Genomic DNA, 144179 nt, shown 5'->3' with positions numbered 1-144179 from the left:
TGGCTCTCATAGGTGTCACTGTATAGCCATCACAAAGTTGTACTTACCCAATCTATAGAGGTTGTTTGTTTTCACAGTGCTACAAAGGGTAACAGTATTAATTTATGAATTCAAACTGATTTTCTCCTGTGAGAAAAAAAAAGAACAAGATTTTTCCAGTTGTTATGGCTACTTTATGATGATTAATCCTCCAAAATACTATTATTTTGGCAATGATATTTTGAAGGAAAGAAAAAAAAAAACAGAAAAAATAATAAATATTCAGCAACAAAGAGAGGAAATTATGTTTAACAAGATTGCAATTCTCAAATTGTGGTTAAATTGATGGCCTGCCTGATATTATAAGGCTGATTACTCCCTCCCCAGGGGGACATTACAAACAAGGACTTACTATCAAAATATTTTTTATTTGTCTGAAAACTAATTTGCCAAGCCTGGAGATCAGAGGTATGGAGCAGATGGGAAAAGCAACCTGTTTCCTCTGCCTTTAAGGAATCAGCTGCAGAGAGAAGGCAGCGAGTGGAATGGAAATGTCACTTGAGCCCTCAAGCTCCATAAATACCAGGAGAGAAGACAATACCAATCATCCAGCCTGCAGCACACAAGAGCCACTCTCTTTTCCAGTGGGTATTAAACATTAATGACCGTTTCTATAATAAAGGCCAAGAACTCACTTTGCAGTAGAGCTGCCCAGTCGTTTGGGTGGTGTTGGGTTTTCAGCAGCAGCACATTTCACAACTTTTTTTTTTTTTTTGCCATGTTCTTTTTATCCCTGTGAGACTCTCCAGCCTGGGGGTAATGAAGCACTTCCTTTATCACTCTGTATCATCAAAATATTTATCTGATTATTTGCATAAAAGATTACTGAAACAAGAGGATCTCTATCGCTGCATGTATTCAGACTTCAAAAAGAAAATGGAAGCTTAATGAATAAAATAATACCAAGTCATTTGGCAAGGAACGTTACAAACAACAAGAAATGGTGTGATAAATTGCAGCTTGTTTACAGAATGTAAACTCACATGTGATGCTAGACTGGGACCAAAACCTAAGCAACAACTGGCCTTTGGGGTAATAATTTAGACATCAATAAGTTTAGCAGGTTTTTCACACGTGTCGGCATTTCTAAATACATTCCTGTTATCTTGTTGATTCTAAATGGGGTCACTGAAGACAGTAGATTCTATAAGGCAATTTCTCAGGACTCACGTTATGCCATCCTAGTGTCTTAGGTTTTGTTATCTGGTGAAGACAAAGCACATAAATGCCTAAACATACCAAAACCAAACCAGTGGCTGTCAAGTCAATTCCAACTCATGGTGGTCCCATACCTGTCAGAATAGAACTGTGCCTCGTAGGGTTTTCATTGGCTGCTTTTTCAGAAGTAGATCACCAGGACTTTTTTCCAAGGAACCTCTAGGTGGACTCAAACCTTAAACCTTCCAGTTAGCAGCCAAGTGGTTTAACTTCACACCACCCAGGGACTTCACCTAAATGTAGGTAGCTCCCAATTTCCACCTGCCTGGCTGCTGGGGAGTTTGCTTCTTGGAGTATACACACACAGGTGACAACGTGAGTCCTTGTCCTCACTAACTGTCACGGAAGATCACTCTGAGGTTTTGTCCCTTCAAGGCCCAACAGAGCCACAGGCCAGGAACTGATATTTTGTTTCCGTTGTCCTGGCTGTTGTCTCAGTGCCATTGGAGCTGGGTTGTCAGCAGTCAGCCGCAGAAATCCAGTGAGGTGATAAGGAGAACATACCTTCCGTGTAACCCTCACAGGGAGAGAGATGGGGAAAACGTTACCACAAGGGTGGGGGAACTCCTAATTATTTCAGGGCTTAGTGAGACAGTTCTGTCCATGAGCACACATTCTTGCCTTCCACAGTGCGCATGTGCTCCAGGATGGCGAAAATGGAACAAGTTTACATATTGCCACCCAAGCAACATTCAAAAACAAAACCCATTGCTGTGGAGTCGATTCCGACTCATAGTGACTCTATAGGACAGGGTAGAACTGTCCCATAGGGTTTCCAAGGGGCGGCTGGTGGATTTGAACTGCCGACTTTTCAGACAGCAGCCAAACACTTAACCACTGCGTCCCCAGGGCTCAACGTTAGGAACTTCTATTATACTCCACCATTAGGTTATTGCAGAGTTTAGTTTGCTCAGCAATTTCATCTTTCTTTGTGGTAAATCCTCTTTCAGGGACCCCATTACCCTCCTTCAATCTCTCTTTCATCACAGTTTCTCTAGGCTTCTATATAGGTCTCAACACCAATTGTGCATAGTTTTAGTCTTTATCCCAGGAGGATTTTTAGCACCTCTCGTGATTCTGTGACTCAATAGACAGAGGGGAGAAGAGCATTCGTTGAATTTGTCCATTCAGGACAAATTCTATAATGATTACTTGTTATATTACTAAATGTATGGAGAGACGAATATAATTTTTGTCTTCCAGAGGATCTGTGTATGATAAAGAATAGTTATATTTACAAATTAGTGAGTTATTGTTAATTTGAAATAGAGTCACAGAAGGTAGCCAGACTTTACAAGACAATTTTCTCTGGATCTATGTTTCTCTATCCGTGCTGGGATTTCCAAAGCAGTATCTCTATTTTTATTCTCTTTCTTCCTTGTTGTTGGTTGCAAAAGGTTGTTACGTAACCAACATTGTGTTGAATATGTATAGAATCAGGTTCTATCTATTTTCAAGTTTCCTTAAGTTTCTTTTCTACAAGCTTATTCTTGTCCACATGAGGTCACCATGAGTCAAAATCGACCTGGATGGCAACTGGTTTGGAGTTCCTGGATGATGTGAACTGTTAATGCACTCAGCTGATAACCAAAGGTTGGAGGTTTGAGTCTACCCATAAACACCTTGGAAGAAAGGCTTGGTGATCTACTACTGAAAAATCAGCCACTGAAAACTCTGAAACACTGTTGTACTCTGACACACACGGGCTCGTCATGAGTAGGAATTTACTCAACAGCAATGTGTTGTTTGGTTGGCTATAGTTATCCAAGCTAAGAGTGGAAAAGAAACTAAACAGAGGTGTGGCTTGTAGCTGTCCCAGCACCAGCCACATTGTTCCCTCCTCTTTTTTCTGCTTCTTTAGACTCAAGGGAAAGGAGAGTGATGGGGAGAAAAAGAAGGAAGGATGAGAAAGTCATTATTTGATTTTGGCGCATTTGATGTTGGCAAAGAAATGAGTCCCCTCCATCTGAGCGACAGAACATATCTAAGAATATTGAGGCTGGTGAGAAGATAAAAAGATGGCAGAGTAACTCCTTATAGAATTCTGGCATGGAGAACTGTTTGAGTCATTGTTCCATCTTGGGCGGCTTACATGAAAGCTTTCTCCATTCAACTGGTTACATTTGTGGTACAAAACAGTGATACCAGACGCTGGGATGATCACTTCCAGCTGTCAGACCCTCCACCCAGAGTAAGGTTTCTAGTCTCTCAGGCTGCTACATAAAGACCCCACCTACCTTCTATGCTGACACCCTGATTTGAGATATGTCTTACTTAGTACTAAAACTATTTTTCCTTTGGCACAAACTTTCAATTTAAGCTCTAACATTATTTTTAGCTTTTTTTTTTTTTTTGCCTATGCTTAATGAAATTTTGGGAGGCGAGTACTCATATTGTCATTATAGATTATTTTGATTGATAAACAAATCTTCATAGTCATTAGACACAATAATACATGCTTGTGTTTAATATTTCCATAGCAGTCCTGAACCAGATGTGAAATCATTACAAAGCAAAATAGGAAGTTAAGGAGTTTGGGGTCCTCTGGTGAATGAGGTTTATCCCCAAAACATTTCTCTCCCATATTCTACCACTTTACCTCCTGGCCCCCAATTCAAATAGCAGGATTTGAGATTTCTTGCTTCTTTGCTGTTTTTAACTATTATATGCACAGTTACATAGGGATTATAATAATACTTTCTCAAGTAAAACCTTAGACATAAACCAGTGATTAGGATGGGGGGCCAGGTTAGCTATTGACTTCTTCTAGTATGCCAAAATTCACATTAGATAAACATACCATATTTGTGACCAGGCTTACCCTCTCCCCAAAAATAGAATCAACATTATATGTGTTCTTTTTTCTTTCATTTTTTTTAATTGCCTTTTTGCAAACCTACATTCTAGTTATAGCTTCATAATCAATGTTTATTGTCACATCTATCCACTAAGGGTCCTATTTAATAATAATTAACCAAATGATCTATGGTGCATGGAGTCCTGGTTTCTCCATATTGAACTTCTTATTATAGTGTATCAATCACTTTTGATAAACTATGAACTTAGACTATTGGACTTAATAAGGCGATGTCCAGATCTATTCTTTTCAATTAATAAGGTTTTTTTTGTTTTGTTTTGTTTTAAGATTACCCTGCAGAAATGTTATTAAGGGTCTTGAAACCCCTTACAAATATAAATACAGCCAGAATGCAGAACAGCTTTATCATTGTGCTTCTCTCCACCACCGCCATCAGATGGCGGTAACATAATCAGCAGAGAGGGAGAGGGATGGAATGTATTTGATATGGAAAGTATTTCCATAACAACAATGTAAATAGTTTTATAATTTTGACTTATCAGCATTAACAAAAACCTGCTGCCGTCGAGTCAATTCTGACTCATAGCGACCCTACAGGGCAGGGTAGAACTGTCTCATAGAGTTTCCAAGGAGCTCCTGGAGGATTCGAACTGCTGACCTTTTGGTTAGCAACCGTAGTACTTAACCACTACGCCACCAGGGTTTCCTTATCAGCATTAGGAATATAAAACTCATTCATTTATAAAACAAGGATTTATTATACACCACTGTGTGCCAGGTTCTGTTCCAGGTACTGGAAATAGAGTACGGACCTCATGGAGCTCATAGTGTAGTAGGAGGAAGCAGGTTGTAATCACATATAAATAATATGATGTCAGGAGCCATGAAGAAAAATAAAGCAAGGTAAAAGATTTAGGCTACAGATAGCGAGGGCAGTCGGGAATTACTGCTGGCTCTCCAGTCTGAATAAAACCAAACAAAAAACAAACCCGTTGCCACTGAATGAATTTTGACTCATAGCGACCTTATTGAACAGAGTAGAACTGCCCCATAGAATTTCCAAAGAGCACCTGGTGGATTTGAACTGCCATCCTTTTGATTAGAGGCCGTAGCACTTAACCACTATACCACCAGGGTTTCCCAGTCTGAATAAGGGGCCATATAATTGCAATTGTCTGGGTGTTGGAGGGTCTGTATTGGGAAAGCTGACTACAGAATCAAGGACAACCAAATGAAGAGTCACCGCATCTTTAGTTCTCATGAAATGGGGTGACTAGGTCAGGAATTTGGCAGCTTGGTGAGAAGGTAAACAATACAGCATAGTAAAAAAAACAAACCAACCAAACCCATTGCCGTTGATTGAATTCCGACTCATGGCGACCCTATAGGACAGAGCAGATCTGCCCTACAGGGTTTCCAAGGAGCGCCTGGTGGACTTGAACTGCTGACATTTTGGTTAGCAGCCATAGCTCTTAACCACTGTGCCACCAGGTTTTCCATGGAGCATAGTGGTAAGGGCAAATGCTTGGGCACATTTGGGTTCCATACCATTTACTAGTTGAGCGACTGACTGAGGCCACCTTCTTAAATCTTTCAGAGCCTCATTCCTCAACTGTCAAGTGGGGAAAATAAGGAGCCAACATTATTTCATCTTTAGTTTGTACCCAGCTCAGGACTAAGCGCTCTATATACATTATTCTGTTCTCACAAAAGCACTTATAAGGCAAGTACTATTATTATCTCTGTGTGACCCAGACCAAAAAATTATTATCTCTGTGTGAAGGATGAGCAAACCAAGGTGTGGAAAGATTAAAAACTTGTCTGAGGCTTCCCAGCTGTAACCTCAGATAGACAAGCAGAATTATCTGGTATGTTACCCTGGGAGCTCTTTATGCTGTTTTTCTTTTTCCTAACAAAATGGTTGGGACTAGAGGCTCCTCCCCCATGCAGGAGGGGCTCTGCCTGGACTCAGTTTCCCACAGAAGCAGAAACTCCAAATAATCTAGGTGGTGGACAGCTGGCATTTCCTGGCACCGCTCTAAAAAGATGGCCTTAAACTCAGATTACTAGGGCTTTAATAAAAATGTTTATTCCCCAGTGTGAGGTCCTGCTCATGCTTATACCATAAATCACTCTCCTACAGCATGATCCCATGGGGCACTAGCTCCACTCCTGCCTAAGCACACTTCTCTGTAGAAAGTTGCCAGAACAGAGACTATGTGCATCCTTGGCCCTCCTGCCTGTAATTTCTAGCTGGCACCGAGAGACACTTGCTGGTAGCCTCCTAAGCTTTTTGTAGGACCAGTTGTTGCTGAGTTTACTCCAGCTCATAGTGACCTTATGTGTGTCAGAGTAGAGCTGTGCTCTATAGGGGTTTGAATGGCTGACTTTCTTCCAAGAGGCCTCTGTGTAGACTCGAACCTCCAACCTTTCATTTAGCAGCTAAGCATGTTACTCATTTGTACCACCTAGGGACTCCCTTTGGTTGGACAATAGCTATTAAGTATAGCACCCAGAAATCAATTTCAGGTCTGGTGACACCAAAGCTCCTAACCACTACGCCATATTCCATCATCTCTATAACTCTTGCAGATTAATGAGAGCTATTGGCTGCCTGAGTGGCACAATTGGTTTGTGCTTGACTACTAGCCAGAAGGTGGTGGTTTGAGCCCACCCAGAGGTACGTCAGAAGAAAGTTCTGACAAACTGCTTCTGAAAGGTCACAGCCCTGAAAACCCTGTGGAGCACAGTTCAATTCGGCAACACATGGGGTCTCCATGAGTTAGAATTGACTCGATGCCAATTGAATTTTTTGTTAACACGAAGTATTTAGTTTAGTGCCTGACAGAAATTTTCCATATTTTTCAATAATTATTAACTATTATTATTTCACGGAAACCCTGGTGGCATAGTGGTTAAGTGCTATGGCTGCTAACCAAAGGGTCGGCAGTTGAAATCCGCCAGGTGCTCCTTGGAAACTCTACGGGGCAGTTCTACTCTGTCCTATAGAGTAGCTATGAGTTGGAATCGACTCGACGGCACTGGGTTTGGTTTTGGGTTTATTATTATTTCAACTTCGTATTATAACTACAAAACTGATATTGCCAAATGTTATTATGTTTTGTTTTAAGACAAAATTAAACTTGTTAATAAAATTCTGTGGTAAATTCCAATTTTTCTGTCCTGACTTTTTGGTATTTCCAGGATTGCCAAGAGAAAAAAGAGAGCAGTTTTCCATTAATTAATTACCAGGGGAAATTGCGCAGCAGTGCTGTGAAATGGATGTGATATTGCTAGTAAACTAAACTATTATATTCATTGTGATCACTTTGATGTGATTGTCAACTTAATAGGGCTCTTCTGAAAGGGTTTCTTTGGAAAAATGATGACAGCAGGCTTTTGTATGGCAAGTGATAGGGGCTAAAAGGAAGTATAGGGCAAAATAAGTCTTGGAATACCTGGAGACACTTTTAGTAATTTGGCCAAACTGGAAACTTCCAGAGACTTCGCAGTTGGGTAAGTGCTGGACTGAAGAGTTGCCAATTCAAACTCACCCAGAGGCATCTCGAAAGTAAGGCCTAATGATCTATTACTGAAAGGTCACAGATTTGAGAACCCTATGGAGCACAGTTCTACTCTGCACACACAGGGTCACCGTGAGTCGGAATGGACTCAAAGGCAACGAACAACAACCACCTGGGAGGCAGGAAAAGAGGCACATGGCTCTTGTTCAGTACAGTTGCTTTGCCAACTGTGGATGTTGGAGGCAGAGTTAACCAAGAAAGGAGAAAACAAACAAGACAGGAAGCTGCAGGTAGTGGCTACCGATCAGAGACCAATTTTCACGTGGGTCAGTACTGCTACCTGGGCAGTGATGCCTTTTAACCACATGGAAACTCAGCAGTGGCTTTTTGGAGCAGGGAGGACAGATGTATCTGCTTCAGAGATTGTATCTTTAGTCACAAGGAGAATCAAAACAAATAGATCTAATAAAAGCTATGGAGAGCATTTTATTTCTGTAATTAGTGGGCTCATTTTTCTTGAGTTTTCTAAAGGGTGTGTCAGGCTGCTCAGTAAACAACCAGGATTTGAGATAATGAGAATCTCATAAATCTCATGGTGGTAGGCAGCGACACAAATAAAGAGGAACACTTTATTTATAATATTATTGGTAATATAATCAGCCGAATAAGAAAAAAAAATGCCTGAAATACAGTATGTATGTGCTTTTTATGAGTTTCTCAGTTTCTTATTCCTCAATAGCCAACTTGGGTGTGCTCCTCCTTACCCAGCCTAACAAAGCTGTGCTTGTAAAAAATCTCATCAATACAGAAGCTGACAGGATCAGACAATAGACTTTTGCTAATTAATATTTAATGGGCCTATGATTTTTTCCTCAGCAGCTGGAGTGCTAAATAATAGTCAGTTAGCAAATGTGTTAATTAACGTTAATTACACAGCACATGAGCTTCTCCAAGGATTTTTGCTTTACAGATTTACGAGAGAATGTTCCACCACTCTTCTTGATCACACCAGGCAGCTAATTAATTGATAAGTAATAATTCGCCTTCTCTCAGAAACATGCATTTAAAAATAAAACACAGTTTACTGCTTGATCATTTCAAAAATGATATTTAAGTGTGTAGAATAAATCTGAGGTCTGCTCTCTAAATAGGCTTCTCTTAAGAAGAAAGAGGAAGAAAGCATTACGAGTTGTGCGTATTGCATGTATGAGAGAGAAGAAAAAGAAGGAAGGAAAGAGAGAAAGGAAGAGAGAGAGGAAAGAAGGAAAGGAGAGAAGAAAGGAAAAGAAGAAGGAAGGAAAGAGAGGGAGACAGAAAAAGAGAAAGGACGAAGGAAGAAAGAAAAGGAAAGAAAGGGACTGAAAATGTAGAGGAGGCTGGTTCCTTGTGAGGAGTCAAGATGTGCCCAGTTGGACTTGCAGTATCCAAGATTGTGAACTCCAGGAGCAAGGGTAATCAATATGTACCATGCAATTAACCGCAATCATCTGAGCTTCAAGTGCGAGTTAAAGAAAATGCTTCTGAACTTTGTACGGTGCCTGCCACTGGGGATAGAAAAGAACTTAGCATAGCAGCTTTGCACGTGGTCTGGCAGGAGTTGTTAGATCAAAGGCCGCGGATGGCAGCAGCCTGCTCCAGGGTAGCCAGCAGGCCTGCCACAGTTGCAGTGCCACAGGGGCGCTCCAAGGCATTTGTAGACAACACCTCCAAGGGAACTCTGAGGGAACAAAATTGGCTTTTTCAAATAAGATGATGGTCGCAGAATTCAGTTCCTAATGTGCTATTCATTTAAAGAATTCTACATCCCAAAGTTTACATTCTCAATTCACTGCTGTTAGCCTCTGCCTGGACTCTTACACATCAATTAGCTACAGTGTTTGGGAAAAAAAGTTTTTTTTAAGCTAAAATTGTTCTTTCTTTAGATTGGACTTGTTTGATAATTTAAATAAGATCTAGAGAAGCTGCCTGCTTTGAGCAAGTGCACCACATGTTTTACACTCTCTTGTGGCAAGAGTTACCAAATCTATAATTTCCTTCGAGAACACTGTAAAGAAACAAAGAGAAAAATGTGCTACTGTGAAAGTGCACATTGAGAAATGCGAAACGTTATTTATCTGTTTATTGTGATTTGTTATTGACAGACAATGGTGTGACAGCTGCATTTACCCTTTTCATGGTTTAGAGGAAGTGGGTGCCAGAGAGCATTAGGAGTATGTGAACACGTTCTTGTGAATTAATATAAATTTCAAATTACTGCCAGGCAATATATTTGGTTCTAAGGGACAGGGGCCATGCCTTTTGTGGTTTGTATTGTTTTGTGGTGCCTAGTTGATTGCCAAGTTTATAGAAAGTCTTCAGCAAACCTTGGGAGTCCCTGGGTGATACAAACAATTAACACACTCAGCTGCTAATCAAGACATTGGAGATTTGAGTCCACCCAGACGCACCTCAGGAGAAAGACCTGTCAATCTACTTCTGAAAAATCAGCTATCGAAAACCCTGTGGAACACAGTTCTACTCTGACACACATGGGGTCGCCATGAGTTGGAGTTGGCTCAATGGCAAATGGTTACTGACTCAGGAACCCTTGAGGCCGTGGATGACTATGACTCCAAAAGCAGAGCTGGAAGCCCGATCTAGGAGAGTCAGGCAATGTGAAAAACAAAGGTCTGGGTGACATCACGGGTCAGTGACCAGCAATCGTAAAGCTGGAGGCTTCTTATATCAGATACCTCTTGTGCCCCGCCTCACATCTGTTTAGCCTTCCTCTTTACTCAAGCCATTTGCTGTGGTGAGCAAGTGCAAGCAGCTATGACCTGAGGGCTCCATGTGTTACCTGTACTGCTGTTAAGGTCACATTCTTAACAATGGAGAAGGGGCTTCTCTGCCACCTCGGGAGACTCTTGCTGGGCATCCTTGTGCAGCTCTCCTGAAGCCTGTACAGACCTGAGAGTACAAGGGAGTTCACAACCCAAGGGGCAATTCCCTTTTCTGAGTTTTGTGCAGACAGAAGGTCCTAGGGGGATTGGGGTCCAGGTGTCCACAGGGCTGATCATCTTGATATTGCACCCTTGGATTGACTTTCCCTGTTTCATTCTCCCTGGCCCCCCCCCCACTCCTGTTCCCCTGTGATCAATACCTGCACTCAAGCACTTGTCTCAGGCTGCGTTTTGGAGGGAAACTAGATTACGGCAACTCCATTCCAAAAGTCAAACTGAAGCAGTTCCTGGAAAAGCAGACAGGAGTGAGGAGCCAGAGGACACGCATTTACCAGACCACAAGATAAAGCAGAGAAACAGAAACCAGCCAAGCAGTGCTCAGGGCAGAGCTGGTACCTTAGGCCCAAATGAACGAAGGAATGCAGACCTCTAGAGTAGTCTCATGGGGGTCTTTTCAGTCTCTGAGCTAAAGAGCTCAAAGAGGCTGCTTGGGTGGGAGAAGCAAAGCCTGTGGCTGGAAAATTACACAGAGATATTATTTAGTCTATCCACCTGGCAGAGTTCTCCTGCTGCCAAAGAAAGGGGAAACACAACATTTACCCGAGTAGCTTTAACTTGAGTGGGAAATATGCTTGGGACAAGAGAGAAGAAAGATAACCCCTTACTTCTCTTTCTTATTCTCTCTGCACAGGTATAAATTCCACCCAAGTAACATCTCAAGGAGGATGTGACTTTTATTACAGTTAACAAGTAACAGTACAGTCCCATATTGGTTTCTATTTGCTGCTATAACAAGTTAGCATGCATTTAGTGGCCTAAAACAACACAAATACAGTTCTGGTCAGAAGTCTGACATGGTTCTCAATGAGTTACTAAAATAAAGGTGTTGACAGAGTTGCATGTATTTCTGCAGGCTCCAGGGGAGAATCCATTTCTCTGCCTTTTCCATCTTCTTCTTCCTTCCTTCTTGTCAAAGCTAGCAATGGCAGGTTGAGTCCTTCTCCCATCATCTCATTCTGGCCTCTTCTCCTGTTCCCACCCCCTTCATTTTTAAGGGCTCTTGTGATTACTTTGGGCCTACCCAGATAATCCAGGATAATCTCCCCGTCTCAGATTATTTCATTAGCAACTTTAACTTCCCTTTGCCATGTAACATAACATATTTACAGGTTCTAGAGATTAGAACGTGGACATTTTTTGGTGGCGGTAAAAACAAACAAACCCGTTGCTGTCAAACAAATTGTAGGGGCATTATTCTGCCCACCACAAATTCTTGCTGAAATCTTACTTACAGGCTGAAAATTTCCCCTACCTAGAAAGTCCTCAACCTGACACTGACAGGGTCCAACTCATCCTTCAAGGCTGAACTCAAATATCCTCCATCTAAATCCTATCTTGAACTCAAACATGTAGAAATAAGACTTCCCTTTATACTGCCCCTAAAATATTTTGTGCATTCCTCTAATATAGCACTTAGACACACAGGCACTTAGTATATTGCAGACTGTTCTCACCACCAGGATGAAACCTCTTTAAGTGAAAGAAATGTTTATATCCCTAACTTACAGGGAAAAAAGAGCAGAAGGGCCAACTTGAACTGAATGATACTGGAAATTCAGGGAAAGACCCACATCTCCAGACTAAAGCTTCTTTTTTTTTTTTTTTCTATTATACTTTAGATGAAGGTTTACAGACCGAACTAACTTCTCATTTAACAATTAGTACACACATTGTTTTGTTACATTGGTTACCAGCCCCACAACATGTCAACGCTCTTCCTTCTTGACCTTGATCCCAACTACCAGCTTTTCTGACCCATCCTGCCTTTTAGTCTTTGCCCCTGGGCTGGTGTGCCCCTATAGTCTTGTTTTGTTTTATGGGCCTGTCTAATCTTTGGGTGAAGTGTGAACCTCAGGAGTGACTTCATTACTGAGCTAAAAGGGTGTCTGGGAGCCATACTCTCGGGGTTTCTCCAGTCTCTGTCAGGCCAGTAGGTCTGGTCTTTTTTTGTGAGTTAGAATTTGTTCTACATCTTCCTCCAGCTCTGTCCTGGAACCTCTATATTGTGATCACTATCAGAGCAGTAAGAAGTGGTAGCTGAGCACCATCTAGCTGTACTGGACTCAGTCTGGTGGAGGCTGTGGTAGTTGTGGTCCATTAGTCCTTTGGACTCATCTTTCCCTGTGTCTTTAGTTTTCTTCATTCTCCCTTGCTTCCAAAGGGGTGTGATCAGTGCAGTATCTTACGTGGCCACTCACAGGCTTTTAAGACCCCAGATGCTACTCACCAAAGTAGAATATAGAACATTTTCTTTATAAACAATGTTATGTCAATTTCTCTTTTCAGTGCTGTTAGTTTGTTTTATGTATTTTGGAGCCCTGTCATTGGTGTTTAGATATTTATTATGGTTATGTCTTCATGATGCATCAGGCTTTTTATCATTATATAATGCCCTTCTTTGTCTTTTATGGTGGATTTTGTTTTAAAGTCTATTTTATCTTAGTATTGACACTCTTGCTCTTTTTTGGTAGCTGTTTGCTTGATATTTTTTTTTCCATCCTTTGATTTTTTAATAAATTTATGTCTTTTTTTCTTAGATGTGCCTCTTGTAGACAGCATATTGATGGATCCTTTTTTTTTTATCCATTCTGTCACTCTCTGTCTCTTTATAGTATATTTAGGCCATTTAGGTTCAGCGTAATTTTTTACTGCTGTCATTTTGTAGTACTTTTTCTTGTGGTACTGATGTTTTCTTTGTTCCTCTTATTCTCCTGTACTGAATTCCTTTGTGTGTGTGTGTGTGTGTCTGTGTCTGTGTGTGGATTTCTTTTTCATTTCTTTTGGTTTTTGTAGATTTTGCATTTACTGAGACTATATGCTTTTCTTCTTTGATGAGTAGGTTTGTTAACTTTCTTTGTAGTTACCTTGAAATTTATCCTTATTTTCCTAAGTTTGAACCAATCTTTTATTACTTGATATTGTCTTATCTTCCTCTCCATTTGAAAGTTCTATACCTACACCACTTATTCCCTCTTTTATTTTCTGATGTTGTCATTTACAGATTAACCTCTCTGGTTCCCCGTTGTAAATCTTCTGGTTTTGAATAGACCTTGAGAGTTCATTTCCTAGGCTGGTATCTGGCTGGCACAATCTTGCATCCTAGATTCAAGCTGTCGTCTGATGTTGTTTGTTCTCAAACCAAAGGACTTTCTTTAATAATTCTGGTAAGTTTTGTTTGGTTTTTACATATTCCCTCAATTTCTGTTTATCCGGAAATGTCCTAAAATCATATTTGAGTGAGAGTTTTGCAGGATATATTATTTTTGGTTGGCAATTTTTTTTTCTTTTGGGGTTTTATATAGGTCATCCCATTGCCTTGTTGCCTATATGGTTTCTGCTGAATAGTCAGAGTTTAGTCTTATTGTTTCCTTCTGCATGTGACTGTTTTTCTTGAACTGCTCTCAGGATTCTTTTTTTGTCTTTGGTTTTAATGAGTGTGATTATGATATGCCTTGGTGATTTTCTTTTGGGGTTTGTCCTACATGGAGTTCATTGAGCTTCTTGGATGGTCAGCTTTTCATCTTTCATAATATTAGGGAAGTTTTCTGTCAGCAATTCTTCAATGATCCTCTCTGTGTTTTCCATTTTCTCCCCATGTCCTGAAACTCTGATCACTCACAAATTTTTGCTTTTGATTGGATCCCATTTTATTCTCAGGGTTTCTTCATTTTTCTTTGTTCTTTTCTCTGTTTTTTCCTCAAGCAAGGTTGTCTCCATGTGTTTGTCCTCAATTTCACTGATCCTGTCTTCCACTGTTTTAAACCTGCTCCTCAGACAGTCTATGAGACTGTTTCTGAAATCTTTTTATCTTTTGGACTTATAATTGCTGTTTTTGTGTGATTTCTAATTGTGAATTTATTTTGACATTTTGTTCCTGTGTTATTTTCCTGAATTCTTCCATTGTTTTGTCTATATTTTCCATGATTTTTTCTGTTTTTTCCATGAATTTGTCTTTTTTTCCTCATTTTTTATCTATTTTCTTTTAATTCTTGGATAGCTCTGAATATTAGAGATTTGATTCTCTACCAGGTAGTTCCAATGTCTTTTCTTTTATTGGAAAGTCATCTGGTGTTTTATTTTGAATACCTACTAGAACCATCCTGTCTTTTTTTTATCATATGTTTTAATATTGTCTTCTGTCTTTAGATCATTCAGTAGTTATTTTATTCATTTATTTATTGTAGATTTGTTTATTTTGTCCTGCCTTTTTGTTGCATTGTGTTATGTCTGTGGGCACGATATTTCTCACCAGCTTGTCCAAAGGGCAGTACCAGTCTTTCAGCTATAGTGCAGCAGGGCAGGTCTAGTGGAAGGGGAAGGGCTGGGGTGGGTTGTTTGTGGCACATAATGGGGCCAACAGAGCAAGGCTGGGGATCAGTGCAGGGCAGGTCCTATTAGGCTATACCTGTACTGCTCATAGGTGCAGCGTTCAGGGCATAATGCAGAAAGGCAGAAGGCAGGGGGAGGTTTTGATGTGAGGAGGTAAGTGGGTTTGGGAAAGAAGAGAAAGATGAGACATAAATGGGAGACAAAAACAAAAAAAAGTGCTGGGGTGCCTGTCATTGGAGTGGCACAGACCCACAGAAAATGTGTGCTTGTGGCTTTGTAGCCAGGTGGTGAGGCACAGCTCATCAAGAAGGGACTGATATTGCATATGCAGCTAGACAGGTGGGAGAAAGGAAAGGAAGGGATAGAGAGAAGGAACTAGATTAAAAAAAAAAAAAGGAGAGAGGCACACATGGCTATGTGGTCAGGAGAAAGGAATGGAAGGAATGTAGAGAAAGACAAGAAGCTGAGAAAAGAAAAAAGAAAAACAAATGCTAGGTGGTTGTGAGGAAGGAAAGGAAGAGAGGTAGAGAGAGCAAGAAACTGAGAAAAAAAGAAGAAAAGAAAAAATGCCCCAAGGGAGCCCACCAGAAGTTGGTTCCCAGTTGAGTGGCACTACACAGTCTGTTAAGGAGTGGAGATGGCACATGGTGCCAGGTGTTCAGGAGAAAGATAAGGAAGGAAGGTACAGGGAGACAAAAAATTGAGAAAAGAAGGGGGGAAAAAAGGTGCCCCAAGGGAGCCCATTGGTGTGCTGGCATGGACCACAGAAATGGCTTGCCAGCTGCATGGCACTGCACAGTCCATCTAGAAGGATCAGAGATGTCACACAGTGCCGGGTGATCAGGATAAAAGAAGGGAAAGATGGTAGAGAGAGACAAGAAAAAAAAAAAAATCCCCAAGGGAGCCCACTGGCTTGGTGGTGCAGACTGGGAAAGTAGCTTCCAAGCCACTAGGCACTGCATAGCCCATCTAGATGAGGCAGGGATGGCACACAGTGCCATGTATTCAGGAGACAGAAAAAGAAAGAAAGCTGAGAGAAACGAGAAACTGAGAAATGAAGAAAAACAAAAAGGAAAAAAAAAAAAGAAAGAGAAAAAAATACCTCCAGGGATCCCACCAGCTTGGCAGCATGGACTGGGGAAGCAATTCCCCAGCTGACTGGTCCTTCACAGCCTGTCAAGAAGAAGCAGTGATAACACACAGAGCCAGTGTTCAAGAGAAAGGAAGGGAAAAAGGTGAGAGAGTGAAGAAAGCAAAAGAAGCCAAAAAAAAAAAAAAAAGGAACAACAGCATCAAAAAAGTGGCACTGAAGGAGCCTTCCAGGGTGGGCGGGGCAAACCCAAATGGCACAGAGCCAACGCCTCCCCAGCCAAGCAACTGCTGCTTGCAAGCAACTGGTGGAAGCCGAGCAGGGGGAAGAATGGTGGGGGGTGGGAAAGTATGTATCACTGGTTATGGAATGCTCTGTCTCCTGCTGGGAGTTCCATCAAGTGGCCTTTCCGTACTCCCTGTCTGCCAAGCTCAGTGGCTGAGGAGTCCAAGATGGCGAATCTGAGCGGTGTTATCTCATAGGGAGCCTCCACTCCTTATGTCGCCTTGCTCTCTGTTCTGTCAGTTTCTTATTCCATTTGGTGCTTGGTTGAGTTCTTTATCTCTTCATTTGATGCTTAGGGTTCCAGGATTGACGGTTGTCTGTTTTACTTAGTTTTTCAGGTTTTTGCTGTGGAGGGACAGTGTGGTGTTTCTGTCTATATCCTATGTTTCAGACTAAAGCTTCTGGATGGGAGGAACTATGTCTTTCTCATGTTCATTTCTATTGAAATATTGACCATAATGCCTTCCAGAGAAAGTTGGCGGGACAATTTTTGCTATTAGCTGGTGACTGAATACAGGAAAATTTATGTGATCTTTTAGGTCTCAGTTTTGTCACTGTAGAGTGAAGATATTGTTTTTCTAGAAGTTTGTTAAAGTTCCTGGTAGCCCTAACATTTCATGACTCAATTAACTATTGAGTCATTGTTTGGCTTGTAGACATATCACTCAAATCTCTTTCTCCATCTTCACATGAAGTTCTGTTCTCTGTCTTCACATGACCTTCTTATGTGGACACCTGTCATTGGATTTAGGACCAATCCTAATCCAGTGTGACCTTATTCTAACTAAGTACATCCTCAAAACTCTATTTCCAAATAAGGTTACATTCTGAGGTTCCGAGTGGACTCAAATTTTACAGGGACACTATTCAACCCAGTACTATATGCTATAGTTAATGACGCTCTTTCTATCACCACTATTGAAGTGAGGAAAAATGAAAAGAGGAAATAAAACTATCCAAAATCTAAAATGTCAGAAAAAAAAAGTATGTGAGGGCAAATTATTTTTCTATAATGTTTTAATAAGATGACTGTCAATGAGATTATGGATCCCATTATATTATTATAAATTGGGTATCTTTGCTGTTTGTGGCTATGTCCTGTGTTGACAAGCATCACGGTGTAACTTGAGTTGAATTCATCTTCACCGTATTTGAGAAGGTAAGGATAGAGGCGAAGGCAAGTCTTGTAAGGTTTCAATACTCAGGCTCTATTAAAACTAGAAAAGTATGTGAGTGTATTATAGTGGAGAGGCAGGATGAACCGATTAGGAAGAGTTACCTCTTCAATGCCTTACATCTTTGGGATCACACCCTCAGGGATATAACCCAGAGCTAAAAAAGGGGCGTTAACAGCTGCTGTAAAAGTGTGTTTTTAGGATTACCAAAATTTCCTTTTTATTGTCTCATTATAAAAATTTCTGCCCTTTTGGCTATGTCATTAAAACTTCTTGTTTTAATAAAAAACACATATTCTTATGGAAGAACTTATATAAGATAGATTAATGGATTTATTTTTATTTAATAAGTATGATTTATCATTTACTATGTAGGGTCTTTTTTTTTTTTTTTTTTCAATATTTTAAAATATTAACTTATTTAATTAACTTTAATTACCTATTATAACTCTAAGAGAATAAGATATAGAGGTAGGTAACTTTTTATTTTGGGTATTAGGAATTGAGAGAAAAGTTATGGTATCCCTGGAGGAAACAAAAGGCCTGAGTGGGTCACTGAAGTAGGAAGAAGTAAAATAAAGAATGAGGAAGAAATCGGGACGTGGAAAGGTACGAAAAACATTTATCTCTGTTTTCACCACTGTATAGCCAGGAGGTCAACCTCTGGTTTTCTCAAGGTTTTAGCCCACAGGCTGAAATAGAGAAGCAGCCATATAAACTATTTTGGAGTTTGTTGTCGTTAGATGCCTTAGGCCAGTTCCAACTCATAGTGACCCTCTATACAACAGAATGTAACACTGCCTAGTCCTGAGCCATCCTCATAATCATTGCTATTTGAGCCCATTGTTGCAGCCACTGTGTCAGTCCATCTCACTGAGGTTCTTCCTCTTTTTCGTTGACCCTCTACTTTACCAAGCATGGTGTTTCTTTCTCCTGATAACTGATCTCTCCTGATAACATGTCCAAAGTATGTGAGATGTAGTCTCACCATCCTTGCTTCTAAGTATCATTCTGTTTGTACTTCTTCCAAGACAGATTTGGTAGTTCTTTTGGCAGTCCATGGTATATTCAATATTTGCCAAAACCACAATTCAAAGGCATCAATTCTTCTTCAGTCTTCCTTATTCATCGTCCAGATTTTGCATACATATGTTTTGGAGTAGGGAAATAAAACTAAAACTCATCACAGAAAATCCTTAAGGTGCCTAAAATCACCTACCCAAAGAGAACACTGGGCACGGTGTGCCATTTTAACAGCAGCAAAACACCCAAATCCAGGGTGAGCTGTAGAACAGCAGAACGTCTAATGCATTCACCAAAGTCATTACTAAAAGTAATTAAATGGATTGTTGGTCTCAGGGATTTCAAAAGAAAAGGAGATGCATGCCAGAGCCATCCATACATTTCCGAGAGGAAGGACAAAAAACTATGAATAAAATTAGGGCCAAGCTACAATAGGTGATGAAGTAATTAGCACACATGAAAAGAACACAATTATAAGCCATAGCGAGGCAACACCACAATTTATTTTCTGAAATTGATTTCTTAGATTCCATATTTCAATAACATTGATATGGCCTTTCATACCTCTAAACTTATAAGACTTGTAAAAATTCCTTCTGAATTAATTACTGAGGAAATCATCTTGTTCATGAACAGACGCCACTGTGGTGATAGTTTTGGGACATACAAAGGGGAAATGAAATCATTTTAAACTATTCGTTTGGTAGTTTATAGGTTTTGGGACAGTGGATGACGGTTGGGTAGGAATGAATAAAAACAGAATTATCTGACAATGCTGACAAAGCTGTGCTTGGAAGGACATTAAGTATGCAGTTTGGAATACTAGCTCCTGGTCCTGGGTTTCCTCTTGTGGGATCTGGGTAATCATTCGGTGTCTCTGGTTCTTAGTTTTCTCAGCAATAAAATGAGATCATTGGGTTAGCTAGGAAAATTAGTAATAGTAACATTTTCTAGTGCTTAGTATTTGCCAGCAATTTTCTCAGCATTTTATACATATTGACGCATTTAATTCTTACAGTGAAGTACTACAGTTATTCCACATTACAACAGAGAAACTGAGCCACAGGAGTTGACTAACCTAAGCCCATCGGTGATACAATTTCAAAGGCAGTCTGAATACAGAGCCCAAGTAGTAACAATTAGGCAATACTGGCTAAAAACCGAAGTGTTTTCAATGTCCAATATAGCATTGCAGAAGTCCCTGCGTGGTGCAAACAGTTAATGCATTTGCCTGCTAACTGAAAGTTGGAGGTTCAAGTCCACCCAGGGGCACTTTGGAAGAAAGGCCTTGTGATCTACTTCCAAAAAATCAGCCACTGAAAACCCTATGGAGATTAGTTCTACCTTGGCACACATGGCATCACCATGAGTTGGAACGACTTGACTAAAACTGGAAATGTTGTCGTTGGTTGCTAACAAGTCATTTCCGACTTAAGGAGATCTCATGTGTGCAGGGTAGAATTGCTCCATGGGGTTTTCAAAGCTGTAACCTTTCTGAAGCAGAACTCCAGGCCTATCTGGGCACCTCTGGGTGGATTTGAACCACCAACCTTTTGGCTAGAAGTTGAGTGCTTAACCGTTTCTGCACCCCAGGGACCTGGAACTGGAAATGCAGCTTTACACTTCTGATTCTATAATTCCCTTTCAGAGATACACTTTCTAGAAGAATTTTCTTTTCAACTCTTTATGAAGTAAGTGACTTTTCTGAAAGAGATTAAATAGAGTAATGAAGTTAAAAAGCCAGATTTTTCTTTCGTACACAAATCGATGAAGACTGTAGGGTAATGACATTTTCAGGCTCCTTTTGTGGTAGTGGTGGCTGTGGCAGTAGTTGAGGTAGGACGTAATTGATCTATGACTGGAAAAACTTTTCTCCGGTGATTTCGGAAAATATTTTGGTATACAACAAAGATTTTATAAGAACTATGAGTCTATGCCAGTTATTCTGTAAAAACTTTGCAAGGCTTGTGTGGGATTCATCCTGCCCACTGACATTTTCCTCACACTGTTCACTCTGAGTCTGTTGAAGCGACCACGGGAATAGTCACTAGAGGGCTTTTGTTTTAACTTAGTTTTTAAAAGTAAAGATATTTCAGAGTTTCTCAAACTTTAGCATGTATCAGTATAACCTGAGAAATAGTTTTAAAATACAGATTCCTAGGTCACCACTGTCCTCCCTCCCAATTCTGAACCAGGAAATAAAGATGGAGATCAAGAAATTTAATTCTTATATACACTTAAGTTCCAAGTGTACCAAAGATGAAACATTGAGAAATGTTTGTTCAAAGGTTTTACGTAATTGTTTGGTCAAGGCGACCTATGGTGGAGAGAAAACATTAACTCTCTCCACATAGTTTACCTTTAAAATAATCATTTGCACAATAACGTAATAGTTAAGTATGTTTTGTGTTTACTATGCATCAGGCATTTAATTTTATTCATTTAGTCTAAAAACAACCCTAAAAATAAACTAAAATAGTCCAATGGTTACTATGATTATGTACATGCAGGAGAAAACTGCAGATTGTGGGAGATTGTGAAAGATAATTTTATTTCACTCAAGGTCACACAGCCAGTAGGCGATGGAGTCATAGCTGGCAAATGTCTACTTGACCTTATGAAGGTCCTTTCCTTCTCCCCTTCCACACCACTCCCTTCTCTTCTTTTTTCTTCCGTGCTTCTCTCTCTCTCTTTTCTTTCTTTGCCGACTAGTAAAAAAAAAAAAAAAAAAAAACTAGTAGTTGGTTTTTATTTTACCTTTTTCTGTACCCCATGCCTTAAACAAGTGTTCACTACACAGCCGTGGAGTGCTTTCATGAAGATAGAATAAATTAGCTCCCCAGGGCAGATAGGAACTAGCTCCCTGCCCTGGGTCTCTTTCTCTGCCATCTGCATTATATCTGCAGTCATAAATGTCAGAGGTGGGCCTGAACAGACATTACACAGATGCCAATGTAAGAGCAGAAAAAAGGATTCTGTTTTGATTTATATCATAGTTTAAAAAAAGTTTTTTTTTTTTTTATTAAAAAAAAGGCTACATATTCGGTTTTTTCTAGCTTTCACAAAAAGGCAGTGAGCCTTGTGGTGCCGTAGTTAAGAGCTCAGCTGCTAACCAGGTAACCAGGTTGGCAGTTTGAACCCTCCAGCTGCTCTACAGGAGAAAAATGTAGCAACCTGCTTCCTTAAAGAATTACAGCTTTTGAAACTCTGTGGGGAAATTCTACCCTGTCCTATAGGGTCAATATGACTCAAAACTGACTCAAGTAAGTTTTGATTTTTTTTTTTTTTGGTTCCCTAAAAGGATAATTCCACAAAAATTAAGCCATTAAAAAAATTATTTTAAAATTCACTACTCTATATTGGAGAAATTTTTAGAGAATGATTAAATAAATTATACATGGTAAATTTATTAATTAACTAGTAGGGTGATTTTTAAAAATTTTAAACATATGAGAAAACAATCCTACATTAAGTGAAAAAAAGGAAATAAATATGGCAAGGTAAAATTCCGAAATGAAATACACCAAAATGTTTATTGTGATTTTTCTCAGAGCTAGGATTGCAAGGGGTTTTTCTTTCTTTTTTTGTTGTTTTGTTTATTTTCTATGCACTTTTCAGTAACAAGATATTGCTTTTATAATCTGAAAAAATCCTTTTTTTTAATGCTCTGGTTTTATGTCAACAGAGTGAGACTAGTACTATTTCTGCCACCAGCAAATTATTCTTTTCAAATTAAAAAAAAAAAAAAGTATTGAGCTTGCCTGCGAAACAAAATGGGGGTGAAGATTGGTAAATTTTAAAATGGGGCAAGCACACAATGAATAGATGTGGGAAGAGGTAGGATGGGTGAGAAGCAGAAACTAAAGAATTCCTTGTAGAATGTGTGCTTCATAAGACTTGGAATTATATTCTCTTTTTCACGGCTACATGGCCAGAATACAGCACAGGTGCTCAATAATTGTTTATGACCAAATTAACAGGACAGTGGAGGACAGCTTCCACTCTGACACACATGGGGTCACCATGAGTTGGAGTCGACTAAACAGCAACTCGTTTGGGGAGGCAGTGGTTGTTTAGTGATAGGATTCTCACCTTCCCTGTGGAAGACCTGGGTTTTATCCCCAGCCAATGTGCCTCGATCACATTCACCACTCATCTATCAATGAAAGCTTGTGTGTTGCAAAGTAGAACAAGGTTCAATGGTGCTTCAGGCTAAGACAGACTAGGAGTAAAGACCTGGCAATCTACTTCCAAACAATCAGAAAATGAAAACCCTATGGATCTCAACATTGTACATGGCATTGCCATGAGTCGGGACCAACAAGAAGGCAGCTAACAACAACAAAAACATCTGGCAGATTTGGCACTGTGTGGGCTGCCAGCGTCTCTACTTCATAGCAAGGCAAGTCATTTATCCGTTACCATTTCTCCCAGAGCTATATGCGTATAGAGTTTTGGCTGATTCCACCGTGCGACATCGTTTTTGGTTATTCACCAGATAAAAACGCCAAGACAGATTTCCACTACCTCTTGCCATGTTTCTGAGCGTCTTCCTCAGACGTTAGATGTTGGGGTGCAGGTAAAGAAAATCTGTGTTATCAATAACCTAGACCAAATAATTAGGGGGGAAGTGGCGTCCATTATGCAGTTACGTGACGTTTTGATCGTTGACTGTGTGGAATCACCCATGTGAGTTAAGCACTCATCAGTTTTAGAACAATTCACTTTGGCTGGGGGCTTCAGAAGGGAAAACAAGTTGTGTTATTTTCAGTGTAAACAGAAAGCAGTAGGGAGAAAACCAATAAATCACACCCATACATTACAGCTGATCCAGGGAACAAATTCAAGGCAGCTTCCAGCCCCACGCTTTCCTTTGTAAGGAAGATTCTGATCAGTGATGGGCAAAGAGCAGTGTTGCTCCAAGCCATTAGAAGGTTGAAGTGACATAGTCAATTTCATTGTCATATTAAAAGCAGAGCCTCCCAGCTAAGGACAGGCCTAATTACTTAAGCATATCACCATGTGTCAAAATTCCTAATTGATTTCCTACTCATTAAAGCTATTATGCTTCTTCAAGGCCAGATTGTGGGGTGTGCATACTTGAGTGCCGGTGACTGGGGGGACCAGTCTCAGAATCTATAGGTTGTACAAAAAGCTATATTGGGGCTGATAGAAACTAAGTTAAATGAATACTACAAAGCAGATAATGAATACTACAAAGCAGATCATGAAGCTAGTAGAAACCATTTTGTTATATTCTTTTAAGGTGGCATTCTTTGAAGATTATTGCTAGCAATCGAATATCTATTCTAAAATCTTATGAGGAGATTGATATTTTTTTAAAACCAGCAACACCTCTGAATCTGACTAAATTTCCTGTGGCTTTTCTTACGGTTACGGCACATTTTTCTCTCTGTTACATCTCATAAACAGAAAGCCTTTCTTATTTCACATTTTTTGGGAAAATTTTACACATAACACACACCCAAATTAAAACCTCTCAATTTTATTTCAGAAATAAAAACTGAAAATTAACCTAAGTATTACATGAGAGTTTGCTCATTGATTGACAAAGGTTATCTAAAGAAATAAATTTTTATACTAACGTATTATATGTCCAAAAGACCAAGCCCGTTGCCGTTGAGTTGATTCAGACTCATAGCAACTGTACAGAACAGAATAGAACTGCCCTATGGCGTTTCCAAGGAGTGGCTGGTGGATTCAAACTGCTGACCTTTTGGTTAGCAGCTGAGTTCTTAACCATTGTGCCACCAGGGTTTTCACATTATATATACATATATATATTTCCAAGAAAAAGACAAACTTTGTTAAAGATATATAAAAGGATATAAAGATAAAAACAAAATTTATTTTGATCTGGAATTTTAGAAGTGTTTTTCCTTCCTTATTGTTATTTTTTCTTCTAAAAAGCTAACAATGCTATTGAAAAAGCCAATATTGTTGCTCTTTTGATTTTTTTCCATTGCACAACTGATGAACTTGAAAGACTTCATGATTGGTGATTAATCTATTTGATTTTGCTATTCTTTTGTTTATTCTTCTTTGACCAACAAATCTTGACCCAAATGTTTGCTAGCAAGATACATTTTCTTGAGTTTTACACTGTGCATTCTCAAGAGTAACAAGTGCGGCTTGCCTCTGGGGAGTCTCAGCAGAGATTGATTGAACTGATGTAGAACGACAATGGAACGTTCCAACTTTAAATGAAGCGGATATAAATTTTTTGTATCTGTCCAGATTGACAGAATAAGTATATACCCTTGGTTCTATGTGACAGGCCTTTTTCACTTTGCTAAAATAGCTTCATCCCAGTTAGCATCACAGCCTGTAAGTCCTGCTACCAGAGACTTTGGGTGATGGACGTCACCCTAGGGACTAGGATGGCTGATCTCCTTAGGGTCATCTATACATACCCAGCCCTGGACTCTATCATGGAAGGAGATAGCTCCTCCAGGCTACACATCAGCACATAAAGGCTAGGGCCAAGGCCTGGGCCATTAAGAGATAGAGGTGGAGGCTGCCCTTTATCTCCTCCCTGGGTTCAGGATGCTTTCCTGGACCTACTCCATGAGCTGGTATGGTTATTGGCAGAGTGATAGAATCCACAGTAGGTTTTCATAGCTAATCCTTACTGATAGCAACAGAAGGGGCTAGAAGGACTGCTATGGGAGGTCCAAGACCTTTCCCCATTTCTAGACAGTGACTTTTTATGGCCTACCATCTCCTTTTCCATTTTGGTTCAATCTCCTCTCTTACAAAACACTACCAGGTCCTATTCCTCTCCCTGTATACTTTCTTTAATTAAACGTTGCTTGAATTAAACATGTTCCTTTTCTCATTCCCAATTTAGATGTAGCCCGGCCCAACAACAGTCCCTAGGGCTGTCGGCTCCAGCATAATGCACAACGAACACAAACCTGGACCTGTTTTGGAAGTGACTTATCTGCTCCTCAAGAGTTTGGTTCAGCAGGGTTTTCAGAGACAGAAGTGGGTGTGCACCAAACAATAAGCACGATCATTTAGAGATAAACCTTGTCCATTAAACACAAAGTGTTAAACAAAACTTACATGTCCAAGCAGTAGCCTATTATAATTTCTACAATGTGCTCCAGAAGACTAGATTACAGTTAGGGTTCTATCTCTACCATTGTGATTTGTTTTCCTATTAATTTCTTGACATCCCACTAATAGGAACGCCAGAGTCTCCCTAATAAAGCACCATCCTTCCCCGCCACTGTTTTTTCCTTTTTTTCTGGTTAATATGAACTTGCAGCTAACTCAGTCTAACCTCAAAAGAGAAGTCAGTACTGCCTCCAAACACCAAACATAGAGAATAGGTTAACAGTTAGGTATTGTCATTGTCAATGCCACTAAGTGCTGTTGTTGCAAATTACTGTTGCCCCCAACTCTTTTTGCAGTTCCGTACAGGTATCCACTGGATTCCTGTCCTGACAGTGGTGTAACTCCAGTATTTATAATCAACATTTATGATCAATACAATCTATGTTTATAATCAATGCACATTCTGGCATTGATTATAAATATTATTTGACTTTTTTAAAAAGAAAATACTCCATAGGCTTTCTCAATCTTTTCATTTTACTCCATCCAAAGATTCTTTTTGTTTCAGCCTCTGTCAAGCTATTTCCTTCCCCTTTACAGCCATATATTAACCAACTGTTTAAATTCCTCTGGACATGAAAAAAAGAAAAGAAAATAGAAGGGACTGAAAGAAAATTGATTTAATGAAAGAGACCTACTCAAATATCTTAAAGAAGACCTCTATGCCCAGAAAACAGAAGACCCCAGATAAAACTTTCATTTCTATCATAAAATAGAGATCAGATAAAAGGTTATACAATAAAAATTTTAACACTTAAAATTTAAACTCCTATTGACTCTCTTGACCTCTGCCACACACACACACACACACACAGTTCCAACATTCCACTACTAAGTAGTTATAGGAAGGAAAACCTTCCCCAAAAAACCAAACCTAGTGCCATGGAGTCAAGTCCAACTCATAGCGACCTTATAGGACAGAGTAGAACTGCCCCATAGAGTTTCCAAGGAGCGCCTGGCAGGTTTGAACTGCTGACCCTTTGGTTAGCAGCCGTAGCACTTAACCACTACGTCACCAGGGTTTCCTTATAGGAAGGAGTTGGTGCAAAATTAACATAGAGATAACCACTTATGGCTTATAAGACAGAAGAATTTTATGAAGTGAGGGGATGAGTTAAGCTAAGCAGATGAGTTAACCAAAAACCAAATCCATTGTGGTCGAGTCGATTCTAACTGATAGCAACCCTCTAAAATGGAGTAGAATTGTCCCACATGTTTCCAAGGCTGTAAATCTTTACAGAAGCAGACTGTAGCATCTTTCTCCTGCAGGGCAGCTGCTGGGTTTGAGCCACCAACCTGAAATTTAGCTGAGTGCTTAACACTGCACCACCAAGGCTCCTGTGTGAGTTGAAGGAATGTTTAAATATGGCTTTCTAAATTAGGTTTTCAAGACCTGGAGTTGGGGTTATGATTTCTAGCCAGGATCAGTACAACCCCTGGTGTAGAAATAAAGCCAGCCTTGGAATTAATAAAATTAACACAGCGATAGGTCCTATTTCTTGGACTTTGGAAGTTGTGTGGCACCAGGGTAGAACCATAGTTATTAGTTGCCCCCACAACCTGAAGGCCAACTCTGGCTGTTACAGTGAGAAATGTGTCACACTGTAGAGGAAAGCTCTTCTCACGAGGTTGAGTTATTTTCTTATATAGCACACCTTATGCAACTAGTAAGGAGCCCTAGTGTCACAGTAATTAAGAGCTCAGCTGCTAATCAAAAGGTCAGTGGTTCGAACCCACCAGCTGCTCCATGAGAGAAAGATGTGGCAGTCTGCTTCGGTAAAGATTACAGCCTTGGGAACACTTTGTGGCAATTCTACTCTGTCCTATAGTGTTGCTATGAGTCAAAATTGACTTGATGGCAACAGGTTTAATGGGTATGCAACTAGTGTTGTGCCACAGCACTTACATCCCAAAGATTCCTTCAAAAACCTTTTCTTTGGCTCTAAATAAGTCCATTCTATTTTCCTTTGCCTTACTAGTTCTTTTTCATTTCTTCCTAGTTATTTACATAAAGAAGAAGGGCAAAATCATAAGCCTGGGCTCTCGGTTTGAATTCATGTTTGCTCCAATTTTCTCTCCTTTCCTCTTCCCATTAAGACAGTGCTTCTTAAAATTACTAGCAAAATTCTTAACAAAATTCTAGCCAACAGAACTGAAGAGCATATTAAAAAAAATATCATTCATCATGATCAGGTGGGATTCATAGAAGGAATGCAAGGATGGTTCAACATTAGAAAATCAATTAATGTAATTCACCACATAAATAAAACAAAGGAAAACAATCACATGATTGGCTCACTTGATGCAGAAAAGGCATTTTGTAAAATCCAACACCCTTTCCTGATAAAAACTCTTAGCAATATAGGAATAGAAAGGAAATTCCTCAACGTAATTAAGGGCATATATGCAAAACCAACAGCCAGCATTATTCTCAGTGGAGAAAGACTGAGAGCCTTCCTCTTGAAAATGAGTATAAGACAAGGATTCCCACTATCACTACTCTTATTCAGTATTGTACTGGAAATCCGAGGCAGAGCAATACGACAAGAAAGAGAAACAAAGGGTATTTGAATTGGAAAGGAAGAAATAAAACCATCTTTGTTCGCAGACTACATGACCCTTTACACAGAACACCCCAGAGATTCCACAAGAAAGCTACTGAATCTAATAGAAGGATTCAGCAATGTGCAGGGTGCAAGATCAATACACAAAAATCAGTTGGGTTCCTTTACACTAACAAGGAGAACTCCTAAAAGGAAATAAAGAAAACAATACCGTTTACAATAGCCCCCAAATAAAAACCTAGGAATAAACCTAACTGAGGATGTAAAAGATCTTTACAGTAAAGCTATAAAACACTACAGCAAGAAACTAAAAGTAACTTTCATAAATGGAAAAACATTCCATGCTCATGGATTAGAAGATCTACACTGTGAAAATGATAATACCGCCCAAAGTGATCTATAAATATAATGCAATCCCAATTCAGATTTCAACAAATTTTTTTTACTGAAATGGAAAAACATGTCACCAACTTTATATACAAAGGAAAGAAACCCCAAATAGCTGAAGCAATATTGAAGAAAAACAAAGTAGGAGGCCTCAAGCTCCCCAATATCAAAACACACTATACAGCCACAATGATCAAAACAGCCTGGTATTGATTCAATGACAGACACATAGACCAATGTAATAGAATTGAGAACCCAGAGATAAATCCATCCATCTATGGGCAGCTGATTTTTTACAACATATATAATTTTGCAATAACAGTAATAACAACCAAAAAACACATGGTTTCATAGGTAAATATGTATGCTTATATATGTATGGTAACCCTGGTGGCATAGTGGTTAAGTGCTATGGTTGGTAACCAAAAGGTCAGCAGTTTGAATCCACCAGGTGCTCCTTGGAAACCCTGTGTGGCAGTTCTACTCTGTCCTATATGGTCACTATGAGTCAGAACTGACTCAACGGCAATAGGTTTATTTTGGGGGGGGGGTGGTTATATATGTATAGGTAAGCACATATGAATATATGGGTGTGCATGTATAGGTATTTCTGTAGGCAATGTTATACATGTTTTATACATGTTTCTGTGAGCTACATATATATTCATATATAAAATAAAGCACATAGGGGGCACAGTTATAGATACTTCCTAGACATAAACACCATTTGGGATTGGGTTCCTGGGTTTGAGGGCTTAGGACAATAGTCTTGGGAGGCAACTTGGCCAATTGGCACTACGTAGCTCATAAAGATAATGTTCTGCATCTTAGTTTGGTGAGTAGCGTCTGGGGTCTTAAAAGCTTATGAGCAGCCATCTAAGATACAACTGTTGTTCTCTACATGTCTGGAGCAAAACAAAAAAACAAAAAACCAAAGAGTCAAAGAAGAAACTATTCTACAGGACTAATAGTCTACGTGAATCACGGCCTCACCTACCTTAAGACTTGAAGAACTAGATGGTACCGGGCTACCACTACCAACCGTTCTGACCAGGGACACAGTAGATGGTCCGGGATAGAACAGGAGAAAAGTGTAAAACAAAAATCAAATTCCTAAAAAAACCCAGCCTTACTGGATCAGTAGAGACTAGAAGAACCCCTGAGACTATTGCCCTGGGATACGCTTCAAACTTGGAACTCAAACTACTCCTGGTGGTCACCTATCAGCCAAAAGACCGAGAGGCTCATTAAATAAATAATATTACCAGTGAGTACTGTGCCACACTAAACAATCATCTAAACGAGACCTAATAGTCAACATTTACCCTAGACCAAAGATGAGAAGGTAAAACAAAACCAGTGCTGTCAAGTTGATTCCAACTCATAGCCACCTTATAGGACAGAGTACAACTGCCCTATAGGGTTTTTCAAGGAGTGGCTGATGGATTTGAACAGCTAACCTTTTGGTTAACAGCCATAGCTCTTTACCACTGTGACACCAGGGCTGCATAAAAGGTAAGGGGGGCGAGAAAGCTAGAATAATGGAACCAGAATGGAAAAAATGAGAATGCTGACACATTGTGAAAAGTGTCACCAATGTTACTGAATAATATGTATAGAAATTGTTAAATGAGAACATAATTTGCTAAGCCAGTTTTCTCCAAAATCACAATAAAATATCTTTAAAAATCATTGAAAATACTTAAAAGTGTATTAATCATTACAGAAGAAGGAATCAACAAGGTAGAAGTCAAAACTGAAGATGGCTAAACTGATGCACGGGGAGATAAAAAAGAACAGTGAGTGCCTCAAAGCCCTGTGGGAAAATATCAAGTGATCTAATGTCAGAGGCAGAAGTACTGCTCTGAAAGTTTACGTGAGGGAAAAATAAACTCCTATCTTGCTCAAGCCTTCAAAAATAAACAAATAAATACAGTTATCAGCAACATACCTGCTGAAACATTCTGGGTACTCTCTGGCCAGGACATAATGAAAGTAAAGCACCCAGCTTAAAACCTGGTAGGTATTCGATCAACGTTAACTGCTATAAAATCGCTATTATTGAATTACTGTTATTCTTTTTATATTAGCCTTTTCATATATTTCAAATCTCACTTGAAGGGGGAAAAAAATATCTAACCAAAGTCCCTTTTTAAAAGTTGTATTCTAGAATGCTATTTATATTTTTTATTTGTGGGACATTTTCTAAATACAAGCACATATCGCCTTAAGTAGATAGAGTACAGCATACATAAAAATCTAGATTTATAAAATTTTGATAGGTTTCTTTTGAAAAGCTGGCTCTTTTTTGGAATTTAAATATAATCTGATGATTTCCTTTAAAAAAAAAATACTGGATTCATTAACGAGACTTCATTCATGGGGTCCTTGTGGCAGCCACAGCAAAAACGTGCTTACTATTAACTAGTGTCCTTGGTAGGCTTTCCAGGTTCAGCAAATGTGGCCTCACACAATACAATTCTACTGTGGTTTTATCCACTAGGACTTGTTTTCATTGTTGCTCTAGTGTAATTTTTCATTCAGAGGATGAAATTAGTTTTCCATGCAAATTTTCTGGCTATCTATTTTTGTTCCCTTTTCTCAGTTGCATAATTTTGTCACATTATTTTCATTTGCCTCTACCAGATTTGGTGTGTATGCTCATTTATTTTTTCCTAAAAAGCCCTTTACTCCCTGTTTCTTACAATAAAATTCAATTTCAAGCATTTATTTACAAACATGTCTGTTGTGATAGTTTTTGGGTGGTTTCTTTCCTTTTCGATTTTTAAACTAGAAATTTATTGGAATTGTCTAAGTTGTCAGGCAATTCAATCAGTTGCTGCACCGCATTAAGTGTGTTCAGCAATTGTCATGACTGGTATCTCTAAGTTCTATCTTCTCAATCGTTGTAAATGGTGATTGATGATGAAGGTTTATAATTATAGACAGGCTAGTAATCCAGTCACTCTGTATAATACCTAAGGCTGAATGAGCACTTTCTTCAGAGTCTTTCAAAGGATTAAATAATTTCCTATACTATTCAACTGCCAAAATCTCTAGGGACTGTAAACTGATTTTAATCCTACCCGTTTGAATACTACCATTTTAAGTTTTTATACACGTATACCATGTGCCAAAAAATTGGTTCAGTCATTTGACACTTAAGGTAACAAATGAATAAATGCCAAACAACAACAATGAAAGTCAAATATTTAGGTAGGCTTGGTCAACTGATTCAGTTAAATTTTTGGTTTCAGTGATAAATATATACATATACATAAAACCAAAAAAGAAACTTGTTGCCTTCAAGTCTATTCCGACTCATAGTAATCCTATAGGACAGAGTAGAACTGCCCTATAGATTTTCCAAGGAGTTGGCAGCCGAGCTCTTAACCACTATGCCACCAGGGCTCCATATATATATATACAGACATTTAAAAAAGACTGTTTAAATGAATAAATATGGATTGAACTTTATAGAAATAATTTTCAGAAATGTGACATCATGAGCTTTTACAGAAAGGGACCAGAGAATGGGGTTTAAGCACTGGCCTTTGGGTAGGAAAAATAATTATATTTTATTACTAGGAATTTTAGGATCAACTAATATAATTTTGCTTGTAGCACAGTTATAATAAGAAGACATTAAAGTTATGATAAACCATGCTAGTTAAAATTGGATTAGAGTAAAAGGCTACTTTTGGGAATAGTTTGGCAAATCTCACTGAAATCATTGGAGAGAGGTTATGTAAGACGTGCTGGCAGATGGCTACCTAGGTGATAATTATTTTTAAAATACAAGTAATATTGCTGTACTTGGAAAAGCAGGAAACTTCATGGTTGTGAACTATCTTAATGTAATCAGTGAAAACATAGGAAACATTCACTTAAGGGTAAGTCTATTTATTCCTTTTTGTTCTAAGGTAAATCGGATTAGGCCAAACCAATGAAGAATTACAAAAGCTTCAATACTTTCTTTCTTAACCACTGAAATCATAGCCAGCTCTAAGGAGGAAAATGAATACTGTTTTAATAGGAATAATTCATTTAGTGTATAAGAAATAAGCAGACTATGAGCTGATTTGGGGGAAAACATGTGCTATTAGATAATAGTTTATAATTTGAACTAAGCCCTAACATTAAAATTCATCTCTCAAGTGCCAGGATCCCTTAGTAATTGACACAATAAGTCACCATTTACTGCCTGCTTACCATGTGCAAAGCTCATATAGGCACTGGAGAAATAAAAGGAACTCTAAGCATTGTTCCTACCATCTCAGGGTCTAGTAATAGAGAAAAGTATTCACACAAGTCAAGGTAACAAAACAAATCCAAACACCATGTCCTTCCAAAAACCAAGCCCATTGCCATTGAGGTGATTCTGACTCAAAGTGACCCTACAGGACAGAGTAGAACAACTCCACAGGGTTTACAAGGCTGTGAGCTTTTAAGGGGAAATCCTGATGGCTTAGTGGCTAAGTGCTATGGCTGCTAACCAAAGGGTCAGCAGTTTGAATCTGCCAGGTGCTTCTCGGAAACTCTGTGGGGCAGTTCTACTCTGTCCTATGTCACTGTGAGTCAGAATTGACGGCAATGGGTTTGGTTTTTTTGGTTAAGCTTTTAAGGAAGCAGGCTGCCAAATCTTTCTCCCATGGAGCAGTTGGTGGGTTTGAACACCAATCTTTTGTGCTGAACACTTAACCACTGTCCCATCATGTCCTTATTAGTGAATAAATGGTAATGACAATGGGTGTCATCAAAATGTTGAGCATGGGTAAGTAACTTTACAATTCAGCTGGTCAGAGAAAGCATCTTAGAGATGGGCTGTTAACTGAGCTAAGAAAGATAGTTAAAATAGAAGTTGACTTATAAAGGAAAAGAGAAGAAGATGAGCTTAAGGCTGGCAAGACAGGGATGGCATGAAAAAAAATTAAGAAGATCAAAACAAAACAAAACAAAAATGCAAAGTATATATAGGTAGTCAGTTTGGCTGCTTGGAGTTTTTCTATCCCAGAACCAGGAAATAGGGCAGGAAATACAGTGAAACCTGTGAGAGCAGGGACTCGATGGGACTGCCTTGGTTTTCCAGGTCTCAAAAGTTTTCCACCTTTGACAGGTTGCAGTCTTACTACTTTTCTATAGCTCGTTTAGAGGAAAATATTTGAGTTTTCCTTCTCTGACAGGTTTCACCTTACACAGATTCTGGCTTTTGCAGGTTTTACTGTATATATTGGGGACAATTGTGGAGTATTTGGTTGTAGATAGAGGAGCTGTTGATCATGGTAGATCTTCAAAACTGACTCCAGATACACCCTTTCGCCCTATCCGTTTGTCTTTCTGCCACTCCACAACCCCCAAGCCTTTGTCCCCCACATAGTCTTGCCTAACTTGCACAGTGACCCATGCCTCATACCCTTCTGTTTTACGTCTACAAAAAACCAAAAACCAAACCTGTTGCAGTCGAGTTGATTCCGACTCATAGCCACCCTATATATGCCTGGAAACTAATGGTTATGATTCACTTGACTGCATATTTTCTGGGCAAGCAAAAAGACCAAAAAACAAAGGTGAACCTTGTGGTGAATTTTTACGAAGAAGGATTTTCCGGGAATAGAACCTAAGGTTAGGTGTCAAAAGCATTACTTGAAAATTAATAAGAAGGGATTTCACCATGTTTCCTCTTATGCTCAAAACCTTCCAGCCTTATGCCTAATTCCATCACTGTTTTTTTCCTATCAGGAAGGTGATATCCATCCTGGCTTATTCAATTAACTTATCTCTGATACTCCCACCCACAATGTCCATCATTAAGTCAGTCAATTTTATCTGCAAATTTACTGAGCAGCTATACTATGTTGAGAACCATGTTATGGAGCCCAAAAAAGAACAAGATAAAAACATGCTCCCATATAGATCTTGATTTAATTCAAAAGAATCACTCTTGACAATTCAGGCACTGTAGCAGAAACGGGCTGCAAATATGGAAAAAATGTTCAAGTGTTCTGATACTAGTTGCAAGCTTGGGGTTCCACACAATTCCCTCACTTCTGACCTGCTGGATGCATATATGGGAGTTTCTTTTGTTCCCTCCGAATATGAGCCATAAGTTTGGGAGTCCCAGACTCTCCTCACTTCTGACCTGCTAGCTCTCACTAGTCCCTCAGGTTTGGTAATTCACTTGAACAATTCACTGAACTTAGGAAAGTGCTATACTTATGGTTACAGTTTTATTATAGCAAAGAGGATACAAATGAAGAGACACATATGGTGAGGTCTGGGAGGCTTCCCAACATGGAGCTTCCATGTCCCTAAAAGGGACCTGTTACCCTCCCCTATGCATCGGCACCTTTCACCAACCTGGAAGTCCATGGAGCTTCGTGTCCAGAACCTTTATGGGGGCCTCATTACATAAGAAGGAGCCCTGGTAGAGCAATGGTTAAGTGGCCAGCTGCTAACCAAAAGGCCAGTGGTTTGAACCCTCCAGCTGCTTTGCAGGAGAAAAGACCTGGCGATCCACTCCAGTTAAGATTGCTCCTCTGCATAACTCTTGAAAAAATCTAAATTTCCCAAATAATAGATGATAATCACTAAATATAATTCTTCTATCCCCCAGAATAGCTGCTCTTTAGCCAACAGCACTCCTGGTAAAACCCACGAAATATTGTGTCCTAATTCCCCTCATCAGCTCCTTTGGAATCTTCTAGTTCCGATAAAGGTTTATGCTAATGGTGATCTGGTTGATTTTCCTCCATTGTGTGTGTACGTGTGAGTGAAAGAGAGAGAGAGATGGAGTTATATCTAGGCTTGATAAATACGTTGACGGTGGCTTGGGGGTCTATAAATTTAGTACTGCATGGATTTCCAAGGCTTTCTTTTGGAATGTCAATCCTTCATCCAGTTAGAAATGAAGGATATTCAGGAGGTCTTTAAAGAGACCAACAATGGCATCTGGGCCACTGGACCCTGAGACTTAATATTGAGCTTCGCCTACACACGTAGATCCCTGGGTGGTATAAATGGATTGTCGTGGACTATTAACCACAACAGTCAACCAAGGTTGACTGTTCAAACTCATCCAGTGGTTCTATGGTAATCTTTAATCTGCTACCATAAAGATTACAGCCAAGAAAACTCTATGGAGCAGTTCTACTCTGTAACACATAGGGTTACCATGAGTTGGAATCCACTTGACAGCAACAGGTATCCCCCCCCTGCTTTTGGTTACCTACATGTACCCTGGAGTTAAGGGCTATAAACTTACATTCTATCCCAGGAACTATAGATCAGAGAATAGGGTGGCCCTAAGGCTGCAGAGACTCAGCTAGAAGGAGCCAGGAAAAGCAGAAGCAGAGCACAAAGCAGAAATGACAAGCAGAGTTCATCAGAGATAGCTTTCATTGAAGAGGTGCTAAAGACCAGCACACAAAGTCTGGCCATGTTGAGATTCAGGAGAGGCCCGAGGACAGGGTTGGCGAGGAGTCAGCGAGGTGTTCAGAGCACTGCTGTGAGGAATCCCACAGAAGTCTTTAGAAGAAAGCGGGATCCAGATGAAAAAGGCTTCAGTAGAAAACGTCGAGTGGTTTTGAGACACACCCCGGGGAGCAGATTCTGCCCTGAGCCATTCAGCTGACACTATATGAGGGTAAATGGACACCCTACACAGATTCAACACTGGAGGATTTCAGGAGCTGCCCAGAACGGGTGACTCTAGAACTTCCCTCTGGAGAAAGGGCATAGGACCTCGCTGGGTTGTTCAGAAACAAAGCACTGAGCAGAAGCCTCACCTTTGCAGCTTTAGCCTAAGACAATAACTGATGTAAAAACAGTTACCTGAGTCATCGAGAAAATTTAAACTTATATTCATTCAGCATACTCAATTAAAAAAAAAAAAAAGGACAAAACGGGGAAAGGTGGGCTTACCATTACAGAAACGTTTGTTTTAGAGAGAAACATTTATTTTACAGATGTTTAAGATAGAAGATTTTGGTGCCTGAAGTTGAAAGCTTCAGTTATGTACAATTTTACTTAAGGGATAAACACGTTCATCCCAATGATGGCAGGCGAACGAGGGGCTACAGAACTCTCTAAAGGCTGATCCATACTTTAATACATAAAAAAGCTTTCAAGAGCAAATATTAAATACAGTCACAAGTCTCAATCATAGAAACCCAGAGTTCTTAACTAGCTAAAAACATGGATAAGGAGCAATGTTATTTCAAAGGGGCACGAACCTGACCCAGTGCTGGCTGCTCTTAAGCCCAGTCACGGAAAGATATTCAAGCAGATGGCAGAACCTTTTATAGACACAGTGGCTGGAGTTCATTATCTTATTGAGAATAAGGTAAAAACCTTTTCGTGTTATTCATGTACTACTTTTTACAGTGCAAAGGCACAGTTATTTAAGTGGCTAGAGAGTGGGAAAATGAATAATAATGGGCCAGACTCTCATCCCATGCAATCAAATAGATGTTACTCGCTATTGAGCTATGTGGCATAAGAATCTCACCTAATCACAGTAATAAATAATGGGGTAATTTCCATGCCAGCTACTAACGGATTCCTTGCTTCTAACCAGAGTTTTATGTCATTGCATTTCTACCTGCATGAAACAATGACATTCGCAGACCAATTTTTTAAAAGTCTGCACTTTTCACTTTTTATTACTACAGTTTTTATGGGTTGTCTCAAAGCCCAGGGTTGAATTCGTAGGTCCCTCTGAGAGGGAAATGTGATGGAAACAGTATTGTTAATGGAGCTTGATGTGACTATTATGCGGGGATGTTCAGTATTTCTCTCCCAACAGTGCCTGTCATGAGGGCTGTGGGACTTTGAATAGAGGTCGTTTTCAAGGCCATTTGTGTGGTACTTGGGGGACAATATGTACTTTGCTCATACTGAGTATTTTGCTAGTGGTTGCATCTGTCTTCGGTGGTGTGAACTGGAAAGGTGAGTTATTGACTAATGATATTCGGTGAGCTGAACTTACCCAGGGCTCTGAATCCAAGACTACATAATAAGTTGTCATATCTTTTTTTTTTTTTTTTTTCCGTTTTAGAGTTAGCTCTGAAGATGGAAGCATAGTAGAGACAATTTGTTGGCTTTCATATATCCCTGTTTTTCTGACTTGGTCCCCGTGTCATCCCAGACAATCATTTGGCTATTATTATCTTAGAGTGGTTTTACTACCACTCTAGTGATACAGACGAGAACGTGCCTTAACCCCACTTCTTTGGTATTCATAGATGCTTGCTGAATACTTCTCTTTTGACATATCAGTATTTCGCTGCTACTTGGATTGGTTGTACATCCGTTTGTTGTCCTTACCAGAGTGTAATCTTCTTCATACTCTTTCTACCTCAAACCGTAAGTATTATACTCCTAACTGACAGATGCAGAAACTGAAGCACAGAAAGGCTTAAGTGACCAAGTTTGCATAGCTATTAGCTGCAGGGCCAAGACTGGAACCCAGGCAGTCCAGCTCCAGATTCCATGATGCCTTAGGCACGGCTTGCTGAATTGAGATGACATGCAAGCATAAGGTCATATCGCTACTGACAAAGAATATTTCTTGGGAAATGGGGGCAGATATATTCCGGGACACTCTTCAAGTTCTTGCGTCTCTAAAGGCATATCACATCTTTTTGGTTCTTCTGTTCCCAGAGATGCTTCTCTGGGGTCCTGGATTGCTTAAAAGGGAAGAAGGAATGCCCAGTATTGGACCTGCTACTTCTGTGAACATGGGAAAATTTCTGAGCAGCATCCCCAGGCTTCCAAGCTCAAGCAGTTCCCCTTGTAGGTAACATCTGTGTCTCTCCACTGACAGTAGCACCATTCTTATTCATCATAAGGAGTAAGCATACCTAAGATATTTTTAATATTATGGAATAGGGAAAATAAACCTGAAACAGAATATTTCACATATACTAAATGATTCATTTTGCTGAAAAGAACATTTACTCTAATACTTCATTTACATCTCCTCAAAATCTCATTGTAAAACTTAACAGTTTCTAAGTTACAAGAGAAAACTTTGAAAAACACTCTGCTCAGTTCCTCTAAAATGTCTTCCTGGTGGCAATATATATGCAGAGTAAGAGACTAATTTTGGATCTAGACAGATGCTCTTTTGGTTTTCTGAATGGCAATTTCCTAAACAAACTGCTGAATGTTTCAGAAATGAAACCTGCGATGTCTAGCACAGGTTGTACAGAATCCACACGAAAGAGATGTCAGTGCTCATTGTCAGAGTGTTCTGATATGCCCTGGCTAGAAAAGGATGTGTGTTTGTGAGATCAACTTAAAAGAGGAGTTAAAAATATTTAGGCTATTTAGTTTTGTGTCCACACCTGGTATTATGGATCGAATTGTGTCCTCCAAAATATATATTGAAGTCCTAATCTGAGTACTTGTAAATATGACCCTGTTTGGAAATTGGAGTTTTCTTTTGTTACACGAATGAGGTCATACCACAGTAAAAACAAAACAAAACTCATTGCTATGGAGGCATTTCTGATTCATGGAGACTCCATATGTGTCAGAGTAGAACTGTGCTCCATAGAGTTTTCAGTGGCTGATTTTTTGGAAGTAGATCACCAGGCCTTTTTTCCAAGGCAGTTCTGGCTGAACGTGAACCTCCAACCTTTGGGTTAGCAGCTAAGCATGTTAACTGTACCATCCAAGGACTCCAATACCAGAGTAGAGTGGGTCTTAAGCCTAATCACTTCTAAATGGCGTTTTATAAAAAGAACAGAATATACACAGAGACACACCCAGAGGGAAGGTGCCATATGAAGACAGGCACACAGCAGATTTTTCTGCAGGCCCAGGGACACTAAGGATGGCAGACAGCTACTAGAAGCTGAAATAGACAAAGAAGGACCTCTTCCTAGAGCCACACCCTGAATTTGAACTTCTAGCTTGCTGAATTGTGAGACAGTAAATTCCTGTTCTTTAAAGCCACTCATTTGTGCTTTTTTTTTTTTTTGTTACGGCAACACTAGGTAACTAAGACACGTGCTAAGTAAGTAAGTGTCATACAGCTGAGAAGGCTTCTGATGCTGGCTGCTAAAATAATAATTTCTCATCCAAAGAAAATAAAATGTATGTATTGATAATAATTGCTATAGAAGTTCTTCTGACCCTTTTTTTTCCTTAAAAAAAAAAATTTTTTTTTTTTTTTTTTAGGGTAGGGAAATTCTATGGCCCATGGGCTTTCTTAATGGAAAGCTTAACATTCAAGTGTAAGTTGTCTTGAGTGCAAGGCTATAATTTAGCCCTTCTCACCATTACTCCTAAATCCTCATTGTGAGTCAGATACATACATGTAGCTTTATCATGACAGTGGTATCCAATTATGTGCATTGTGTGTGGGGGGGGGGTGGGGGGAGAGCTAATCAAAGAAAAGAAACCATGGATATCAAGAAATAAAAGCAAGCCTTAGAACTGAGTAAAAAACAAAAGAGCAGAAACTGAAAATCTGAGCCATTTGCAACAGGGAGAAAAGTAGGACTCCATAAATTTGAAAAATTCTTGAGTAGAACGTTGCATTGTTCATAGAATGTGAGATGGGATTTTGGTTCAATCTCACTGAGAATTTATGGGTCAGGGAGATTCGGATGATATCTGGGTTATAATTAAGTAAAAGTGCAAAAGCTGGATCATGTGTAAGGTAGAAACATGTCAGAAAAAAAACTCAAATATTTTCCACTGGTAGAGAGCCATAAAAAAGTGGTTTAAGACTGTACCCTGCCAAAGGTGGAAACTTGCAAGACCCAGAAAAACAAGGCAGTCCTGTAGAGTTCTGGCTCTTACAGGTTTCACTGTAATTCCATATTTACTAAGCACCTACCATGCATCAGACAGAAACCCGGGTGGCGTAGTAGTTAAGTGCTACAGCTGTTAGGTCAGCAGTTTGAATCCGCCAGGTGCTCCTTGGAAACTCTACGGGGCAGTTCTACTCTGTCCTATAGCGTTGCTATGAGTTGGAATCAACTCGACGACAGCAGGTATGTGTCAGACTAGTTTCTAGGTCCTTGAGATAGATACATCAATGAACAAAACTGTGATGCTTAACCTGCACTGTGCTCTTACCAACAACATGGTTAGGGTTCATGCTAAGTGCATATAAACCAAACCAAACCCATTGCCATCAAGTTGATTCCAACTCATAGTGACCCTACAGGACAGAGAACAACTGCTTCATAGGGTTTCCAAGGAGTGGCTGGTGGATTCAAACTGACGACCTTTTAGTCAGCACCCAAACTCTTAACCACTGCACCACCAGGGCCCCCAAGTGCATGTGTTCATTGTTGCTAGGTGCCATCGAGTCAATTCCAACTTATAGTGACCCTATAGGGCAGAGTAGACCTGCCCCATAGGGTTTCCAAGGAATGACTGGTGGATTTGAACTGCTGACATTTAGGTTAGCAGCTGAGCTCTTAGCCACTGTGCAACCATGGCTCCCAAGTACATACAAGACATCATCAAATTTAACTCTAACCTCTCAATGAAGACACCCAGACCCAGAGAGGTTAAGTGAGGGCCCCAAGGCCACACAGCTAGTAAATGGCACTGCAAAACCCATGCCCTTAAACTCTTCCCTGAATCAAATAGTCCAGATCCTTGCTTTGAGAAGGCAAAATATTAACTACTTTTTATAGACGAGCTATCTGGGTAGAGTAAGATAACATGACTTGTCCAAAACTTGTTCACAATAAGTGGTTGAGGAAACTATCTCTCATATGTCTGACCGCTCAGATGGTGCTTTGTCCAATCTTTCCACTCTGCTTTTGCCTTCAATACTGAATATGAAAAGCAATTAGTATGTATTTCTAGTACTATAAAATACCATTGTGAAGTTGTGGAAATAGTAGGATGTAAAATTGTTTTGGGGAGATGGAGCTGATGATGCATCATATTAAGTAATGTAGAATGGTTATAATTTTTTTAAAAAAAACAAGTATTGAACAATTATACTTGAGCCTTAATTTTAAGATAGGCCTAGTTATTTTTGTGTGCCATTGAGTTGATTCCAACTCATAGAGACCCAGTAGGACATAGTAAAACTGCCCCGTAGGGTTTTCTAAACTATAATCTTTACGGGTGCTGATCACCAGTTCTTTTTCTTATGGAGCTGCTGGATGGGTTCGAACCAACAACCTTTTGGTTAGCAGACAAGCTCCTAATTGCTGCACCAAGATAAGCCTAAGACCTTCCAAAACATACTGCTACATTTGAATAGGGCACTATGTTGTAAATGGTGTTCTTTTTAAAAAACAATTTCTCCTTTTCAAATTTGAAGTACTATTCTAAGTATTCACAGTATCTAGGTTAAAAAAAAAAACAGACAAATCAAATGAATAACTTATTAAGGTGTCAATGACATACTGTATTATTAGGATGGATGAGAGCATTTAACAATAACCACAAAATGAAAAATTCAAGTAATTCACTTTAAGTGGTTCATAATTTCCTAGTCCTTATTACTTCTTCCCTCCCCAACACTCACAAGCTACAAGTTAATGGAAAACAGGAACATATGTGTGTGTGTGTGTGCGCGCACACGCACACACATTCAGGATATTACATATGTGTATCCAAGGATTAGTTATTTTATTCAGTTTATTTGGAATTCAGGAAAGCAGGAAACACATTTAACTCTTAAGCGTCTTGGGAATAGGTCACATAACACAGTCAGGAACCTCTCATAACAAATTAAATATAGCCAGGTGTGAGAGAAAATAAATTCCATATGTTTAAAAGTTATTTGAGCAGGTAGTATTTCATTGGAAAATATAAGTGTAGTCTGGAGTGCCTTTCATTAAAAATTTTATAAAACTATAACATGCCTGATAGCCATTGCTTATCTGCAACTAGGGAGAAATTACCACTGTGGGTATTTCTTCAAAGTACCTTATTCAAACTAGACCTATGACTTTACTTGATCATAGTGGGTTTTTCTTCCTTCATGGGTTAGAATATTTCTAAAATGTCTAGAACCATAGTGAACCTTCCAGAAACTTCTTTATTCCTGAAAGATGGCAATGTGTCCAGGATCTGAGAAGGCAAACGGAATCTTACTCCACCCGAGGAAGAACTCTGAAAATGTGTTTAGCCCTGTGTTAGGTACTTTCCATAGATTAGCACATTCCATCCTCACAGCAAGTCTATGAGGTTCTGTTATTATCCTCCTTGGACAAAAGTGGAGATGGACAGATTTGGCAACGCACCCAACATCCCCCAGACTGTGAGGACCATGGTTTGAATCTAGGTCTGTCTATTTGCGAAGCATTTTTTACTGGGTCATTCTGCCCCACAATGGAGAGAATTATAAGGTGATGAAGAAAAGAAGACAAATATCACTGAGATTAATAGAAGGAGGATAGGGCAAGGGTGTGGGGCGGGGGTGGTAGGACAGAGTGATGTGGACCTAAAACTACTCAACTGCCTCTTGGTCTGCTAGATGCTTCTTTGCTGATGGACCTCAGCTTTTCCTTATTCACTGCCAGACCTGGTCACCCATCCCGAAGCCATGTTCTCAGATGGTGCCCTCTGTCACTTCTCCTGCCATCAGGGACCTGATACTTCATTTTGTTCCTTACATTATGGGGATCCTTCTAATCACCTCTTTCTATGGCCTGTCTGACCTTCACATCCCATGATCAGAGCACCTGCATTTCTTTTCTTAAAAAACAACAAAAAACAGTTGCCATTGAGGCAATCATGACTCATGGTGACCCCAAGTAAGTCAGAGTAGAACTGAGCTCCATGGAGTTTTTAATGGCTAATTTTTTGGAAGTAGATTGCCAGGCCTTTCTGTCGAGAGATCTCTGGGTGGAGTTGAACCTCCAACCTTTTGGTTAGCTGCCCAAGTTCATTAACCATTTGCACCACCCAGGAGCTCCACTTGCTTTCAAGATGTTGTTGGATTTGTAGTTATTGTCTAAGGCACTATGTTGAGAATAATTTTGTCTTATTGGGAGGGCTGATGGATTGATTAAGTCTGTAATGAGAGGAGAAGGGGAGTGTAGGCAGGCATACTATAGGTTGGAAAGAGTTGTTATGGGTAACAGGGCTTCTGGAAAATACAAACCAAATGAGGTTGACCCTACATAGATGTGGACAACAATAAGGCAAGGTTTCTAACAATTTTTTTATCCTCATACTGGGTAGATAGGCTTGGTTCTGCTTTCTAAAGCATCTTCCAGCTAATATGGTAAAAAAAAAAAAAAAATTAATCCTATATCTCAAATGCATAATGCATAACAAATGTGGGCAGGCATTGGACCTAGTACTGGGGATACAGAGATGAACATGACATAGCTCTTGCCATGGGAAGCAAGTTAAGAAATGGAGGCTCAGAAGGAAAGTAATCCAGTTAAGGTCACCTAATTCATAAGTATGAAGCTGTTATTTGAACACAGGTTTTGTGTCTCTGGAATCAAAGGTCTTTTCCACTCTAGAGTATAATTCATGTTTATGAGCAAGTGGGAAAAACCCAGTGGATCTTTCCTTTTGGGAAGCTTGTGAAAAATGCAATCTTATCTGACCCAGTGTTAAAATAATCCAAAGAAACCTAATCTAATGGAAATTTCTGGCTAAGTAAGCAGATTTTTTATCAGTTTGGGAATGCTTTCAGAAGAAAACCCAAGTAATGATAAAACTAAACCAAAACTAAACCCGTTGCCATTGAGTCGTTCCCAACTCATAGTAACCCTGTAGGAGAGACTAGAACTGTCCCATAGAGTTTCCAAGGAGCACCTGGTGGAGTTGAACTGTGAACCTTTTGGTTAGCAGACATAGCTGTTAACCACTATGCCACCAGGGTTTCCCAAATAATGGTAGCATAAGCAGATTAGGGGTCCCTTGGTTGGGGGCAAATGGTTAAGCACCTGTCTACAATCCAAAAATCGGTGGTCCTAATTCATCTAGAGATGCCTCAAAAGAAAGTCCTAGCGATCTATTTCCCCAAAAAATCAGCCGCTGGAAGCCCTGTGGAGCACAATTCTATTGACATATAATGGGTTGCCATAAGTCAGAATCAACTCAATGACTTTTTTTTTTTTTTTTTGAAGCAAGTTAGGGCAGTCCTCAAGGATGCAGTGTCTCAAGGATCTCAAGACTGTATCTCTGCTACCTTATAGTGGCATGATGGCTGCTGCAACTCAATCATCAAGTCAGCAGAAGGAGAAAACAACAAGGGAAGCATGATGGCCTCTATATCAGGAAAACAAAACTTTCTCAGGGATCCCCAGAAATTTTTGTCCACTTTGGCTAGAACTATGTCACCTGGCCACTCATACCTGCAAGGAAGGCTAGAAAATGTGTACTTCACAGCTCCAAACAAAATCAGGGTTCTACTAACATGGATGAAGCATATATATATATATATATATATATAGGGTGGCTAGCTAGCAGTGTATGCCACAGATACAGTTCCAAGCTAATAGATTGGTTATTTGGGAAACTGAGGAGTAGGGGTTGGGTAGGTGGGGACATATTAAAAAACAGTTAGAAACCTTGCTTTACAGTTGTCTACATCTACTTAGAGTCAACCTCATTTGGTTTGTATTTTCCAGAAGCACTGTTACCCATAACAACTCTTTCCAATAAGAAGCTATGGGCTATCTGAATTTATTGTGTGTATTTTTTTTTTTTTAACAGAGGACTGCAATTCCATCAATTGTTTCCTAAAACATAATTTAACGGTTTCAAGGTATGGTGTACCTTACACTAGGGGTCACTTCCTTTCCACAGGATGTCCTTGGCAATTGCACTGGCAGTGGGGTTAATGAATACCGTTGTTAGAACCATGTGCTCCAGTATGGAATATCTCCAAGTTGTTGAAGTGAAAGAGTATATTAAGGAATGGCCCCTTAGGCAACAAAGAAGTTTCTTGTGGATTTGCTTTCTGCTGTAGAAAATGCATGATTCAGCAGGGTAAGAAGTTAAAATCATTGGGTATAAACTTTTGGTACCAGGAACAATTGCTGAGGGCTAAACCGAAATAATGAAACCTGTTGCCGTTGAGTCAATTCCAACTCAGAGTGACCCCACAGGACAGAGTAGAAATCCCCCACAAGGTTTCCAAAGAGTGGCTGGTGGCTTCAAATTGGAGACCTTTGGGTTAGCAGCCAAGCTCTTAACCACTGCACCACCAGGGCTGAGAACTACCAGGGCTTAAATTCAAGAATTTAGGGGTTAGGAAGGGAAAGTCTTCACATCTTATACTTGGATCATTATGAAAAATATTGTAATTACTTTCTGGGGAAGAGCATGTCTTCTTTTTCAAAAGCAAAAGTGGGAAACAGACAAGCATGCTTCCAGAGCCATGTCTGTTTGAGTCTAAGGAATGATACAGAATCATCAGTATATATTAACATCACAAATGGGTAAAATCATTGAAATCATCACCTTTTCACAGATTGGCTAAAAACTGCCAAATCACTGTGATTCTACATTTTGAATTGTCTTTCTTTAACAATCATTGGTACAAGTTTCAGTAATGCCAGTAAGGAGGGTCTTCACTGGTCCAGCAAATCTCACTATTTACTAAATGCCAAGATGAGAGTGGAAAGTATGTGGGTCTTTTGTGCTGTTTATGTGAAAAATTCCCTAAAAGATGTTTTCCAAGGTTGTCCTAGATATTGTCTTTATACCTTAGGGTCCAGTTGATGTGTCCTTGTGAGTCCTTGTGGGTCCTTGTGAGTTCAGCTCCAGCTGGGTCACATTCTTTATGTTCAAGGACAGGGAATAATGCCTCTAATATTATCTCCTTAGATTATTCCCTCTTTCTGATCGAAGATTGGAGTAAATACACTGATGATCAATACCTGAACTTAGTCAGGCTCCTAGTTGGTGGCCATGGAAAGCTCTTTAAACTCATGGTGTTGGTTTTCCATCAGATATCATCTGGTTCTTCACCATGATCTTAAGTAAGAGTGATGTTCTCATCAATCACATTGCTGAAATAAGTAGACTCAGTGTACATCAGCGTTTTAGCCCAAGGCCTTCTTAAGTGCGTAATATAATAGAAGATAAGTTTCATTATTCCTAATACTATCAGGATGTAGACTAAGAACATCACTATTCCTTGCAATAATGATCTAGCCCATATACTTATTCCTTATTGTAACCAACCAAATCTGGTGTTTGTGAGGTGTTACAGTATGAAACCAAGTAAATTCTTGTCTAATTCTGTATATATCATTTTCTACTTTTCCTGTGTTATTTATCCAAATGCAACAAGAGGTGTTTACTACAGCACAGACTATACCTTTTTGGGCTAATAAACAATCTGGGGCTATTCTGTTATCTCATGCCACCTTAGCTTGATTAGGTTGTAGGTTGCTGTGGTGTTTCCATTCCATTAGCAATTTCACCTGCTATTTGTCCCATAGTGATTGATAAATTTCTTAAAGATTTCTCCAATTCAACTATTCCATAAGTAGAAATTAAAGCTACCAACCCAACCCTGAGTGTTAGACAAATGGGTTTTCTTCTGCCATTCATTTTACAGTGTATAACAGTTTAACATTATCTTTCCAATACTTACTAGCATGATTACTATGAATATCTAAAGGTAATTCTAAAGTTCCCAAAGAGCATTGACCATGCAGCCATTGGGAATCTAAACAAGAAATTGCCCATGTAAATTCACTGACAGTTGGAAAGTGATCATCTAAACTAGTGTAGTTGGATCCACCACACAAAAATGTATATTCATGAGGAGCACACAAAGTTTGTCTAGAGGAAACAGAAAGTATAGAAGAATTTGCATGGGACAACCTAGTTTCTATTAGAGAATACATGATTAGCAAGGTAATATAGGATGGACCTCTCCTGTTGGAGGTCTTCAGTTTAATTTATTTAAAGCATACTAAGTATTCTTCCTGGGGGCAATCTGCCCCTCCCTGGTTTACCTATTAACAGTCATGGGACACTTTTTCAGAACCATAAGTGGAGCCTAAGACAAAACGGAATCTGAGCCATGAGGTCGATCTCCTATGAGAACCTGGTTTCTTTGAGATACATAATTTTCTGCATGGGGGGTGACAGTTTGATTAAACATTAGACATGTATTTTATATGACATTGTCTTGAAGACTAGTTAAACTAATTACCAATTTACCTTAAACATAGCTCTCAGCCTAGTCTTTGGAGTCAGTTAACCAAAACAGATTTAATTATTCAAAAAACACAATGCCCAGAAAAAAATGGATTTAGTAGTTTATCTGGACCATTGTCCGACTCAAAAGTGGCTTCAGGAACTAGTTTTTTTTCCTCAAAACTCAAGCCCAAAATAACACCAAAGGCAATGGCCTGTGGTTACCCCAACCTCCATGAAAACCAGAAATCTGGATTCCAGGAGAATTACAGCTCTTTCGTCATTCCCTCCTTTGGATCATGATTCTGCTATAGAACCTTTGATCAAAAACATTCAATAAATGGTGGTTGGGCACCATATGGTTTTTAAGATCCCAGGCATTATACGGAGAACTAGAAGGTAGAATAGAAATACTAAAGCTAATATTAGGCCCATTGTCTGAAATAACCAATGAAATCATGACCCTAAGGTTTTTGAACCAAGTCTTATGAGGTATTTGTTTATACATAAGCAGGGTTAGTAATTGCTTTTTACGTGCTTCAGCAGCAACTACATTCTGCAAAACCTTAAATTGCATATTAATATAAACACAGCAACATTTATTTATTAAGGCACAAACTGTTCCTTGAGAGATTAACAGAAATCTGTTGCTCTTCTATTTTATAAAATCATAGCTTGAATAAACTTTAAACGCTTTTTTGGTCATGATATTTACAACTTTGCTAAGTTACCAACAGGAACTTCTAATTTGAGAGTTACAATATCTATACCCATTAGTTCGATAATTTAGGAGAAAGGAGGAAAATGGTTTTTTATATCCAGAAGTTAAGACCTTAAGACATCTGCAATATTCTCACATAAAACCTATAGTAATCCTTTACTCAGTCTTATATTGTTAATTTCTGTTCCACATGATTCTGGATCAGCCACAGTCTGTGAACCTGTCAGTTCCTACATACGAGTTCTGGAAATCTTGATTCATTCAGTCTAATTACAGTCCTTTTCACAAATCCAATATACTCCATCTTCTCGTTGAGATATTTTTGTAAACATTTCCAGCAAATCAGCAAAGTAAAAATTTATATGCAGATGACAAAACTTAATATGGCCATGATTAATTTATAAAAATAATACTCTTAAAAGTGAAAGACCTGATATAAATTAATTACAAGCATAATGTAAAGCCAAATAAAGTCAGTTAAAAAATTTAGACAAAAAAAATCTCTAAATATAATGATTAACCTTATTTTCAAAGAGCTTCAGATATAATACATAATAATGGAGTATATCTTCTTGGTAATATCAGAAAGTGTGAAGGAAGGAGACCATAGGAAAGGGAGTTGAGAAGGAGCCTAACATTTATTAAAGTGTCAACTATGTGCCAAGAGAGCCCTGGTGGCACGGTGGTTAAGCATTCAGCTGCTAACCGAAAGGTTGTCAGTTCAAAGCCTCAAACCACTTTTTGGAAACTCTATGGCACAGTTCTATTCTGTCCTATAGAGTTGCTATAAGTTGGAATTGACTCAATGGTAATGAGTTTGTTTATTTTTTATGTACCAAGAGGAGTCCCTAGGTGGTACAAATGGTTAACATATGTGACTGCTACCCAAAAGTTTGGCAGGCCAAATCCTCCCAGAGGTGCCTCAGAAGAAAGGCCTGGTGATCTACTCCTGAAAAACCAGCCATTGAAAACTCTATGGAGCACAGTTCTAGTCTGACACACACCGGGTCACCATAAGCCAGGGTCAACTCAATGGCAACTGGATATACCAGGAATTGCACTAAGGATCTTGCATAAGTTCACTCACTTCATCTTAAGAGCAATCCTGTGAGCAGGTATTTACATCCCTATTTGATGGATAGGAAACCTAGACTTCAGAGAGATTAACTGAATTCTCCAAGGACACAAGGCTAGTTAGTTGCAAAACTAGATCTTTCTAACTCCAGAGCCTGTGCTTTTTGTCCACTGTGCCCTGTAGAACTAGTAAACATCTTGGAAAACACTACAAATACTTCTTAGCCTGCAAAACACACTAGACACACCCAAATCTACTAGTGTCAAACATTTTCTCCACAACTCCAACCAGCTCCCACTTCTTTTCATTTCACTCTGCTGAGCCAAAAAGAAAATAATCAGAATGGCTCCAAATGGTTTCTCTAGGATTAAACACACAACAGTGAGAAGAAAGCATGACTTATCCTAAATCCCTCCCAGACAACTTCTCACCTATTTTAGTCCTATGACAGTTTCTTTTAGGGCCAGGATATGAGAGGTAGGTCCAGTTTCTATATATCATCCAGTAGATAGTTTATCATATCTGCAACGGGATATACAGAATACATTTTTAGAATAATTTCAAGTTGGCATTAAGTCTGAACAAACCAGTTGCTTCTCTTCCAGTGAGGCATTCTGGGTTTACACTAATTTGCACCAAATAGGTGAAGAACCCCTGAGAGTGGCTGAGCAAACTCTGCTGGGGGCTGAAAGACTGGTAGCTCGGTAGCTCTAAACAAACCCCAAATGCTGTCAGTTACCTATGACTTTCCACATCTCATGCCAACTTATGATCACACTGTGAGGATTATCCTGTCTAAAATGATTAGTTATATAGTGTAGATCCCAAGCTATTAATGTGCTTCTGAGCTGACCAGATGTCCGAGTGTGTCTTCATGTGTTTTAATTAAATGAAAAAATAAATGAGGTAAACAAACATGGATTAAGCAGTCAAAGAAAGTTTGATTTTTTGCTGCTTTTAATTTCTTAGTGTAGCTCACCAGGCTGGTCAATTTGTAGGTGTTAGGGTTAAGGTAGAGGAGCCCTGGTGGCTCAATGGTTAAACATTCAGCTGCTAACCAAAAGGTCAGCAGTTCGAGCACACTAGAGGCTCTGCAGGGGAAAGATGTGGCATTCTGCTTCTGTAAAGATTACAGCCTTGAAAACCCTTTGGGGCAGTTCTACTTACTCTGTCCTATAGGGTTGCTATTAGTCAAAATTAGCCTGAAGGCAATGGGTAGGGTTAAGGTTAGAGTTAAGGCCTTCTCTGAATCTTCTCTCTGTTTTTCCTACTTCTTTGCACAACACTCAGAGGTCTCAGTTTGGAAACTGAGGTGAAAGAAGTAACTCTGAAGGCAAGGCTCTGGTTCATTATTGATCTACCCCCAAAGCCTCAGTAAAGTGCCATGGAGTATGTAGTTTAAAGCCAGTACCAATCAATTTTCCTCCTCTGAGGGCCCCACACAATGGTTAAAAAAAGGTGCATATTTTATCAATTTATCTTCTTAATAGCCTGTGTATCTATCCATCATTTCATTTCAAACAGGAATTGTCATCTACTTTAGCAAATAATATTTTCTTTTGGTTACTGAAGGTTAACCCATATGCTCAATGGGCAACTTGCCAGCAATAGGCATAAATTGGGTGAATTTAGATTACTGTGATTTTGTCAGACAATAAAATAGACATTTCCCTTATTTTAAGACGTGTTGCAAGTTATCATCAAGTCCCTGCTTCTCTCCTCTTCTCCACCCTCTGTCCCTCTCATAAAACGACTTGGCTTAGCTGTTCAACAACAAAGCCAAAGATTCAGGGTCAGCTTCATGGGTGTGTGATCTGTGCAGTCCCCCAGGACTCCATGCTATGAAGGCGTCCGTGCTTAGCTTAATGCTCTCCTGTGGCTGTATTATAATTATTAATACTTTGAACAAGTGGCTCTGTATTTTTATTTTGTACTGGCCCCACAAATTCTGTAGATGCCCTGCCTAGATCATTTACTTTCCAATCACCAAAAATGGATGGAGAGAGCAAGAGTAGAAGAAGGTAGTTTTGTAAACCCAGAGACACTGCTACAGTTAGAAGCAGAAACACAAGAGGGACTGTTAGTGAGAGTGGGAAACAGACAGAAGTAGTTTTCCAGGATCCAAGCCACATCTTTAAAAAAAAAAAAAAAATTTTTTTTTTTTTTTTTTTGTTTACATCAGGCTTAATTGTGGGGTTTATAATGTGAATACCCAGAACGAATGATAGGCTTGTAGTCTCTTCATTTGAAAAATGCTTTTCAACACCAAATGCTGATGCTTTCTCAAGTTCTCAGTTCTTTATTCCTATTCCCTTGTGAGCTCAGACGATCACAGATTGATGATAAAACTATTGTTCAAGAACCAGAGTAACTGGAGATATGAGTCCTCTCCACCCTAGTATCCCTTATCTCCCAAATGTCCTTCCCATCTACCTACTTACTACCTAGCAGCAATCTAGGAGGCAGGTGATGAGTATTTCATTTAATTGAAAATATCAATAGCAGTCTTGCTTCATATTGCAATTTTTCAAGGAACATACATTATCTCATATCTATTTGATTTGGGGATGCATAATTTTCAGTAGAATGTATATCTTTTCTTTTGTTTAAGCTGTATTACTTTTTCCCTTGACTGTTCACTAAATTCTGTCAATTCACATTTCCTGAATCCATTCCCTGCTGGTCCATAGTATTTTTCATTACCTCGTCAGTATCTTAACACTTCTTGAATGGATATTCACTGCAGGGTGAATCGGGATGACACTAAGTTGAAAGTAGACTGGGATGGCAGGGAGACCCAAACCAAGGGAGAACAGATCTCAAGTTCACTAGCTACAGATGCCGACATGGCAAGCATACAAAGGACACACGAGGAGGACAAAGGATACAATCACTGCAGGGGACAGAGAGGAGAAGGTGCAAGAAGCACCGCTCTGGAAGACTGAGCATTTATCTGTAAGAGATGGCTGTAAGCTGAGTTATTAATGGCCCTGGTTAAGTTTCCCTGCTGTGCCCGGAGACAGTGCCTGAGGAAGATCACAGCAGTTAGAAGAATACAGATCGTAATAAAGATTGTATTATAGAAACAACATTTTCTATGCAAATATTAGTTGTATTGTGATTAAATTGTGATGCTGATAAACCTCCTGTATACAGATTTCCTCATTCACAGTTTAGCTATGAGACTGAAAAGTTAAAGGGAAAAATACAGTAAATACAGTAAATTAAAATGGATCCATTTCTGGACTAGCCCCATAATTAACTCAATTTTAGGTTATATTTTGGGTGATAAAACCTCTTCTGAGGGTTTTTTCCCCTTCTTCGTGTACCAAGTGGTTTATGGTGTCTGCTCTGTAAAGATGTCATTGCTATGAATATTTGAGTCCCAATAGAAAGTACCAGAATATAGGCATATAAATTTTCTGAGTTTTGCCTATTGCCATAGGCTACCATTGAAGAAAATAGTTTAATAATCCACAGAAAGGAGTAGAAACCTCCACGAATCATGATAGATGTAGTTACACTGACTTGGTGGGAAAATTTCAAGAGTTATTAAGGGTACTCAGGCTTGAGAATGGAAAACGACCTCAGATAAGGTGAGAGGAGATACTCTACATTCTGTGATGTGTGAACGATCGGGGACTTCCTGTTCTCGTCCTCCAAGGTAACTAACCCAGACTGCAGCCCTTTATGACCAGGTAGTATTTCAATATGTCAAGAAGACTTGAGCTGATTGAAACAGTACCAATGCCCCTTCCATCAGGCGAAAGGAAAGGTTTGTTTAACCATCTACCATTGGTGCACCTGATTTGTGATATGGAACCAAGAATAGAGATTTTGTAATGTTTCAAGTCCTCATTAACTTATGAAATAGGAGAAATTTCTTGGAAAGAAAAAAGTTATCCTCTGACATTTTCTTCCTATTGGGCATTCAGCTCTGAATCAAGCTCATCAGATGTGTTAGGGCTCTCAGCAAGGGCCACGTTCATGGTTTCAGCCTTTAAGCTTGAAAACCAAAACCCACTGCCGTCGAGTCGATTTCAACTCATAGCGACCCTATAGGACAGAGTAGAACTGCCCCCATAGAGTTTCCAAGGAGCGCCTGGTGGATTTGAACTGCAGACCTCTAGGTTAGCAGCTATAGCACTTAACCACTACAACACCAGGGTTCCCTCTAAGCTTGAAAGAGAGTATTTATTCACTGAGCAAATATTTCTTGAGTACCTACTATGTTTCAGGTACCCTTAAAAATACTGGAGTATATGTATGTATGAAAACACAACTCCAATCTCCCTTCCTTCTGATATTTTCCCAACACTTCTGTCTCTTCCCCCTCACTTTTGAAAGACTGAAATAATGTATAAGGACTAAAAAAGAAATAAGAACAGGTCTGGTGCCCAAGGCTTCTATTCTATCTATAGGAAGGACCACTGTGCAAGATGGTCCCTCACTGAGCAAGACTGGTAACCCTCCAGGAAGTCCGTCCCTTTTGCCACTAACTCAAAATAAGGAAACATTTTTCTTTCTTTTTAAATCATTGACTATTGACTTTTTATTATTAGTCATTGTTCATATTTGTTTCAACCAAAAGACAATAAACCCAGTGACCCAGTGTCCTCGAGTCGATTCTGACTCATAGCGACCCTATAGGACAGAGTAGAACTGCCCCATAGGGTTTCCAAGGAGCAGCTGGTGGATTCGAACCACTGACCTTTTGGTTAGCAGCCAAGCTCTTAACCACTGTGCCACCGGGGCTCCAAAGACAATACACACAGCAGAATTCTAATTCATGCCATATAAAAGTTTATATCCATTAGGAAACATTGTCTGACATTTTTCTTTGGGATTTTGTATTTTACAGTTAAATCACAGGCCTGGGATTTCACATTTACTGATAAATTTGGGGAGGGGTGCACATGTAAAACAGGCTGCCTTTGTTATCTACTGCTGCTGTAACACAAATACTACAAGTGGGTGGCTTTAAAGAACAGAAAGTTGGTGTTAGGATTCCAACATGTATACTGGCCAGAGGGGTGGGGGGCGGGGGGACACAATTCAGTCTATAACACGGCTAAGAGCTGTGGTCTTAATTTAGCAATAGAAGGAATTATAGAATGAGATAGGAATGACTAGGAGGAGGTTTTGTCTTGAAAATATGATCCAAACTCATACACTTCCTGTGCTTTGCTAGATAGCTTATACTCTCTTCTCAAGCTTTACTTTCAGAAATAAAAGGTGTTTCCATTTGGCAATCAAGGTACTGCCTTTCCAGTTTGTTTTCAATGCACTCAAAAGGGTTCTGCCCATCATACAGTTTATACTCTTTCAAAATGATAACTCTACTGTTTATTATGGTTCTGCTTTTCACTATTATAAATAATACTGTAACAAACATTCTTATACACAGATATTTGCATACTTTTCTGATTTTCTTCTTAGAATAGATTCTTATAAGCAGATGAATGTTATCCACATTTATATTTCACCACTTGTCTGTCAGAGTGCCGTACTGTGGTGGCTTGCGCGTTGCTGTGATGCCGAAGTTGTGCCATCGGTATTTCAAACACCAGCAGGGTCACCCATGGTGGAGAGGTTTCAGCAGAGCTTCCAGACTAAGACAGACTAGGAAGAAGGACCTGGTGATCTACTTCTAAAAAAATTGGCCAGTGGAAACCTTAGGAATAGCAGCAGCACATTGTCTGATACAGTGCTGGAAGATGAGCCTCTCCGGTTGGAAGGCACTCGAGAGAAAACAGTGGCTGCAACAATAGGCTCAAACATAGCAACGATTGTGAGGATGATGCAGGACCAGGCAGTGGTTCATTTTGTCATATATAGGGTAGTTACGACTCGGAACCGACTCCAAAGCACCTAACAACAACAACAAGAATATTTACATTGTATATATTTGAAAAATGTCACCTGTTAAGGTTGGACCAAATGTGTTTTCATCTATGATGTGTAGGAAAACCCATTTTCTACTACCCAATCTAGCTTCGGGGGTCATTAAAAAAAAAACTTTACCAGTTTTTATTTGCATATCTTTAATCACTAAAGAGGTTAACATTTTCATGTACTCTTTGGCTGCTAGTATTTGTACTTTGGTGGAATTGTCTTTACTTAAAAATGTGTCCATTTTATGCTTAGCTTTATAGTATCATCTTTAAAATATACAGTATACTGAATGCATTAACAACAACAAAAAAAAAACATCAAACCCCTTCAACCTCACAATAGTCTTCTGAAATAGGTCAGGTAAATTTTATTGTTTTTTATCTGAAAGCTAGAGAAGCAGAGCTTGCTGTTTCATTACAACAAGCTAATGGTGGAAGCAATCATAGAATCCTGGTCTCATGCACTCGTTTTTGCTTCCCCTTCGCCCTACCTCCTATCAGCCACCTTGGTGACTAGAGCACTCATTAGCCACAGCTATAATTGAACATGAAGAGTAGCCCATAAAACAAGATAAGCTGATATGGGTGAGTTCAAATGAAAAGCAGCCCATTTCCTAGAGATGCAGTTGACTAGGCTGCTGTGAAGCAGAAAAAGGGACTGAGACTTTTAAAAAACAAATGGAAGAAATCAGCTCCTCCAGACTGCAGCTGATAAACGAAGCATCTCCTGGGCCTGTATTAACACCTGGCCTTTGTCATGTCATATAAAGTTACTGAGATCAAATACCAGAGTACCAAATAAAGAAAAAGAAATGAAAGAGATCTAGGTTGTAAGTCCCAATTTTACCAATTTTTTTTTTAAAGTGAGAAGAATTTTATGTAAATGGTGGGTAATTTAGAGAGTATTTAAAACCCCCAAATTCTAATAACATGGTCTATCTGAGATGCCCAAAGCTGCATATGTTTTGAAGAATTAGACAGTTTCATGGTGAACAATGAATCTAAACTGAACTAAATTTAAACCCATTGAACAAATGTATTAATTATTGAAACTAAAAGCAGAAAAAGTAACAAACATAGAGAAATTTGTTTAGATTAAATTCTGTTAGTTATGCCAAATACTTCTGAATAATTTCCTATTTTCTAATTGTTCTTTTAAAATATCCTTATATAGAAAGATAACAAATGGTCAGAGGAAGAGTTTACTGTTTTAAAATTAACTTAAACTCAAAAGCTATACAATATCATAGTATTTTAGAATGAACATTTTATATATGTGCTAGCAACAAACTTAAGGAAATTTCCTTTGGGAAAGAGGGAATAATGCCAGAAATAATTGCTAAATATAAAGTGGTTTCAGGAAAAGATTATTAACTCGCAATTGCCCTACAGACATATAAATACTGAGGAAGTCTGAAGTCCGTTGGGATTTTCATCACTTAGTGCATAGTGTTAGCAAAGAAATCTGAAATCTCCCCCATTAGCCTTCAGAGTGGGGCTCAAAGGAAATGTAAACCAGATGAGATCTGTTTCCCGAGACCCAGAGCCGAGGCCATCGGTGAGGTCCCAGGCACTAGGCAAAGAGAGAACGCACAGCCACACTCAGAGCCCTCTAAACTTACCAAGCCCTGACATCGAGAGAAATGAATGTTATTTACTGTGGCGACCACTTGGCTGATAGAAGGTATAAGGTCAACCAGCTGGCTTTGAAACTTAATTTACTATCTCCTAGATTCACATTGTATTTATTTGAGAAGGAAGAGTTGCCATAGGCTCTTATTTATTTTTGCTGTGACCAAAGCTAGAGGAAGCTAAAGTGAATTTTTGAAGTATTATGTACCTGCTACGGTGGGTGGATGTACCTGCTAAATGCACATTACCCATTAGATTACAGGGCTGTGCCCCGGCCCCAAGTCATTTTGCTGGCAAGTCAGATTAGTGTGAAATTTATTATAGATGAAAGAGGGTGTCAATTTCCAGTGTGGTTGCTCCTCTGATGTGCTTACAATAAGGAGGAGAAGGGGAGCGTGATGTGAAGGGAAGAGACTATATTTGTGGTGGTCTGTTTAAGAATTTGTCCTTCTAAAATGATAAAAATAAAGAAGTCACTCATTAAGCCTTTACCGGGATCTGCTCTGTGCCAGGTACTGCTCTCTATCTGCTGGGGAGGAAAAAATGAATAATATATGCCAGCCAGAAATGCTCTCAATCTACTTGTAAGCCATTATATATATATATATACACACACACACATATATACATATATACACATATACATATATACACATATACATATATACATATATATATATATATATATATAAAACCAAGTGATGAATCCTACATGGTGAGTTACTGAGAACTTAATGTAGTGGGATATGAAAATGTGACTGACAATTGCTCTGAAGACGCAGGCTGACCCATCTTTGGGGAATGGGAGATTAATTTTTGTATTTCCAAAGGCTGAGTTTTATCCCTAGGAAGGATCCTCTACCACCTCCAGTTGCCATCAAGTCAATTCTGACTCATGATGATCCCCTATGCGTCAGAGTAGAACTGTGCTCCCCAGGGTTTTCAATGACTGATTTTTCAGATGTAGATTGCAAGACTGTTTTCTGAGTCACCTCTGAATGGACTCAAACCTTCAACCTTTCAGTTAGCAGCTGAAGGTATCAACCATTTGCACCATCCAGAGACTCCACAGAAGAGCCCTTTTGCATTCCTTACGTTTAAACTTGATAGCACAACAGTTGGCACTTGTCTGCTAACTGAAAGTTTGGTGGTTCAAACCTACCCAGCAGCTCCAAGAGAGAAAGACCTGGAGATCTGTTCGCACAAAGACTACAGTCTAGAAGATCCTATGGTTTTTAGTTCTACTCTGTCACATGGGGTTGCTATGAGTCAAAATCAAGTCAACGGCACTAGCAACAATGAACTTGATAGCACTTGTCAATAAAACTTTAATCCCCATAGTAATAGGAAATGGTCAGGATAAATGGTGGTAGAGAGCTGGGTAGAAACTGATGTTTGAGTGTGATGCTTCCCGTATTCTTCTTTTACGAGAAATGTGGAAGAGACAAAATCATCAGTGAGGGATGCTTGCATGGATGACCACGGAGGATGACTATAAGTGTAGGGCCTTGGAGTAGGAGTGAAAGTCTCTGTGGCATGCCTTTGTGGAGAAATGAAACTGCCAGAGAAGCTACAGGTCACTCCAGGGACTATGCTGGTCAAGTCAATGAGTGGGCAAGCAAGACTGGCCTTAGACAAAGTCACAGTGCAAGACATCAATGAGGCTCAGTTCCTACTTTTGAGTGTTTTCTTTACCCCTAACCATGACAGAAGATATAAAAAAAGAACAAGGACATGGTGAAAAACCCAAAAGACTCCCTGGTGGTGCTTATTTCCAGTTCAGACAGGCAGATATTAGACATGTAGATTCACAATTATGTATCAACATGATAAATATTGTTTTAATGGGGTAATTTATTCAGATTTTAATATAGCAGGATATGAAAACTCAATTGTGATTGGAGTTGAGGGCTACTGAGTCTCCATACCATTTTGTTGGCCACTGATCACTTGGGCTCTCTGTGACATTTGAGTAAAGGGATTTTTTCCAAAAGTTGTAAGGCTGTTGTGACTAATTTCTTAGACGTAGCCTCCCTTTGGTGTCATCAGGAAGCCTTTTGGGGTTTTTCACTATGTCCTTTTTCTTTTTTTATATCTTCTGGCATGGTAAGGGGTAAGAAAAACACTCAATAGTAGGAACTGAGCCTCATTGATGTCTTGCACTGTGGCTTTGTCTAAGGCCAGTCTTGCTTGCCCACTCATTGACTTGACCTTTGGTATGTCACCCCTATGCTACATATCAGCCAAAGTAGCAGCAATGACCCTGGGTCGAATAACTCTAGGAAGACCTGTTGATGTCTAGTTGGTTTTCTCAGCGAAGTTGTCTCCACTGAGTGACTACCAGGGTGGTGCAGGGTAGTGCGAAACTGCCCTAAATGGGTGGATTTCCATTCTATTGGCCTAAACTTGCGTTTCTTTTATTACAGGCACAGCCTGTTTGCCTGATTGTATTGTGTGGATGCATACTAACCAAGGGAGAAACTGAGGTTTAGTTGGCCATATTGTGGTAATACCCAACATGGAACTGCATAAGCTTCAGAGAGTATGTAACTAATGAGATCTGTGTTATTGCTTGATTTTGGCATATATGCTAGAAAGAAAATGTTACAGTACAGCTGCATTACCAGGAATCAAGTGAACTACAGACCTTGAGAACATTTCCACTTCCAGTAGAATTTAGGTAAAGTGTAAAATCTCCTGGGGTTACATACATGACTTTTGTTCTATATATATATATATATATATATATATATATAGAACACCAAAGACACGAGGTAATTATGAGCCCAAGAGACAGAAAGGGCCACATAAACCAGAGACTACATCAGCCTGAGACCAGAAGAACTAGATGGTGTTTGGCTACAACCAATGACTGCCCTGACAGGGAACACAACAGAGAACCCCTGAGGGAGCAGGACAGCAGTGGGATACAGACCTCAAATTCTTATAAAAAGACCAGACTTAATGGTCTGACTGAGACTAGAAGGACCTTGGAGGTCATGGTCCCCAGACCTTCTGTTAGCCCAAGACAGGAATCATTCCCAAAGCCAACTCTTCAGATAGGGATTGGACTGGACTGTAGAATAGAAAATGATGCTGGTGAAGAGTAAGCTTCTTGGATCAAGTAGACACATGAGACTATGTGAGCAGCTCCTGTCTGGAGGGGAGATGAGAGGGCAGAGTGGCTCAGAAGCTGGCCAAATGGACACCAAAACAGAGAGTAAGGTGAAGGAGTGTGCTGTCTCATTAGGGGGAGATCAACTAGGAGTATATAGCAAGGTGTATATAAATTTGTATATGGAAGACTGACTTGATTTGTAAACTTTCACTTAAAGCACAATAAAAATTGAAAGAAAATAAAAGAAAAATAGCCTACTGAAGAACAAGCATGCAATCTGGGAATGAGTTAAATCCACCCTTGCTCAAAGATTAAAAAGCAAGATATTAAAAGGCCATTCAGAACAAATGAAAACATCAATACAGTTGCAAAGAGTTCTGGTAGGTATGTGAAGATGAATTTAGCCTTTCTGTGATCCAAATAATAAGCAATAAAACCTATCCTAATTACTCAAATATATATATATATATGTTTGTGTGCACGTATGCATGTGTGTGCCTGGGAAGAAACCACATGTGTTTGACAATATTGGGATGGTGTCCCTAAAGGACGATTTGTTATATTCTATTTATTTAAAACAATATTAGCAACACCTGAGGACTATTTAAGGAACCCTGGTGGCACCCAGTACCCAGAAAAAACCTGGTGGCACAAATGTTATTAAATTGGCAAAATTGTTATTAAATTGGCACAATTGTTATTAAATTGTTATTAAAGTTCGACAGTTTGAACTCACCAGCTACTCCTTGGGAGGAAGATGTGGCAAGTCTGCTCATGTAAATATTACTGCCCAGGAAACGCTATTCAGCAGTTCTACTCTGTCCTATAGGGCCACAAACAATTGTTAGAGTAGACAAAAAGGCACACAACAACAAGGATTATTTAGTTATTCTCTTGCCTACCGTCAAGTCTTTTCTAGTGAAAGATGTGACCGTTTTGTGCAAATGCTGAGCAACCCTCAACCCTTTCACTGTATTAACATCTCCACGTGATCACTTTTATATGCAACGAACATTTCTGCTCCAGAATTTGTAACACTGAGAAACATTTAATGAGTTATCAGCAAACACTAAAGATAAAAAGAACTTTGATTGAATTTCATAAGCTGTTTAAGATTCCTGTGTTCTGCAGGTTGCAATGAATGTTTACACTCCTGTTAATAAAATTCTATCAAGCAGATGACAGGTACCAATTAAAAGCAATCACAAAGCGCACTATTTCCATAATCCCTGAAGTAGAACCTTTAAATGCTGGTTTGCAGAAGAGTTACTTGGCACGGGATATCTTTGATCCTCAGCAGCTTCATCTTCCTTTTGAGAGCCAGTTCAGCCATCCCAATGTGGGAGAGCCACATGAAATAGAACATGGCTTTTTGTATCTGCTGAAGCATGGAGAGTGATTGAAGCTGCTGAAACAATAGATACCTGTCTTAGGGGAGGCTGGGCTGTGGTAACAAATAGATCCAGGTGTGTAAAATGGCTCAGATGCAGTAGGATGTTATTTCTTACCAAAACCCCTAGAGGGTGTTTCTGGTTAGAGGTTGGCTCTAGTCCAGGTAGAGTCATCACGACCCAGACGTCTTCCGTCCTTTGGCCCTACAATCATTGTCACACTCAGCGTCAAACTGAGAGATTCACTTCCTAAAACGTTTTGCCTGGAAGTGGTGTACATCATTTTTGCTCACATGCCATTAACTAAAATTTAATCCCCTGACTTCACGGGAACATGGGAAATATAATTGTGCTGAAAAACTAGAAATAGAAAAAAATAGGGATTTGATGAACAGCTAGGAGTTACCACAGTAAAAAAAAACAGACAAACAAACAAAACCTGTTGCCATGGAGTTGATGCTGACTCATAGCAACCCTATAGCACAGAGTAGAACTGCTCCATAAGGTTCCTAGGTTGTAGTCTTTACGGAAGCAGACTGTCACATATTTCCTCCAAGGAGTGACTGGGTTCACACTGCCAACCTTTCGGTTAGCAGCTGAGCACTTAACCACTGCATCACCAGGGCTCCTACATGTATGTATGCATATATACATAATATATGAGTATACATGAATATTATATACATATATGTGTATATAGTATGTGTTTCTATATACACTCTACACTGCACACATGCACATATATATGTGTGTGTATGTATACAGAAAATATTTTATACAAGCCAATAAAGTATAGAATAAAGTAGGGGCATAGGTACCCTTTACAAGTTATTCCAAGTAGATATTTGGTAGATTACCCTACTTTTAAAGTCTTGGAAGGTGTTTAAATCCTCCTTGGAAATTCTTTCTAATGGTCAACAATTATGAATTTTGAAAATCTTCCTTATAAGTACCTGGGTCCTCTGTTTCGGTGAAAGTTGTGCCTACCTCTCTCTGAATCTACATGAGCTGCATGCACTTGCAGGAGCTGGTTTGCATAAACTGATTTACCTGGGGGAAAGGGCCCCAGCCAAGGAAGTTTTGGGTAGGCCTTTTGTTGGATTGGAGAGGTGAGGGTGGAGAGTGGGAGGGCAGACCCCTAGCCCTGCTCCCCCAAACCGGTGCCTGAGCTCTATGAAAGAAGGTAGCTGGTGGAAGCTGAAGACACTGTTTTAAAGGCCTTCAGGTGACAGGACATTGGTAGCAACAATGGGAAGGAGGAAGAGCCTTCTCCCCACTCTGAGCTCCTTGCTATGACTGTGGTAGTGAAATCTCAGGACACACAATACTTCAAGTACAATTTGAGAATTTATAGCTCTAGGTACCCTGATAGAATGTGTCCTTGGCCCAAACATTAAGTTCTTACAGAGAGCGCTGGCATCAACGGCCCTGGGGAAATGTTACTCTCTAATTGCCTTTAGTGGCAGTGGATATAATCAACGGGGTATCCCAAAAGACTGTGAGAAATGAGTGTGTAATACTTTGACTAAGCACTGGAAGTTTTGTGTTAAAAGGAGACACATGTTTACGATATCTGAGTAATCACTCTTAGTGTGATCCCTCCCATACACACTGGCTCGAAAGGCCAATTTAAACAAGTGACTAAGATCCTTCATGCAATAATTTGACCATTTCCATCTAGATATAAGCTCAATAAAGATACAGAACTAGTTACTAACCTTTATTGTAACTTTTTCATACATCTGTAGTCTTTTCTGGGCCTTAGACTGGTCTTCTTTAGGATGTTTAATTCTAGTTTTTTTTTTTTTTTTTTTTCTGTAGAGCCTTGTTTTTCCCAACTTTATAAATTTTTATTGCTCTCTTTATATAAAAAACCCTGTAATTTAAGAGCTGATAATGAAATTGCACTTAAGGAGTGACTGCTCTTTGTATGCACAGATTTATATTGTAGACGAGGGCCTTTGGGTAAGCTTAGTGGGCCTGGCATTGGCTGAGATCTAAATTGCTCTACAATAAGAAACATACAGGAATTTGAAGGGGTGGGACAGACTAGCTGGGATTAAGGAGCAGAGATAGGTCCCAGAAACTCATAAGGAACATGGAACCATAGGAAAGGAAATGAAGTGAAAATTCTCCAGGGGTGAGGGTGACTGACAAATTTTTGCTGTGATTTTTTTCTGAGGTAAAAACCATCTTCCTTTGTACCTCTGAATATTCAGTAAAAATTTAACTTACATTGAGTGGTGATTTGGAAAAATCAAGAAAAAGAGGCTGTGTCCAATGTTTATGAGTGAGACTTAGAATGTAGCCTAGACCCTGAGGTAGAATGCAGTATATATGTCCTCCCCTCCCCCCGCCACCAGGATCTCTAGACATATTGGGCAATGAGTTACTCCCTCATAAGAATGCCTACCAAAATCATAGGATTAACAAGACGCCCAATTAAATTTGGATTTCAGCTAAACAATGAGTAATTTTTTTTTTTTCATAAGTATGTCTCAGGCAATATTTAGTATAATGTTGAATTTTATCTGGCCATTATACCCTCCCACTCTACACTTACAAGGTTTAAAACAACATTTCAAAAAAACTTTAAAGGTCAAGGTGATACCACATAGCCAAAGGATTGGAGGAAATATGTTCTGATTTGTAAGTCACATCTCCATTTCCCAATTCTCACTTAAATTGAAAAAAAATGGCCAAGAACTGTTGGAAATATATGACAGAACATGGACTGCCCACCCGCATTTAGAAAACCTTGAACCTTAGAGAACTGTTGAAAGAAACGTTTTGTGCAAACGAAATTTTAAGGCTATCAAAGCCTTCTTAAGGAATTAGTTAAAACATGGTATACCAAGATTATTTTCTATGACAACATAAGTACTTGAGATAGAAAGGTTAACATGTTAATCTGAAAGATGCCATACATAGAGAAAATAATTGACCAACACTCAGGGCCTTCTTTTATAAATCCAGGAGAAATGAATGATATAATTTCTACTTTGGCACAAAATTATTACACAAATAAACTCAGCCTGGCAGCCATATCCCTTACGATAAACCCAACAGCCTTTTTCAGTCATCAGGGAAATAAAGAAAGCACAAGCAATAGTTTATTTAGTAACAATGAAGACAGTAAAAATGGGTGTTACTATCTTCTAAAAGAAGTTGCTGGAAATGGGTGGAGAAAGAGAAGAACTGTGAGAGTCATACTTGGGTCTGTTATGAATTCCAGAACTGAGGGGCCCAGAAAGGGTTTCTTCCGGGGCAGTGCAGAGAATCTGAGCTCCTCTTATAGAGCACAGATGTTCAATTGGAAGGAAGCAATTCAGATCACAGGCTGGGCAGCATCCAGGGTCATGAACTTAGAGTTTAAAATATCTGTTTGTGACAGAACCAGCCAGTTAAAATTTCCTGCTGACCCTAGAAATTCAAAGGGTTTTAAGTTGGTGTAAAAATTTGCCTTCCCTTCACACTCCAGATGTCTAACAAAGAGTTTTCAAGCTTTGAAACAGGTAACAAATGTTCTGTGGTTTCACTGCTGTTAATTAAGATGCTGAAGTCAACACCCTGAATAATAAAAATGGCCAAATGATACCCCTAAATAATGCAATTTGAAGGGAGCAAATATGGATTCAGGAGTTAGATAAATGACGACAATAAAGAGGGATTTAAAAAGTAAAAGCAGCTGTGTTATTGTTAAAGGAAAGAGGCAGCTGGAATCCATAGGATCCCAGTCTGGTCAGCGGCCCAGTAGACTAAATTTTAGAATTGATTGTTAAGTGTTAGGAAGTGCAAAAACCATGAGCTGTACAAGAAGAAGACATTCACTTATTTGCCATGAAACCAGAATCAGCAAAAAGTGAAATTCCAAAGTTGGAGATTACTTTTAAGAGAAAACAACTGTTCAAGGATAAGTTTTCAAAGAGGGAATAATCATGTTCCACTGCTCATCTGTCAGATTGTCACACTATGCGGGCTTGTGTGTTGCTGTGGTGCTAGAAGCTATGCCACCTGTATTTCAAATACTGACAGGGTCACCCATGGTGGATAGGTTTCAGCGAGGCTTCCAGACTAAGACTTGGGGGTCTACTTCTTAAAAAACTGGCCAGTGAAAACCTTATGTATATTAGTGGAACACTGATATAATGCCAAAGGATGATACCCCAGGCATTAGTGAGCTGAAATGAACTGGTATTGGCCATTTTGAATCAGACAATCACATGGTCTGCTATGCCAGGAATGACACATTGAAGAGCAATGGCATTATGTTCATTGTCAAAAAGAACATTTCAAGATCTTTCCTGAAGTACAACACTGTCAGTGACAGGATATTCATATGCCTACAAGGAAGACAAGTTAATAGGACTATCATTCAAATTTATTCACCAATCACTAATGCCAAAGATGAAAAAAATGAAGATTTTCATCAATTTCCACAGTCTGAAATTGACCAGACATGCAATCAAGATACATTGATAATTACTCCTGATTGGAATGTAAAAGTTGGAAACAAAGAAGAAGGATCGGTAGTTGGAAAATACGAGCTTGGTGATAGAAAGGGAGCCGGAGATCACATGATTGAATTTTGCAAGACCAACGACTTCTTCCCTGCAAATAACTTTTTTCACCAACATAAACGGTGACTATACACATGGACCTCACCAGATGGAATACACAGGCATCAAATCAACTATACACATGTGGAAAGAGAATGGAAAAGCTGAATACCATCAGTCACAACAAGGCCAGGGCCCAATTGCAGATCAGACCATCAATCACCCACACGAAAGTTCAAGTTGAAAATGAAGAAAAATATCAGGAGAGCCAAGTACAGCCTTGAGTATATGCCACCTGAATTTAGAGACCATTTCAAGAATAGATTTAACATGTGGAACACTAGTGGCTGAAGACCAGATGAGTTGTGGAATGACATCAAGGACATCATACATGAAGAAAGAAAGAGGTCATTAAAATGACAGGAGAGAAAGAAAAAACCTACATGGATGTCAGAAAAGACTCTAAAACTTGCTCTTGAACACAGAATAGCAAAGCAAAAGGAAAAAAATGATTAAGTAAAAGAGCTAAACAGAAGATTTCAAAGGGCGGCTCTAGAAGACAAAGTAAAGTATTTTGATGACATGTGCAAAGACCTGGAGGCAGAAAACTGGAAGGGAAGAACACTCTCAGCATTTATCAAGCCGAAAGAACTGAAGAAAAAAATTCAAGCCTGAATTGCAATACTGAAGGATTCTGTGGGGAAAATACTAAACGTTGCAGGAAGCATCAAAAGAAGGTGGAAGGAACACGTAGAGTCACTATACCAAAAAGAATTGGTTGATGTTCAACCATTTCAGAAGGTAACATACGATCAGGAACCAGCGGTACAGAAGGAAGAAGTCCAAGCTGCACTGAAGGCGTTGGTGAAAAACAAGGCTCTGGGAGTCGATGACTATCAGTTTGAGATATTTCAACAAAGGGATGCAACACTGGAAGTACTTACTTCTCTATGCCAAGAAATTTGGAAGACAGCTACCTAGCCAACCGACTGGAAGAAATTCATATTTATGCCTACTCTCAAGAAAGGTGATTCAACTGAGTGCAGAAATTACGGAACAATATCATTAATATCACATGCAAGCAAAATTTTACTGAAGATCATTCAAAAGTGGCTGCAGCTGTATATAGACAGGGAACTGCCAGAAATTCAAACCAGATTTGGAAGAGAACATGGACCCAAGGATATCATTGCTGATGTCATATGGATTCTGGCTGAAAGCAGAGAAAGATGTTTACCAGTGTTTTATTAACTATGCTAAGGCATTTGACTGTGTGGATCATAACAAATTATGAATAACATGGCAAAGAATGGGAATTCAGGACACTTCATTGTCCTTACGAAGAATCCGTACATGGATCCAGAGGCAGTCTTTCGAACAGAACAAGTGGATACTACATGGTTTAAAGTCAGGAAAGGTGTGCGTCAGGGTTGTATCGTTTCACCATACCTTTTCAGTGTGTATGCTGAGCAAATAATCTGAGAAACTGGACTATATGGAGAAGAATGGGGCTTCAGGATTGGAGGAAGACTCATTAACAACCTGCATTATGTAGATGACACAACCTGGCTTGTTGAAAGTGAAGAGGACTTGAAGTACTTACTGATGGAGATCAAAGACCACAGCCTTCAGTATGGATTACACCTCAACATAGAGAAAACAAAAATCCTCGCAACTGGACCAATAAGCAACATCATGATAAAAGGAGAAAAGATTGAAGTTGTCAAGGATTTCACTTTACTTGGATCCACAATCAATACCCATGGAAGCATCAGTCAAGAAATCAAAAGACGCATTGCATTTGGCAAATCAGTTCCAAAAGACCTCTTTAAAGTATTGAAAAGCAAAGATGCCACCTTGAGGACTAAGGTGCGCCTGGCCCAAATCATGATGTTTTCAATTGCTTCATATTCATGGGAAAGCTGGACAATAAATAAGGAAGACCAAAGAAGAATTGATGCCTTTGAATTTTGGTGTTGGCGAAGAACATCGAATATACCATGGACTGCCAAAAGAATTAACAAGTCTGTCTTGGAAGAAGTGCAGCCAGAATGCTCCTTGGATGGAAGGATTGTGAGACTATATCTCACATACTTTGGACGTGTTGTCAGGAGAGATCAGTCCCTGGAAAAGGACATCATGCTTGGTAACGTACAGGGTCAATGAAAAAGAGGAAGACCCTCAATGAGATGTATTGACACAGTGGCTGCAACAATGGGCTTACGCACAGCAACCATTGTGAGGATGATGCAGGACCGGGCAGTGTTTTGTTCTGTTGTGCATAGGGTTACTATGAGTCAGAACTGACTCAACAGCACCTAACAACAACAATCTTTATGGGATCAGATCACCAAGTCTTTTCTCCACTGGAGCAGCTTGTGGTTTCGAACTACCAACCTTTCAGTTAATAGCCAAGCACTTAACCATTGCTCCATCAGGGCTCCTGCATTGGTATTAATTATGTGCAAATTACAGAGTTGTAAAATGCCTCAAAAACAATGAAAGGTGCTGTCTTAGGCTGGGTTCTCTAGAGAAGCAAAACCAGTAAAGCGTACAAATACATATATATAGAGAGAGATTTATATTAAGGAAATGGTTCACAGAGTTTTTAGAGGTTGTAGCGTCCCAAGTCTGTTGGGTAAGAAAAAGGCTTCTCCTGACTCAGGTAGCCACAGGGGCTGGCAAACCCAAGATTGACAGGCCAGAGAGCAGGGCTGTTGTTTACATGCTGGGAAGATCTGTGAATTTCAAAATCAGCAGGCAAGACTGCAGGCAAGACTGCAGGAAAGCTGCCAGCTCAAGCCCCAAGAACAGAAAGTCAGATGGGCAGGTGTCAGCTGCAGGATCTAGAACAAGCAAAAGCCCTGGCAAGGTGGGCAGGGACAGCTAGGTGGTGGAGGGCAAAGAAATGAAGGTTGAGGGGATGGTGAGCTGCCACAGGCCCTGCCCCCACTGATAGTACCGAGAAAATCCCATCATGGAGGCGATCCTGTATCACATCTCAACAGGGGAATGATCACAACACTATACGACTGCCAAAACACTGAGAATCATGGCCCAGCCAATTATCACAGGTGCAAAGCCCACTGATTCAGAAAATACGGCTTTAGACAATGCCTAGTTTCCCATTGAATATACCTAGTAATCTTGTTAGTCTATTTCAAAGTCTTTCACAATTGCGAGTAGATAGGAACCTTAGGGGCCAGTGAGTTTCTGTTAATGTTGAAGGAACTACTCAGGAAAGAAGGGTGAGAATGACTGCTCAAGTCAAAGAATGTAATCAGTGTCACTGAATTGTACGTGTAGAAATGCTTGAATTGGGGTATGCTTTTCTGTGTATATTCTCAACAACAATAACAAAATTAACACAAAAAGTCTTTCACAATTTTACAAAGTCCTGACAGATTTAACACTTGAAAATAAGATAGAAATATTACTACAAGCCCTTTCAGTGTTAAACTAGTGCAGTAGTTCTCAAAACATAGTCCCTGGACCAGCAGTATCAGCATGACTTGGTAACTTGCTAGACACAACGAATAAAAAAAAAATCTGTGTCTTAACAAGTCCTCTGAGTTCTTCTGTTGCAGGTTCATGTTTGGGAACCACTGGTAAATGATCTAACATTTTCTACCTTATTATTTACTATTGATTAGGATCCAGACTCCGTAAAGTTAGATGTTATCTTGTAGAAGATCAAAAATTTACAAACCATTTTTGTTGGTAGGGATACAAATAATTTCTGTCTTGTAGACAAGGTAACAGCAAATGCTGTGATTTTATTGCCCTGTAGGACATTAACCAACTTTGTATCTTGCTTATCATGCTTACATCAGCATTCTCTGCTTCTTTGACTATACATAGCAGTTTCCTCTTTCCTCCTTTGAAATAACTTTGTCATTGGCTGGTTTCCTTTTAATGAGGTAAATATGTATTTTATAAATAGCCACTTAATACTTGTCTGAAAATTGTGTCTTTAATTTTATGAAAATTATTTTGTGACATTGTATAACTCAAATAGGTGGTGCTTTGACTTGTTAAAGGGACTGCAGTGCAATTGAGGCAATGAAAGGAGTCTGGCTGGGATGTGGGAACCGACCTGTTTGGAATTATTTTTTGACAATACCGTACCATAAATTAGGCCTCACTCTAAGCTTTCCGGTGTGAGTTACATGTATTTTATGCAGCCTCCCATTAGCTATCTCTGGGTAGATTTCCAAACTACTTATTTCTTTCTTCTTGTCTCTACCTCCCACCCGTCTCCCTTGCCACCATGCCACCACACACACCAAATTGTGCTTTGTCTCCTAAGATGTCTACACCATTCCTTACAACTGTGATTGAGAATTTCAGTGATGAAAACATAATAAGAACTAAATTGTCTTTTTAAGAGAAATTGGAATTTAGACCTCAAAGGCTTTTAATTATGCTGTGCTTTGAGTTTCACACAAATATGCCAAGAGTAACTCATTACTTTCCACTTGCTTTTGGGGGTAGTTTGGTGGAAAAATGTTTGACAAGAATAAGGGGTCCTAGCAAGACTTTCTATCCTTGCCAACTCTCAAGAAACCCTTGAGGGAAGTACACACTATATTTAAGGCAGCTTTTTAGGCTGGAAGACATCCCTAGGAGCTCTGAGGAAATCTTCTGCTATGCTTTCAAGTGGAGAGGACTTTCTACCAAATTCCAGAATTTTCTAGTTACTCAGAGAAATTTGGGCAATTGAGAGAATTCCACAGAGAGCCGTAGATGTATTTATAGAGTAGTACGTAAGAGCTATGATGGGAAGTTGTAAAAGGTAGGATTGGGTAGGAGAAGCATAGGATTGAGGAGGCCATACTACAAATGTCTTGTAAAATGTGTGTTCTCCAACTCCTATTGTACCTGAAAAACGATGATGGGACCCCCCTCTTTTTTTTTGCAGAAAGAAAGAAGCATGTACAAAATCCCTTTGGACCCACCTATACTTAACAAATGATTTTTTCAACATGGACCCTCTAGTCTGGTTCTGTGGTCTCTGTAAAAAAAAAAAAAAACCATTGCCATAGGGTTGATTCTGACTCATAGCGGCCCTATAGGACAGGGTAGAACTGCCCCATAGGGTTTCCAAGGAGCTGCTTGTAGATTTGAACTGCCGACCTTTTTTTTAGCAGCCAAGCTCTTAACCATAGCACCACCAGGGCTCCTCTATACCTTCAGATGCACTAAATATAGTCTTATAAAAGAAAAAAAAAAAAAACACATTCTCACATGTTGATAGCTTTTGTTTCCCTGCCTAGGCTTTGAAACAACTAGAATTAGAATGTATTGAAGGACTGTAGACATGGGAGTTCGTCACTCTCCCAGACTATGTTGATCTTTTTCTTTGCACTCCTTCTGATTACAGATTAGCAGTTTTATACTAAATGTGAGAAAATTGCTCATTAAAGAAACGCAGAGATGTTATTAAACTCTTACAAGGAAAGAAAAAGAGAGAATACGTGACACACAGTTTTGAAATGGGCTAAGGGGTCATCAAGTCCTCTCCAAACTTGGATCTTCCCAAGAATATGAACTTATCTTATAGCATGACCCCGATGATCCCCAATACAAAGCTCTAGCAGATTAACTTGGTTTATTCTTTGTGATATTAGCCCCGGTGGTAATAACACGGGCAGTATGACTCAATACACAAAATCCTTTCATCTCTGCGAACCATTCTATGATGGTTGGTAACTCCAGAGTGGTTACTCCACTTCCCTCAGTCTCAGGAAAACCACAACAGACTATGTAAACAAGGAAAAGATCCCCTCCGTGCATAACTTTCTTAACAACGTTGAACTTCAAAGACACTTGTGGTATTCCATTCACAAGTATTTCTAATTTGGGGCAGATGTACATATGCAAAAAGACACAGCCAGCTGTAACTAGCATTTATACTGTGAAGCTTTTGTGCCCAAGTATTGCTGTCTTCCTTCCCACAGTTGTGATTTGTTTAGAGAAAGCATCTTGGAGTTAGGGGAATGGGGGTGGGGATAGCAGCAGCAGGCTGGCAGGCTGAATGTGTGTGGCCTTGAAGAAAGTCTGCTTTGAATGAGAATTCTGACTGTGGATTTTCATCTGCCTGAAAGAATGCTCAAGGGGCACTACCCGCATAGAAATTCCTTAACCTGGAAATCAGAGATGCCCTGCAGGATGCCTTTTGTCTCTTAAAATGCATCAATATTAACTGTGTTTCTGTGTAGGTAGAGCACAGTTTTCCCCTCCTACCACCTTACAAAATGCAGTATTTTCTTCATTTGTCTAAATCCATTTGTTCTGTATCAACAGTCTGTGAGACAAAGGGCGAAGGGAGAGGCAAAACATCTGGAACTGAGCACCTCATTTCTTATCTTTGACATTTAATTTTCATAAACATTTTCTTCTTCTTATTTAACCAAGTGCTATCAATTTTTTTCTTAGAATTAACTCTCTTATCCGTTTCATTTTGTCCATGTCACACTGAAATCATCTTAACTCAGGTACCATCTTCTCATGCCTAGAATGTGAGGTTAATGTCTTCTGGCCTTCACTCTTCTTTCATTGCAGGACCAAAGAGTCTTCCTAATACTCCAACTTGATCAAATCACTTTCCTGCTCAACCTGGTACCTCAACTAGCAAATACCTGAGTGCCTAAACCAGTTGCCGTCAAGTCGATTCTGCCTCATGGTGACCCTGTGTCAGAGTAGAACTATACTCCATAGGGTTTTCGGTGGCTGAGTTTTTGGAAGTAGATCACCAGGACTTTTTTCTAAGGTGCCTCTGGATGGACTTAAACCTTGATTTAGGAAATAATATTGGACTCATTGTTCCCTGTCCTTAAGCATAGAGAATGTAACCCAGCTAGAGTTGGGCTCACAAGGACTCACGAGGACACATTATCTGGGCCCCGAGATAAAGACAATAGATAGAATAATCTTGGAAAATATCTTTTAGGGAAACTTTCCCATAAACCAGAACACAAAAGACTTTCCGCTCTTATAATTTTCTATTAGCATTTAGTGAGTAGAGATTTGTCAGACCGGTGAAGACCCTCCTGATTGTCTTTACTGAAACCTGTACCAATGACCGTTAAGAAAGACAATTCAAAACGTAGGATCATAGTTTCTAGCCAATTCATGAAAAGGCGAACCTTTCAATGGTTTTGCCCATTTTGGAATGTTAATATATACTGATGATTCTGTAATATTCTCTGGACTGGGGCAGACATGGCTGTGGCGGCATGCTTGTCCATTTTCCCATTCTTGCTTACTCTGAAATATTTCTCTGGCAGCATGCTTGTCCACTTCCCACTTTTGTCTTTTTGAATATATGCCAAATGAAACTCCCTTTTTGCTTTACTAAACTTTGTGATTTTTATTCCCCTACAACAACCTCCAACCTTTTGGTTAGCAGCTGAGCGTGTTAACCATTTGTACCACCCAGAGACTCCATTTGAGTGCCTACTATATGTAAATGATAATTCTAGAACCTGAAACATTGATGCCAATTTTTCTAGCGATTTGTTTGCTCACTGTGTCCTGACCACCCACTGACCATCCTGCTTTTGTTCATTCTTGTATCCCCACCTGGCCTGCCTGCTCCTCTCCTTGTTATCTTCTGAACTCCTACTCCTCCTGAAAGCTTTGATCTTAGGCTGTCTCCTCTGTAAAGCCCTCCATGACCCTCCTCTGGCCCACTTCCTCTCCCTTCTCCAAATTTCTGTAGGTATCAATAGTCTGCATCACTCAGTCCATTGACTTCATCTATTACCGAGTATTGCCATTTATTTATTCTTGTTTTCATGTTGTGTTTCCAGTGTGATCATAAGTTCCCAGAGAATGGGAACTTATGCTTTTTACTCATTTGCATGTTGCAGTGATCAGAATATAATTGATAGTTAAAAAAAAAAACATGATAATTAGTTGAAACAACATGTATTTACTATCAAAGAAGTAGTCTTGCATCTGAAGAAAGAAATCTGCTACTAATCCCACCAGGCAGAAAACAAAAATACAAAACAAAGGCTCTGTTTTGGAATCTAGGTATTGTCTTGGAAGAGCTGATGACTTGGGTCCAGGTCAAGGGAATCCATTCAACTGTACCTTTGGAATGATACTGGTAGCTAGTTTTGTTGGTTATTTCCACAAAGAGACAAAAACTTAGTAGTCCAATCGCATTGGAGTAAACCAAGCTCATTCAAGTTATTGGTAGAATTCATTTCCTTGCAGTTATCTGACTCAGGGCCCCAGCTTTTGCTGGTTGTTGCCTGGAGGCCATCCTCAGTCCCTCGAGGCTACAGTTTCTTGCTACAGGGGTTTCTCCAACATGCTTGCTTCTTCAAGATCAGGAAGGGAATATCCCTCTCTCCAGTCTAAGAGGGAGTCTTATATAACATTACATTGCAATGCAATCAAGATGGAGATATTTCACTGCCTTTGCCACATTCTATTGGCTAGAAGCAATTCACAGGTTCTGTCCCATACTCAAGGTGAGTGGATTATACAGAGTGTAGCACCAGGGAGTAAAGATCATGAGGACTGTCTTATAATTCTGTTACCATAACATGTACATGGTTTCAATGTTATGTATTTCCATAATGCCTATTACATATTATTATGTAATGTTTATTACTGATAATTATTCCATAATATGTATTATACGAAAATAGTTTCCCTTCTCCACCATTTACTACTGTCCAGAAACAATCAAGAAAAAAACCAAACCCATTGCCATCAAGTTGATTCCAACTCATAGCGACCCTATAAGACAGAGTAGAACTGCCCCATAGAGTTTCCAAGGAGTGCCTGGCAGATTTAAACTTGGTTAGCAGCCATAGCACTTAACCACTATGCCACCAGGGTTTCCAACAATCATTATATGTATATTTAATTCATTCCTTGGTATTTATGTACACACACACACACACAGTGACCACTGACTTGATTCCAACTCATGGCAACCCCATGTGTGTCATAGTAAAACTGTACTCTATAGGGTTTTCCATGGCTGATTTTTCAAAAGTAGATTATTAGATCTTTCTTCTGAGGTGCCTCTGAATGAACTCGAACTGCCAACTTTTTAGTTAGCAGCCTAGTGCTTAACCATTTGTGCCAACCAGGGACTCCTCTACACCCAAATAAAGTACCTGTATTTTTACTTCTAGATTTAAAAATTTTTTCATTAATTATTGACTTCCCACTTGGAGAATGAGGATCTTGTTCTCTTTCAACACCCCACCTTCCTCTATCACACGTGCACACCCTCTTTTTCTGGCTTGCCAATCTTTCCAACATAGTCATGACCACTTGGGTTAGATCAATACTCAGTATTTACACTATTACTGTGCACGTGCTATGGACAACTGGACCATGCAGTACAATTTTCCTTCCTTGGAGATGATAAACATATTTTTTCTTTTCTTTTTTTTCTCTTTTTTTTTAAAGTATCTTTTTTGTTTGTTTTTTTTTCCAGCAAATAGCTGAAAAATAACAAGAACAAAACAACCTGTGATATGCAGATGACACACAACCTTGCTTCCTAAAAATGAAGATTATCGCTTTCAGTATAGATAACACTTGAATGTGAAGAAAACAAAATTCTTACAACTGGACCAATAACCAACATCATGATAAATGATGAAAAAATTAAAGTGTCCAGAGTTTCATACTACTTGGATCCATAATCAATGTCCATGGAAGCAGCAGCAGTCAAGAAATCAAATGACATTGCACTGGGCAAATCTGTGGCAAAAGATCTCTTCAAAGTTTTCAAAAGCAAAGATGTCACTTGAATGACAAAGGTGATCTGACCCAAGCCACAGTCTTTTCAATTGCCTCATATGCATGTGAATGCTGGGCAATGAAAAAAGAAGAAAGAAGAATTTATGAATTCAAACTGTGGTGGTGGCAAAAAATATTCAATATTCCGTGAACTTTCAGAAAAGTGAATAAATCAGTCTTAGAAAAAATACAACCAGAATGTTCTTTAGAAGCAAGGATGGTGAGATGTTGGCTGTCTTACTTTGAACATGTCATCAGAAAAGACTGATCACCAGAAAAGGACATCGTGTTTGGTAAAGTGGAGGGTCAGCGAAAATGAGGAAAACCTTCAATGAGATGGGTTGACTTAACAGCCAAAACAATGGACTCAAACATACCAATGATCATGAAGACAGTTCAGGACTGGGCAAATAATTTATTCGGTTATACATTAAGTTGCTGTGAGTCAGAGCTGATTTGGAGGCACCCAACCACAACATGATGTTTTAATAAGTACTTACCTTTAATTAATTTATCCCCAACATCTCCTAGTTCTGTAAATCTTTGAATATATTCAGAGTCATCAAGGATTCTATTAATTTCCTTCTCTTGGTGATATCTCTTCCAGAAAATTTTACCCTCCACCAATTTACACAGGTTGTTCTCCATCACCCTTTTTCCTTTCTCTTGTGTTGGCTCCTGTTTCCTGGATTTCATCTCATCAGCTTTTTGATTTATTTTCTTGTATGGATAGAGCACTTCTCTCTGTAACTTCTTTAGAAAAAGTGCTTAAGTGATACATTTTTTAAGACTTTTATCTTAAAATTTTTTTATTCTACCTCATACCAGATTGACAATGTAGTTAGATGGAGATTTCTAGGTTGGAAATAATTTTTTCCCTCAGAATTTGGAAAGCATTGTTTCACTATCTTTTAGCTTCCAGTATTGCTATTTAGATTCTTGATGCTTTATACAACTTTCATAGCTAGAGAGAAGCCAATGCTTGGCCTCAAAGCTTCAAAGGACAGACTGGCTCTCTTGTAAGGAGTTAATGCAGCTGGTGACTTTCAAGTGAAGTCAATGCTCATGTACCATTCCAAAAGGCCTGCAGCCCTTAAGAATTATGGTTAAATCTACTCTGCCTATGCTCTGTATATGGAATAACAAAGCCTGGATGACAGCACGTCTGTTTACAACATGGTTTACTGAATATTTAAAGCCCACTCTTGAAACTTACTGCTCAGAAAAAGATTCCTTTCAAAATATTACTGCTTATTGACAATGGACCTGATCACCCAAGAACTCTAATGGATATGTATGAGGAGATTAATGTTGTTTTTATGCCTGCTAACACAACATTCATTCTGCAGCCCATGGATTAAGGAGTAACTTTGACTGTCAAGTCTTATTATTTAAAAAATACATTTCATAAGGCTATAGCTGCCATATATAGTGATTCTTTTGACGGATCTGGGCAAAGTAAATTGAAAACCTTCTGGAAAGAATTCACCATTCTAGATGCCATTAAGAACATTAGTGATTTACGGGAGGAGGTCAAAATATCAACATCAACAGGAGTTTGGAAGAAGTTGATTTCCAACCCTCATGATGACTTTGAGGGGTTCAAGACTTCAGTGGAGGAAGTAACTGCAGATGTGGTGGAAATAACAAGAGAACTAGAATTAGAAGTAGAGCCTGAAGATTTGACTGAATTGCTGCAATCTCATGATAGAACCTTTAACAGACGAGGAGTTGCTTCTTATGGATGAACAAAGAAAGTGTTTTCTTGAGATGGAAACTACTCCTAGTGAAAACACTGTGAACATTGTTGAAATGACAACAAAGGATTTAGACTATGGCATAAACTTAGTTGATAAAGCATCAGCAGAGTTTGAGAAGATTGACTCCAGTTTTGAAAGAATTTCTACTGTGGGTAGAATGCTATCAAACAGCATCACATGCTACAGAGAAATCTTTCATGAAAGGAAGAGTCAGCCAATGCAGCAAACTTCACTGTTGTCTTATTTTGAGAAGTTGCCACAGCCATCCAAACATTCAGCAATCAAAAGGATTCTGACTTGCTGAAGGTTCAGATAACATTTAGCATTTTTTAGCAATAAAGTCTTTTTAAATTTAGGTATGTACTTTTTTTTAGCTATAATGCTATAGCACACTTAATAGACTACAGTATAGTGTAAGCATAACTTTATATGCACTGGGAAATCAGAAAATTCATGTGACTCACTTTATTGCCATATTCTCTTTATTGTGGTGGTCCAGAACTGAACTGATGGTATCTCCGAGGTATGCTTGTACTGCTATGGAGGTTTGAAAATATGTTTGCAAATTCTTTGACACTACTCTCGTTGAGAAGTGGAATTTGTGTCCTCTTGATGAATCTGAACTGATTTTAATGAGTAGTTATGTTGCAACACACAGTTTGCCCCAAAACTCCAAGCAGTGATAAGACTGCTAGGATGATGATTCCATCCAGTGACATCAACAATTCCATAGATGCTACTTCCATCCAGTATGATTTAGCCATGCACACAAGTCATTCTCAAAGTGTTGGCACATGAAAGCTGTTTATTTTTTCACAAAAAGCAGCTTACTTTTATTTATAGGTAACATCAACCAAAGTAAGCATCCAGAATCAAAGACCAAAGTAACCATCCAGAATCTCTCACTCATCTATCTTTTTTCCTCCCAAACCCCATGCTTCCCTGAGCTGGGAGTCATTTGCACTGGGTCTCATTTCTACTGACATCAATTTGTGGTTTCAAAACTGTCCAGGTAAATCTCAGCTTTCCTTTCGTGGTCAGTCCAGATTCCAGATGCATCACATGGCCCATTCTCTCACTCAGGACTGGGTCAGTGAGTGCCAGGCACAAATTAGGGAGTCCACATGACTCTCTCCCCTTTAAATCAGCTGGTCTCATGATCCTTTTAGGTCTGATAATTTGTTGCAATGTCTTATAAACTCTTGGGAAAAGAACTTGTCTAATCAGCAGAGAAAAGATACAAACACAAAAAAGATACACATGAGGAGATGCATAGGTGATCTCCAGAGGGGTCTCCACACAGAGCTTCCTGTCCCCAGAGACACCATGTCCCCAGAAACACATGGTCTTCCCACATGCATCATCAATCAGAAGCTCCAAGGAATTTCCATGTCCCAAGCTTTTATAGTGTCTTGGATTGAATTGTGTCCCCCCAAAATATCTGTGAACTTGGCTGGGCCATGATTCCCCATATTATGTGATTGTCCACCATTTTGTCATCTGATGTGATTCCCTATGTGTCGTAAATCCTATCTCTATGATATTGATGAGTTATGTTAATAAGACAGGATTCAACCTACAAGATTAGATTGTGTCTTGAGCCAATCTCTTTTGAGACATAAAACAGAGAAGTGAGCAAAGAGACATGGGGACCTCATACAACCAAGAAAGCAATGCCGGGATCAGAGTGCATCCTCTGGACCCAGGATGCCTGCACTGAGAAGCTCCTAGACCAGGGAAAGATTGATGAAAGGGACCATTCCCAAGAGCCAACAGAGAGAAAGCATTCCCCTAGAGTTGACACCCTGAATTTAGACTTCTAGCCTACTAGCATTTGAGAGAATAAACTTCTGTTTGTTGAAGCCATCCACTTGTATTTCTATTATACTAGCACTAGATGACTAAGACAGAATTTGGTACCAAGAGAGTGGGGTGCTGCTCTAACAGATACCTAAAATATAGAAACCGTTTTGAAACTGTGAATAGATAAAGAACTCAGAGGAAATGAGAAGAGATGTTACACTGGAGACAGAACAGATGGAAAGAAGCAGCAGAGAACCAGCAGCAACAGAGAATTGTACAATTTTTCAGATCTCTGTCCCTTAGCCTGTAGTTTCTGATTCTTGCCAAGCAGAGTACTGGTTAGGATTCACTCAGTAGCGAGTAATGGAATACTGGGCTAAAAATGCCTTACAATTTGAGGAAGGTGATTTGGGGTTTGGTTAATTCATCAACACAATGATATCAAGGATCTAAATCAGCTTTGCTATGATTCCCTTGGTACTTCCCTCTATGTTACAAGATAGTTATTATATTAGTTCGTAAGGCTGCTGTAATAAAAAAAAATAAAGTACCGTAAAATTTGTGATTTAAAACAACAGAAGTTTATTCTCTTACAGTTCTGGAGGCTAGAAGTCAGAATTCAGGATGTTGGCAGGGCCATCCTCTCTCTGAAGACTCTAGAGGAAGATACTTCCTTGTCTCTTCCAACTTTTGGTAGCCCCAGGTGTCCCTTGGTGTCATGGATTGAATTTTGTCCCCCCAAAATATGTGCATCAGTTTGGCTAGGCCATTCCCAGTATTGTGTGATTGTCCACAATTTTGTCATCTGATATGATTTTCCTATGTGTTATAAATCCTACTTCTATGATGTTAATGAGGTGGGACAGGCAGCAGTTATTTTAATGATGCAGGACTCAATCTACAAGATTGGATTGTGTCTTGATCTAATTTCTTTTGAGATATAAAGGAGAGAAGCAAGCAGAGAGACTGGGGGAATTTGTACCACCAAGAAAGCGCTGCTGGGAGCAGAGCGTGTCCTTTGGAGCCAGGGTTCCTGTGTGGAGAAGGTCCTAGTCCAGGGGAAGATTGATGACAAGGACCTCCTTCCAGAGTTGACAGAGAAAGCCTTCCCCTGGAGCTGACGCCCAGAATTTGGACTTCTACTAGGCTATGAGATAATAAACTTCTGTTCATTAAAGCCATCCACTTGTGGTATTTCTACTACTGCAGCACTAGATGACTAAGTCATTTGGCTTGTGGTAGCATAATTCCAATCTCTGCCTTTTTGTCCCATAGCATATTTTCTTCTGTGTCTGTTTTCCTTCTCATTTTATAAGGATACCAGTCATATTGGATTAGGGCCCACCCTGCTCAAGTATGACCTCATGTTAACTAATTACATCTGTAAAGACTCTGTTTTCAACCGAGGTCACGTTCACAGATACCAGGAGTTGGACTTCAACAAGTTTTTGAGGGGGACAAAATTCAACTCATAACAGCTACCAAGGCTTTAGGCTTCAAGTTTTTACACAACTTTGTTCAAAAGTGGGATGGGAGGTGGGGCCAAGATGGCAGAGTAGCCAGATACTTCTGGTGATCCCTCTTACAAAAAAGACCCAAAAAACACAAGTGAAATGATTATATTTATGGCAAGCTAGGAGCACTGAATATCAAAGGCAAAGGTAGAAAATAGACTAAGTGGCACGGGGAGGGAGGGACGGTTCAGAAATGGAGAGGAGTTACTGACCTGAATCACTGGGATCCCTCAGGCACCATTCCCGGGAGTGGCTGCACCAGGCTAGTAGTAGCATTTGGCTGCAGTATACTCAGGGAGAAACAGCCAGCCCCACAGCCTACTCACACCTCCAGAACCAGAGAAGAACGGTGCTCTTGGCAAAAGCTAAGTACTTGCGTGTATTTTTACCACAGGCCCCCACCCCCAAGCTGGCTTCAGTGGCTGTTGATTTCCCTGGGCCTGAGATAGGTTCTGCTGAGAATCCTGAGCCATTGTCCTAGCCTTGGAGAAGGAATACATTCACATTTGGGCAAAAAGATAATTTTCCAGCTCCATTAACCTGGAGAACTCAGAACAGAAGTGGTTCCTGTCCAGGCATAAACGGTCTATGTACTTTGAATGCCTTTCCCTCCTGCATGGATGTGTGGGCCTATTTCAGGAGAATAGGCCCTTGTTGACAGACTGCAACTGTTTGAGCTGTGCAATGAAGAAGTGGGTGTTTGATGTTTGACACCACTTTGCCTATTAAACAGGGTCCTCACCTACCCACATCAGGGGACTAAGGACTGGTGGTTCCACTCAGGGCACCCAGCCACCCCTGACATGGGTCTGAGGATGACTGGTACATCCTGGTCCTTAACAACCAAAAGCATTGGGTGCCCATGGTCTGTCTGCAGAACCCACCCACATATATGCTTAGGGAACAGGGATGTGGTTTCCTCACAGACAATTGGGGGATGATTGTCAGACCCCTGCCTTGTTCAGAGCATGACTCCCGGCTGCAACCAGGTACCAGTACCTAAATCAATCACTCCTGCCCCTCTAAGACTGCAAGACAGAGCCTGTACCACACACTTGATGACCAGCTACCTGGACACCTGAGCTGAATCCATACAAGAAAAGTGAGTGGACTTCTGGACTGATGTACTTGATAACAGCTCTAGCCATCTGGGGACAGGACGTCAGAGCTTCAAAGGCAAAAATAATCAAGCCAGCTCACTCAAGCAACCCATTTGGGCATGTCAAAACAAAACAAACCAAGAAGCTAGGATATAGTAAATAAACATAAAATAAACTAATACAATAACTTACAGATGGCTCGGAGGCAACAGTCAATATCAAATCACATATAGAAGCAGAACATGATCGCTTCAACAAGCTCTCAAAACAAAGAATTCAGGGATCTTCTGGATGAAGATGTATTCCTGGAATTACCAAATGCAGAATACAAAAGGTTAATATACAGAACTCTTCAAGACATCAGGAAGGAGATAAGGCAATATGCAGAACAAGCCAAGGAACACAAAGATAAAGCAGTGGAAGAAATTAAAAAGGTTATTAAAGAACATAATGAAAAATTTAATAAGCTGCAAGAATCCATAGAGAGACAGCAATCAGAAATTCAGAAGATTAACAATAAAATTACAGAATTAGACAACTCAATAGAAAATCAAAGGAGCAGAATTGAGCAAGTGGAAGGCAGAGTTGGTGAGACTGAAGACAAAGCACTTGGCACCAATATATTTGAAGAAAAATCAGATAAAAGAATTTTAAAAAATGAAGAAAACTTAAGAATCATGTGGGACTCTATCAAGAAAAATACCTGTGAGTGATTGGAGTACCAGAACAGGGAGGGATAACAGAAAATACAGAGAGAATTGTTGAAGATTTGTTGGCAGAAAACTTCCCTGATATCATGAAAGATGAGAAGATATCTATCCAAGATGTTCATCAAACTCCACATAAGGTAGATCTTAAAAAGAAGTCACCAAGACATGTTATAATCAAACTTGCCAAAACCAAAAATAAACAGAATTTTAAGAGCAGCTAGGGATAAACAAAAAGTCACCTACAAAGGAGAATCAATAAGAATAAGCTCGGACTACTCGGCAGAAACCATGCAGGCAAGGAGGCAATGGGATGACATATATAAAGCATTGAAGGATCATGTATCCAGCAAAACTGTCTCTTAAATATAAAAGTGAAATTAGGACATTTCCAAATAAACAGAAGTTCAGGGAATTCATAAAAACCAAACTAAAACTAGAAGAAATACTAAAGGGAGTTCTTTGGTTAGAAGATCAATAATATCAGGTATCAACCCAACACTAGAACACTGGACAGAGCAATCAGATGTCAACCCAGACAAGGAAATCACAAAAATAAATCAAGATAAAAAATGTTCAAAACAGGGAAACAGTGATGTAATTATGTAAAAGAAGACAGCATTAAAACAATAAAGAGGGACTAAGAAATGTAGTCATTGGTCTTTCCTATGGAGAGGAAGACAAGGCAATATAAAGAAATAGAAGTTAGGTTTAATCTTAGAAAAATAGGGGTAAATATCAAGGTAACCACAAAGGAGACTAATAATCCTATTCATCAAAAGAAAATACAAGAAAAAAAATCGGGACTCAGCAGGAACAAAATCAACAACAATGAATAAGAGGAAGAGTATATAAAGATAAAATACTCAGCACAAAAAATTAAGTGGGAAAAAGGAACTGTCAACAACACACACACAAAAAGACATCAAAATGATAGTACTAAACTCACACCTATCCATAATTACTCTGAATGTAAATGGACTAAATGCACCAATAAAGAGGCAGAGAGTGGCAGAATGAATAAAAATAAACAAGATCCATCTATATGCTGCCTACAAGAGACACACCTTAGACTTAGAGTCACAAACAAACTAAAACTCAAAGGATGGAAAAAAATATATCAAGCAAACAACAATCACAAAAGAACAGGAGTGGCAATATTACTTTCTGAAAAAATAGACTTTAAAGTTAAATCCACCAAAAATAATAAGGAAGGACCCTATATAATGATTAAAGGGACAATAAACCAGGAGGATATAACCATATTAAATATTTATGCACCTAATGACAGGGCTGCAAGATACGTAAAACAAACTGTAACAGCATTGAAAAGTGAGATAGACAGCACCACAATTATAGTAGGAGACTTCAACACACCACTTTCGGTGAAGGACAGAACATCCATCGGTAAAGACACGGAAAATATAAATGCCACAATCAACCAACTTGACCTTATAGACATATAAAGAACACTCCACCCAACAGCAGCCATGGAACATTCTCTAGAATAGAGCACATATTAGGTCATAAAGCAAGCCTCAGCAGAATCCAAAACATCAAAATATTACAAAGCACCTTCTCTGACCATAAGGCCATAAAAGTAGAAATCAATAACAGAAAAAGCAGGGAAAAGCAATCAAACACTTAACCAATACCCTTCTGAAAAATGACTGGGTTATAGAAGACATGAAGGATGGAATAAAGAAAGTCATAAAACCCAGTGAGAATGAAAACACTTCTTATCAGAACCTTTAGGACAGAGCAAAAACAGTGCTCAGAGATCAATTTATATCAGTAAATGTACACATACAAAAAGAAGAAAGGGCGAAAAGCAAAGAATTATCCCCAAGACTTGAACAAATAGAAAGAGAGTAACAAAAGAAACCCTCAGGCAACAGAAGAAAGCAAATAATAAAAATCAGAGCAGGATTAAATGAAATACAAAGCAGAAAAACAGTTGAAAGTGTTAACAAGACCAAAAGCTCGTTCTCTGAAAAAATTAACAAAATTGATAAACCATTGGCCAAACTGACAAAAGAAAAACAGGAGAGGAAGCAAATAACACAAATAAGAAATGAGATGGATAATATTACAATAGAAAATAAATTACAACTGAAATTAAAAGAATCACATCAGATTACTACGAAAAATTACACTCTACCAAATTTGAAAACCTAGAAGAATTCCTAGAAACATACTACCTACCTAAACTAACACAAACAGAGGTAGAACAACTAAATAAACCGGTAACAAAAGAAAAGAATAAAAACGTAATTAAAAACTCACAACAAAAAAAAAGCCCTGGCCCTGACAGCTTCACTGCAGAGTTCTAACAAACATTCAGAGAAAAGTTAACACCACTGCTACTAAAGGTATTTCAGAGCATAGAAAAGGACGAAATCCTCCTAAACTCATTCTATGAAGCCAGAATATCCCTGATACCAAAACAAGGTAAACACACCACAAAAAAAGAAAATTATAAACCTATATCCTGCAGGAAACTGGTGGTGTAGTGGTTAAATGCTATGGCTGTTAACCAAGAGGTCAGCAGTTTGAATCCGCCAGGTGCTCCTTGGAAACTTTATGGTGCAGTTCTACCCTGTCCTATGGGGTCGCTATGAGTCGTAATCAACTCAACAGCAGTGGGTTTTGGTTATATCCTTCATAAACTTAGATGCATGAATCCTCAACAAAATTCTAGCCAAAAGAATTCAACAGTATATCAAAACAATAATTCACCATGACCAAGTGGGATTCATGCCAGGTATGCAGGGATGGTTCAACATTAGAAAAACAATTAATGTAATCCATCATATAAATAAAACAAAAGGCAAGAACCACATGAACTTATCAATTGATGCAGAAAAGGCATTTGAAAAAGTTCAATACCCACTCATGATAAAAACTCTCAGCAAAACAGGAATAGAAGGAAAATTCCTCAACATAATAAAGGACATTTATACAAAGCCAATAGCCAACATCTTCCTAAATGGAGAGAGTCTGAAAGCATTCACTTTGAGATCAGGAACCAGGCAAGGATGCCCTTTATCACCACTCTTATTCAACATCCTGCTGGAGGTCCTAGCCAGAGCAATTAGGCTAGATAAAGAAATAAAGTGCATTCAGATTGCTAAGGAAGAAGTAAAAATATCTCTGCTTGCAGATGACATGGTCTTATACACAGAAAATCCTAAAGAATCCTCAAGAAAACTACTGAAACTAATAGATCTTAGCAGAGTACCAGGATACAAGATAAACATACAAAAATCAGTTGGATTCCTCTACACCAACAAAAAGAACACTGAAGAGGAAATCACCAAATCAATACCATTTACAGTAGCCCCCAAGAAGATAAAATACTTAGGAATAAATCTTTCCAGAGTTGTAAAAGACCTATACAAAGAAAACTACAAGACACTATCACAAGAAACCTAGATAAGCAGAAAAACATATCTTGCTCATGGAGAGCAAGACTTAAAATTGTAAAAAAGTCTATTCTACCAAAAGCCATCTACAGATATAACACAATTCTGATCCACATTCCAAGGACATTTTTTTAATGAGATGGAGAAACAAATCATCAACTTCATATGGAAGGGAAAGAGGCTCCGGATAAGTAAAGCTTTACTGAAAAAGAAGAACAAAGTGGGAGGCCTCACTCTACCTGATTTTAGAACCTATTATACTGCCACAGTAGTCAAAACAGCCTGGTACTGGTACAAAAACAGATACATAGGCTAATGGAAAAGAATTGAGAATCCAGACATAAATCCATCCACATATGAGCAGCTGATATTTGACCAAAGCCCGAAGTCAGTAAAATGGGGAAAAGATTGTCTGCTTAACAAATGGTAGTGGTATAACTGGATATCCATCTGCAAAAAATTGAAACAAGATGCAGACCATGCACAAAAACTATCTCAAAATGGATCAAAGACCTAAACATAAAATCTGAAATGATAAAGTTCATGGAAGAAAAAAATAGGCACAATGCTAGGAGCCCTAATACATGGCATAAACAGTATACAAAACAATATTAACAATGCAGAAGAGAAACTAGATAACTGGGAGCTCCTAAAAATTAAATACCTATGCTAATCCAAAGACTTCACTAAAAGAGTAAAAAGATTACCTACAGACTGGGAAAAAGTTTTTAGCTATACCCTCTAAAAAGTACGTGATATTGTAAAAACTCAACTACAAAAAGACAACCCAATTAAAAAAAAATGGGCAAAGGATATGAACAGGCACTTCTCTAAAGAAGACATACAGGTAGCTAACAGATACATGAGGAAATGCTCATGATCATTAGCCATTAGAGAAATGCAAATCAAAACTACAATGAGATTCCATCTCACTCCAACAAGTCTGGCATTAATCCAAAAAACACAAAATAATAAGTGTTGGAGAGGTTGTGGAGAGACTGGAACACTTATACACTGTTGGTTGGAATGTCAAATGGTACAACCACTTTGGAAATCGATTTGGCACTTCCTTAAAAAACTAGAAAGAACTACCATACAATCCAGCAATCTGACTCCTTGGAATATGTCCTAGAGAAATAAGAGCCTTTACACGAACAGATATATGCACACCCATGTTCACTGCAGCACTGTTTACAATAACAAAAAGATGGAAGCAACCAAGGTGCCCATCAACGGATGAATGGATAAATAAATTATGGTATACTCATGCAATGGAATACTACGCATTGATAAAGAGCAGTGATGAATCCATGAAACATTTCATAACATGGAGGAATCTGGAAGGCATTATGCTGAGTGAAATTAGTCAGTTGCAAAAGGACGAATATTGTATGAGACCATTATTATAAGCCAGGCCAGTGCCATCGAGTATTATAAGATCTCGAAAAATAGTTGAAACAGAGAAGAAAATATTCTCTGATGATTACGAGAATGGGGAGGGAGAGGAGTATTCACTAATTAAATAGTAGGTAAGAACTACTTTAGGTGATGGGAAAGACAACACACAATACAGGAGAGGTCAGCACAACTGGACTAAACCAAAAGCAAAGAAGTTTCCTGAATAAGCTGAATGCTCCGAAGGCCAGTGTAGCAGGGGCAGGGGTTTGGGAGCCATGGTTTCAGAGGACACCTAAGTCAATTTAATATAATAAAGTATATTAAGAAAACATCCTGCCTCTCACTTTGGAGAGCAGCGTCTGGGTTCTTAAACACAAGGACATGGCCACCTAAGATGCATCAATTAGTCTCAACCCATCTGAAGCAAAGGAGAATGAAGAACATCAAAGACACAAGGTAATTATGAGCCCAAGAGACAGAATGGGCCACATAAACCAAAGATTATATTAGCCTGAGACCAGAAGAACTAGATGGTGTTTGGCTACAACCAATCACTGCCCTGACAGGGAACACAACAGAGAACACCTGAGGGAACAGGAGAGCAGTGGGATGCAGACCCCAAATTCTTGTAATAAGACCAGACTTAAAGGTTTGACTGAGACTAGAAGGACCCTGGAGATGATGGACCCCAGACCTTGTGTTAGCCCAAGACAGGAACCATTCCCAAAGCCACCTCTTCAGACAGGATCGGACTGGACTATGAGATAGAAAATGATACTTTTGAAGAGTGAGCTTCTTGGGTCAAGTAGACACATGAGACTCTGTGGGTAGCTCCTGTCTGGAGGAGAGATGAGAGGGCAGAGGAGGTTCAGAAGCTGGCCGAATGGACACAAAAAGAGAGAGTGGAGGGAAGGAGTGTGCTGTCCATTAGGGGGAGAGCAACTAGGAGTATATAGCAAGGTGTACATAAATTTTTGTTTGAGAGACTGACTTGATTTGTAAACTTTCACTTAAAGCACAATAAAAACTAAAAAAAACAGTAGGGTGGTACAGGGTCACATTTTCCTTAGTCACTCTCTTTTTTAGAGACGAAAGTATTTCCCGGAAGTCCACAGCTGAGTTTCTGTCAGGGTTCTATTGACTATAGTGGACGACCTGCCCAGCCACAGACAATACCTAGCAGATTAAAATGAATTTGCTATTCTATTCATAACTCGTCCACTAGGGTTGGGAAGGGAATCATTTTTCATGGTCACCTGGACCCTCTTGGTATGGGTTGATTTGTCCTCCCCTTCCCTCCCCTCCCCCGCCCGGCGAAGATAGATTGCGTTATCTGGATTTAAGCACGAAGATTAACTCAAACACAGGTATATGAACAACTCAAACTAGAAAATAACTGGCATATTTCAAAAAACACCAAATATTACTAATTAAGGTACCTATTGATTAGAAATATTTACGTACTCATATGATAACCAAAAGGTTGGTGGTTCGAAAACATAAGCTGCTCCTTCACAAAAAGATGTGACAGTCTGCTTCCTTAAAAATTTACAACTTGGAAACACTATGGGGCAGTTCTACTCTGTCCTATAGAGTTTCTGGGAATCAGAATCAACTCGACAATAAATGGTTTGGGTTTTTTTGTTGTTGGTGGTGATTTGGCAGATCTCATGTCTAATCTGAGTGAATCTCGTGGGTTTTGCATTATTGATGGATGAGTAATACTGACCTGAAACAAATGTTTAGCTCAACACCAAAGTGTTTGGTTTTATTGATTAGAAATTAACCCATCCTTTTTTTGCTAAAATTGGACATATGTTTTTAATTTATATTATTAAAGTTAAGGGAGAAGTTCTTATCTATTTCTGAATTTGATGCCTGCTACAAGCTTTGATATCTGTGATATAGGTGATTGGCTTCGAATGCCTGAACATCATCAGTACAAGCACCTTTTTTTCCTATTCCATTTCTTGTACCAAGTGCTTGATGTTATATAAAATACCTTCCTGGAGAGTACACTGATGGCCCTTTTATCATAATTATGATTATTATTATCTACTGTCATCATTTGGGATCTTCTATTTTCTTGCTTATGAAAGGAATCACTTTAAGTCACATGGCCTTTTAAAAGAGTGGAAATTGAAAAATGAGTTGAAACATATATCTGAAATTACCTTTGACTTAGATATACTACAGACTTTCCAGCAATTGCCAATCTCAGTGTGAAACATATATTTCTTCCTTTTAAAACTCTCTTCAGAAAGTCATTTCATAAAAAAAAAGAAAAAGAGTTATGAATACAAAAAGATAGAGGGCCAAATTCGAATCACAGCCGTAAAATCATTGTGTTTGCTGAAGATGGAGGCAAGTATTTGTGCAACTATAACACTAGAAAAAAAATTGCAGAGCTGGCCTGTAAGCCGATCAACGTATACAGTTTCTTCATTCCATGGATGGGATGGTCTTAATTGCCAACGTACCAAACCAGCCAGTTGCCGTCCAGCTGATTCTGACTCCTGGAGACCTCATGTGTGTCAGAGTAGAACTGTGCTCCAAAGGGTTTTCAATAGCTGAGTTTTCAGAAGTAGATCGCCAGGACTTTCTTGTGACGCTCTTCTGGGTGGACTAGAAACTCCAACGTTTCTGTTAGCAGCAGAGTGCTCTGACTGTTTGCACCACCCAGGGACTCCAGCCACCGATGTAAACCTTTCAAAATAAGGATACACATACTACCTGGTATCATTAAAATATGTAAATAGTAAAAGTTCGAGTCTTGATTATACTAAGGTCAGTTAAGAGGGTTTTATATTTGGATAATTTAAAGGCTCCTCTGGTAGACCTGGAGTCCTAGTGGCGCAATGGTTAAGAGCTTGGCTGCTAACCAAAAAGGTCAGCAGTTAGAATCTACCAGTCACTCCTCGGAAAACCTATGGGGAGTTCTACTCTGTCCTAAAGGGTCACTAGGAGTCAGAATCAACTCGATAGCAAATGGTTTGGGGTTTTTTGTTGCTGTTGTTGTTGGTTTGGCAGATCTCATGTCTAATCTGAGTGAATCCTGTGGGTTTTGCATTATTGATTGATGAATAATACTGACATGAAACAAATGTTTAGCTCTCATTAACAGATGAGAAACCATTTAAGAGGTCTAACGAGATATTTGAAAATAAATTACCCTTGAGAAAGCATAAGCTTTCCAATTGCCGTCCCTCAAAAGGTAGCTCATGGATTTGTTCAAAAACTTAATTGTATTTTACATTTTTATTTTTTATTACGAAATGCTTGAAGCATGCAGAAATATATAGAAAATAATGTAAACAGCGCCCACGAACCCACCATTCAGACCCAATTATATTTTACCATAATTTTCATATTGTTTTTAAAAACAAAATAAAGTGGAGAAAATCAAAGCTGAAACCCCACCCTTCCATTCCTTGCCTTTTCAACTATCCTGAAATCAGGGGAAATCATTCCCAGGCAGGTTCTAAAAGTTTTATAGCATTTAAAGTAATGTTTTGTGCATTTAGAATATTACTTTAAGTACATAAAATGTATATAAGTGATACTACACAATACTAGTTTTACATAATTTGCTTCGTTTAGTCAACATTATATTATTTTTGAGATTTACTCACTTTGCTAGATAGACAAATAGATTTAATTCACTCAATTTTATCTGCCGAAGAAAATTTTGTTGTCGGAATAAACCAAGGTTTATTGATCCATACTCCACCTAATGGACACTTGATTTGTTTCCAATATTTTACTATTACAAGCATAAATTGTATATGTTGAAATAAGTCAAACATGCATGAAAATAAATCACGGATTTGGCCATATATATTTGTTCGTGTCTCCTTGCAAGAGTTTCTCTAGGGTGGCAGTTTTCAACCGAGGGTGATTTTGCACTTAGAGGGGCATTTGACAGTGTCTAGAGACACTTTTGTCACATCCCAGAAAGGTGCGCTACTAGTACCTGGGGGGGCAGGTGGGGGTAGAGGTCAGAAATATTGCTAGCCATCCTACAATGAACAGGACGGCCTCCTACAACAAAGAATTATCAGTTTCAAATGTTCCCAAATTGCCATGTTAAAAAATCCTGCTCTAGTGTATATAACTAGGAGAAATAAATAAACACAGAGACGTACTAGGAACATGAATTCAATAGCACAAAGATAACAAATTAACCTATAAATTAATTAATCCTCCAAAATTAATCTATACATTCGGTCTAGGTCCAGTCAATATCCCCACAGGTTTTTACACGTAATTAGTGAAGTATTTCCAATGAGTATATTTTTAGGTTGGTCTAGTGGTTCGGGTCCACCCAGAGGTTCCTCAGAAGAAAGGTCTGGTAATCTGCTTCCAAAAAGTCAGCCATTAAAAACCTCAGGAAGCACAATTCTACTTCATAGGGTCGCCAGGAGTCAGAATAGACCGGACAGCAACTGGTATAGGACTATAAATGGATCTAAAACGCACTGCTGATGGCTCAAATTCATAAGTATGGAGAGTATAAAGACAGCCCAATGATTTTGCTTCCATATAATATTTTTTCAATAAGGTGTTTCCTTTGACTGAATTGGAAACTCTGGTGGCATAGTGGTTAAGTACTATGGCTGCTAACCAAAAGGTTGGCAGTTCGAATCCACCAAATGCTCCTTGGAAACTCTGCAGGGCAGTTCTACTCTGTTCTATAGGGATAGACTTGACGGCAACGGGTTTTTGGTTTTGAATTGCCAGAATTTGGGTGGCATCATTTGGCCCAGGTGATAGCATGCTTTCCTCTTAAAGTACTTATCTCAACTTGCACATGGCACTCTCAGCCTTTTCAGCTACCTCCTAGTTACAATGCCTACACATAACTTCACGATACTTCAGCATAGACTGGCGATAGGATGTATATACCAGGTAGCTTCAATTTGGGGGGCAATTAGTGGCCCTAATTGAGAATCCAGACACTTTAGAAAGGGACCCACTTCAGAAATTAATTTTCCAATTTGTCTAACCATCCATATCTTCACTAACTCTTGAAATTTTGCTAATTAGAATGCTTAATGTCAGAAATGGGTGTTTATTGTAACATTAGTACAGTGAATAATAATAAAATGGACTCTGTTGAAATTAAACCTATTAAATTTTCAATAACCCAGGCTTTATTTTGATTTCAGAGAGACATTTCTGTCTTTCTGAATGAAGTTCAACATTTCTGTTGGTTTCTGCCATGAGCTGTAAAGGACTTGGGCTTTGATTGCCTCCACTACTGAGCTATAAACTTCCCCAGAGAATGTTAGAGCTCTGCAGCATGCTGAGTGTTTTAGCTAAGTTCACTGCTTCCCTAATGAAGTTACAGCTAGATCTTAATTATAATTGTGAACTTGTTGGTCAACACTGGCACCATTATGTATTTAGCTCAGACTCATCAATTCTGACAGCTTCATTCCAGGTTTGGGAGCTGTGGTCATTTGTTGTGGTAGCCAATTGTTTCTTCTTTTCTTTAAATTTATTGGTTCCATGAATAAATATGGCACTGAATACTACAGCTCCATTCCATGATAATGTGCCCTGATTTTGCCAGGTTTATGTTGTTGTTGTTGTTGTCAGGTGCTGTCGAGATGGTCCTGACTCATAGTGATCCTACGCACAGCACTGCCCAGTCCTGTGCCATCCTTATATTCATTATTCTTGAGCTCATAGTTGCAGCCACTGTTTCAATCCATCTCACTGAGGGTCTTACTCTTTTATGCTCACCCTGTACTTTGCTAAGCATGATGTCCTTCTCCAGGGACTGATCCCTCCTGACAACATGTCCAAAGTATGTAAGATGCAATCTCGCCATCCTTGCTTCTAAGGAGCATCCTGGTTGTACTTCTTCCAAGACAGATTTGTTCGTTCTTTCAGCAGTCCGTGGTATATTCAATATTCTTCGCCAACACCACAATTCAAAGGTGTCAATTCTCTTTCGGTCTTCCTTATTCATTGTCCAGCTTTCATATGCATATTATGTGATCGAAGATACCATGGCTTGGGTCATGCACACCTTAGTCTTCAAGGTGACATCTTTGCTTTTCAACACTTTAAAGAGGTCCTTTGCAGCAGATTTACCCAGCGCAATGCATCGTTTGATTTCTTGACTGCTGCTTCCATGGCTGTTGATTATGGATCCAAGTAAAATGAAATCCTTGACAACTTCAATCTTTCCTCCGTTTATCATGATGTTGCTCATTGGTCCAGTTGTGAGGATTTTTGTTTTCTTTATGTTGAGGTGCAATCCATACTGAAGGCTGTGGTCTTTGATCTTCATTAGTAAGTGCTTCAAGTCCTTTTCACTTTCAGCAAGTAAGGTTGTGTCATCTGCGTAACGCAGGTTGTTAATGAGTCTTCCTCCAATCCTAATGCCCCGTTTTTCTTCATACAGTCCAGCTTCTTGGATTATTTGCTCAGCATACGGATTGAATAGGTATGGTGAAAGGATACAACCCTGACACACACCTTTCCTGACTTTAAATCAATTAGTATCCCTTTGTTCTGTCTGAACAACTGCCTCTTGATCTCTGTAAAGTTTCCTCATGAGCACAATTAAGTGTTCTGGAATTCCTATTCTTAGCAATATTACCCATAATTTGTTATGATCCACACTCAGGTAAACATCCTTCTGGTATTCTCTGCTTTCAGCCAGGATCCATCTGACATCAGCAATGATATCCCTTGTCCACTTCCTCTTCTCAAACCAGCCTGGATTTCTGGCAGTTCCCTGTCAATATACTGCTGCAGCTGTTTTTGAATGGTCTTCAGCAAAATTTTGCTTGCATGTGATATTAATGATATTGTTCCATAATTTCCACATTTGGTTGCATCACCTTTCTTGGGAATAGGCATAAATATGGATGTCTTCCAGTCAGTTGGCCAGGAAGCTATCTTGCACATTTCTTGGCATAGAGGAGTGAGCACCTCCAGTGCTGCATCCATTTGTTGAAACATCTCAATTGATATTCTGTCAATTCTTGGAGCCTTGTTTTTCGCCAGTGCCTTCAGAGCAGCTTGGAATTCTTCCTTCAGTACCATCGGTTCCTGATCCTATGCCACCTCTTGAAATGGTTGAACATCAACTAATTCTTTTTGGTATAATGACTCTGTGTATTCCTTCCATCTTCTTTCGATGGTTCCTGCATCGTTTAATATTTTCCCCATAGAATCCTCCACTACTGAAACTTCAGGCTTGAATTTTTTCTTCAGTTCTTTCAGCTTGAGAAACACCGAGAGTGTTCCTCCCTTTTGGTTTTCTATCTCCAGCTCTTTGCATATGTCATTATAATACTTTGTCTTCTAGGGCTGCCCTTTGAAATCTCCTGTTCAGGTCTTTTACTTCATCATTCTTCCTTTTGCTTTAGCTGCTCGACGTTCAAGAGCAAGTTTTGGAGTCTTCTCTGTCATCCATCTTAGTCTTTTCTTTCTGTCCTGTCTTTTCAATGACCACTTGCTTTCTTCATGTATGATGGCCTTGATGCCACTCCACAGCTCGTCTGGTCTTTGGTCATTAGCGTTCAATGTGCCACGTCTATTCTTGAAATGGTCTCTAAATTCAGGTGAGATATATTCAAGGTCATATTTTGGCTCTCATGGACTTGCTCTGATTTTCTTCAGTTTCACCTTGAACTTGCATATGAGCAATTGACGGTCTGTTCTTCAATTGGCCCCTGGCCCTGTTCTGACTGAAGATATTGAGCTTTTCCATGGTCTCTTTCCACAGATGTAGTCAATTTGATTCCTGTGTGTTCCATTTGGTGAGGTCCATGTGTATAGTCACCGTTTACATTGGTGAAAGAAGGTATTTGCAATGAAGAAGTCACTAGTCTTGCAAAATTCTGTCATTTGATCTCTGGCATTGTTTCTATCACCAAGGCCATGTTTTCTAACTACCGATCCTTCTTCTTTGTTTCCAACTTTCGCATTCCAATCACCAGTAATTATCAATGCATCTTGATTGCATGTTCTATCAATTTGAGACTGCAGCAGCTGATGAAAAATCTTCTATTTCTTCATCTTTGGCCCTAGTGGTTGGTGCATAAATTTGAATAATAGTCCTATTAACTGGTCTTCCTTGTAGGCATATGGATATTATCCTATCACTGACAGTGTTGTGCTTCAGGATAGATCTTGAAATGTTCTTTTCGATGATGAATGCAACACCATCCCTCTTCAAGTTGTCATTTCCAGCATAGTAAACTATATGATTGTCTGATTCAAAATGGCCAATACCAGTCTATTTCAGCTCATTAATGCCTAGGATATCAATGTTTATGTGTTCCATTTCATTTCTGACGATTTCCAATTTTCAATGAGTCCACCCTTAAATCCTTTTATGAGGATCCATTGGAGGGCAAGACTGGTGCCAGCAGCCGTGGTAATTCCAGCTCCAATAGCGTATATTAAATTTGCTAGGTTTATATAATATGTTGTATGTTTATTTAGTCATTCATTTAACTAAATATTGAGCACCAACTGGGGTTAGGGTCTTGCCTGCACATGTGAGGTTTTCTCATCCTGGGACTCTCTTCCACCATACTTCTTTAGTGGTTCTTTCCTATTACAACAACAGGGTTAGGTACTCCTCCTATGAGCTTCAACATACCCTGTGCTTCTCTGGAAATAGCATTGACCATACCGGAATGTTATTGCTTACCAGCCTGGATTCAGATTAAACCAAACTCATTGCCATCGAGTCAATTTTGACTCATAGTGACCCTATAGAACTGAGTAGAACTGCCCCATAGGGTTTCCAAAAATGTAATCTTAAAGAAACAGATTGCCACATCCTTCTCCTGTGGAGCAGCTGGTGGGTTCAAACCACTGACCTTTTGGTTAGCAGCCAAGCACTTCAGCCACTTGGCAACAAGGGCTCCTTGGATTCGGATTGTATAGGTCCAAATCATAGCTCCATTGCTTACTAGCTCTATAATCTAAGGCAAGTTACTTATTTTCCCTGAGTTTCATTTTCTCACCTATTAAACGGAGATAATGATATACCTACATAATAGAGTTGTTGTGGTAATTATATTTACTAATTCCCAACTAATTATCAAGTGAATACTGTATATTAGTCAACAATTTCAAATGCTAGGGCTAAGGCAATGAATGGAACAAAGTCCCTGCCCTGTTTACATTCTAGCAGGGAGATAGATAATAAACATATAAATTTAAAATATGCAGTGGAGTTAGTAATTCAGAGTATTATGTAAGAATCGGGAAACATTGAATAGAATCTCAAGTAAGACACAGAACCCTGAGGGAAAAGCAGGTTGGTTTTTCTTGGAGAGAGAAGGTAAAAAAAATATGATTTGGTCATATTACATTTGATATTCCCATTATTCATTCACGTGAAGAAGTTGAATATCTAATTGAATAGTTGAGTAGGCAGTCTAGTGTTTAGTAGACACAATAAAGCTGGATAGATCAACAAGTGGAGGGCCCTTAAAAGTACCAGGGAAAATGAGACTGTCTAAGAAGATTTGTACTCTTTTAGGCTGGGTTCTCTAGAGGAGTAAAACCAGGGAAGCATATATGTGAATAAATAGAAAGAGATTTACTTCAAGGAAATGTCTCTTGCATTTACAGGGGCCGGCAAGTCCCAAATCTGCAGATCTTGCAGCAAGCTACTAGATCACGGGGTTGTGAGAGCTGATGAATCCAAAGTCTGCAAGTCAGGAGGCAGGCTGCAGGCTTCTCACATCCCAAAAACTGGAGATCGGAAGGCATGAGCACAGGATAGAGAGAGATTTGCCAGGACATTCATTTATATATTGGATATAGTCCATACCCCCAAGGAAACTCCTTTTCCAACTGATTGGCTGCTCACCTCAGGTCATGAAATGAAGGATGATATATATACAGTGTCTGCCAAATGACTGAGGATCAAGGCCTAGCCAAACTGACACACAATATTAACCATCGCATGTACCTAGAGAAGAAAAGAAGCCTGAGAACAGAAGCCTGATAGAGTCCAATATTAAAAGGTCAGGGAGAGGAAGGGGACCTAGCACAGGAAATGGAAGAGGAACAGCCCGTAGGATGAGGAAAGCAGGAGAGTGGTATTTAAGAAGGCAAGCAGAGGAAGTATTTTACGAAGGAGGAAAGAGTCAACTTTGTCAAATGCACCTACAGGGTTGAGCACGATGGGGACTGAGAATGGTTCAATTGGACTTGGCAGCTTGGTAATAGTTCATAACCTGACCACAGCAAATTCAAATGACCACAGCAATTTCAATGGATAGTGGGGATAAATTCTGAAGGGTGTCATTTCAAGACAGACAGGAAGGTGAAGATGCAGAAACAGTGAATAAAGACAACTATTTCCGGGATTAAATGAGATAATACATCTAAAGTGCTTAAAACAAAGCCTGACACCTAGTATGCTTTCAATGAATATTAGCTGATGTTTTCAGTATTATCTTTATTATCATTATTTACTACATGGCTGAAAGCTCCATGAGGGCAGGGGCTATGACCGTTTTGTCGACATGTTTATTTCCAGTGTTTGGTACGGCATGTTAATTTCTCTCTCACTCCTAGATACAAGATATTCATACATCGTTTTGATGGATTAATAAAGATGTCTCTGATACAATGAAGAAAATCCTTCTAGACTCCTGGTTAGAAACACCAGTACAGTAGCACTTAATTTAAAGAGGCTGATTTATTTGTCTAGAACTTGGGTAAAAGTTGAGCAGAAGTCACTAATGGTAGGTACCCAAACAAAGCAGGCCTTAACTCAGGAGTAGCCAAAGTTGAATGCTACAATGTGTCAAAGAACAAACTGGAGCTTCTATTAAAATTAAAGCAAAGAGTTTACTGAAGGAACAAAGAGATGTAGGTTGGGCAGCATTTCATGAGGCATCATCAAAGTACTCCAGCAGGAGGAACTTTTCAGAGTTTAAATACAGGAAATCCAGGAATTTACAAGGAAAAAAATCTGATTGCTTGACATTTACAACATTATGATTTAACAGGGACCAGACAATTGCAATCTCCTTCGTTAATTGTGAGGTTTGAGTCATTTAACAGCTTAATCTATGGCTATTTCATGGGCCAGCCTGAGTGCATGTTCTTCCTGGGAGCATGCTGTGAGAAGGAGGAAGAGGGGAGCCCACAGGCTTCCTGAGGTATGTTGGCTAGCTGACTTTCAAAGGTCAGCTCAGAAATAAGGAGCGAACAGCAAGAATGGAGTCCAGCCTGTAATTCTGGCAGAAGCCTCTTTTTATGCCAAACACCCAGATTTTTTAAAAAAAGCTCCTTCACACAAGCAGAAGATAGTTTCAGGAGCATAACTAGGAGACAAATGTGGTTAGGTGCAGTGCAACACACACACATACACACGCGCACACACACCCATGCACACACACTCACACACAGTGAGTTTGGAGACAGAAGCAGAGTAGAGCGGAAAGAATAAAAGAGAAGGATTGTTTTCTCTAATCAGTTTACCAGGCAGGACAAGGACAGAGTTCCATTATGCTTTGTTCTCCTGACAGTATGGTCTTCCTGTTGTAGAGACCCCTCAGTTTACAGAACACTTTCACCTACAAGACCTCACATAACCTTCTCAACAGCTCTCTAAAGAAGACATTGTAAGCTTTGTTTTACAGATGAGAAAATTAAGGCTCTGGAAGATTCAGAGACTTGCTTGTCAGGCAGTGGAAATTATTTAAACTCCTTCCTTATTTAGTACTTGTGTATAACTTCAACATATCTGTCTTTAAACTGCTTAATTTGAATGTTAGCATTCTCCCTTGGAGTGATTATTGTCCAGGGTCACACACACACACACATTTTGTTATTTCTCTTTAGAAAAGCATTAGAATTGTTGAAGATGCCCTTTTTCTTCTCTTATATAAAAAATTTCTTCTAGATCTTATACAGTATTACAATCAACGCCGCACATGTTAGCTCTTCAGCTTACTAAGAATTTGGGAAAAAAGGAAGCCACAGGCTTCCATTATGATCCAACTCTTAGAAAGATTAATGTAATTAAATAAAACGAGACCAAAAATACCCTTAATCAGTGGAGAGGAGTGTGCTGTCTCATTAGGGGGAGAGCAGCAAGGTGTGTATGAATTTTTGTATGAGAGACAGACTTGATTTGTAAACTTTTACTTAAAGCACAATAAATATTAAACAACAACAACAAAAATACCCTTAATCTTCACCATTTCAACAAAGCCCATGCAATGTCTGGCCATTACACTGAACTACAATATTGGTTGGGAAGAGTCTAGGTTACTTTACTCACGGCAGGGATGGGTTTCAGGCAAGTGGCAACTGACCCAAAGGCCTGAAAGTTCAGGTTTTATGCCAGAGCTCTGATGTATCCTGGTTAGAGGTGGATTCAGGTTTATTGATGTATTATACGTATCTCCATGAATATGCTGGCATTCTCAACTAAGTGGCTAAAAGAGCAATGGGTGGGTGTAGAGGGAAGAGGAACATAAGCTGTAACTTGCCTTAGGCAGACACCAAAAGACTAGACTAAAAAAGAACAGTTATGTTCAGGGATTTTCAATGTACTCTGAGACTGCTAAAGAAATGTCTCCATCTAAGTCCCTTTTTTTTTTTTTTTTTTAAGTCCCTTAGCATGGAAAGGCTAATCCACAGTGCCCTAAGGAAGGAAGCCTTGCTCAGAACTGTGGCATTCGGCTTCTGCAACTCTGCATGGAAAGTCTTTTCAAAGCTGTGCGTTTCACAAAATGCAGTAACTGCCTTGGGTTGTAATGAATTACAAAAGATGGGGGTGATCACAAAGAAAGAGCATTAAGAGAGGGAGATGCACAGAAAACTCATTGTTTCCAATAATCATCAAAACTAGGTCAGAAAACAAGTTCTGCTTTGATGCTTGATGTTTTTGTTTTCAAGAAATCCTGTGTAATGAAGTGTAACCTCAGCAAATGGAAACTAGGCTCAGTAAAGAACCAGAGAACTCGTCATAGGACTGGAGTGTGGGATGAGTCATTTTCACGAAATATTTGTGCAGAATCTCAATTCTTATGGTTTCCATTAAACTTTTTCTTAGCTTTCCTTTTCTTTGAATTTGTCTAAGTCACTGCACTGGATATAGGCAGGTGGGACTGATTTTACATGGTCGTTACGTTCACGTCCTCTTTGGCAAAATTAAACAGGTACTTTTTTTTTATCATGCATGATAGGCAACACCGATGGGGTACTGATTGGAAGCACAAGTCAGATATACCCGGTTCTAATATTGGCCCCATTACTTGGTAGCTGTGTGATTTTGCCTTTAAGCCTCAGGTTTCCTAACTGTGGAGCCCTGGTGGTGTAGTGGTTAACGGCTGCTAACGAAAAGGTCGGCAGCTCGAATCCACCAGCAGCTCCTTGGAATCCCTATGGGGCAGATCTACTCTGCCTGGTAGAGTTGCTATGAGTCAGAATTGACTCATCAGCAACGGATTTGGTTTTTGGTTTTCCTATCTGTAAAATGGGGACGATTATTCTGGAGCACATTGTTGTTATGGTGATATAAGGAGGTAAAGTATGCCAAGCTGTTGCTGCATTTGAGCTGTTTGTGTGGGGGCTGTTGTTATTATTATCATATCCTGAAATAGTCATCAGATGCCCAGAGGAACCCCTGGGGTGTGTGTATAGTGGTGGTTGTGGTGGTGGGATTGTTTCTGGCTCCTGGAGAAATGGGTTCTGCTCTGAATGAAGTTCGACAGGTAACCAGATTTACATGGGGTTAGTGCTAGAGCTGAAGCGTTCATCCCCCATCTTCCATATGTCAGTCAACCATGCTTGCAACAAGAGCTTTGATATTCTTCACTCATGGAGGCCCAAGATTTGATAAATAAAAGGCCAGAGCCCAGTTGGATTTGTATATTTCACTGACCTCCACTTTTCTCATTCTGCTTGTCAGAATGTTCTAGTTTCAAAGTCTTGGTAGCTATGAAGATGTCTCAGGTGCCTCAGCAGTTAAGCATAGGACTGGTTCTGGCTGAACTGAGCCAGACACTCAAGGTTTTGTTTCATAAATTCATAGGGTTAGATCTCAACTCAACTGTGAAATCACCTGCAGTCCAGCAGTTATAATAGTACTGCCATTTCTGAATTGAAAAGTCCTTCTACCCGCTGTTGGTGGGACTCGTCCTTCCCTTTTGGACAAGGACAAGTGAGGTGTATGATGTATGATGTGGGCTCCCTCTGACCAGCAGTATTTGCAAATTATCCTCCGCTTAACAGTATGGAAATAGACAAGGAATGCCCAAATAAGAATAAACAAAGCTATTTATTCAAATCTTGCTGTAGCAAGGGAGCCAGCCACCATTTCTGGGCATTTGGCAGAGCCCCAAAGACAGGCAGGAGAGTGGGAAAGCTTTATAGAGGAAAAAAAGGAAGGCTTCAGGTGTTCCCTGACTGGAGACTGTTGGTACGGGGAACCTGGAGGTGGGCTAACTAGAAGTGGGGCATCTTATGTGATTGATTAGGGGAGTGACTTTGGCTTTCTCTGGTTGAGCCTAAGTTGGATATGGGGACAAAATTAAGGAAGCTGTCAGTTATTAATCAAGTTCTGGCCATTTTGGATCCAATGTTATTGAGATTGTTTGACTTCCTGGGGTGGATGCTGCCGATAATGGGTCAAAGTTCTATTTTTATGTATGATCTAGTCATTATTCATTTGTGTATTCAGTCTCGCAAAACAATAAATATTCGTCAAGAAAGTAGCAATATAACCGTGTTTGGAAGGCATGACTAAGCTTGCGGGGCAACTTGCTTTCTTAAGATAAACTCAGAACAGGGATGGGGATATATTCACAACCTCCCCTCCCTTCCACACACACACACACACGTGTAAGCGTGTGTGTGTGTGAGAGTGAGTGTGTATGTGTACACGTATAACATTGAATATTCTTTTTCATGCTTTGCCTATAAAAAAATGCCTATAGTAAAAGAAAAAAAACCTTTCTTAATCTAAAGCCTAGAGAGAAAGTTTATCAAATTCTTTTAGATTCTACATCTGCAAAAAAGAGATAAGTTCACCGTAAGCATTGATGCAATGAAGTCTACACAATTTTGGAAGTGAGCTGTAAATTCACCGTGTGCTATTTCTGTCTGTATAATGTATTCAACTGCTATAAATGTATTTTTTTTTCCTGCATTGAGACAGTTTGATGCTTATTTTCAATATTTAGGTAGATGGCTTCATAGAGTCTTTCATTTCATTTGGTTTATGTTATGGATTGAATTGTATCCCCCCCAAAATATGTGTTGTAAATCCTGACCTCTTGAGTCGGAATCCACTTGACAGCACTGGGTTGGATTATGCCTATGGTTATAAGCCTATTTGGGAATGGGTTGTCTTTGTTATGTTAATGAGACAGGGTTAGTGTAGGGTGCCTTGAGTCAATCTCTTTTGAGATGTAAAAGAGATTAAACAAGCAAGTGGAAGAAGCAGAGATGGGCTAAGAGAGATGCCAAGCCACATGAAGATTACCCTGGAGCAGAAGCTCAGAAGAGACAAGGACTTCCCCCAGAGGTGACAGCGAAAGTAAGCCTTCCCCTAGAGCTAGTATACTGAATTCAGACTTCTAGCCTCTTAAACTATGATAAAATAAAATTCTGTTTGTTAAAGCCACCTACTTGTGGTATTTCTGTTACAGCAGCCCTAGGTAACTGAGACAGTTTATAAACTTTTAGATATGAACCCACATGTTAATACTCACCCCTCTAAATCAGTTTCCAAAACATTTCCTATTGAAATACTGGTAGGACTTAGTTGCCTGAAGAAAATATATGTTTCCTAGGAATTCCGAAGAATATATAGGGAAAAAAGGAAAGAAAGAAGGAAGAAACGAAGGGTGGAAAGAAGGGAAGGGAGGGGAAGAAGAAAAAAGGAGAAGGAGGGAAGAACTTGAGTGAGGGAAGAAAAGGACACAATATGTTTGTATTTAGACTCACTGACTTATTTTCATTAATTCCATCTGAATTTATTTTAGATTCTGGGCTCAAGTCTGGCTCTGTGCAAACCCAGGACACTGTGTGAGGCTCCCTTGGTAATTTTTCCCTCTGCAGGTGGGTGCTTTTCTCACTTGGAGACGGGGGCTTTTCTACTTGTCCCAAGATCCTTATTTTTGTTAAGGACTCGCCAACTGAACAAGCTTTCCTGAGCTAGCTTCCTTCTGAACTTTTTACACGCGCCTACCCAAATACATTTTCTTTTAATAGTCCAGTTTTCATTTCATTCGATAACACTGTTTTTTTTTTTTTAAGGGCCCACTATTCTCAAGATAGATCCTTACAGGCAAAATAAATTTCCTTACAAAGTTTAAAATTTGATTTTTTATGCCAGAAGGACAATGTCTTAAACTAAAGGAATAATGTTCAGGTTTCAGGCACTAATTAGATACTTGAATGGAGGCTACTTTTGTAATGCAACTCGCTAATAATAAGCTACTAGTTAGATAATAACACATACTTTCTGTCATCAACCATGTGAAGTAGTTGCTACTGATATCCCCCTTTTATAGATGATACAGTAGTACTGAGAGTTAGATGACTTGCCCAAGCTAACCTAGATATTTGTATTGACTCTTTTCCAGCCTCTTTTCACAATTTATTTGACTGAGAAACAAAGATTTAGAGCCGAAACCCAGTCACCCTTGCTGCTCTGCACAGCATGACCCTCCTCATAGTGCAATTGTCAGTTTCTTAATGGGGCTCCTAGGTCGAAGGTCCTAGGATTGGACTTCTATTTTGGTTCAAGCTCTAATTCTATGCAGACCTCTCTGCCTAGCCAGTCACCAGCCTTTGTTGATGGACAGGACTGCTGCTTGCTTTGTTGCTTTGCACCCCACTTGCCTGATTTGTTTTGCTGTGAGTAATCTGCTCTGCATGCGGAGGAGTCCCAAGTATAGCAACAGACTCTTCCCATGCACGGGAATATTATTCTTATCCACTCTACACGTGCAGATACCTGAGGCTTAGAGGAGCTGTTTGGTTTTCTCAAAGTTTCATAGTCTTCTTCAAGCTCTTTTGGAGAAACCTGAAAGAATATTTTCCTATTTATATGTCCGAAAATTATATTGTAAATGGACTGTTAGAAACAAGATCAAAAAAGACATTTGTCTCAAGGGCCCTGAAACTTCCTGGTCAACAACTTTTAAAGATTAAATATGAACACTAATGACTATGCTCTGTCCTCATACAGCTAAAGTCTTCTGGGTCCCAAGCATTTGAATAGTTAACTATGATCTTTTCTATGCACAGCATGTACCTGTTGGACAATGGGTGATTTGATGTCTTTGTCCCTTGGCTTTGTCGCAATGTTATTAAGTGATGGGAGCTTAGGAAGTGAGAATTTTTGTTTTTTAGTGATGGCTGAGTCTCATAATGGAAGTGTTCCATTATGTTCGTCATATAAACATCTGGACTGGGTTCCTTTGAAAAAACAGAGCTCACCAGGGAGCTAAACCTTTTCTGTCTGTTCATAAAGCTGTCTTTATAAACAAGGCATCCACACCAATTTGGCATGCATCTGGGGCAGTGCCAAATCATATAGTGTGGTTGTGATTTGAAACCATGTGTCCTGGAGTAAATATGTTCTTGTGGAAATTGCTACAGTTGGAAGCAAGATGACTGTGTAGGAATAATGTGTTAAAGCTCAAATATATATTAACGTCAAAGAGCTGGAGCTCATCGTAATAACCTCAAGATCACTTTCCCATTTTTCTGGAAGCTTATGGCATTTAAAAATAGAATGAACAACCATTCAATAAGAACATTGTGGGCAGGCACTTTATTCATGTGTGATCCTGTGCTGGGGCCTTCTTTGCACAGTGCCTGGTTCATAAAAGGCACTCAATGAATGTCTGTTGGTCCTGAAATTGAAACCTACAGACATTAGAAACGAAATTATTAAAAAATTTGAAGCCATAGCCTTGTGTCTCTATTTCTTACTTTACGCAATGACTCTACATGGCGCCCTCCCCTCAGCGATTGGATGGATTGAGGACATTCTTTAAGTGTAATAATTACAGAGATGTTCCAGCCGATCCTCACTTGCATATATTAGGAACCCAGATGTGTGAATAGACTTGTTTTCACCACATGCCCCTGCTTGCCCCATGGATGGATGTGTGTTCCTTTTAATCAGTTCCTCTACTGGTTTCTGTGTATTTTGGCCTTTATAGAAACCCATACAAAATCCTTCTAAATGTCTGCCCTGTGAAGCTCAAGTACAATTTAAGTGGTCCTGAGATGTTATTACCAAAAATAATAAATAGACCTGATCATTAAAGTGAAAGGTTAAGCATCTGATAGAGTGGAATTATTCAAAGAAGGATAGGGCAGTCAAGCAAGTAAATCTTTTGTCAACAGGAATACTTTTTCATCTCCGTTTCCCGTTTATTAACTGTTATATATCTTCACATTAGGGCCAGTGAGGCTGCTAAGAAGCTCCCTTCAGAAGTACACTACTTATAGAATGTTGATCAGACAATGAATTATTGCAGATTATGTAGATCTAGCATATTCTGTAAAGCTGACTAGAAAGCTTGAATATTAGTATTCTCATCTTCTATGCAAGAGACTCAGGTTCGGTTCCTGGCCAATTCACCTCAAGTGCAGCCACCACCCATTTGCAGTGGAGGTTTGCTTGCATGTTGCTGTGATGATGAACAGGTTTCAGAGGATTTTCCAAAATAAGACAGGCTAAAAAGAAAGGTCTGGCTATCTACTTCTGAAAATCAGTCAATGAACAGTCTACAAATCACAACAGTCCAATCCCCTGCCAATCATGGGAATGACATATGACTAGGTAGTATTTCATTATATTGTGCATGGGGTCGCCATGAATTCAGGGCCTACTCAACAGCAGCTAACAACAATAACAACGTATTATAGTGGAATCATACAAAACAATGTCATAATACAAACTAAATTTTGGGGGGACAGCAGTTTTGATGTCATTATTGGTTTGAATATGGTCTCATTACCTCCAGGTGACATAACAATGTATCCACGCATACATTGTATAAGGTGGGAGCTGGCTTACCAAGGTCAACAAAAGCTACTTCCTGTTTTCAGGAAACTTGAAGCTTGTGTTATTAGCATGGCCCAATATCGGGGAAGTTGTTTCACATAAACAAAAACTACACTACACACAATGGGCAAATCCACATGATCAGGCTCACTAACATTTGCACTAAAGACTATAAACAGGATCGCACTAGTGTGAGGCTTTGTGTTGTACTGTGACTAGTGCCTATTAAAGGAGTCCTGGTGGCACAGTAGTTGAGAGATCAACTGCTTACTAAGAGGTCAGCAGTTCAAATCCGCCAGCCATTTCTTGGAAACCCTATAGGGCAGCTGCTATCCTGTCCTATAGGGTCGCTTTGAATCAGAATTGACTTGACAGAAGTGGGTTTGGTTTGATTTGGGAGTGGCTGTTAAATCTCCCATTTCTCTTTACAGAGATGACCATTGAAATGGTTTGTTTTAAGAACATATTGGCAGTTCAGAGGAAGAAAGAAGAAATCTTTATATCATTTCATACATCAGTGAATTCATTAAACATACATTTTTTAAAATACCTGCTGCAACAGGAAGGAGTCCTGGTCGTGCAATGGATAAATGTTTGGCTGCTAACCAAAAAGTTGGTGGTTCAAACCCACAAGAGGCTCTGCGGAAGAAAAGACCTGGCGATCTGCTGTGAAGATTACAGCCCAGGAAACCCTATGGGGTAGTTCTACTGTCTCCTATAGGATCCGTATGAGTTGGAATCGACTCAACAGAGCACAACAACAACGACAACTGAGGCAGGCACTGCTTTAGGTTCTAGGACTGCCAAGAAAATCAAGACACATCCCCTGATTGTCAGAGGATGACCAATAGTTGGAAAATAGACACGCACACAGTCAATCTCAAGGCAGAATCATAAATACTATAACAAAGCATACCCAAATTGTTCTGGAATACAAGGGAGCTGAAAAAGTCAGTGAATGCATTATGAGAAAAGTGATGCTTGATATTAGTCTTGAACTATGCATGGATTATTCCAGAATGGCAAATTGGGGGGGTGGGGAGGGGAATAGTTAAGGAAAGAAAAAAGCAGGAGAGGAAATATAAGGAGCTGGTAACTTCAGTATGCCCAAGGCACAAGGGTTTGTGGAAAACAACCTGAGGTTGGCAGTGAATATGGACAAACCAGTTCAAGAAGAGCATTGCATGCTAGGAATTTGAATTTTTCTGGTAGGCCAGTAGTAGGTAAAATCTCGTATCCATATAATCATTTTCTTTTGGAAGAACATAAATATATTCATAGACATTTTATTATTTGTAAAAATCAGCAGTGTACACACATTTAGGGTATTATTATTGAAATCTCTGTTAAATTTTGTGGTTAATATTGATAAATATCTAATAGAGTATATTATAGTGGGTAAGAATCTTGACTGTGGAGTCAGGCAGGTTAGATGAATTTGGGCAAGGTACTTGTTCCTATAAAGCCTCAGTTTCTTCATCTGTAAAATGATGATGAAAGTGGAAAATACCACATAAGGTATTTGTGAGAATTAAATAGAATAATGCATTCAAAATGCTTAGCATAGTGCTACCTGCCACATATTAAGTCCTTATTAAATTATGCTTTGTTATTGTTGGTATTTGTTAAAGGATAAATTTTAGTTAAAGCTAAATCATCACTCTCATACAAATATAAACACATCAAAGATCTTATTTAAGCCATTAATTAATCAGAAAAGCAATAAGATATTACAAATGGTTCAAAGGAGAATTCCAGAAACACATGCATTTTTGGCATTTCAATGCCAAACGAATTTACAAATAGATGCAAAACTGGTGTACACTGATAGGGCAATAATCAGTTCATTTTCAGTAGACACGAATCATTTGCATTTCTATGGGCAAGAATCATTTGCATTTTCATTAGTTTTCTACAATTTGGAATTGAAAATAGCTAAAAACAATGAAATGTAGAGATAACTTGGAAGGCTATGCATGACAAGATATTCGCTAGTCTTCTCACCCGCACTCCAGTGTCCGCATTTCAAAGTATTTTGTAATTTTTCCTCACAGGTGTAATTTGTCAGATATAAAGGAAGTTGAAAGGTTTCTGGCATCAGAAGTTTACATATATCCATAAAGTCTGGGCTGGCCAGTTAGGAAGGACCTACCCTGCTAGGGAGGACTGTCTGAAAAAAAGCAAATTAAGGGAAGCCAGCACAACTTGTCCAAGGCAAGGTCATGGAAGCTCCAGAGACACATCCAAACTCCCTGAGGGACCAAATTACTGGGCTGAGGGCTGTGGGGACCACGGCCTTGGGGAACATCTAGCTCAGTTGGCATAACATAATTTATAAAGAAAATATTCTACACTCTAATTTGGTGAGTAGCATCTGGGGTCTTAAAAGACTGTGAACAGCCATCTAAGGTACTCCACTGGTATCACCTTGGCTGGAGCAAGGAAGAATGAAGAAAACCAAAGACAAAGGAAAGATTAATCCAAAGGACCGATGCATCATAACTACCAAACCCTCCACCAGACTGAGTCCAGTACAACTAGATGGTTCTTAGCTCTGACAGGAATTACAATAAAGAGTCCCAGACAGAGCTGGAGAAAAATGTCGAATAAAATTCTAACTCACAAAAAGGGACCAGGCTTACTGGCCTGACAGAGACTGGAGAAACCCTGAGAGTATGGCGCCTGGATACCCTTTTAACTCCATAATGAAGTCACTCCTGATGTTCACCCTTTAGCCAAAGATTAGACAGGCCCATAAAACAAAACGAGACTAAAGGGGCATACTAGCCCTGGGGCAAGGACTAGAAGGCAGAAGGGGACAGGAAAGCTAGTAATAGGGAACCCAAGGTAGAGAAGGGGAGTGTGCTGACATTTTGTGGGGTTGGTAACCAATGTCACAAAACAATGTGTACTGATTGTTTAATGAGAAGCTACTTTGTTCTGTAAACCTTCATCCAAAAGTACAATAATTAAAAAAAAAAAATTTTTTTAAAAATGGGAAAAGAAAGACAGAATGAGAGAACTGGGGCGGGGGGGAAAGACTTCTACCCATAAGACCAAGAAAGAGAACAGTAAGTATGCAAGCTTACCATCAACATGCCAAAGTTAAAGGTAAATAATCCTTGATTAGGAGGGTCGATCACTAACGGATTGGAGACCAACTTTTCAAGAATACCTACAAAGAACTCTGTTTATCATCTGTGATGTTTAAAGCAGTGAGCCCTGGTGGCACAGTGGTTAACCACTTGTCTGCTAAATGAAAGTTAGGCAGTTCAAACTTACCAACCGCTCCTTGGGAGAAGGATGTGGCAGTCTGCTTCCATAATGATTTACAGCCTTGGAAACCCTATGGGGCAGTTCTACCCTGTCTTATAGGGTTCCTATGAGCTGGAATTGATTCAATGGCAATGGGTTTAGTTTTTGTCTTTTGGTTTGCTGCGCTCTGGGTGGGGTGGTGATGGTGGGGTGCTGGTAGAAAGAAAACTCTTCCATTATGAAGTATACCTTCTAATTGCAACTAAATATCTCTTCTAGAGGAGTTTGAAGTATGACACAAACACCCTAAAATCACAGTCTCAGGATGAAATCTTTCTATTTTTCCCCAAAACTGCTATTGCTCACTGCGTTCTCTATCTTAGCAAATCATTTTCCAAGCTTCCAAGGCATAAAAAGAGAATTTATTCTAGATGCCTCCCTCTCCTTTATCCTCCATATTCAATTGGTCAATCAACTGAAATCCTATCAATTCCTTCTTTTGAGTGTAGGCTGTACCTCTATCCACACTCATATAGTAAATTGTTAAGTACCCTCCTTACTTACTCAGGGTTCACCCACACTGGACCAGAGGGAGCTTTCTAAAAGTGGAGTGTCACCACCCCCCCCACCCCAGCTTCAATTCTTTTCAAAACTCCTGAAGGCTTATAGTAGAGGTCCTCACATTCTCTGAAGAGGAAAAACCAGGCCAGGGGAGATGTCCAATATGTCCTAGTTTGCCTGAGGCAGTTCCAATTAATACCCATTGTCCCTGAGTAATTATTAAGTGTCCTCTTTTGCTCAAAGGTTTGGGTAATGAATAAATGTGGCCAACCTACCTAAGTATTGCCAAAACCTAACCTGTTGCCCTTGAGTCAATTCCAACTCATAGTGACCTCATAGGACAGAGTAGAACTGCCCCATAGGGCTTCCAAGGCTAAATATTTATGGAAGCTGACTGACACATCTTTCTCCAGCAAAGCAGCTGGTGAGTTTAAACTGCTGACCTTTTGGTTAACAGCCAAGTGCTTTAATCACTGCACCACTAGGTCTCCTTCCTAAGAACCACAGACTTGCTAAAAAAGGTTTGGTAAGAAGACTTACTTGGCAACAACCGCCTGGAGGTAAGTAAGCTTGAGTTCCACATCTTTTATCTAAAATTCGTGGGGCCCGAAGTACTCCTTTTTTTTTTTTTTTTTTTTTAACTTTAGATGAACGTTTAGAAAACAAACTGGCTTCTTATTGAACAGTTAGTCCACATATTATGACATTGGTTAAGAACACCATGACATGTCAACACTCTCCCTTCTCGACCTTGGGTTCCCTTTTACCAGCTTTCCTGTTCCTTCCTGCCTTCTAGTCCTTGCCCCTGGGCTGATGTGCCTCTTTACTCTTGTCTTCTTTTATGGGCTTGTCTAATCATTGGCTGAAGGGTGAACCTTGGGAGTGACTTTATTACTGAGCTGAAAGTGTGTCCGAGACCCATACTCTCAGGGTTTCTCAAGTCTCTGTCAGGCCAATAAGTCTAGTCTTTTTTTGTGAGTTAGAACTATGTTCTACATTTTTCTCCTGCTTTGTCTAGGAACCTCTATTGTGATCCCTGTCAGAGCAGTCAGTGGTGGTAGCCAGGCACCATCTAGTTGTGCTGGACTCAGTCTGGTGGAGGCTGTGGTAGTTGTGGTCCATTAATCCTTTGGACTAATTTTTCCCTTCCGTCTTTAGTTTTCTTTATTCTTCCTTACTCCTGAAGGGGTGAGACCAGTGAAGAATCTTAGATAGCCACTCAATAGGCTTTGAAGATCCCAGACAATACTCACCAAAGTAGAATGTAGAACATTTTCTTTATAAACTATGTTAGGCCAGTTGAGCTAGATGTTCCTCCAGACAGTGGTTCCCACAGCCCTCAGCCTAGTAATTTGTTGCCTCAGAGACTTTGGATGTGTCTATGGAGTTTCCAAGACCTTGCCTTGGACAAGTAGTGCTGGCTTCCCCAGTATTGTGTACTGTCTTACCCTTCACCAAAGTTACCACTTATCTATTATCCAGTTAATGTTTTTCCTTTCCTACCCCTGCTCTCCCTCATAACCATGAAAGATTGTTTCTTTCTGTGTGTAAACCTTTTCATGAGTTTTTATAGTAGTGATCTCATACAGTATTTGTCCTTTTGTGATTGACTTATGTCACTCAGCATAATGCCCTCCAGATTCCTCCATGTTGTGAGATGCTTTGCAGATTCGTCATTGTTCTTTATCGGGTAGTACTCCATTGTATGTATGTACCATAGTTGGTTTATCCATTCATTCTGTTGATGGGCTTCTAGGTTGTTTCCATCTATTTGCTATTGTGAACAATGCGGCAATAAATATGGGTGTGCACATATCTATTTGTGTGGCAGCTCTTATTTCTCTAGGATATATTTCTAGGAGTGGGATTGCTGGATCATATGGTATTTCTATTTCTGACTTTCTAAGAAAAGGCCATATCATTTTCCAAAATGGTTGGATCATTTTGCATTCGCACCAGCAGTGCATGAAAATTCTGATCTCCCCAAAGCCTCTCCAACATTTGTTATTTTCTAGTTTTTTGGTTCGTGCCGGTAATGCCAATGTGAGATGGTATCTCATTGTGGTTTTGATTGGCATTTCTCTAATGCTTAGTGACCAGAAGCATTTCCTTATGTGTCTGTTAGTCGCCTGAATGTCTTCTTTGATGAAGTCTGTTCATTTCCTTTGCCCATTTTTTAATTGGATTATTTGTCTTTTTGTTGTAGAGATGTTGGGTTTTCCTGTAGATTTTAGAGATGAGAATTTTTTCCCAGCCTGTACATTTCTCTTTTTACTCTTCTGGTGAAGTGTTTTGATGAGCATACGTGTGTAATTTTTAGGAGATCCCAGTTATTTAGCTTATTTTCTGGAGTTCGTGTGATGTTAGTTATGGTTTGTATCATGTTAATGCTGTGTATTAGGGTCTCTAGAGATGATCCTATTTTTTCGTCTATGATCTTTACAGTTTTACGTTTTATATTTAGGTTTTTGATCCATTTTGAATTTTTTATACTTTCTTTTTTTTAAATTAATTTTTATTGTGCTTTAAGTGAAAGTTTACAAATCAAGTCAGTGATCCGTACAAGAACTTATATACACCCTGCTTTATACTCCTAATTGCTCTCCCCCAAGTGAGACAGCACACTCCCTCCTTCCACTCTCCTCATGTCCATTTTGGTTGGCCAGCTTCTGGCTCCCTTCACCCTCTCATCTCCTCTCCAGGCAGGAGATGCCAACATAGTCTTATGTGTCTACTTGATCCAAGAGCTTGTTCTTCACCAGTATCATTTTTCGTCGCATAGTCCAATCCAATCCCTGTCTGAAGAGGTGGCTTTGGGAATGGTTCCTGTCTTGGGCTAATGGAAGGTCTGGGGACCATGACCCCCAGGGTCCTTCTAATCTCAGTCTGACCATTAAGTTTGGTCTTTTTATGAGTACTAGGGGTCTGCAACCCACTGCTCTCCTGCTCCATCAGGGGTTCTCTGCAGTGTTTTCTGTCAGGGCAGTCATTGGTTGTGGCCAGGCACCATCTAGTTCTTCTGGTCTCAGGATGATGTAGGCTCTGGTTTACGTTGTCCTTTCTGTCTCTTGGGCTCATAATTACTTTGTGTCTTTGGTGTTCTTCATTCTTCCTTGCTCCAGGTGGGTTGAGACCAACTGATGCATCTTAGATGGCCACTTGCTAACATTTAAGACCCCAGACACCACTCTTCAAAGTGGGATGCAGAATGTTTTCATAATAGATTGTATTATGCCAATTGACTTAGATGTCCCCTGAAACTGTGGTCCCCAAAGGCCCACCCCTGCTATGCTGGACTTCAAACTGTTCAATTTATTCAGGAAACTTCTTTGCTTTCGGTTTACTCCAGTTGTGTTGACCGCTCCTATATTGTGTGTTGTCTTTCCCTTCACCTAAAATAAAACTTATTTACTATCTAATTAGTGAAAACCCCTCTCCCTTCCAATCCCTCCCTTCCCTCTCTCATAACCATCAAAGAATATTTTCTTCTCTGTTTAAACTATTTGTCCAGTTCTTATAATAGTGGTCTCATACAATATTTGCCCTTTTGCAACTGACTAATTTCACTCAGCTTAATGTCTTCCAGGTTCCTCCATGTTATGAAAGGTTCCACGCATTCATCATTGTTCTTTATTGATGTCTAGTATTCCATTGTGTGAATATACCATAATTTATTTATCCATTCATCCGTTGATAGGCACCTTTGTTGCTTCCATCTTTTTGCTATTGTAAACAGTGCAGCAATGAACATGAGTGTGCATATATCTGTTCCTATAAAGTCTCTTATTTCTCTAGGATATATTCCAAGGAGTGCGATTGCTGGATCGTATCGTAGTTTCTAGCTTTTTAAAGAAGCTCCAAATCGATTTCTAAAGTGGTTGTACCATTTTACATTCCCACCAGCAGTGTAGAAGTGTTCCAATCTCTCCACAGCCTCTCCAACATTTATTATTTTGTGTTTTTTGGATTAATGCCAGCCTTGTTGGAGTGAGATGAAATCTCATTGTAGTTTTGATTTTCATTTCTCTAATGGCTAATGATCATGAGCATTTCCTCATGTATCTCTTAGCTTCTGGAATGTCTTCTTTAGTGAAATGTATGTTCATATCTTTTGCTCATTTTTTTAAATTGGGTTATTTGTCTTTATGTTGTTGAGTTTTTGCAGTATCATGTAGATTTTAGAGATCAGGCACTGATCAGAAATGTCATAGCTAAAAAATTTTTCCTGGTCTGTGGATAGTCTTTTTACTGTTTTGGTAAAGTCTTTGGATGAGCATAGGTGTTTGATTTTTAAGAGCTCCCAGTTATCTAGTTTTTCTTCTACATTGTTAGTAATGTTTTTTATACTGTTTATGTGATGTTTTAGGGCTCCTAGTGTTGTCCCTATTTTTTGCTCCCTGACCATTATCGTTTTAGATTTTCTATTTAGGCCTTTGATCCATTTTGAGTTTGTTTTTGTGCATAGTTTGAGGTATGGGTTTTGTTTCATTTTTTGGCAGATGGATATCCAGTTGTGCCAGCACCATTTGTTAAAAAAGACTGTCTTTTCCCCAATTAACTGACCTTGGGCCTTTTTCAAATATCAGTTACTCATATGTGGATGGATTTATGTCTGGATTCTCAATTCTTTTCCATTGATCTATGTATCAGTTGTTGTACCAGTACCAGGCTGTTTTGACTACTGTGGCAGTATAATAGGTTCTAAAATCAGGTGGAGTGAGGCCTCCCACTTTGTTCTTCTTTTTCAGTAATGCTTTACTTATCCAGGGTCTTTTTCCCTTCCATATGAAGTTGGTAATTTGTTTCTCCATCTCATTAAAAAAATGTCCTTGAAATTTGGATTGGAGTTTCATTGTATACATAGATGACTTTTGGTAGAAAAGACATTTTTACAATGTTAAGTCTTCCTATCCATGAGCAAGATATGTTTTTCCACTTATGTAGGTCTCTTTTAGTTTCTTGCAATAGTGTCTTGTAGTTTTCTTTGTATAGGTCTTTTACATCTCTGGTAAGATTTATTCTTAAGTGTTTTATCTTCTCAGAGGCTACTATAAATGGTATTGATTTGGTGATTTCCTCCTCGATGTTCTTTTTGTTGGTATAGAGGAATCCAACTAATTTTTGTATGTTTATCTTGTATCCTGATAGTCTGTTGAACTCTTCTATTAGTTTCAGTAGCTTGCTTGAGGATTCTTCAGGGTCTCCTGTGTATAAGATCATGCCATCTGCAAATAGAGATACTTTTACTTCTTCCTTACCAATCTAGACGCCCTTTATTTCTTTATCTAGCCTAATTGCTCTGGCTAGGACCCCCAACACAATGTTGAATAAGAGTGGTGATAAAGGGCACCCTCGTCTGGTTACCGTACTCAAGGGGAATGCCTTCGGACTCTCTCCATTTAGGATGATGTTGGCTGTTGGCATTGTATAAATGTCCTTTATTAGGTTGAGGAATTTTCCTTCTATTCGTATTTTGCTGAGAGTTTTTATCACGAATGGGTGTTGAACTTTGTCACATGCCTTTTCTGCATCAATTGATAAGATTATGTGGCTCTTTTCTTTAGTTTTATTTGTATGATGGATTACACTGATTGTTTTTCTAATGTTGAACCATCTCTGCATACCTGGTATGAATCCCACTTGGTCATGGTGAATTATTTATTTGATATGTTGTTGAATTCTATTGGCTAGAATTTTGTTGAGAATTGTTGCATCTAAGTTCATGAGGGATATAGGTCTGTAATTTTCTATTTTTGTGGTGTCTTTACCTGGTTTTGGTATCAGGGATATGGTGGCTTCATAGAATAAGTTTCACAGTATTCTGTTCTTTTGGATGCTCTGAAATACCTTTAGTAGTAGTGGTGATAAATCTTCTCTGAAAGTTTGGTAGAACTCTGCAGTGAAGCCATTCAGGCCAGGGCATTTTTTTGTTGTTGTTGGGAGTTTTTTGATTACCTTTACAATCTCTTCTTTTGTTATGGATCTCTTTAGTTGTTCTACCTCTGTATTAGTTTAGGTAGGTAGAGTTTTTCTAGGAATTCATCCATTTCTTCTAGGTTTTCAGATTTGTTAGAGTACAATTTTTTTGTAATCATCTGATATGGTTTTTTAATTTCAGTTGGGTCCATTGTAATGTCGCCCATCTCATTTCTTATTTGGATTATTTGCTTCCTCTCCTGTTTTTCTTTTGTTAGTTTGCCCAATGGTTTATCAATTTTGTTGATTTTTTCAAAGAACCAGCTTTTGGTCTTGTTAATTTTTTCAATTGTTTTTCTGTTTTCTATTTCATTTAGTTCTGCTCTAGTTTTTATTTGTTTTCTTCTGGTGCCTGAGGGTTTCTTTTGTTGCTCTCTTTCTATTTGTTCAAGTCGTAAGGATAATTCTTTGATTTTGGCCCTTTCTTCTTTTTGTATGTGTGCTTTTATTGATATAAATTGACCTCTGAGCACTGCTTTTGCTGAGTCCCAGAAGGTTCTGATAGGAAGTGTTTTCATTCTCATTGGATTCTATGAATTTCTTTATTCCATCCTTAATGTCTTCTATAATCCAGTCTTTTTTGAGCAGGGTATTGTTAAGTTTCCAAGGGCTTGATTTCTTTCCCCTGCTTTTTCTGTTAATTGATTTCCACTTTTATGGCCTTATGGTCAGAGAAGATGCTTTGTAATATTTCAATGTTTTGGATTCTGCTAAGGCTTGCTTTATGATCTAATATGTGGTCTCTTCTAGAGAATGTTCCATGTGCACTAGAAAAGAAAGTATACTTTGTTGCTGTTGGGTGGAGTGTTCTGTGTATGTCTGTGAGGTCAAGTTGGCTGATTGTGGCATTTAGATCTTCCATGTCTTTATTGAGCTTCTTTCTGGATGTCCTGTCCTTCAACAAAAGTGGTGCGTTGAAGTCTCGTACTATTCTTGTGGAGCTGTCTATCTTACTTTTCAATGCCGACAGAGTTTGTTTTATGTATCTTGTAGCCCTGTCATTGGGTGCATAAATATTTAATATGGTTATATCCTCCTGGTATATTGTCCCTTTAATCATTATATAGTGTCCTTACTTATCCTTTCTGATGGATTTAAGTTTAAAGTCTATTTTTTCAGAAATTAATATTGCTATTTGTGCTGTTTTTTGATTGTTGTTTGCTTGATATATTTTTTTCCATCCTTTGAGTTTTAGTTTGTTTGTGTCTACAAGTCTAAGGTGTGTCTCTTGTAGGCAGCATATAGACAGATTGTGTTTTTTAATCCATTCTGCCACTCTCTGTCTCTTTATTGGTGCATTTAGTCCATTTACATTCAGAGTAATTACGGATAGGTATGAATTTAGTGCTATCATTTTGACTTTTTTTTGTGCGTTGGTGACTGTTTTTCCCACTTAATTTTATGTGTTGAGTACATTATATTTATATATTGTCTTTTCCTCATATACATTGTTGTCGATTTTGTTTCTGCTGAGTCTCTATTTTTTTCTTGTATTTTATTTTGATGTGTAGGATAGTTTGTCTCCTTTGTGGTTACCATATTATTTACCCCTATTTTTCTAAATTTAATCCTAACTTTTATTTCTTTGTATCACATTGTCTTCTTCACCATATAGATCTATGATTACTTTTCTTAGTCCCTCTTTATTGTTTCAATGTTGTCTTCTTTTACATAATAGCATCACTGTTTCCCTGTTTTGAGTGTTTTTTTAATCTTGATTTATTTTTGTGATTTCCCTGTTTGGGTTCACTTCTGATCGCTTTGCCCAGTGTTCTAGTCTTGGGTTGATACATGATATTATTGATTTTCTGACCAAAGAACTCCCTTTAGTATTTCTTATAGTTTTGGTTTGTTTTTTATGAATTCTCTAAAATTCCGTTTTTCTGGAAACGTCCTAATTTCACCTTCATATTTGAGAGACAGTTTTGCTGGACATAAGTTTCTTGGCTGGCAATTTTTTTCCTTCATTTTTTTGTATAAGCCATCCCATTGCCTTCTTTCCTGCGTGGTTTCTGCTGGGTAGTGAGAGTTTATTATTATTGACTGTCCTTTGTAGGTGACTTTTCGTTTATCCCTAGCTGCTCTTAAAATTCTCTCTTTATCTTTGGTTTTGGCAATTTTGTTTTTAATATGTCTTGGTGACTTTCTTTTAAAATCTACTTTATGTGGAATTAGATGAGCATCTTGGATAGATATCTTCTCATCTTTCACGATATCAGGGAAGTTTTCTGCCAACAAATCTTCAACAATTCTCTCTGTATTTTCTGTTATCCCTCCCTGTTCTGGTACTCCAGTCACTCGTAGGTTATTTCTCTTGATAGAGTCCCACATGAAACTTAAGGTTTCTTCATTTTTTATTAATTCTTGCATCTGATTTTTCTTCAAATATATTAGTGCCAAGTGATTTATCTTCAAGTTCAGAAATTCTGCCTTTCACTTGTTCAATTATTCTCCTCTGACTTTCTATTGAGTTGTCTACTTCTGTAATTTTATTGTTAATCTTCTGAATTTCTGATTGCTGTCTGTCTATGGATTTTTCCAGCTTATTAAATTTTTCATTATGTTCGTGAGTAATCTTTCTAATTTCTTCAATTGCTTTATCTATGTGTTCCTTGGCTTGTTCTGCGTATTGCCTCATTTCCTTCCTGATGTCTTGAAGGGTTCTGTATGTTAATGTTTCGTATTCTGCTCCTGGTAATTCTGGTAATTCCAGGAAGGCACGTTCATCTAGAAGATCCCTTGATTCTTTGTTTTGAGAGCTTGTTGGGGCAATCATGGTCTGTTTCTTTATGTGACTATATATTGACTGTTGTCTCCGAGCCATCTATAAGTTATTGTATTATTTTATTTTATGTTTGCTTACTGTATCCTAGCATCTTCCTTTGTTTTGTTTGATATGCCCAAATGGGTTTCTTGAGTGAGCTAGCTTGATTATTTTCACCTTTGGAGCTCTGACATCCTGTCCCCAGATGGCTAGAGCTGTTATCAGGCATATCAGTGTAGGAGTCCATTCACTTTTCTTGTATGAATTCAGCTCAGGTGTCCAGGTAGCTGATCATTAAATGCATGGTACAGGCTCTGTACTACAGTGTTAGAGGGGTAGGGGTGATTGGTGTAGGTATTGGTATCTGGTTGCAGCAGGGGGTCACACTCTGAACAAGGCAGGGGGCTGAGAATCATCCCTCATGTGTCTCTGAGGAAAGCGTGTCCCTGTTGCCTATAGCGTACAGGTGGGTGGGTTCGGCAGACACACCATGGGCACCCAATGTCTTTGGTTTAAGGACTAGGAGGTACTAGTTATCCTTGTACACCTGTTGTGGGTGGCTGGGTGACCTGAGTGGAGCCACCAGTCCTTACGCCCCGATGCGGATAGGTGAGGACCCTGTTTAATAGGCAAAGCGATGTCAAACATCAAACACCCACCTCTCTGCTGCACAGCTGAAATTGTTGGAGACTGCCAATAAGGGCCTATTCCCCTGAAATAGGCCTATACAAGTCCATGCAGAGGGGAAAGGTACTCAAAGTCCATGGACTATTTATGCCTGGATAGGAGTCACTTCTGTCTTGAGCTCCCCGGTTAGTGGAGCTGGCAAATTATCTTCCCCCCCATTGCAGATTTATTCCTTCTCCAAGGCTGGGAGGATGGCTCTAGGCACTCAACAGGACCTATCTCAGGCCCAGGGGAATCAACAGCTACTGAAGCCTGCTTGGGGGAGGGGGGCACAGTAAAATGTATGCAAGAACTTAGCTTTTGCCAAAAGCGCCATTCTTCTCTGGTTCTAGAGGTGTGAGTAGGCTATGTGGCTGGCTATTTCTCCCTGAGGAAACTGCGGCCAAACACTAGCACCAGCCCACTGCCCCCGCCCCAGGAATGATTCAGGTCTGGTAATTTCTCTCTGCTTCTGAACTGTCTCTTCCTCCCCCTGCCCCTCAGTTCGTTTTCTAAGCTTGCCTTTGATGTTCAGAACTCCTAGCTTGTCATAAGTACACTAGTTTCACTTGTTTTTTTCGGGTCTTTGTTGTAAGAGGGCTCGGCAGAAGTGTCTGTCTATTCCACCATCTTGATGCCACCTCGCATTTTTTTTTAAATCTAGTTTTATTTTTGTGATTTCCCTATCTGAGTTGATATCAAGATGCTCTGTTCTGTGTTCTAGTGTTGTGTTGACATTTTATGTTACTGATTTTCTAACTGGAGAATCCCCTCTAGTATTTCTTGTAATTTTGGTTTGGTTTTTGCAAATTCCCTAAGCTTGTGTTTATCTGCAAATGACTAAATTTCGCCTTCATATTCGAGAGACAGTTTTGCTGAATATAGAATTTTTGGCTAGCAATTTTTCTCCTTCAATGCTCTGTATATGTCATCGCACTGCCTTCTTGCCTGCGTGGTTTCTGCCGAGCAGTCTGAACTTATTCGTCTTGATTCTCCTTTGTAGGTGACTTTTCATTTATCCCTGGCTGCTCTTTAAATTTTCTCTTAATCTTTGGTTTTGGCAAGTTTGATGATAATATGTCTTGGTGACTTCCTTTTGGGATCTACCTTGTATAGGGTTCGATGAGCACCTTGGACAGATATTCTTCCATCTTTCACGATGTCAGGGAAGTTTTCTGCCAACAAATCTTTGACCGTTCTGTCTGTGTTTTCTGTTATCCCTCCCCGTTCTGGTACTCCAATCACTCGCAAGTTATTCTTCTTGGTAGAGTCCCACATGATTCTTGGGGTTTGTCCTTTTTTTTTTTAATTCTTTTATCTGATTTTCCTTCTAATATATTGATGCCAAATGCCTTATCATCTGTCTCCCCAATTTTGCATTCCAGTTCCTCAGTTCTGCTCCTCGTACTTCCTATTGAGTTGTCTAATTCTGTAATTTTATTGTTAATCTTTTGAATTTCTGAATGCTGTCTCTCTGTGGATTCTTGCAGCTTATTAAATTTTTCACTATGTTCTTGAATAGTCTTTTTAATTTCTTCAACTGCTTTATCTGTGTGTTACTTGGCTTTTTCTGTATATTGCCTGATGTCATTCCTGATGTTGATCCTGATGTCTTTCCTGATGTCTTGAAGTGCTCTGTATGTTAATCTTTTGTATTCTATATCTGGCAATTCCAGGGATACATCTTCGTCCAGGAGAGTCCTTGATTCTTTGTTCTGGGAGTTTGTTGAAGCAATCATGGCCTGCTTCTTTATACGATTTGATATCGACTGCTATCTCCGAGCCGTCTATAAGTTATTGTAATAATTTATTTTGTTTGCTCACTGTGTCCTAGCTTCTTGCATTGTTTAGTTTTAATATACCCAAATAGGCTACTAGAGTGAGCAGTCTTGATTATTGGAGCCTTTGAAGCACTAATGTCCTGTTACCAGATGGCTAAAGCTGTTACCAGGTATAGAAGCCTAGAAGTCCATTCACTATTCTTGTATAGATTCAGCTCAGGTGTCCTGATAGTCGGTCACCTAGTGTGTGGTGTAGGCCCTTATCTACTATCTTAGAGGAGTAGTAGTGATCATCATATGCACTGGTTTCTGGTAGCAGTAGGGGGTCACACTCTGAGGAAGGCAGGGTGCTGACAGCCTTTTCCAAGTGTCAGAGAGGAAGGAGTGTCTCTGTTATCTAGAGCACTTTGGTGGGTAGCCTCTGGAGCTGTACCTTAGGCACCCAATGCTTGTACCTGTGAAGGCTGGTAGGCACCACTATCCTCAGACCCCTTTCGCAGCTGGCTAGGTGATGTGGATGGAGCCTCTAGCCCTCAGGTCCCTGCTGTGGGTAGGTGAGGGCTGTGTTTAATAGGCAAGCAGTATCACATCTCCAAAACCTGCCTCTCCACTGCACAGCTGAAACAATTACAGTCAGGCCTCTAAGAGGTTTGCCCTTGCCTGGACTGGAGCTGCTTCTGCTCTGAGCTTCCAGATTAGGGGAATCGGGAAAGTATATTTCCCCTGATTGTTAATGTGCTCCTTCTCTCAGGCCAGGAGAATGGCTCCAAGAGGGAGCAGCTGGTTCTATCTCTGGCCCAGGGAAATCAACTCTTAATGAAGCCTGCAGGGGCAGAGGAGATAGGGATCAGATAGATAGGGGAGAGTACTTTCAGAAGAAGGAGCTAGTAGATCCACACAGTAAAATAGATAAAGTCACTTACCTTGTGTCTAGATTGCTGTTTTATCTCAGATTCCAGAGGCGTTTGTAGCCTGTCTGCTGGCTGGGTCCCCGCCGAGATTGCCCCAGGGGGTTAGGCCTGCTTCCCGTCCTTGTCTTCTTTTGCTGAAGCAGCTTTGTCCTCAACCCCACAGCCAGATCCGTGGCTGTCACATCAGGAGGTCAGAGTCCTGGCACTCTTTTTGGCTTGTTTCACTGAAAAATCCACTTCCTAAACATCCTGGCCAGCCCTGCTGTAGACAAGCCACAGGTCACGGGTGCACCTCTTTGCTTGCCTTCTTTCGCTGAAGCTGCAGTGTCTCAGGAAACTACCATCAGCCCTGCTGCATTTGTACCAAAGAACAATGCCAAGGAATCGGAGCTGAGGTGCTGCATGGGGTTGGCAACTCGTCTCTGCTTCTGCACCGTCTCTTGCTCCCCAGTCATTCAGATTGATTCCTTAATACTGCATTTGATGCTCAGGGTTCGTAGATTGTCATATACGTAATTGATTCACTTTTTTTCTGGTCTTTTTTGCAAGAGGGTTCAGCAGAAGCTTCTGACTAGTTACCCATCTTGGCCCACCTCTCCTTGAATTAGTTTTTGTGTGCAGTGCGAGGTATGGGTCCTTTTCATTTTTTTCCAGATGCACGTCCAGTTTTGTCAGCACCATTTTTTATAAAAATCTGTCTTTTCCCCATTTGATGGACTTTGGGCCCTTGTTGAATATCAGGTGGCCATAGGAGGGTGGGTTTACATCTGGGTTCTCAGTTCTGTTCCTTTGATCAATGTGTCTGTCATTGTAACAGTACCAGGCTGTTTTGACTACCATAGCTGTATAGTAGGTTCTGAGGTTAGGTTGTGCAAGTCCTCCTACTTTCTTCTTCTTCTTCAATAGTTCTTTACTTATTCTGGGCCTCTTCTCTTTCCATAAACTTAATGATAAGTTTTTGCATCTCTTTAAAGAATCTTGTTGATATTTGGATTGGGGTTGCATTGTATTTGTAAATTGCTTTGGGTCATTTTCACAATGTTGAGTCTACCTATCCATGAGCATGGTATGTTTTTCCACTTACGTAGATCTCTCTTGGTTCCTGCAGTAGTGTTTTGTAGTTTTCTTTGTATAGGGCTTTTACATCCCTGGTTAGAGTCATTCCTAAGTATTTTATTTTTTTAGGGGTTTTTGTAAATGGTACTGTTTTCCTGATTTCCTTTTCATTGATCTCTTTATTGGTGTATAGGAATCCACCTGATTTTTGTATGTTTACATTGTATCCTGCTTCTGTGCTGAATCTTTCTATTAGTTCCAGTAGTTTTCTCGTGCAGTCTTTTGGGTTTTCTATGTATAGTATCATATCATCCACAAACAGGGAGAGTTTTACTTACTCCTTACCAGTTTGGAAAACCTTTATTTCTTTTTCTTTCCTTGTTGCTCTAGCTAGAACTTCGAGCACAATGTTAAATAGGAGTGGTGATAAAGGGCATCCTTGTCTTGCGCCTGTTCTCAAGGGGTCTGTTTTTAGCCTCTCTCCATTAAGAATGATATTGGCTGTTGGTTTTGTATAGATGCCCTTTATTATGTTGAGGAATTTCCCTTCTATGCCTATTTTATTGAGAGTTTTTATCAGAAGTAAGTGTTGGACTTGGTCAAATGAGTTTTCTGCATCAATTAAGATGATCATGTGATTCTTTTATTTATGTAGCAGATTGCATTGATCAATTTTCTAATATGGACCTATCCTTGCATACCTGGTATGAATCCTACTTAGTCATAGTCTATTATTTTTTTTTTGATATGATGCTGAATTCTATTGGCTAGAATTTTGTTGAGAATTTTTGCATCTATATTCATGAGAGTTATCAGTCTATAATTTTTTTTTTTTTTTTGTGGTCTTTGCCTGCTTTTTGGTTTCAGGGTTATACTGGCTTCATAGAATGAATTCAGAAGTATCCCTTCCTTTTCTATGTTCTGAAATAGTTTGAGCAGTACTGGTATAAGGTCTTCTCTGAATGTTTGGTAGAATTCTCCAGTGATGTCATCTGAGCTAGGACATTTTTCGGTGGGAGTTTTTTTTTTTTTTTTTCTTAATTACCTTTTCAATCTCTTCTCTTGTTATGGGTCTGTTCGGATTTTCAACATCATTTTATGTTAGTTTGGGTAGATGTTGTGTTTCTAGAAATTTCTCCATTTCCTCTAGTTTTCTAATTTGTTAGAGTACTTGTTTCATAATGCTTTGTTATGATCCTCTTTATTTCTGTTGGGTCTGTTGTAATGTCTCCCATTTCATTTCTTGTTTGTGTTATTTGCATCCTCTCCTGTTTTTCTTTTGTCAGTTTGGCCAATGGTTTGTCGATTTTGTTGATCCTTTCAAAGAACCAACTTTTGGTTTTGTTGATTTGTTCTATAGTTTTTCTATTCTCTATTTCATTTATTTCTGCTCTGATGTTTATTATTTCCTTTCTTCTGTGGGTGGCTGTAGCTTCTTTTGCTGTTCTCTATTTGTTCAAGTTGTGTAGCTAATGTTTTGATTTTGTCCTTTTCTTCTTTTTTGATGAGTGCATCTATTGCTATAAATTGACCACTGACACTGCCTTTGCTGTGTCCCAAAGTTTTGGTATGATGTGTTTTCATTTTTGTTTGATTCTAGGAATTTTTTTTTATTCCATCTTTGATTTCTTCTATTACTTAGTGGTTTTTAAGCAGGGTGTTATTTAGTTTCCATGTAATTGATTTTTTTTTTTTTCCTTGTTCTTCCTGTTGTTAATTTCTACTTTGGTGACATTCTGATCAGAGAATATACTTTGTATTATCTCAGTGTTTTGGATTTTGTTGAGGGTTGCTCTGTGGCCTAAGATGTGGTCTATTCTGGAGAATGTTCTATATGCATTGGAAAAGAATGTGTACTTTGCAGCTGATGAGTGGAGTGTTCTATATATGCCTATGAATTCAAGTTGGCTGATTGCACCCTTTAGATCTTCTGAATCTTTGTTGAATTTCTTTCTAGGTGTTCTGTCCTATACCAAGAGTGGTGTGTTGAAGTCTCCTACTATTATTGTGGAACTGTCATTTTCTCTTTTCAGTGCTGCTAGAGTTCATTTTGTGTATTTTGATGTGTAGATATTTATTATGGTTATGTCTTCATGATGGATTGTCCCCTTAATCATTACATAGTGCTCTTCTTTGTCTTATATAGTAGGTTTTGTTTTAAAGTCTATTTTATCTGAGACTAGTCTTGTCACTCCGGCTCTTTTTTGGTAGCCGTTTGCTTGATGTATTTTTTCCTGTCCTTTGATTTTTAATAAATTTACCCCTTTCTTCCTAAGATGTGTCTCTTGTAGACAGCATTTTGATGGGTCCTGTTTTTTAATTTATCCTGTCACACTCTGTCTCTTTATGGGTGCATTTAGACTACTTATGTTCAGTGTATAATTATTGGTAGGTGTGAGTTTATTGCTGTCATTTTGTAATTTTTTTTTTTTTTTGTGACGCTGACATTTTCCTTGTTCCTCTTACTTTCCTGTGCTGAATTTCGTTTGTAGATTTTTTTCCTCATTTCTTTTGGTTTTGTAGATTTTATTTTTACTGAGACTTTATGTTTTTCTTCTTTATTTTGATGAGTAGGTTTGTTAACTTTGTGGTTACCTTGAAATTTACCCTTATGTTCCTAGGTTTGGCATCACCTTGACTTCCTCTTCTTTAGACAGTTCTATACCTATTTTTTTTTTTTTATACCTATACTGTTTATTCCCTCTTTTATTGTTCTGATGTTGTTGTCATTTACAGATTAACTTCTCTGGTTCCCTGTTGTAATTCTTTTGGTTTTGAATAGTCCTTGAGAGTTCATTTCCTAGGTGGGTATCTGGCTAGTGTAATCTTGCATCCTAGATTCAGGCTGTAGTGTGATGTTGTTTCTTCTGAAGCCATAGGAGTTCCTTTAAAAAATCTTGTAACTTTGACTTGGTTTTTACATATTCTCTTAATTTCTGTTTATCTAGAAATGTCCTAACTTCACTATCATATTTGAACAAGAGTTTTGCAGGATATATTATTCTTGGATGGCAATTTTTTTCTTTCAAGGTTTTATGTATGTCATCCCATTGCCTTCTTGCTTGCATGGTTTCTGCTGAGTAATCATCAGAGCTTAGTCTTATTGTTTCCCCTCTGTCTGTGACTTTTCACTTCTTAAGCTGCCCTTAGGATTCTTTCTTAGTCTTTGGTTTTAGTGAATGTGGTTATGATATGGAGACACTGGTGGCGTGGTGGTTAAGTGCTATGGCTGCTAACCAAGAGGTTGGCAGTTCAAATCCGCCAGGCACTTCTTGGAAACTCTTTGGGGCAGTTCTACTCTATCCAATAGGTTTGCTACGAGTTGGGATTGACTCGACAGCAGTGAGTTTTGGTTATGATATGCCTTGGTGATTTTTTGGGGGGGGGTTGATCCTATATGGGGTTCTTTGAGCTTCTTGGATGGTCAGCTTTTAACCTTTTATGACATTAGGGAAGTTTCCTGTCAGCAGTTCTTCAATGATCCTCTCTGTGTTTTCCATTTTCTCCCACTGTTCTGGAACTCTGATTATTCTCAGATTTTTGCTTTTGATTGTATCTCACATCATTCTCAGGGTTTCCTCATTTTTCTTTGTACTATTTTCTGATTTTTCATCAAAGCTTTTATCCAAGTATTTGTTTTCAATTTCTCTGATCCTGTCTTCCATTGTTTCAAACCTGCTCCTCAGACCTTCTGTGACACTGTCCATTTCTGAAATCTTGTTGTTTATTTTTTTGATTTCTAATTGTTTTTGCATGATTTCTAGTTGTGAATTTATTTTGGCATTTTGTTCCTGTATTGTTTTCCTGAATTATTCCATTGTTTTGTCTGTATTTTCCATGAATTTGCCTGCGTTTTCCATGAATTTGCCTATTTTTCCTCATTTTTGCCTGCTTTTGGCTTTAGCTCTTGGATAGCTCTGAATATTAGAGATTTGAATTCTCTATCAGGTAGTCCTAGTGCCTTTTCTTCTACTGGAAAGCCATCTGTTGTTTTATTTTGGGTGCCTATTGGAACCATCCTGTCCTTTTTTTTAAGGAGAGGGGCTGGGAGAGGTTGTTTGTGGCATGTACTAGGGCCTTCAGGGTGGGCTGGGGGGCCAGTGCAGGCCAGGTTCTGGTAGGCTATACCTGTGCTGCTTAGGGGTGTGATGTTCAGCACACAATGAAGATCGGCAGGAGGGAAAGGAGAGGTTGTGATGTATGGAGCTATGTTGGGTATGTGAAAGAAGAGAGAGAGGAGAGAGAAGCAGGAGCCAAAAAAAAAAAAAAAAAGCCTGAGGGAGCCTACCATTGAAGTGGAGAGATAAGAACCTGAGAAATGAAGAAAAACAAAAAGGAAAAAAGAAAAAGAGAGGGAAAAAAAAAAAAGAAAAAAAGGAAGTCTCCCAGGGATCCCACTGGCAATCATGGAAGTATCTTCCAGGCCTTGGGGCACAGCCCATCTAGAAGGGGCCAAGATAGCACATATCACTAGGTATTCAGGAGACAGGAAAAGTAGAGAAAGACAGATGAGAAACTGAGAAATGAAGAAAAACAAAAAGGAAAAGAAGAAAAAGAACACTAAAAAGAAAAAAAAAAAAGGCCCCCAGGGATCTCACCAACACCGCTGCACAGGCTGAGGAAGTGGCTCCAAAGCTATGCACTACAGCCCAGCTAGAAAGGGAAGAGATGGCACACAGTGTCAGGTATTCAGGAGACAGGAAAAGAAGGTAAATAGAGAGAAATGAGAAACTGACAAAAGAAGAAGGACAAAAAGGAAAAAAGAAATAGAACTCAAACAACAACAAAAAAAAGCCCCAGGGATCCCACCAACATTGTGGCGCAGGCTTGGGAAGCAGTTCTCCAGCTCAGTGTTGCTTCACAGGCTGTCAATAAGAAGCAAAGATGGCATACAGAGCCAGGTGTTCAAGAGAAGTGAAGATGGCCGGGGGGGCGGGGGGTGTCGTGGTGAGAGGCAGGGAAGAAGCCAAAATAAGCAACATCAACAACAAGGAAATGGCATTAAAGGAGTTGGCCAGTGTGGGAGGGACAAATCCAAGCAGCATGGAGCTGGTGCCTCCTGGCCGAGTGACCTCAGCACACTAGGGAGAAGAAGGGTGGGGAGGGAGGTGGGAAAGTATGTTTCACTGGTTACTGGGTGCTCTGTTTTCTGCTGGGAGCTCCCTGAAGCTGCTTTTCCTGTACTCTGTGCCCACCAACCTCCAACAGGAGTCCGTCCAAGTCGATAGGGGACCTCCACTCGTACCTCTCCTCATTCTCTGTTTTCTTTCAGTTTCTGATTCTATTCGATGCTTGGTTGAGTCTTTATCTCTTCATTTGATGCTTAGGGTTCAGGATTTACATTTGTCTCTGTTTTACTTAGTTTTTTGAGTCTTTGCTCTAGAGGGATGGCATGGTATTTCTGTCTATAGCACCATATTGGCTCCACCTCTGGAGCCTGATGTGTTTTGTAATTAGACCTATTTTTATTTTAGCATTTTTTTTTTAATACTGTGCATATATTGTATATTGCATAGCACATCCAGTAGGGTTTAAGGCATTTCTCCTTAATCAAGCACACCACTATTTCTGTAGAGTAATGTATAATGAAGGAATTTTCTCCCTAAGTGGGAAATATAAAGACTATAAAGCTTAGGGTGGGATTTGATGCTAAAAGATTATGTAAAATCTATTTGGTTTCCAGGGCTTTTGGGAGTTTTGGAATAAGAGTGATGAGATTGTGGACCTGTATTTAGTTGTGTGAACTTGAAAATGTTTTTGCCCTCTAGAATCTTGGTTTTCTTATTTGTAAAATAGGAATAATAATTCTGCCTGCCTAGTAGAGTGTTGTATGGATAAATGAGATAATTATGTAGCTATGCTTAGCAACATGCCTAGCACAATGTGCTCAATAAATGGTAGCTATTTTTTTTATTATTATTGTTAGCTGCATTTTGTCCTTACTTTATCCAAATTATTATTAGCTGCATTTTGTCCTTACTTTATCCAAATTATGTTAAGGCATGTAGAGCATGTTAAGAAAATGGGATGATTGAGGCCAAAGACTATTTTTTTTTCACATCTAAACAAATTCTTTTCTTATAACTCTTCACTGTATCAGCACAAACTCTTTGTATTCACCACGTATCTCATGGGTCTAGTATTCTTCCTGGCACATAATACCAAAACCAAACCAAACCCATTGCTGTGGAGTCGATTTCGACCCTATAGGACAGGGTAAAACTGCCCCCGTAGAGTTTCGAAGGCTGTAATCTTTACAGGAGCAGACTGCCATATCTTTCTCCTGTGTAACAGCAGGGGTATTCAAACCGCTGACATTTCAGTTAACCACTTATCTGCGGCTAAGCGCTTAACCACTGTACCACGAGGGCTCTTGGCACATATGACTAGGCACCTCAACAAATAATGATTGACTGAGTGATTAAATTCTATGAGATCCCTACACAATGTCACATTTAAAGATATCCTGAACGTAGATATAGTTGGGAAAGTCCAAAATATAACCAACCAACAGTGCTTTTCATAATAATACCCAGGAAATCCTAGCACAGGTTTTTTTTTTTCCTTCTGTCCGCATGAAACCTTTGCACCATTCCATTTGACTGCTATGCTCCTCAGCAAGGTAGTGCAGTTCTGCAGGGCCCTGGCAGGTCCTAAAGAGCTCCTACCGCATCTAATGTTGCCCAAAAGAGATGAGTGAATACACTAGAAGAATCACGCCCAGCGATGGCGCCCCACAGTTGTGAGGAGAAAATGTCCCTGATTTTTTTAATATCTTATTTTCTTTACTTTACAAATAATTTCCTCTAACTTTCCTATCTACCAAACCTAGAAAATATTTATTAAATAAGTTGGAAACTAAATTTTATTTTCATTTGGCAGTTTAGCTGGCAATAACTAAAAAACACCTCAATAAACAAAAAGCCATCACTCACAAACTTCGTGCATTATCAACATGTAAGTCTTAAGTAAGGTAGCATACTTGGAAATAATTTATGCCCTTTCATAAATTGAGCAAATGATTTGAAATGCTATTTTGGATCTTGCTCATAAGATGTGTGGAAGTTTGGATATAGTAACTTAAAAGAATTTAAAACTCCCTAAAGGAGAAAATATTATGGGTTCTTAATAGTTTATCCATAATTTTGAAAGTCAAAAAGGTCTGAAAATTCTGGGGTTTTTTTTTGTTTGTTTTTTCTTTGCATTTGGTTGTGATACTTGATCTTACAGAAAAACCTGAACTGAATGTAATGTTCCTTGTTTTTATTTATCCCACCTGATGTGGTAAAAGTGAAAAAAGAGGAAGACCTTCGACGAGATGGATTGAAACAGAGGCAGCAACAATGGACTAAAACATAGCAACAATTGTGAGGATGGCGCAGGATGGGGCACAGTGTTTCCTTCTGTTGTACACAGGGTCTCTATGATCAGAGCTGACTCAATGGCACCTGACAACAACAATATGAGTATTCAAGGAGCCATGGTTATGTGGTGATAAAACGCTCACCAGGTTAAACAAAGGTTGGAGATTTGAACCTACTAGCCACTCCGTGGGAGAAAGATGTGGCAGTTTGCTCCAGTAAATATTTACAGCCTTGGAAACCCCGTAGAGCAGTTCTACTGTGTCCTATAGGGTCGGTATGAGTCGGAACTGACTCGATGGCACTGGGTTTTTTCGGGTAATGTGAATATTTATATATGTTACACTGTAGAAATATTAATGTGTCTGATTATCTGTGCTGCCTCACACATACTGGGGGTGTTACTTAATACAAGGCAAACGGGCAGCATTACCTCTATAAAATTATAACAATTCTGCATTCTGAAACACATCAGCCCTGAGGGTATCAGGCTGTAGCCCTGTATTACCATTAGGACTACTCTGTGGACTCTTATTAATGAAAGAATTATGGGCTGCAATTTTCAAATATGAATTTATGACATGGGCTGGGTCTGAATATGGCTTCAGGATGGACTTAGCTGCACCATTTCAGAATACTCTTTTGCAGCTTTCTGTGTATCAAGAGAATGGTGTATCTGTGCTAAACCTTGAAATCTATTCTGTAAATATTTTTGATGCTGCCCAAACCAGCATCAAAGAAGTGTACAGTTCAATGAGTTAATAGTTACAGTTAACTCCTTGTTTAAATGTTTTCTCTATTTTAAATTAGCCCATGTCCTCATGAGATTTGCTAGCCCGTGCCCTCATGAGCTAACCCATCTACTGTAATGCTTTCCTTTATACCTGGTCTGGTACCAGGAAGAAAATGATTCAGAAAATTCCAGATCCAACCTAGAGAACTCTTTCCAAGACAGCTCAGTTAAAGGGTAGCTATAAGGACTCCCCAGGTGGTATAAACAGGTAATGTGCTTGGCTACTAACTGAAAGTTTGGCAGTTCAAGTCTATCCAGAAGCACCTTGGAAGACAGGCCTGGTGATCTACTTCTGAAAAATCAGTCACTGAAAACCCTACAGAGCACAGCTCTACTCTGACACACATTGGGTCACCAAGAGTTGGAATAGACTCAGTGCCAACTGGTTTACTAAAAGAAAGGGGAGGAAAGTGCCATATGTTTCTTCTACAATGTGCTATATATGTCATCCTATCGCTGTTAACACCAACCATTGAAAGTAGAATTATTATCCCTATTTTACATTTAAAGGAAATGGAGGTTCAGAAATATTAAATAACTTGGCCAAGTTCCCAGGGTCAGAAAGCCACAGTGTCAACACTTGAACCCCGGCCTGTATATCCCCAAAGCTCATGCTCTTTGCAAAGCTCATGCTGAAACCCTAGCTAAAGGCTCCTGAGAGACACTCCAAGATTAGATAGAGTTGTTGTACAAGGTCCCTTAACTCGCTTTTCTTCCTGACTAACTGCTGATACGCTCTAGGCAACATTTTTTTTAGCAACATTTTGCAGGCCAGAAGGCTGCCCCTTGAGACCCAGCTTCAATTGGCCACCCAGAACCTGACCTCGGAGCCTCCTTCCTCTGGAGGGGAGCACAATTACCAGCCCACTGTTGTACCTGGATCCCATTCTGGAGTGAGTGCTCCATTCACCAGTACATCGGGCCCAAGATGACTCGGCAGCTGGACTCCCTAACTTGGACAAGGGAGGGGAATTCCAAGAATGGAAGGCCTAAGGGGGACTGAGGTGTAAAACCCGGAACAAGTTTCCCCATAAAAGATCCCCAAGTCCCCAGCTCGGGTTGCTCATGGTCTTCTGGTCACTAGACCTGGCACTGCTCCTTATCTGTGCAGATAACTGACTTGCCACTTTGTATTTCCCTTGCAATTGGTGTCTCTTATTTCAGTCAGCTAATAGGACAGGACAAGAACCCAAGAGGCATTCACTTACAATGCTGCCTCCCTAAGAAAGGAGGAAGAATCAAAGGCAAAAATAGCTTATCAAAATGTAGAGGCGATTCTCACTGAAACTTATTAGCCATTTTTATCACATGACTAAGAATTTAAGTAAGTTTCTAAAAACTGACAGAAAAATGAAGACCTTTGAGGACACCTAAGGTACCAGCCAAATGCGTGGCTACCGTCAACCTCTACATTAAGAATATTGGACACTCCTTCCCTGCCTCTTCATGAAGCAAAGTTGATTTAAAACAAAACACTGAAAGATGAAATGTGATATGCCAAGTCAAATACTTTTTGAAACAGTACGAATGTGGAAAACATATGGATAGGCTTTTGACAAGAGTTTGTTTTAAGTTCACTTATTCATTGTTCTCTGGCACTTGTTAAATAATAATCAAACTATAGCTGCCTTTAGCAGACTGGATGGCCAGTAGAAGATCACATACCAGAAAAGACAAGGCGGAAGCATCATCTGTTTTATTTTTGTTGCTTTGCGATTCATGTAGACATATGCCTCATTCCAAGAAAAGCAAATATATAAAAATGCACCACATTAATTAGCAACCCAGGGAGATACCTTTGTACCAGACCCCCACCCCCACCACTGTCCAACACACACACACCCAGTGCAGCAATTTCTCTTTAATGTAGTGGTTCTCAAACTTCGATTCATCAGAATCAGTTTGTTGTTGTGAGTTGCCGTTGAGTTGGTTCTGACCCATGGTGACCCCATGTACAGCAGGAAAAAATCATTGTCTGGTCCTGTACCATCTTCATGATCTTTGGTATGCGTGAGTTCATTGTTGTGGCCACTGTGTATTTTGAGTGCCTTCCAACCTAGGGAGCTCATCTTCCAGCACTACATAGGATAATTCTATTGTGATCCACAGAGTTTTCATTGACAAAGTTTCAGAGTTAGTTGCCAGGCTTTTCTTCCTAGTCTTAGTCTGGAAGCACCATTAGAATCTGTCCACCATGGCTGACACTACTGGTATTGAATTACCAGTGGTCTAGCTTCCAGCATCATAGCAACGCACAAGCCAATACAGTACAATAGATGGTAGGAATCACCTGGAGCGTTTGTTAAACTACAGATTTCTGGGTCCCACCCCTAGAGTTCCCCATCCCGTAGATCTGGGGTGGGACACAAAAATTGGCATTGCTAACTAGTTCCCAGGTCATGCTGACACTTCTGGTCCTGGGACTACACTTTGAAGACAGCTTCTAAGTGAATATTTTTTAACATGTGTTCCACTGAGCCTCAGCACAGCGATTCTAGAACAGTAACGAGCACCAGAATCACCTGGGAACTTGTTAAAATGCAGCTGCCCACCAGTGATTCTTGACCCTGCTGAACATTAGAACCATCTGGGGAGCTTTTAAAACATACGAAGCCCAGATCCCACCTCAGACCAATTGAGTTAAAATCTCTGAGGGTGGGGTTTGGGATGGGTATTTTATAACATCTCCCCCAGTGATCTTAATACCCATGGTGGACTCATAACCATTGCAAAGTGTCTCCACAAGATCGATCTGATCCTAAAAGTGTGTGTAGCAAGGAAGTATGTGTTAAAAAACACATCCCAGGTTATTCTCATGCATTTTGAGGAACAGTGCTTTGGGACTGGGCCAAGACCTTCCTCAAAGGACTTATCAGCTGTGCACCCACGTACATCTCCACCACGCTCTCTGTCACACAGTTCTGGGCTTTGCACATGCTACTCCTCTCTCTGGAAAGCTACCTCTCCTGCTCCTCTCACTGAGTTAATTCCCTCTTTCTTGGACACTGAGCCATTCACCCAGATCCTTAGATGCTCCTCTTCTATGTTCTATGGTGCCCTCTGCTCCCCTTTACCTCAGCAGTGATAACACTATATGGTAGTTTCTTTCCACTGTTCTACAAGTCTCTCCCACTGAGGTGCTAAACTCTGAAGGGAGGGAAGATAATTTCAGTTTTTTTTTCACCAACCCTTACTGAAGAGTCCCTGGATGGTGCAGTTAACACTCTCAGCTGCTAACCAAAAGGTTAGAGGCTCAAGTTCACCCAGAAGCACCTCAGAAGAAAGGCCTTGCAATTTACTTCCAAAAAACAGCCATTGAAAACCCTGTGGAGTATAGTTCTACTCTGATGACACACTTGGGTTGCCCTGAGTCAGAATCGACTAAATGCCAACTAGGTTATCCTTACTAAATATAGCTGCTCACAATACTAGGTGTTCAATAAAATTAAATGGATTAATGTTAGTTAATTAGATTGCACAAATAAAGGAGAACCCCTATTTTCCTCCTTTGGGCTAATCCAAAAACAAAAAACCAAACCCATTGCCTTTGAGTCTATTCCTGTAGGACAGAATAGAACTGCCCTATAGGGCTTCCAAGGAGCACCTGGCGGATTCCAACAGACGACCATTTGGTTAGCAGCCAATCTCTTAACCACTGCTCCACCAGGGATCCTTTGGGATAACCTTTTTCTTTAAAAAAATTGCATCAACATAACACTGGCTTTCCAGGACAGCATAAGACAGCTTAATGAGGTAAGAGAGATATCCTATATGAATAAGCTAAATCAGTAACCCTACATGCCTGAATCAAAAGAAAAGTCTAATATTATTTCCTTTACCCAAATGAGGTCTGTTCTTACTATAGAAAATCACTGTTAAAATCTTTTTAAAAATTTTTTTAAACTACACAGAATGCCTGGTGTTTTTAATCTTTTTGCTGAAGTTTATCCTGACTTTAGTTTGTGTATTCTGAGATAGTAACCATATGTTCAAGCTATTGTTTTGACTGCGTGAAACTCCTCAGCAGACTCCGAAGAGTGGTACAAAATACCAAAGTAACTGTGTTGATGCTGTTGGCCTCTTTGAAAATACCTGGGGTATCAAATACCTCAGGACAGAATGTAGGCATCATTGGCCTTCAGAACAATTATACACCCTAGATTTTTACCTTATTATCTCACAGTGTGACTCTGTCTTGCTGGGTAATGTAATGACAGAACACTGGGCAATAGTAGCTACAGCACAGTACAGGGCTTTAACCTTGGCATCTTAGTCATCTAGTGCTGCCATAACAGAAATATCACAAGTGGATGGCTTTAACAAAGAGAAATTTATTCTCTCACAGTCCAGTAGGCTACAAGTCCAAATGCAGGGCATCACCTCCAGGGAAAGGCTTTCTCTCTCTGTCAGCTCTGGGGGAAGGTCCTTGCAATCAATCTTCCCTTGGTCTGGGAGCAAGGAACCTCAGGTCCAAAGGATGTGCTCTGCTTCCAGCACTGCTTTCTTGGTGGTATGAGGTCCCCAACTCTCTGCTTACTTCCCTTTCCTTTTATCTCTTGTAAGATAAAGGTAGTGCAGGCCACACCTGGGGGAACTCCGTTTACATTGGATCAGGGATGTGATCTGGGTAAGGGTGGTGTTACAATCCCACCCTAATCCTCTTTAACATAAAATTACAATCACAAAATGGAGGACGACCACACAATACTGGGAATCATGGCCTAACCGAGTTGACACATATTTTGGGGGAACACAATTCAATCCATGATAGTTGGGGTAGGAGATGTGGTGGGCATGCTTTGGTTTTCTCCTAAGGGTCTCGAATGTGCTCTCTGTATATCACACCATCTACTTAGATTATCATGTATCTCTCATTCTATTTTAAAAGGCAAAGCTTTACCATGGATTATTTATTACCAATAACCTCTAGGTCTGGATAGGAAAAAAAGAAAAGAAAGGGGGGATACCAAGGAAAAAGGAAAACACATGTCATGTTTGGCTCTAGTGATTTTTTATAACATATACCATGTAAGCATATGCATGTTTCCTGCTTTAGTGGATCGAAACATTTGATATTACTATGTATTTTTTATTGTCATGCCAACACATACAAATTGTTATGCTAGAACCTGTTGTCAATCTACGCTCCTTTGGGCCATTATTCAATTTACATATGAACAGATGCTATCAAAGAGAAAGGTTTTTGGTCATGAATCCATCTGTTCTGAGGTTATACTAATAATTTTGGACGAAGTCTCCAATGTTTCAGTTGGAATACAAGATTATCCCTAGAGTTTTCTGATAAAAAGTTCTCTTATCAAGATGAATCATACTTTTCTTAGGAATCTGAATTCAATGAACAAGGGCAAAACCTGAAAAAGTCCCCTGAGAGGCTTCTTAGTTAGGAAGGACAGGAAGTGCATTGACCTCCTACCTCTTGAAATGCTCACCACCTTTTGATTTTCCCTCATAAAGCACTACCTAGACCTGCAGGTCCTTGTCTCTATCTCAATTTCCGGTGTCTACTGTACATGCCCACCACCTGTCAATTTGTCATACTGTGGTGATTTGCGTGTTATGATGCTGGAAGCTATGCTATTAGTATTTCAAATACCAGCAAGGTCACCCATGGTGAAGCTTCCAGACTATGACAGACTAGGAAGAATGGCCTGGTGATTTACTTCCAGCAATTAGCCAATGAAAACCATATTGACCAAAACAGATTCTTGTCTGAGCTAGTGCTGAAAGATGAGTCCCCTGGTTGGGAAAACATTCAAAACACACAGTGACCGAAACAATGGACTGGAGCGTACTGACTATCGTGCAGGTGGCGCAGGACTGGGCAATGTTCTGTTATGTTGTGCATGGGGTTACTATGAGATGGAGCCAACTGGATGGCAATTAACAACAAAAACAACAATGATGCACAGCTACGAGGGGCAATTGTAGATTTTAAACTCTGAACTTCCTGACTGTAAAATTCATGAAAGTTTTTAAAACAACGTCTTTGCAAATTTGATCATGTATAAGAACCTCCAGGCTAAACCAATACATGAATAAAGAAATTGATTTAGTTTGGGGACCAACATTAAAAAAAAAAAAGATGTAGAATAGAAAACATCAGAGTACTTCACAGGTAGTAAAGGGTAAGAATTTTCATGTGTAACATTTATTCCAGTTATATATATGTGCGGAAACCCTGGTGGAGTAGTGGTTAAGTGCTACAGCTGCTAACCAAAGGGTAGGCAGTTCGAACCCGCCAGGCACTCCTTGGAGACTCTACGGGGCAGTTCTACTCTGTCCTATAGGGTCGCTATGACTATGAGTCGGAATCGACTCGATGGCACTGGGTTTGTTTTTTTGGGGGTTTGTATGCTAGCTTGCAAAGTAAAATATTTTTTTTCTGACTGTGAGTCAAGTTCAAAAAGTTTGAGAACAACTTATCTAGGAGTTTTTTAAAAATAATATTTTTGTGCTCTTTTCTGAGAGGTGCTTAATCAAATATGCATTTTCTTGGACAGCACATTGATAAAAACTGACTTAAACTGTACAATCAAAATGGAAATTATACGTTTTCTGTTCTTGTATACACCTTGTACAAACTTTCATTTTAGCACTTCTGACATTAAATTCATATTGTCCTGAGCTTTTCTAAGGCCAGGATTGTTCCTTCTTTGTATGATTTTTGTGCTTATCTGAGCACAGGTACACAATAGATGCTTACTACATGGCTCTTGACTAATTGTCTCTATATAACCCAGGAAGTCTTTCTCAGTTTCCTTCAGTCAACAGCGTTTTCAATTTGGGAATTAATGAGATCACTACTTTGTGTTTATTGGATAAAAAGCACTGTGAGGCTCTTCTGATAGAAGTGGCAAATTGAATTTGATGATTGATGCGTGTCGATTTTGATAAATGAGGTTTTCCTCCAATTTTTTAGTCTTTGAAGCACCCATACGTTTTGAATAGCCAATTGAAAACTAATACAGAAATCTGGGTGTTATTATGATGGTTGACTGGAAAGGGGATTGGGTAAATTTTAATACCACACTGAGTGATTACTCAAAGTAGAATGGTTATAGTTTTATTTATTTACATACCGAATTCAGCAAAGTGTTGTGAAATTTAAAGTTATAACAACCCAATATTATGACAGAGCGTTTAGACTACAAATATCAGATTTCAGTACAGAGGATATCGTAGAGGCAAATCTTTGACAAAATGGGGCATGGCAGTGAATGTTAATAATGCGTTCAGTTAATTGTCTTTTCTCTTTAGCTTTTCAGGTGCTCATTTTCTGGGACTAAACTTTAGTTCTATTTCTTGGACTAAACTATTTTTTGAATTAGTCTAAGGATATTATTTTTGTTTAGTGGGCAATGAATGAGGAATCACTGAAGGTTTTGATCAGGCAGGTGATAGGATTAGGGGTGGCTTTTTGGAAGGTGAATCTGGTCTCATTTTGTAGGATAGATTGGACTTGGTAGAGAAGGAAGATAGGAAGCCTGGTTAGGAGGCTATTGTAATAGTCTTAGAGATAGGAAATGGAAGATTACATCAGGACTGTGATAATGGAAAGAAAAAGGCAGATATAATAGCATAGAGATCATCAATGAAATGTACAAGTGATAAAATGTACGTGGTAAGAAAGAAGGAGATGCAAAATTGACTATATAGTTTTGGGTCTTAATTGACTACAAGAATCATTGTACTAATGCAGAAATAAGAAGTATACAATGAGAAGTTCACTTTCAAAGATACAGATCCAGTAACCTGGGCAATATATCAAGGTGGAGTTATTCAACAAAACCTACACACTGGAGGATCTGAAGAATAGGTGAAATTCAACAAATAGAATTTGGAATAATTGATATAGAATCAAGTTAATGCAACTAGATGACATGACCAGAAGAGAGAGAAGGAAAGATGATCAAGTGCAGAACTTGAGCAAAGCCTACCTTCAGGGAATGGAAAAAGAAAACAGAGCAAGAAGAGACTCCGGAGAAGTCAGAGGGGATAAGAGAATAAGGACAGGAAGTGTTATGGATGGGAAGACAGAGGTTGAAGAAGTGAGTCACAAAGACGGCACCTGAGAGAAAACTCAGGTATTTGACAACTTGGGAGCCATTGAGAGCTTGTGATTGTGTAGAACAATAAGAACTATTGGCATGGAAGCCAGACTGCAAGGAGTGAAGGTGTGAGTGGTGTTGAGGCAGCTGACACAGACCTTCTTTTTGAGAAACTTAATAAAGAAAGGAAGGACGGGGTAGTATCTATTATTACTGGCTGATCGTTACTATGCCCTCCAAATCCCATTCTCCTAATTTCATTTGTCCGTTTCCTAACTATATCCTACAGCTCTAGGGAAATGAATTCAATCTGTTTATCTTACTGTGTTGTAGTCATTTTTTACTTGCCTATATCTGAAAGTGTAAGTTTGAAGACTGGGCCTTTGTATTATTTGACTTTGTATCCTCAGTGCCTATTGCTGGTTCTGGTATAAACTATGTGTTTAGCGTATATCTGTTGAATAATTGAGTGGGTGGATACTTCTTATAAGAGAAGATTTGCTCGCCCAACCTGCCAAATATTGCTTATCTTCAACATCATCGCTCCGTATGTGTTCTTTCCTCCTTGCTTGTATCTACCAATAATTTCAAAAAGCAACTGGCAATTCCTTTCTTCTAGAAACCTTACCCCAATTAACCTAAACAGTTATTTTGTTTTAGTGCATAAATTGTGTATTTGGTTTTTATATGTTTAAACTGTGACTAATAAAATTCTGCTCTATAAGTATTCTTAAGTCATAATATCTAGTTTTAGATAATATTTAGTTTTCTGTCCTCAAATATGACAAGACATTGTACATGCTGAGTAAATGTTAACAGGCATACATAAAGCTTAAAATGCACCTGAATATATCATAGATCAATATTATAGATCTGCTACTTCTGTGACCTACTAGACAGTCGTTTTGATCAGCATCACAATTTTGGGTCACATAAGACAGAATTTCATGCATTGGTGGCCTTTAAAATGTTCAAATAACACTCTAAAGATAATGTACCTGGCAATATATGGTTAACATCCAGATTCTGTTGGCCAAAATGAAGTGGTTAATAGAAGTTTTCTAGTCATTTAATATTAACAATATTCATGAAAGGTATGTATAGTTTCTTTATTATCCTCATTTTTTGAATTTATATTTGGCATATTCATTCATATAATTTTTATAGACATATCACAAGTGAATGATTTGACCAAGAGTTGTCAGAAATTAAAAGCTTAATTAGAGGCACTCAAGGAGGCCTTGGGACTTTTAGTTGGAATGAGGTTTCAATGTCCACATAGAAATTATAGTAACAGGAATGAGAGACATAGAAAGAAAATTCAAATTGATGTACTGTACAAGTAAAAGTGTGGATAATTTAACAGGCAACATTTTGTATACCTATTATTTTTAGGGCTTACATTGCTATAATTATATTTACCTGTCTTCTTCCCCTACTAAACTGTGAACTTCTCAAGGACAGTGTCTGCTTGTTAATCATCTCTTAACACCCAGCATAAAGCCTGACATAAAATGTGCCCTAAGCAAGTGTTTATTTTCTAACTTTTATCTTTTTTAAATGTTTTATTGTGCTTATTGAACTGAATTTAAAATGTAGAGCCACCAAGCCAGGCATCTTTCACCCTCTATGTATATTATATATTTATTTATGATAATGTAGGTCTATATTTATTGATGTGGAAAAGGTATCCATAGTGCTTTGTTTTTCAACATTGAAGGAACCATATCACCTATATAAATGTGCATCCATACATCCATAAATTAAGTGTTCACAAAGATAGTTGTACATTTTTATGTTATTAATACTGACTGGTGGGATTTCAAGCAATTTTCAAAGTTATCTCCATAATTTTTCATATAGTCTGAACTTCCCATGGTGAGCACCTTCCAATTTAACTTTACAAAAGAGTGAAGCGGTTTTTTAGAATGTGGACAAGGGTGAACTGAACCAGGAAATCTCAGGTCCCAGGCTTGACCCTCATTAGCTGTGTTAGTTCCACATAGCAAAGAACAAAAAAGTGCGTAGCTTAAAACAACAGAAATCTATTGACTCACAGTTCTGGAGGCTAGATACCCAGATTCACGGTGTCAGTAAGACCATGTTCTCTGAAGGCTCTAGGGTTCTTGAGTTCTTGTCTGTTCCAGCTTCTGGTGGCCCCTGGTATTCCTTGGTGTGCGGCTGCAGTGTAAATCCATCTCTGCCTCCTCCACCTGGCCATCTGTCCTCTGTGTCTCTCTGTCTCTGTGTCTCTTCTCCTCTTTTATAAGGATACCACTCATATTGAACTAGGACCCACTCTACTCCAGTATGACCTCATGTTAACTGTTAACATCTTCAAGGACTCTATTTCCAAACAAGTCCATATTCACAGGTATTGGAGGTTAGGACTCCAATATATCTTTTTGGGGGACACAATTCAGTCCATAACACTAGTCATGACAAACCACTTGTCTAAGCAGAAATTTAGCTGTATGTTAGAAAAGAGAACAAATACATATTGAAGTTGTCAAGGATTTCATTTTACTTGGATCCACAAGCAACACCCATGGAATCAGCAGTCAAGAAATCAAATGACTTATTGCTTTGGGCAAATCTTCTGCAAAAGGCCTCTTTAAAGTTTTGAAAAGCAAAGATATCACTTTGAGGACTAAGGTGCGCCTGACCCAAGCCATGATATTTTCAATTGTCTCAAATGCATGGACAATGAATAAGAAACTGATGCCTTTGAATTATGGTGTTGGTGAAGAATATTGAATATACTATGGACTGCCAGAAGAACAAACAAGCCTGTCTTGAAAGAGGGACAGCCAGAGTGCTCCTTGGAAGTGAGGATGGCTAGACTTCGTCTCACATACTTTGGACATGTTATCAGCAGGAATCATTCCCTGAAGAAGGACATCACGTTTAGTAAGGTAGAGGGTCAGTGAAAAAGAGGAAGACCCTTGATGAGACTGACTGACACAGTGGCTGCAACAATGGGCTCAAACTTAGCAATGATTGTGAGGATGGCATAGGACCAGTTAATGTTTCATTCTGTTGTCCCTAGGGTTGCTGAGTTGGAACCGAGTCGATGGCACCTAGTAGAAAGAACAACATGTATGTATATATGTGTGTGCGTATATATATATGTATATACATATATATGTGTGTATACATATATATATACACACACACACACATACATATATACCCCTTTAACATCCTGGGGTTGTTTTGGTAACCAACATAAGTAAGATTTTGTTATACAACCTCAGGCATTACTTTTGTTCATTTATTTTACTTTTTTTTCTCTGAGTACTAATTCTGTGAGATTGATAGGAAACCTAACCTTGGCTCTTCCTGGGACTTCATATCCTTTCCTCCCCAAAATAAGCCCCGACATCTTACATAGTGTTAATGCTGTACTTGAGGTTTGCTGGGGCAGGTGTGGGAGTCACTGGTTTGGGCTCCACCGCTGTCATTAATGAAATGTCCATTCTCCTAGCCTGCACAGTCCCTTCAGGGCATAGAGTTCTCTCGTTTCTGGATCTCACCTGGGGTGCCAGAATATTTTGTAAGGCTGCATATATCCTCCTTATCAAGGCCTCTATTTCCCTCTCTGCTCTTGCTCACTCACAGGTGCAGTATCTAGAGTCTGGCCCTGGAACTTCTCTGTTTTCAAAACCAACAGCAGCCTCCCTCCATCTCAGAACTCAGGAGAATCACTTCGTTTTCTGGGAAGGAGGGCAGGGAAAACTTTAAGGTCCCTGCTTCTCATTCCCCACACCACCGCCTTGCCAAGACATGTTATCTACACCAGGGATCCCTCTTCAGCTCTGGGACTACTAGAATACTACACCTTGTCACAAGACTCTCCCAAGGCACCGAGTACAGGGAACTGTACTTGACTGAGGGAAGCGAAAGGCAACAAAAAAAAGGGAGAAAAAGAAAATGCGGAAGTATATTAAAGAATATTTTCCTGACAGTTGTAAAAATGCTGTGATCCTGTTGTTTATGTAGTGTGGGCATAGAATAAATGGAAAATGCTCTACCTGTCCTCCTCAGTAGGTGTCTAGGAGGGAATTAATTCCTACTGTCTGAAAACCTCCACTGAATGTCATGAATTATCTTATCTCCCTTGCATCTAGAATGGTTGTTAGCCAAGTACTCACCTTACGGGAGCTGAGAAAACAGTCATTCAAACCTACTTCTGAGGGGCCTAATTATTTCCCTGAACTCATTGATAAAAGCTGCAAGACTGATTAAAAAAAAAATGCTGCAAATCAATTGGGAAGACCTTCAACTAAAAAGGTAGTATAAAAATTGTTGCAAAAATGCCCAGATACCTGGGATCAGATGATAGGTATGAGGTGAGGCAGAAACCCTGTAGTCT

The sequence above is a fragment of the Elephas maximus genome, chromosome 6 (assembly GCF_024166365.1).
Source record: "Elephas maximus indicus isolate mEleMax1 chromosome 6, mEleMax1 primary haplotype, whole genome shotgun sequence".
Classification (NCBI taxonomy): Eukaryota; Metazoa; Chordata; class Mammalia; order Proboscidea; family Elephantidae; genus Elephas; species Elephas maximus.
This window is presented reverse-complemented; position numbering follows the sequence as displayed.